Raw genomic sequence first — 144,179 nt, 5'->3', positions numbered from 1 at the left:
GTTTGTGCAGGGACACATTAATTGCCAGCTTGTTTTGTGGGGGCCCAAACGAACCAATCATTTCAGCCACAGTTGTGTGGCAGACCCTGGCGCTGAAATGATTGATTTGTTAAAGTGTGCATGTCCTGTTTATACAACATAAGGGTGGGTGGGAGGGCCGAAGGACAATTCCATCTTGCACCTCTTTTTTTCTTTGCATTATGTACAGTTTGGGGCCTAGTTTTTCTAACTGCCATCCTGTCTGCCACTGCAGTGTCACTCCTAGATGGGTCACGTGTTTGTGCCGCCCACTCGTGTCGCTTAGCATAGTCATCCAGCTACCTCGGTGCAACCTTTTGGACATAAAAACACTATTGTGAGGTGTGAGGTGTTCAGAATAGACTGGAAATGAGTGGAAATTAAGGTTATTGAGGTTAATAATAGCATAGGAGCAGAAAAACCTACAAATTCTGTGATTTTAGCTGTTTTTATGCTTTTTTTCAAAAAAATACAGATCCAAAACACAAAACCCAGAACCCAAAACACGGAAGGGTGGTTTTGGCAAAACCAATCCAGATCCAAAACACGAAGAAAGATCCAGATCCAAAACCAAAACACAAAACACGAAAAGTGGCCGGTGCACACCCCTAGTTGTTAGTGGTGCATACAGTATTGGAGGGAGGTATGTATAGTGGGGGGGGTTGGTTAGTTATGCTGGGAGTAGTGGGGGATTGGTTAGTGATGCTGGGAATAGTGGGGGGTGGTTAGTGATGCTGGGAGTAGTGGGGGAGGTTGGTTAGTGATGCTGGGAGTAATGGGGGGGCTGGTTAGTGATGCTGGGAGTAGTGGGTGCTGGTTAGTGATGCTGGGAGTAGTGGGGGGTGGTTAGTGATGCTGGGAGTAGTGGGGGAGGTTGGTTAGTGATGCTGGGAGTAGTGGGGGGCTGGTTAGTGATACTGGGAGTAATGGGGGGACTGGTTAGTGATGCTGGGAGTAGTGGGGGGTTGGTTAGTGATGCTGGGAGTAGTGAGGGGGTTTCAGTGATGCTGGGAGTAATGGGGGGATTTGCTAGTGATGCGGCAGCTCCTGATTGGTTCACGGACAGCGTCAGATTTGAAATGGCTGCGCGGTGTCACTGTCTCTGCATGGATGTCTGCCAGGCAGGGCACCAAATACACAGTAGATGAATCTCCTCTCATGTCATCTCTTATCATGTGACTGAGGCTGCTAAAGGAACACAATGGGGAGGTAAGAGGCTGCAAGGGAGCTTTACTGTGGGGCATAATGTTATAATGGGCATTACTATGTGGCATAATGTGTAAGGGGCATTAATATTGGGTGGCACAATTTCTACTGTAAATTTTGTAGAGGGTATTACTGTGTGGCATCACTTGTAAAGGGCATTACTGTGTGTGGCATACAATGTATAAGGGACATTACTGTGTGGCATAATGTGTTATAAAGAGCGCTACCACTGCAAGGCATAATGTGTTATAAGGGGCACTAATACTGTGTGGCATAATGTGTATAAGATCTGCAGGGATTGACTGAATTCTGACGTGCATGATGTATTCTTGCATCTCTTGAAGATGGTCCGGAAGGGACCGAAACGTCGAGACTGATTTACCTGTTCACTCATTATGTGAGGAATACATTTTGATATCTTATGTGCTAAACTGGTGAGTGCCCCTTATTTTTTTTATATATATATATATATTATATATATATATATATATATATATATATATATACATTTTGCTTAGGCTAGGGCCGGCTCTGTAAATACAGCCTATTATTTTCAATCTGCATAAGGGACTGCTGCTCTGAATGAGCTGTGCCTATGAGACAAAACCATGGGAAAGGATTATCAAAGTGTGGAGAGAGATAAAGTACCAAATAATAATTTTTCAAACAGAGGGGTTGATGTATCAAGCATTGAAAAAGCATGGAGAAGTGGACCAGTGGAGAAGTTGCCCATAGCAACCAATCAGCTTTGAAGTAGCATTTATCAAGTACAGGCTAAAAAATAATAGCTGATTGGTTGCTATGGGCAACTTCTCCACTGGTTCATTTCTCCATGCTTTTTACTAGGGATGTGCGCCGGACCATTTTTGCCGGATTTGGATTTGGATTTAGTTCGAATTCGTTGTTCGGCTTTGGATTTAGATTTGGATTTTTTTACAAAAATGTACAAAAAAAAGCTAAAATCACATAAATTGGTCTTTTTTTTTCTTCCTAGAGTATTATTAACCTCAATAACATTAATTTCCAGTCAATTTAGAACTCCTCACAGCTTATAATATTGTTTTCAACATTATTGGCCAAAGGTTGCAGTGAGCTGACTGGTTACTAAGCGACAAAGCAGCGGCACAATGACACAGACACCACAGTATAAAGCACATCTATGACACATTGCCACACAGCAGTGGCAGAAATGAAAAGTAGTGCACCCACCCAGTGGGGTGCAGCCAGCAGAATCACAGTACTTGTTTACAAAGTGGGCTACGGCCCAAGGAGTCACAGTGCACAATCTTATTCACATTACACCGCACATGATGCCCCTGATTTTACATTACACCATAAAGTAGTGTCTCTTATTTATGTTACGACACACAGTAGTGCCCCTTTTACACAATGCCCATTGTAGTGACCCTTTTACACAATGCCCACAGTAGTGCCCCTTTTAGACAATGCCCACAGTAGTGACCCTTTTACACAATGCCCACAGTAGTGCCCCTTTTACACAATGCCCACAGTAGTAATGCCCCCTATACAATGCCCACAGTAGTGCCACTTATACAATGCCCACAGCAATAGTGTCACTTATACAATGCCCACAGCAATAGTGTCCCTTACACAATGCCCCCAGCATGGTGTCCCTTACACAATGCCCCCAGTAGTGGTGCCCCCTATGCAGTCCCCTTAGTAGTAGTAGGGCCCCTTATGCAGTGCCCCCAGTAGTATTATGCCCCCCGGTAGTATGCTCCCCATTAGCAGGCCCCCAGTAGTATGCCTCCCATTAGCAGGCCCCCAGTAGTATGCCCCCCATTAGCAGGCCCCCAGTAGTATGCCCCCCCAGTAGTATGCCCCCATAAGCAGGCCCCCCCAGTAGTATGCCCCCCAGTAGTAGGCCCCCCCCAGTAGTATGCCCCCCATTAGCAGGTCCCCATTAGTATGTCCCCCCAGTAGTATGCCCCCATAAGCAGGCCCCCAGCAGTATGCCCCCCCAGTAGTAGGCCCCCCCCAGTAGCAGGCCCCCATACAAACATTAAAAAAAAACGTACCTGTATCCCCGCTCCAGCCGCCGTCCGCGCTGCTGCCACGCGACGAGGAGGGAGCCAGAAGACGGAGCTCCTGAGTGAGGTCCAGCCGGCTCCCTCCGTGCAGCAGCCAATGAGAGTCTGTGTGACTCTCATTGGCTGCTGTAACAAACACACAGCTGCCGCTGGCGACTATGTGTTTGTGTCTGTGTAGGGCAGACCGCTATCACAGCGGTCTGCCCTACACTCGTGTAACCCTGATGTCGGATTCTCTAGTGAGAATCCGACATCAGGCGGCCGCCGTTCGGCCCCGAACGGGGATCCGAGTCAGGCGGGGAACACCCGAACAGGGTTCGGGTGGACTCGGATCCCCTATGTTCGGAGCGGTTCGGATTCCACAGAATCCAAACCACTCATCTCTACTCTTTACTGCTTGATAAATAAATACCAAATGACAGTTAGAAGCCTATTGGTTGGTACTTTAACTCTCTCCACTTTATTTCTCTCCAACCTTTGATAAATATCCCCCCATTTGTTAATTCCTTACAGATAACACTAATATATGTTTCAGGCAAGATAAAACATGAAGGGGACAGTCTTGAGGGTCTATTCATGTCATACTTGCTTACTTTGTTTTTCTTCTCCCTGGGAGAAGCCCGGGAAGGAGAATCAGGTGAGTTGCGATGGGGGCAGGGCCTGATGGCTTGAGCCATTAAGCCCCGCCCCCTCCACGGTAAATTGCTGCGATTTGGTGCAAATTTAAATAGAGGGCGGGGCTAAATGATGCAATTCATGAAGAATGCCTACTCTACCGGGGGTGCGGGGGGTTACCCGAAAAATCGGAATCCTCCTGCGACTTCCGGGAGAGTAGGCATCTATGATTCATGTACAACATGAAGTGGCTACTAAAAGATTTCACTATATATCGCATCACATCGGTGCGATATATAGTGAAGTTGTAGCCGTTCATGTACACTTACCACTCCAGCATCTGCGGGCGCTGTCTCGCCCCTCTGCTATCTCCTGTACGCAGTGAGAAGACATACATATCGGGAGCCCGATATGCCTGCTTCTCACTGCGCATGTCCTGGCATCCGAGAGCAGCAGGTCAGGTCAGACCTGCTGCAATGGACACTGGGAAAAGGGGGAGGAGCCAGCGGGCAGACAGCAAAGAAGTATGCAACTTCCCTGCTCTGTTCGGCTTGCGGTACAGATTACGCTATCCTCAGATGGCGAATTTGTACCTCAGGAGAAGAACGGAAAACTGAGCTTTTCGTTCCTTCATGAATCGCACTCACCATACAAAAGTGCAGGCACAGAGCGGAGGTGCCCCTGGAGAAGTAATACACTTCTCCACGGTAAACTTGCTCCATGAATAGCACGAACCAGAGAAGAGCCCTGATTCAGCTAAGCAGGGCTCTTTTCTGCTTCATGAATAGACCCCTTGGGCTGTTTAAAATGTGCTGTAAGTGTACAGGGTGGTCTAGAAGTGTGGAAACACCCTTAGAAAAAGGAAATGAGTAAGGAAATATTAATTCAATGTCTACACATATGATATGGGAGTCGGGGAAAACTTTTTAGAGTATGTCACCAGTAGGGTGGCTATCTTGAAGTTAGCCATCTTGAATGCAACTCTGTTTTTTTAATTGGGAAGGTAGTTGATGCTCGTGCTTAGATTCAGCCAGACATGTTGGTCAAGGTTCATCAGGAATGGGAAAACAAAATAGCCTTAACACTGCAACATGGTGGACAGCACTTGGAACATATCCTACAAACATTATGTTAAAACTCGAGAATGAAAGATACGTTAAAATGAAGAACACAATTGTTTTGAAATTCTGCATCTGTTTTATATGTCACATGACTACCTACCCAATTAAAAAATTAGAACTACATCCAAGATGGCCAACTTCAAGATGGCCGCCATACTGGTGACATACCCTAAAGAGTTTTCCCCCACTCCCAAACTTATGGACCACCCTGTATTTAGCAGCAGCATAGTGTGTGTAAGTGGTGTTATTGTGTGCAGAATGTAGTGATGCTTTTATCAGTGTCATTTGTAGCAGTACATAATGGTGATGTCAGAGTGTGTGATGTACAAGCATTTATGTTAGTGCATGGTTGTATATTCTCCCGGATTCTGGTATTCGAGGTGGAGGGGAGCAAGGGACAGGAGGAGCTGAGGAGCTGTGTACAGGAGGGGTAGGCAGGGACAGGTGAAGGAGGTTGGGTATCTGGTATTAAAGGTGGAGGGGAGGCGGGGACAGGAGGAAGCAGGGAGTCGGGGATTACAGTCAGAAAGTCGGGACTGTGGGGACCAGGCCCGCCATGGTGCTGGCATATTCTCAATCGCAGCAGTCGTCTGGCTATTCAGTAACCGAGGTTGACACTGAATGAGCATGGCGTCGGCTGCACTGCCTTAAGAAAGCAGGCGGAGGAGAAAAGAGGCATAGAGAGGGGACGGGGCCAAGCGTCTGCACTGTACTTGTACAAACTTAATGGCCCATGATGTAACACTGCAGGTACCAGGAGCAAGTGGTGCACATCCATGCACCCAGGAGGCAGAGTGCGGCATAGCCGAACATGGGTAGTAGCGCATATTGGAGGAGAGACCTCCAAAAAGAGCCATGGCGGGTCCTAGGCAAACAGGAAAGATACAGAGCAGAGTGCTGCTAATCTCCTTCTAACAAATGGGGGGGGGCTGCATGATTCACATGTATTGGGCCCCACAATTCCTGATGGCAGCTCTGCTGCAGACAGTAGAGCTACTGCAGAGCTGCCAGGAGCATCCAAAGGATACACAACCGGCAGCCTGCAGAGCAGCCTGTGCAGTGCTCTTCCCAGGGCCGGCGCTACCACTAGGCAAGCTTAGTCAGCTACCTAGGGGCGCCGGCCACTGGAGGGCGCTTTTGAGTTCGCCTAACTACGGAGGGTGTAGGGGGTGCGGTTGCAATCCGGCCCGCCGGCCCAGCAATTGCACTCCTTGCACCCTCCATTTGCCGGGTGCCCGCTGAGACTGTGTTACCAGCGGGCGCCCAGCTCCTTCTCCCCCCCCCCCCCACAGTGCCAGCGGCAGCCGGAGGACGGAGCTCACTCCTGAGCTCCGGCTTTCAGGTCCCGCGGTGCATTATGGGTGTGACGTAGTTTCGAGGAGCGGGCACTAATACAGGAGCAGGAGGAGACCCAATGCTACAGCTGCATTTTCTGGACCCTAAAGTGGAGAGAAGAGGGGGCACAACCAAGCATAATCAGGTAAGTGAGTGCACCTTATTTTTCTTAAAAATCTGTTGCTATTTACCCTACTGACAGACAGCTATATGTGCAGGGAGTGCTGGTCTCTTGCAATTACAATCTATAATCACTGTATATCCCCCTCAGTATCCCAGCCCCCTCCCTCCCTGTAACCCCCCTCAGTGCCCAGCCCCCATCCTCCCTGTAACCCCCCTCAGTGTCCCCATCCTCACCCTCCCTGTACCCCTAATCAGTGTCCTACCCTCACCCCCCTGTAACCCCAAATCAGTGTCCCTACCCTCACCCTCTCTGTGACCCCCCTCAGTGGCCCTCACCCTCCCTATAACCCTAAATCAGTATCCCTTTAACCCCCCAATCAGTGTCCCAGCCCACACCCCCCTGTAACCCCCCTCAGTGTCCCAGCCCTCACCCCACTGTAACCCACAATCAGTGTCCCAGCCCTCCCTGTAACCTCCCCGTCAGTTTATCAGCCCTCAGCCTCCCTGTATCCTCCCCCTCAGTGTCCCTTCCCTCACCCTCCCTGTAACCCCAAATCAGTATCCCACCCTCACCCCCTGTAACCCCAATTCAGCATCCCTACCCACAGCCTCCATGTAACCCCCCTCAGTGTCCCACCCTCACCCCCCCTGTAACCCCAAATCAGTGTCCCTGCCCTCACCCTCTCTGTGACCCCCAGTGTCCCAACCTCCACCCTCCATGCGACCCCCCAGTGTCCCAGCCCTCATTCTTCCTGTGACTCCTAATCAGTGTCCCTTCCCTCACCCTCCCGTAACCCCAAATCAGTGTCCCACCCTCACCCCCTGTAACCCCAAATCAGCATCCCTGCCCTCACCCTCTCTGTAACCCCCATCAGTGGCCCTCACCCTCCCTGTAACCCTAAATCAGTATCCCAGCCCTCACCCTCCCTTTAACCCCCCTCTGTGTCCCAGCCCTCACCCCCCTGTAACCCCCAGTGTCCCAGCCCTCACCAACCCCTGTAACCCCCTTCAGTGTCCCAGCCATCACCCCCCTGTAGCCCTCAGTGTCCCAGCCCTCACCAACCCCTGTAACCCCCTTCAGTGTCCCAGCCATCACCCCCCTGTAACCCCCCTCAGTTTCCCAGCCCTCACCCTCCCTGTATCATCCTCCTCAGTGTCCCTTACCACCCTCACTCTCCCCTCATCCCCCCTGTAATCCCAAATTAGTGTCCCAGCCCTCACCTTCCTTGGAACCCCAAATCAGTATCCCTTCCCTCACCCTCCCTGTAGCCCCCCCTCAGTGTCCCAACCTCCACCCTCCCTGTGACCCCCAGTGTCCCAACCTCCACCCTCCCTGTGACCACCCCAGGGATTTCCCAGCCCTCACCCTCCCTGTAACTCCAAATCAGTGTACCACCCCTCCCCTGTAATCCCAAATCAGTGTCCCACCCTCACCCTCCCTGTAACCCCCCTCAGTAGCTCTCACCCTCCCTATTACTCCAAATCAGTATCCCAGCCCTCACCCTCCCTTTAACCCCCCAATCAGTGTCCCTTCCCTCATCCTCCCTCTAACCCCCCTCAGTGTCTCCATCATCACCCTCCCTGTAACTCACCCTCCAGCATGTCTGACCAATCAATATTTTCTGATCAGTCACGTGCAAACACTGTGCAATTATCTGGCTGATCAGTTGGTATCGGGTGGATCGGCCATATAATTGTATAGGAAAATACAGGCAAATAGGCAAATTTTTACTGCAGACACCTCTTGCGGCATTACAATGTGTTCGCATCGGTGCGATGCATACAGCGTACAACTCTGAATCAGGCCCATTGTTATGGGAGCCCAACATTTCCCTAGTAACCAATGGTTTCTCAATATTAGTCAGTAATTGCACTAGTTCTTAGTGAACTTAGAGGCCGCACTAATGACTCTAGAGCACTAGAGCCTGCAGGATTCTTTAAAAGTTGACTATCTACTAAGCACATCTTTTACATGGAACAACAAATTATTCCCCTTTGTACTCTGAGCATATCACAAATCACATATCACTCTAGCTCAGAGGTTCCTAAATGCAGTCCTCGATGATATCCATGGTTGAGCACAGGTGACTTAATTAGTACCTCAGTCAATTTGATTTAACCACCTGTGCTCAACCATGGATGTCTCCAAAACCTGACCTGTTGGGGAGCCTTGATGACCGCGTTTGGGAACGTCTGCTCTAGCTGGAGTCTTAAACCTTTTTCTATATGGTATTCCCTTATGACAGAAGACTTTAATTTAACCCCCACTGCTGAATCAAACTGTACCCACTAAAGAGTAGACATTTGTTCCAAGTACCTCATATACCTTAATGCTGCCAAGTATCTCCTGGCATCTACAACTGCTGCTGTCATTTATTTACATACTAAGTTTCAGAAACCCTGATAGCATCCTCCTTACAGTATTCATTTTAAAATGTTCAGATGTTACTATTTTACATTAAGTGGATTATCTTACTAAAGTATTGCACAGAAGAATACAACAGTGCATATATATATATATATATATATATATATATATATACAGTCAGGTCCATAAATATTGGGACATTGACAGAATTTTCAGATTTTGGCCTCTATTCACCACCACAATGGCTTTGAAATTAAACAAACAAGATGTGCTTTAACTGCAGACTTTCAGATTTAATTTGAGGGTAATTACATCCAAATCGGGTGAACGGTGTAGGAATTACAACAGTTTAAATATGTACCTCACACTTTTTAAGGGGCCAAAAGTAATGGGACTAGCAACTCAAAAGCTATTTCATGGACAGGTGTGGGCTATTCCCTCGTTATTTCATTATCAATTAAGCAGGTAAAAGGTCTGGAGTTGATTCTAGGTGTGACATTTGCATTTGGAATCAGTTGCTGACAACTCTCAATATGAGATCCAAAGATCTGTTACTTTCAGTGAAGCAAGCCATCATTAGGCTGAAAAATCAAAACAAACCCATCAGAGAGATAGCAAAAACATTAGGTGTGGCCAAATCAAGTGTTTGGAACATTCTTAAAAAGAAAGAACGCACCGGAGAGCTCAGCAACACCAAAAGACCCGGAAGACCACGGAAAACAACTGTGGTGGATGACAGAAGAATTATTTCCCTGGTGAAGAAAAACACACAACAGTTGGCCAAATCAAGAACACTCTCCAGGAGGTAGATGTATATGTGTCAAAGTCAACAATCAAGAGAAGACTTCACAAGAGTGAATATAGAGGGTTCACCATAAGATGCAAACCATTGGTGAGCCACAAAAACAGGAAGACCAGATTAGAGTTTGCCAAACAACATCTAAAAAAGCCATTACAGTTCTGGAACAACATCCTATTGACAGATGAGACAAAGATCAACTTGTACCAGAGTGATGGGAAGAGAAGAGAAGGAAAGGAACTGCTCATGATCCAAAACATACCACCTCATCAGTGAAGCATGGAGGTGGTAGTGTCATGGCGTGGGCATGTATGGCTGCCAATGGAACTGGTTCCCTTGTATTTATTGATGATGTGACTGCTGACAAAAGCACCAGAATGAATTCTGAAGTGTTTCGGGCAATATTATATGCTCATATTCAGTCAAATGCTTCAGAGCTCATTGGACAGCGCTACACAGTGCAGATGGACAAAGGGCCTGATTCAGAGCCGCTCGTAAGCGGCCGCTTGTTCGCTCCGAGCGATGTTCGCACAACTGCGCATGCATATGGGTCGTAATGCGCATGCGCCAACCAGTCATTGCGGTCGGAAATCGAGCGCTCGCAAAATAGCGAGTGCCTGCTAATTTGAGTGACAGAATGAGGCGTTTGTGGGTGGTAACAGGGGAAGGTGCTTGGAAATGGGGAGTGGTGATCCGAACGCAGGTGTGCCAAACGGTCAAAACGGGCGTTTTAAGGGTGTGCATAATTAACAAAGCAGCGTCATCGACCACGTCACTTGGTTGTTTCTTAGCCTGAACTGTTCGCATGATTGCGGTAGGAAAATCCAACCACAAGCACTGCGAGCAGTTCAGACGCCTTTCGATGTGCTCGATTAATCAAATAAATAGCGGAGATGACGTATGATGCGAGCGGCCAGGGGGCGTCTTTACAAAATAGCGAGCGCATGTTTCGTTCACTCGCTCAGACATAGAGGCGTCAACAGACCGCAAAGAGCGAGCGCTCAATTTAAATAGCCGGCCCCTTTTTCTGAATGAGCGAGCGCAAATAGCGTCTGGCTCTGAATCAGGCCCAATGACCCGAAGCATACTGCAAAAGCAACCAAACAGTTTTTTAACGCTAAAAAGTGGAATGTTATGCAATGGCCAAGTCAATCCCCTGACCTGAATCCGATTGAGCATGCATTTCACTTGATGAAGACAAAACTGAAGGGAAAATGGCCCAAGAACAAGCAGGAACTGAAGACATTTGCAGTAGAGGCCTGGCAGAGCATCACCAGGGATGAAACCCAGCGTCTGGTGTTGTCTATGCGTTCCAGACTTCAGGCTGTAATTGCCTTCAAAGGATGTGCAACAAAGTATTAAAAAGTGAAAGTTAGATTTAGGATTGTTTAGTTTGTCCCATTACTTTTGACCCCTTAAAAAGTGGGAGGCACATATAGAAACCGTTGTAATTCCTACACCGTTCACCTGATTTGGATGTAATACCCTCAAATTAAATCTGAAAGTCTGCAGTTAAAGCACATCTTGTTTGTTTCATTTCAAAGCCATTGTGGGGGTGAATAGAGGCCAAAATATGAAAATTCTGTCAATGTCCCAATATTTATGGACCTGACTATATGTACTGTATATTCATACACAGATATATATATATATATATATATATATATATATATATATATATATATATACATATACTGTATACATGCACATATATATATTTCTTGAAGAAGTCTGATTGGCAGATGAAACGCGTTGGTTGCTCCTCTTACCTTTCATGAACTGACTACTATTTTATCAGATAAGCCGCAGAATCCCTTTTTAATTATACTGATCGATTTGTCTTTTTTATAATATTTATTTATTTGTGCATACTCTTACATACTGGTCTTTAACAGACATGTGACTGTTGTGTATACCACGTCCACTTTTACACATTATTTTTTTTATTATTTTTTATTTTTTCATATTTTATCTTCATTGTTGTAAAATACATTTTGTGATCTTTTATGTGTACATTTTTAGTCAGAGTATAATTTTATTTTTACTTGCACTTTATTAGGTGGCAATATTGACCTATATGTAATATTTATGAATTTGTTCTCTACTTGCACTATGCACTTTTTGGTATAAACACCATTAATATTTATACATGCACAGCACTTTGTTTAGCACGTAGGCGCCTTTTAACAGATCCAATTTTTCCACAAGTTTAATAACAGCAGATCACCACTGTTGTATCACTTCTGTTTGAGCTGACACCCACACTATAGGGGAGTGCTATGTATAAATGCTTTTTGTATTTAAAAGGGTATATACAACGTATATACGACTGTTTGATGGTACAGGTTTTAAAGGGAAGAAATTCTCCCTATTTTACTGAGTAAGGGTGTACATTATCTTTTGGCGCTGTGTTCTTTCATTTATATATATATTAGGGGTGAGCGGGTTCGGATTTCTGAAATCCGAACCCCCCCGAGCCCCCCCGATCCGAGTCCGATCCGAGTCAGGCTCGACTTTTCCCGCCTGACTCGGATTCTGAAATCGAGGCAAAACGTCATCTTCCCGCCTTCCGAGTCTCGCGGGTTTTGGATCCTATATAAGGTACCCACGTCGGCGCCATTTTCTCACTCGGCTGTGGACAGTGAAGAGGGAGGGTGGGAGTTAGGGCTGTGTAGTGTAGTGTAGTGTAGTGTAGTGTAGTGCTGCTGTTGTCCACTACTTCAAAGTCCATAGGGGCTGGCTGTGTTGTGCTGTGCTGCTGTTGTTAATAGGGGCTGTGTCCACTACTTCAAAGTCCATAGGGGCTGGCTGGACTGTGTTGTGCAGTCAGTTCTCCATAGGGGCTGTGTCCACTCCAAAGTCCTGTGCAGTGTCCCAGTCCTAAAGAGGTGCTGTAGTGTTGTCCAGGGGGTGCTCTGTCCATCAGGGGTGCTCCCCCCAAGTGCTAAAAATATAATATATTTTCTGTGTTTGTGAATTGTGTGCGCAGTAGCCGCACGTGCATCAACAAAGTAGTGCCAAGCGTGCGCCTGTGTCATAAGTAAAGGGCCGGCTGGCTTGACCGTTAAAGGGTGCTGTAACCCCCGAAAGTACACTCCAGTCCAAACCAAAAAAAAAATATTTTCTGTGTTTGTGAATTGTGTGCGCAGTAGCCGCACGTGCATCAACAAAGTAGTGCCAAGCGTGCGCCTGTGTCATAAGTAAAGGGCCGGCTGGCTTGACCGTTAAGGATGCTGTAACCCCCGAAAGTACACTCCAGTCCAAACCAAAAAAAAAATTATTTTCTGTGTTTGTGAATTGTGTGCGCAGTAGCCGCACGTGCATCAACAAAGTAGTGCCAAGCGTGCGCCTGTGTCATAAGTAAAGGGCCGGCTGGCTTGACCGTTAAGGGTGCTGTAACCCCCGAAAGTACACTCCAGTCCAAACCAAAAAAAAAATTATTTTCTGTGTTTGTGAATTGTGTGCGCAGTAGCCGCACGTGCATCAACAAAGTAGTGCCAAGCGTGCGCCTGTGTCATAAGTAAAGGGCCGGCTGGCTTGACCGTTAAGGGTGCTGTAACCCCCGAAAGTACACTCCAGTCCAAACCAAAAAAAAAATTATTTTCTGTGTTTGTGAATTGTGTGCGCAGTAGCCGCACGTGCATCAACAAAGTAGTGCCAAGCGTGCGCCTGTGTCATAAGTAAAGGGCCAGCTGGCTTGACCGTTAAAGGGTGCTGTAACCCCCAAAGTACACTCCAGTCCAAACCAAAAAAAAAATTATTTTCTGTGTTTGTGAATTGTGTGCGCAGTAGCCGCATGTGCATCAACAAAGTAGTGCCAAGCGTGCGCCTGTGTCATAAGTAAAGGGTCAGCTGGCTTGACCATTAAAGGGTGCTGTAACCCCCAAAGTACACTCCAGTCCAAACCAAAAAAAAATGTATTTTCTGTGTTTGTGAATTGTGTGCGCAGTAGCCGCACGTGCATCAACAAAGTAGTGCCAAGCGTGCGCCTGTGTCATAAGTAAAGGGCCGGCTGGCTTGACCGTTAAAGGGTGCTGTAACCCCCGAAAGTACACTCCAGTCCAAACCAAAAAAAAAATTATTTTCTGTGTTTGTGAATTGTGTGCGCAGTAGCCGCACGTGCATCAACAAAGTAGTGCCAAGCGTGCGCCTGTGTCATAAGTAAAGGGCCGGCTGGCTTGACCGTTAAAGGGTTCTGTAACCCCCAAAGTACACTCCAAACCAAAAAAATATATATTTTCTGTGTTTGTGACTTGTGTGCACTGTGGCTGCACGTGCATCAACAAAGGAGCAGCGCCAGGCGTGCGCCTGTGTCCCATAAGTAAAGAGCTGGCTGGCTCATTTCTTAAAGGGTGGTGTAACCCACAAAGTGCACTACTCTCCAGCAAAAATAAAAAAATATTTTCTGTGTTTGTGTGCGCTTTAGCCGCACGTATATATATCAATATAACATAAATGGAGGACCAAACTTTCTCTGATAAAAATAAAATAGGGAAAGCTCAAGAACCACTTCCTACTAGTGCTGTTGCTGCTGCTGGGAGTTGTTCATCATCCCAGAGAGGAAGTAGGAACATCACTACTTTTACTAAACAATTGACCCTCCAACAGTCCCTAGCGATGAGGATGAAGTACGACAGCAGTCATCCTGAAGCAAAACGTATAACTGAGGCCTTGACTGCTATGTTGGTGTTAGACGTGCGTCCGGTATCCGACATTAGTGCAGTGGGATTTAGACAATTGATGGAGGTAGTGTGTCCTCGGTTCCAAATCCCGTCTAGATTCCACCTGCATCCTCAAAGCAGCAGCGACAAGCGTGCGTCTGTCTGTTAAAGGGTGGTGACACCCTCAAAGTGTGCTACACAAACAATTAAAATATTGTTCTTTTTTTTCTGTCTCTGTGAAATGTGTGGGCTGTAGCCGCACCTGCATCCTTAAAGCAGCAGCGACAAGCGTGCGTCTGTCTGTTAAAGGGTGGTGACACCCTCAAAGTGTGCTACACAAACAATTAAAATATTGTTCTTTTTTTTTCTGTCTTTGTGAGTTGTGTGGGCTGTAGCCGCACTTGCATCCTCAAAGCAGCAGCGACAAGCGTGCGTCTGTCTGTTAAAGGGTGGTGACACCCTCAAAGTGTGCTACACAAACAATAAAAATATTCTTCTTTTTTCTGTCTTTGTGAATTGTGTGGGCTGTAGCCGCACCTGCATCCTTAAAGCAGCAGCGACAAGCGTGCGTCTGTCTGTTAAAGGGTGGTGACACCCTCAAAGTGTGCTACACAAACAATTAAAATATTGTTCTTTTTTTTTCGGTCTTTGTGAAATGTGTGGGCTGTAGCCGCACCTGCATCCTTAAAGCAGCAGCGACAAGCGTGCGTCTGTCTGTTAAAGGGTGGTGACACCCTCAAAGTGTGCTACACAAAGAATAAAAATATTCTTCTTCTTTTTTCTGTCTTTGTGAATTGTGTGGGCTGTAGCCGCACTTGCATCCTCAAAGCAGCAGCGACAAGCGTGCGTCTGTCTGTTAGAGGGTGGTGTAACCCTCAAAGTGTGCTCCACAAACAATAAAAATATTCTTTTTTTTTTTCTGTCTTTGTGAATTGTGTGGGCTGTAGCCGCACTTGAATCCTCAAAGCAGCAGCGACAAGCGTGCGTCTGTCTGTTAAAGGATTACATCGGTGACAGCATCCAAGTAGGCATGTCAGACAGTCCGTACCTGTACTGGCAGGAAAAAGAAGCAATTTGGAGGTCCCTGTACAAACTGGCTCTATTTTACCTGAGTTGCCCCCCCTCCAGTGTGTACTCCGAAAGAGTGTTTAGTGCAGCCGGGAACCTTGTTAGCGAAAGGCGTAGGAGGTTGCTTCCACAAAATGTGGAGAAGATGATGTTCATAAAATGAATGATCAACTCTTCCAGGGAGACCAGCCTCCAGAACGCACAGAGGGACCTGTGGTTCCAGCAGGGACGAATTAATACTCTGTGAGGATGAGGATGTACATAACACTGAAGAGGGTGAGGAATCTGTGGATGAGGAGGATGAGGACGACTTCTTGCCTCCGTAGAGCCAGTTTGTGCAGGGACAGATTAATTGCCAGCTTGTTTTGTGGGGGCCCAAACGAACCAATCATTTCAGCCACAGTTGTGTGGCAGACCCTGGCGCTGAAATGATTGGTTTGTTAAAGTGTGCATGTCCTGTTTATACAACATAAGGATGGGTGGGAGGGCCCAAGGACAATTCCATCTTGCACCTCTTTTTTTTCTTTGCATTATGTACAGTTTGGGGCCTAGTTTTTCAATGCCATCCTGTCTGCCACTGCAGTTTCACGCCTAGATGGGTCACGTGTTTGTGCCGCCCACTCGTGTCGCTTAGCATAGTCATCCAGCTACCTCGGTGCAACCTTTTGGACATAAAAACACTATTGTGAGGTGTGAGGTATTCAGAATAGACTGGAAATGAGTGGAAATTAAGGTTATTGAGGTTAATAATAGCATAGGAGCAGAAAAACCTACAAATTCTGTGATTTTAGCTGTTTTTATGCTTTTTTTCAAAAAAATACAGATCCAAAACACAAAACCCAGAACCCAAAACACGGAAGGGTGGTTTTGGCAAAACCAATCCAGATCCAAAACACGAAGAAAGATCCAGATCCAAAACCAAAACACAAAACACGAAAAGTGGCCGGTGCACACCCCTAATATATATATATATATATATATATGTATATATTGGCACACTTTCATTAGCAGTGGAATGCTGCATTCTGGCAAGCAGTGTGATTGCCACTCCTTTGTCAGGTTGTCTATCTATGTAATACACCTCAGAGGTAGGTAAGTATAGCATGTATATGTCTTGGGACAAGATAATATGAAACAGTTTTATTCAGCCACCAGCGGTGGTCAGCAGCCTCCTCAGTGTTTTTTAAAAGATATGCTTCATTCCAACCGCAGAGGTGACTCTATCCGTGCCTGTGAATATTTTTCAACCTCTCTGTCTTTGTATTGCTCCACTTTTTTTTCTTCACATCGTTGGTCAGGTAGAAGAAAAATCTCCACATTCAGTCAAGTTCAGAGCCCTCCCTCTGTGTCCCCAGGGGATTCTCTGAACAAAAAGAAAGGCTGGACCTCTCTGTTATTAACACCTTGCAGTCAAAGAGGGCAAAGCACATGCCAAAGCTGGCCTTACTGAAACTAGGGCTAAGCAGCATAACAAGGTGGGTATGCATATTACTGCTTAATGTAAATTAAAATTATATAAAAATATATATATATGCATTAAAGTGTCTTGCAGTAAGACAAGGGGGAGCCAACCATGCTCAGTCATATTCACCCAAACATGCTTGGTGTGTTTGTACATAATGACTGCCCTGCAAGCTACTATTAACTATGCCTGCCTCCCTGCTCTAAAGTCAGCTGTCCATGTCCTATACATAGTCCTTTGCATGGAGTAATGAAGGAGGTTTTATCTTGGGAGCTTATTAAAGCATTGCTCACACACACACACCATGGCTAACACAACACCAGCTCTATGAGTGATGTCTAAAGCACCAGGCACTGTCAGTTCCTCACACCAGACCTAAGCTGAGCCAGACATAGGGCGGGGAATGAGGGGGAAGCATCCTCTGCCTGGATCTGTCTCCCTGAGGAGTCCCAGCAATCCCCTCTATAAATCCAGGGCTCTGCTCTTATCCTTCTATCCAGAGCATTGATCTGAAAGTGTACAGAGTGAGGATTAAATGGTAACAGTGAAGTGAGGGTCAGACCAGACCTGGAGTCCCTATGAGAATGCAGCTTTAGATACGGAATATGCTGCAGTGCCAATAACATGTAATATCTGTCTATAGCTGTATTAGAAGAAGTGGCTGAATAGGTCGCACAAACTGCTGCTACAAGACAGTCAACATCTGTCTCACTACAAGACCACAATGGAAGCCATCAAATGGATAATGCTAAATAGAGTTGACTTTCAGAATTGTTACCTACAACTGTTAACCCAACACTCATATGTCAGAAGAGCATTTAAAGCCAGGCTTAATAGGTGATTGTACAGTGACTAACCAGGTAATAATGATGTTTACACAAAATAGACAGTAAGTACACACAGAAATATAAGTATTGTCAATGGTGTTAGAATGCCGAATACATTGGTGTCACACCCGAAAATCTACTCTGATTTTATATTGTTTTCAAATATTTTTTAAATATAGCAACGATGTAGGCTTTATTGTGAACGTATACGGTCTACAATACAGGCACTACGTTAACTGCAGCGCAGTCCAAAGTTCAAATAAGGGAGCCACATCAACGGCCAGTGAGTCCCGCCCAGCCATGCAACGGCCAGTGAGTCCCGCCCAGCAATGTTTGGTGTTGCAGTTGGTTTGGCTCCCCTATTTGAATTTTGGACTGTGCTGCAGCCCCACCTGTAGGGCTGCCACTGATTGCAACACAGTGACATAAGTATAATTATATAAAAAAGTCACTTTGCATTTCCCAAGCTTTGAAATATCTGTACACCCATCAGTCAGTTCTTGAAGTTGATGTGTTGGAAGCCGGAAAAATGGGTAGTCTAAAAATCTGAGGGACAAATTGTGATGGTTAGACGAGTGGGTCAGTGCATCTCAAAAATGGCAGGTCTTGTTGGGTGTTCCTGGTATGAAGTGCTTAGTACCTATGAATAGTGGTTCATGGAAGGGCAACCAGTGAACTGGAGACAGGGTAATGGGGCGCCCAAGGCTCTTTGATGAGCATGGGGAGCGAAGGCTGCCCCATCTGGTCCTAGCCCACAAAAGATCTCTGTAGCACAAATTGTTGAAAAAGTTAATGCTGGCTATGATAGAAAGGTGTCAGAACACACAGTGCATTGCAGCTTGTGTGTAGCCACAGACAGGTCAGAGTGCCTATGCTGACCCCTGTCCACAGCCTAAAGCACCTACAATGAGCATGTGAGCATCAGAACTGATAATGAGCCCTGCCACTCTGCAAAATTGTTCAGGAATGGTTTATGGAACATGGCAAAGAGTTCAAGGTGTTGACTTGGCCTGCAAACTCCCCAGATCTCAATCTGATCGAGCATCTGTGGTATTTGCTAGAAAAACCAGTCCGAGCCTTGGGGGCCCCACTTTTCAAATTAAATGACTTCAGGATCTGCTGCTAACACCTCAGAGTCAGACACTATTCCTCAGGACACCTTCAGAGGTCTTGTGGAGTCCATGCCTCAATGGGTCAGAGCTGTGTTTGCAGCACAAGGGAGTCCTACACAATATTAGGCAGGGTGTTTTAATGTTATGGCTGATCAGATATATACATATATATGGTAAAAGTGGACATTTTGAAGTGGGGGTATGGAAATATCATGATGGCTTTATTTAGGTAGGTCCAAATCCTGAGCCCCCCTGATATTTCCATACCTCCACTTCAAAATAATGACACAGTGACCTGGGCCTAATGACCAGGGTCACTTACTAGGGGCAAGGGCTCTCTGCCCACCTAACATGCACCACAGGCCTGAGACCTGACTGTACCTACAGGCCTAGTGCCCGACAATCCTGGTGGTCTAGGGAGGGTTAAATAAGTGAAGGTGGCTGAAGCAGCCTACTATGGAGCTGGGAGAGGCTGTAGTAGGGAGCGTTGTTCAGCTTGTTTCCTTTCCACCACTGCAGCACTCTCCGGTTTTCAGCTTCTTGGTTTTGCTGCTGGCCCATCCTGGTCAGTGGTGCCTCCTCTTCTTCTGTGGCCGGCTCTTCTTTTCTTCGGGAGGTCATCTTTCTTCCCTCTCTGCTCCTCTCCCATCACAGCACCCTTCTCAGCACAGCACTCCTCTCCCATTACAGCACCTTTCAACTCCCTCACAGCACAGCACTCCTCTCAGTACAGCACCATTCTCCCATCACAGCACCCTTCTCAGGTTTCATCACAGTAGAGCACCCCTTAGAGCAGTACAGCACCCCTCACAGCAGAACAACACCCCTCACAGCAGAACAGCACCCCTCACAACACAGCACTCCAAACCTACCCTCTATTACCCTCTCCTTTCCTCACCACACCTACTCTCACACCGTTTTCATCCCTTCCACTCAGAGTCCTTTTTTAACTTGACGATGCATGGACTGGCAGCCAAATAGGAGCAGCCAGCTGATTGGCTGCTGGTTCGTGAGCTGTGATTGGCTCGGCCAGCACCAAATTCAAATTGCCGCCAGAGCCCGCGAGCCGTAAAAGGCTTGCGGCTGGCGCCAAATTTAAACACAAGTCTGCAACAGCTTGTTGATTGGCGCTGGGTGAGTGCATTCAAGTAACATACTGTTTCATACTGGCACACTTCGAGCACTATATATATCTATCTAATATATATATATATATATATATATATATTTATAAAATATGAACGGAGGGGGGTGCACTCACCAGTCTTCTAAAATATATCTTTATTTCATCTCATCAAAAAAGTTTTACAGCATCTCAGCAGAGTTCCGACGTTTCGGTCCTATCCATGGACCTTTGTCAAGGTACGTAGGAACTCTGCTGAGATGCTGTAAAACTTTTTTAATGAGATGAAATAAAGATATATTTAGAAAACTGGTGAGTGCACCCCCCTTCGTTAATTTTTTGTGTGCAGGGATACTGGTGATCCCTTATGGGTAGCTACCCCAGCAATTGGAAGCCTTAGACGTGAGTGTGGACCAATATTGGACTATATATATATATATATATATATATACCCTATAGATTGTAAGCTTGCAAGCAGGGCCCTCTTACCTCTATGTCTGTCTGTTATTACCCTGTTTTGTTCTATCAATGTTTCCAATTGTAAAGCGCAACGGAATATGCTGCGCTATATAAGAAACTGTTAATAAATAAATAAATAAATTATATATATATATATATATATATATATATATATATATATAGATTGTCTTGAAACCTGGAGAATGATATTGGTCGCGATGCAGGGATGTGATTGGAAATTTCCGATCGCCCGCCATCGATGGATCGCTGACATTTGACATATTAAATGTCCCCAATTTGACGATTGCGATCATTTTTTGATCGCGATCGTCACATCGCCAAAATCCAACATGTTGGATTTCTGCAATCCTGCAATGTCGGGTTGCAGGATCGCGGCAATTCGTCGCAGATGTATGAGGCCCATAACAGTGCATGTTGTCCAGATCTCCTAGTTGGTGCACAGGTGTATTTATTACTGGCTGACACATGTTAAAAGATCCACAGATGGTGCTAATGATTTCATTTGTGATACTGAGAAGAACATGCAGCACTAGTAAAATTCTATTATATATATATTGTGGTCATGATGTGGGCTGGGGAGGGCGGATTTTCAGGCAACCGGAACCCCCCACCCCTTCCTCTCTGCATTTGCCTATGCATGCAGATACTAAGGGCTCTATTTATTAACATTATTTTGACTAAAATAAAGTGAAAAAGGGTGTTTTCACAGCCTTTTTACATTATTTTAGTATCACCTATAGTTATTACAGGGCAATTGGAGTAGAATTCGTAAAATTCTACTGCAAGCCCTAATTATCACTTATTTTTAGTAAGCATATCGCATTTCCCATAATTGAAATGGGAAGTGTGATCCGACCAGAGTTACTAAAAATAAATTGTAAAACAATATTGGGGAAAGGCCTGTGATAATTACGCCACCTGGAGGTGGCGTTATCCAGGGTCTCCCCCGGTTACCGGCCTCCTACTCTGCTCTAACGGGGAGAGCAGAGCCGGGAGTCAGCCCCAGTAATCAGCTGTGTGGTCTAAACAGACCACAAGCTGATTACTGTAAAAAAAAAGAAAAAAAACATATTTTACTTACCTGACTCCAGGGACCGGTGATCAGGCCTCCGGTGATGTCTCCCCTCCGGTCAGCTAGTCTCCCATAGTGCACTGCATCCCGGTCATCAGGTGATCGGGTCCCAGTGCAGTATGGGAGATCATCTGATCGGAGGCATGGAGGACATCACCGGAGGCCCGGATCATGCAGGTAAGTGTAATTAAGCAAGAGGGGGGGTCGCGGGGGGTCCGCGATCATGGGGGCGGGGCTTAGCGCCAGGGGGTTGCAGCAGCGGCCGTCCGGCGCATGCACAAACACTTTTTTTGCGAAAATACCATGACTAATGTGCGTAGGGGATTTGCAGGGACAGAGCTTTATCGCAAGCTCTGTCCCTGCAAGGGATTTGTAGTAAATCCCTGTGATATTGCCTGAATTCGCAATGCGAATTCAGTCGATAATATCACACTACAATCTGCATTCAATATGCGGATTGTAGTAAATAGGCCCATAAATAATGTTCTAAATTCTCCTATTTTAGGAGATGATAAAGAACACTCAGAATTTTCTTTCCATTGGGATTTTAAAAGAGTATTTTAAGCATGTTCTCAAAGCAGCACAGTATACAATGTATTTAATATTCCATATAACATAAGAGATAAATTATAATGAGTGTTAATGCTTTTGAACAGTGCAATGTGAAGTTGACAATAGCAAACACAGTAAGGCGTGAATAGATTTAATCGGATACTTTTTTTGTTAGATTGGGGATTGGGATCGGTGGGATCCTGGGGTTTTGGCCTAAAATTGGCAGGATTTGAGTTACGGGATTGGAGCTTCCAAACACGGGATTTCGGGATTAGTGAGCTCATGCGCCTGCGCAATTTAGTTTTTTTTTCTTATGCTGGACAACACTGAGCACCCGCAGCATTCGCTCAGACGCTGCCCGCTGTCGGCCCCGGGTTGTGCGCAGTGTGACGTGACGTCAGAGGTCACGCTGCGTAGCCTCAGAGGGCCCACCTCTTCAGCCACGCCCCCACCTGCTTAAACATTAGGAGGAGTGCTGCAGCTCAGTGACAGCAATGCAGAGTCAGTCACACTCACTCACCGCAGTCAGACTCCTCCCTACAGTCACTGCTCTCACTTCTACATAACCAGCCAGTGACTGTAGCGGTGAGGGATGAAAGACTGCTGTGTACAATTCTACCTCAGGTAACAAATGGGATGGATCACCCTACTAATATGGCTAATATAGCTTTTTGCTATGTTTGTTACATTGAAACTAAGGCCCTCATTCAGAGCCGCTCGTTAGCGGCAGTACGCTCGTTCCGAGCGATGTTTGCACATCTGCGCATGCGTACGCTTTTTAGTACGCATGCGCGAACCAGTCAGTGCGGCCGAAAATCGTTTGTACGCTATATAGCGAGTGCCTGCTATTTTGAGTGACAGAATGAGGCGTATGTGGGTGGTAACAGGGGAAGGTGCTTGAAAATGGGGAGTGGAGATCCGAACGCAGGCGTGCTTAAAGGTCAAAACGGGCGTTTTATGGGTGTGTATATTTAAAACAGCAGCGTCAATGACCACGTCACTGGGTTATTTTAGAGCCAGAACTGCTCGCAAATTTGTGGTAGCAAACACCAACCACAAGAATAGCGAGCAGTTCATACGCTGGTCGATGTACTCGATTAATCTAATAAATAGCGGACATGACGTATGGTGCGAGCGGCCAGGGGGCGTTTTTAACAAATAAACGAGCGTATGTTTTGCTCGTTCGTTCAGACTTAGAGGTGTGAACAGACTGCAATGTGCGTACGGATCATTTGAATAGCCACCGCTTGTTTTTAAACGAACGACCACAAATAGCGAACGGCTCTGAATGAGGGCCTAAATCCAGAAAATAATATGTAGAATAAATTCCAGGTAAGAGCAATAGACGGAGACAAGCAAAAGTTATAAATGGGCATTTAATACTAATTTGCATCATACAGTATGTCATAGTTTCTGTTGGCTGTGAACTGCGATGATGATATTTTGTTTTCATATGTGAAAAGTAAACAGTGAAATTAATTAAATAAGAAAAAGTACAGAATAAATATTATTTTCATTTAACAATTCAATCGAACATTTTTCAGTCCCTAATCCCGGGATTGAAAAAACGACCCGGGATTGGCTTAACTAACTATAAAACTGCATACACACACACAACGATTTTGTTACCAACGATTTTATGAACGATTTTATGAACGATTTTCTGTCAGATTATCTGTCAGATTTTTTAAAGTGTAATGAATTATTTTTTTGAACTACAAACGATTTTTGCATATTCCCTTACTGAAAATTGTTGAGTTGGTCAGTCTGACTAAACTACAAACGTGAACGAGCATGAACGATAATCGTTCACCGTTTTAACTCAGAAAGTGAACGATTTGTTCAACGAATGAATGATATCGTTATCGATAATCGTTCAAAAAAATCGTTGTGTGTGTATGCACCTTAAGCGTTAATACCTGTTTACAAGACTTTAACAAACACATAGCATAGAGAGACATGATTAAACCAATGTCAAAGAACTAAGATTATAAAAAAAAAAAAAAAAAAATTTTTGACAAGAAGGAATTCATGTACATTATTTGTTTTCCATGACATTCACTAGACTTCCTTTAGTTTAATGCAAGTACTAAAGTTGCCTGCTCAAGCTGTCATTTGGGTAACCTTCTACCTGTAATTTTTGCGATGACTAGCCCATAAGCTTCAGATGACGGTAGCTGCGGGGGCTAAGGGCCTGATTCAGAGCCGCTTGTAAGCGGCCGCTCGTTCGTTCCGAGCGATGTTTGGCCAACTGCGCATGCGTACGGATCGTAATACGCATGCGCGAACCAGTCAGTGCGGCCGAAAATCGTTTGTTCGCTAAATAGCGAATGCCTGCTATTTTGAGTGACAGGAGGAGGCGTATGTGGGTGGTAACGGGGGAAGGTGCTTGAAAACGGGGAGTGGAGATCCGAACGCAGGCATGCTTAAAGGTCAAAACGGGCGTTTTATGGGTGTGCATAATTAATACAGTAGCGTCATTGACCACGTCACTGGGTTATTTTATAGTCAGAACTGCTCGCAAGATTGCGGTAGGAAAAACCATCCACAAGAATAGCAAGCAGTTCATACGCTGGTCGATGTACTCGATTAATCTAATAAATATCGGACATGACATAGAATGCGAGCGGCCAGGGGGCGTAGTTTGCCAAAAAACGACCGCATGTTTGGTTCGCTCGTTCAGACCTAGAGGCGTGAACAGACCGCAAAGAGCGAACGGTTCATTTGAATAGCCACCCCTTTTTTCTGAACGAGCGAGCGCAAATAGCGTCCAACTCTGAATCAGGCCCTAAGTTCCAGCTTGGTAAATCTGACAGCATTGCATCCCCCTTAGAAACCTATGGGGTTTTGACTGCTGGCAGAAATGGAGGGACAGCAGCAGATATCGGAGATATCCCAATGTAATGTTATGTGGTCCCTCCATAACACATCTTGGGGATGCTAATTATTTGCGGTTATCCCCTGAAATTAATGATAAATGGGCCCCATAGTGCAGTAAATCTACACATATTTATTGGCAGAAACAGAATTTAATAAAGCCATAAAACACATAATAATAGATAAGATTTGCTTCGTATCAGACCCAAGTGGATATTCAGCATATCAGGGTAAGATTCCTGTGCAGATGGAGCCTGGGATAGCAACAAAAGAAGGACACCCACACACAGGATGGGTTGATGCGCGCCTCTACTATCCACTGCCAACCCAGTTCAACATAAATTGCAGAAGAAAAGTTTGGTAGATTATCATGCACTGTTTCCTGAAGCCTGCAGATTCTGTTACCCCACTGCTGGTGCATCGCAGATTGATACATTGAATGAGACGATTTTGTTTTATATGATATACAGAGTTGATCAGAAGCTGGATCGTTTTGCAGGAAAAGGATTTGTTTTAAGTCTTGTTTGTGTAAGCATAAAACCACAAGGGATACGGTGATGGGTACTTTCATTTGATATTATCCTCCCATTCATCTTGCATTTGGGACATTGGAACCCCCTATTAAATTTCCAGCATGCACACAAGGGTTCCACTGTTGTTCTGAAATACTGCACTATGGAGTCTTTTTACTAAGCAGTGTTAGGAAACAGAGTGAAAAGTGATAAGAAAGTGATAAGGTGCCAGCCAATCAGCTCCCAACTGTCATTTTTCAAACACAGCCTGTGAGATGACAGTTGGGAGCTGATTGGCTGGCACCTTATCACTTTCTTATCACTTTTCACTCTGTCTCCTAACACTGCTTAGTAAATAGACCCCTATATCTTTATATATTTTGTTTTATTTATCCTCTGTTTGGCATTTCCCTGAAATTTGGTGGAATACAGATCAAGAATTCATGAATGGACCCCCAGGCCCTGCCCACTCCAGCTAGAGGAGGTGATTGCCCCAATCATCGTCTTCTAGATCTTCCCCTGAATGTTTTTTTATTGCATTACTTTATTATAAAGCATTACATTATCCTTTTGTTTATACAGTGCAAAATTTTGCTCTGTGGAGTAAAATTACGCCTTAACATTTTTAAGGCTACTTCTATCTAAAGAGATAAATGTTTTTTTTAAATGATATAGCCTTCATCAAAGATTATCACTATACACAACAGCAATTAAAAACTATTATTCAAATATATATTATTACAACAAAAATTTCCATGTACAGGTCAGAAGTTCCCAAATGCACCCTAACAGTACAGGTTTTACGGATATCCATGCTTGACCACAAATTACTTAATTAGTAACTCAGTGAATTTGATTTAAACCACCTGTGCTCAACCATGGATAACTCTAAAACCTGAACTGTTGGGGTGCCTTGAGGACCGCGTTTGGGAACCTCTGGTATAGGTTCATTGATCCAATTAATAAAACTGTTTGCAATCTGCAACATGGATGCTCAATGCATAATCAACTTGTGATAGACCTTCTATACCAAACTTATTTGATATTGCCTGTTCAGCAGCAGCGTGCTGAAGTGAAAAAAGAGTTGGCTCATGCAAAGACAGTGTGATGCTTCTTTCAAGTAGCATTGCAGCCAGACACATCCCTACAAACACAGCGGCTAATACCCATGCAACAGATACACTTCTGGCTTCTACAGCAATGGACAACAACATACAGTTCAAGGTCCTGATGTGTGGCTTCTTGACCTTCAAATCTCTGCACACAGAAAACTACCCCCCAAATCATCTCCACCTTATTCCACTCAAAATGCTCCCCAGATCTTCGATATGGCACTCAAACTCACTGTATGACCTCTGCCCATCGCCCACTCACAGCATGCCAATCAGTCCTGCCAAGTATAAACTGCTCCCAAATGCCTCCTCAGATGCCCTTGCTCGAAAGTCACTTGTCGCTCAACCACTGGGAGGCCTGTTCCCCATCATTGTTTTCTAAAAACACACTACACAACACACTGGTAATATTTGTATTTTTTGCCAGATGATCAGCTCAGGTTTACAAAGATTCATGAGGCTGATCTTGAGGGGTGCCAGAGTATGGCAAGCCATGACATGCCTGAACATTCTCTAATACAATCTCTGGCAACACAAAAAAGCTTTTAATCATACACATCAGTCCTTGAATAAGTGTCATTTACAAATAACTAGGGTGGTGCGACATGTGCCAGGGCAGGGCAGGGGCACATCTGGCCATCTCCCCAAGTGCCTTCAGTCATATCCTCCTTTATTTAACACATATATTTAAAATACTGTCATAGCCAGGTCTCAAACCCATCTCTCACTTGGTGGTCAGACACCTTACACATGTATATATCTACTACTGCGAAGGAAGCCTGAGAACTCCAACTATATGAGACACAATATAGTTTTGTAAAAAATAATCAGCATTGCAACTGAGCAGATCTATGTAGTGTGTGGCTGCAGGTGATTGGATGAGTGGCTGAACACTACATACATAAGCCTAGTTTCAATTGTTTAAACTAACAATTACAAGTAGCTTCATATAGTTAGAATTTGCAGGCATCAATTACAGGAACAAATAGCGCCATGTGTAAGGTGTCTGACTGCAATGTGAGAGGTGATGGGTTCGAGTCTCGGGTGTGACAGTATTGAGAAATGTGTGTGTTAAATAAAGAAGTTTGTAACTGAAGATGCACATGTGTTTACAGGAGCCTTCCTGCCTGTCAATGTACCAGGTGCTGGGTTCAAATCCAGGCTATGAAAGTCAGTATAGGTGTTCTATAAATGTTACACATATATATGTGTGTCATGTGGGGAGGGGCATCAATCATAGCATGTGCTTTCTCTGGGCATCCAAAAGGCCGGGGGAGGTAGGAAGGGCCCTGTCTGTTACATATATAGTGGGCCCAGGTCTTACCAGCAGTCCTCGAGTACCTTTGCCGCTGTGTTTAAACAGGCCTTCTCGCTGCCAAAATTTGTTGCACATAGCAGTCTTTCTATTCCTTTTGTCAGTGATCTACACTGGCTCCAGGCTTCACCATGTCTTTCCTACATCTAGAGCTGGTAAGAATACTGCATAATTACTGTGTATCACACTGTATTTGGCAGTTACACCTGGATAACAGTGGTACAAAGGGATCAGCACCTCTTCATCATCATTCGGGACAAATCAGATTTGTAATGACCCTTCCCCATGAGGCCATGCCCCTTTTTCGGATGAGCGCCTGATGTCCCTCTTTGAGCATTGGGGGCTCCAATGCTCTTTCTTGCCCAGGACACCAAAAAGTCTAGTTACAGCTGTATGCTAACTCTCTAACCTCCCCCAATGCACACACATGCACCAATCTCAGCAGTAGACAATAAATATAATAGTATGTTTTTGAATAGAGGGAGGAAAGCCAAACAGACATACAAATGCAGCGAGTGCACAGGTTGGAATGTAAACTATGGAACGTGGTGCTAAACTCTGTGCTGCCCCTCTGCAATGTGATGCAAACGATCTGCTAAATCAATTATTACATTTAAAAAAATAAAGTGAAACATTCAATTTGGTGCATATATATATTTTCAGGTTTTTTTCACATAATTATTTTCAGTAAATGAAAGTATACAGACTGAGAGGACACTGTCTGCACTGGAATAGAAAGCTGGCCAACGTATGGAAAATAATGTATCATGCTCTATGTCTCCTACACGAAAAAATTCACAATTCACTTCCATTCACAAAGTAAACACTTAAAGAACTTCATTTTATTTTACCAGGTATCACAATTGTTTTCATATCATTGTTATTTTCCCCAGTGCCGGCATGGCTTGTTTCTAGATTGTAATACACAACTGCCATCTGCTGGTCAGCATCTTCCTTTCATTTAAAAACGAAGAGAAATCAGCACAATTGCAAACTAAGGGCCTGATTTAGAGATAAATGCAATGGCTATTACATATGCAGATCGAGGGATTGTTTCACATTGCGCATGTGTATAAGCACTGCGATTATGGACGCACAGAGGAATCCATCGCAAAGTGAGTGACAGGCTGTCAGCGTTTGGGGGTGGTAATGGGGAGTGGTCATAAAAACGCAGGCGTGTCTGACCATCTCAACACCATTATATGGATGTGCATAAATTAGCCCTTGTGACCCCCTGCGTGTCAAGAGAGCTGCCAAATCTGTGGAAGGTCAGACATGTCGCAAGGACAAGATGGCTTCTCGATGTGCATCGATGTTACCGATATTACCAGGTGCTCTTTGGAATCATTAGCATATTTCTGCAGCTGTGTTCCGTGCGGAATCGTGTCCATCTCTGAATCAGGCCCTAACTTAGGTACCAGGCCTGCTGTCCCTAGGGGAAATGGATCTATATAATCAGGAAAACTGTTTTTTTTAATTCCCATTCTCTTATGACGGACATATACACCGCCATCGGGAGGTTGCACACTAAGAAAAAGAAAGGCTTGACCACAGATTGTCAGTTCATACAAAAAATAAATATAAAATGTAAATTTAGAGGGAGTGGTGTCAACTACAAAAAAATGGAAAAAAAATTAAACATAAAAAAAAAATGATGAGTAAATACAGAAATCCTAATTTCTTATATATTACATTGTAAGAATGTTTATCCATTTAGAAAATACATCCTATAATAGCTGGTGAATAAAGAGACAGCAGGTTGTTTTGAGGTCCAACAGTAGAAGTTAAGGAGGGATTTAGACACTCTGAACTAAGCTGTAGCCTGGATTTAAACTTTAAACTCTTCATGATTAGGGACTATTCACCCTTTGAATGTAATGGAAGCAGATGAGCAAAATAGGAGCAAAATTATTTAATTCAGGTTAAAACAAATCACTACCTTAAAAAGAAACGAAGAAAATGCCACAGTAGTGCTTTGTCATAATAGACAACAAAGAATGGTGCCTTACATGAAAGGACTGCTAACATGGAAACTCTTCTGTTTGAGCCAACAAGGTCCCCAAATGTTCCTGTCAGAATATCAAGTATTGCAAATTGACCCTCCTGAAATCATTGGGGTTCAGGTTCAGGACCCAGGCAGTATAGGTGAACAGTAGTGGTTAGCCACCTAGTGAAAGAGAAGTCTAAAGTTTAAAAAAAAAGCTCAGGGATCCTGAAAAAGGGAAGAGGTTTCATACCTGGACTTTTAGGGAACAGAGACTAATCTGTAAATCGAGTCGGGGCCAGTCAGAGGCTACCAGTATAGTCAATACCGCCTCCCCACCTCAACCTCTTGTGCACTTGTAGTAGAATGACCAGAGAAAGTAAGGGAACTAGTGTATATTAAACAACCAAGTAAAAAGAAAACACAAAATGGGGCGCTCCAGATAATAAATGAATATAATCAAAAAAGCTGCTCACCTAAAGGATGGACTAATCCTGAATATGTGAAACAAAAAAAGGAAACAGGGAGCCCTAATGAGAAAACAAATTATGTCCAACTGGTGGAATAAAATCAAGATCTTTAATAGAATATAGTGGAAATGATTGACCAAAATAGGACATAGAAATGAATGACATATGACGAATGAAAATAAGTGAAGCCAAACAATTATTACATTTATATATAAAACAGAGTAATTTGACTCTTAAATGGAGGATAATTGAGCATATAAGCATAAAAAATGTCCTGTTTTTATACACAGTCCCATAAAAGTTATGTGCCGTGTGATGTTAGCTTGAATAGTTTATAATTTGTATGTAGCGTCCAGTTGAGAATTTAGGCTGTATACAGAACCGATTTATGAGACTTCTTACCCGATGAGTATTGTGACTAAATAGTAGTAAAAAGAGCGCCCGCTGTCTGCTTCACAGTTGAACCCGGCTGGGAAAATAAAGATGGTATGCGCTGTGAGTCTGCTGTTGCAGGAGTTGTGGGTGTGGGCAGTTGCTGCAAATGAACAGCTTGATCCGGCTGTAACTCTGCTGTGTCCAGAGTATAATGCATTGGCAGCTATTGGTAAGGTGCTGAATAGATGCTGGACAAGCCGTGTTGTAAAGTCGACGTGGATGTAACCACGGTTTTCACGGGTTGAATGCAGGTATCTCAGCAAGTGGTAGCGATCTTGGTGAGAGTCCTGAATGTTGGACGAGCCCTGTTTATAAAGTGGACGTGAATGTAACCACAGTATTCACGGGTTGAATACAGATGTCTCATCAAATGGTAGCGGTCTTAGTGAGAGTCTATTAAACAAATATCTATGTCAACTGCATGGGGATACTGGTATCAAGCTATAAGCCATGGAATCCCATCATATGCACCTTGGGCATTCAGCACTTATATATCTCCTAGAGAAACACATGTGGATGGACAGCTCATTCTCCAAATAGGTCCACCTATTTGCGCGCCATTTCTCAACTTCTGAAATATGAACAGCTATGACTACTGAAAAGTAGACTTCCACCCATGCCAGAAACTAGATGCCACATTCCTCAGTCCCAGGTTTAATAAGCTTCACAACTCATTTAGGGACCAATGGCTAGGCAGAAGCGAGTGCTGCCCAAACCTAGAAGGTTCGTGTCTGTAGACTAGACACCAGATAGAGATTGGGGCAGAAAACAAGTAGCACAGGCACAAGGTCTACCAGTAAACAGTAGAGAAAGTCATACAGACTATATGACAGAATAGATATATTTAATAATTAAGAATGAAAGCCAATATACAGATAATAAACACACTGATCAAATGCACATGGGTCTCATATAAATACATATAAAGTTCAGGAATGTAATATAATTGTATTCTATATAAAACACCCATGCATTCAGACAAAAAAAAGTGATGTGAGGATTAAAGTTGCAACTGTAATAAATTCAGATACAATGAAAACAAAAGATGGAGCTTCACAAAAATATGTATAAAAAAAGTTACTTTGTATGAGATGCCTCTTCCAGTTAATAAGAGGAACTAGTCAGTCCCAAAAATAACTGCAGTCATTAGTTTTAAAACAGTCTGTTCCCGAAGACAATTAGAGGGGATAAGTAGTTACCAGGATGCCCTCCAGCTGAATGACACACTCCATGTTCGGGCACATATATAGTGGTGGCCACGTGACACAGCGCTGCTCGGTGGATGTAAAGGATTTGGTCATGATGGTGATCTGATGAGGCATCTTTGGACGCAGCCCTTGGATCTGTGATGCTGTCAAGAGGTGTCTATTTCCTTCAGACGCCTTATGCAGCATTAGAATATTTACACACAGCAGCTGCATCCAATGACGCAGTTTGCTGTGTGTTGTGCATCCACATATGAATTAGGCCCTGGGGCAGAAGTACTAAACTCTGGGAAGTGATAAATTAGAGAGTAATAAACCACTAACCAATCAGCTCCTAACTGTCATTTTTCAAACACAGCCTGAAACATGACAGTAGCTGAGTGGCTGGTAGTTTATCACTTTCTAAATCACTTACCAGAGCTTAGTACATCCTGTGAGATAACATTGGAAAGAAACGTAGGACTAGTTTTAAGAACTACAATATCCTGGAAAAAGATTTTTTTTTAAAGTCTCCTCTGCTCATGGAGCTTGGAGTCCTGACACTCTCAGTGCTGATGGGATAATGACTAAAAAACTACATTCAAAGTAAAATTTGAATACAAATCAGAAAAGAAAAATGCCCGCACTCGGATTTACTCATATTGTATATGGTACCAGCTATGTAACAATATTATTGTCATATATAGTATGTATACAAAACAGAAAAAACTTTTGTTAAGTGTGCTAACAATAATGTTTTGCAAATCTGGCTTACAGCCTGATCTCCAAATCTCAAGTTCCTACACTAGTATATATGCCCAGCACACCATTAAATTGCAATTAAATGAACTGACCTCCCAGGTACCAAGGGTAACATCCAGACAAGGGCTGGCTTGTGACTTTAACTGCAATTTAATGGTGTGTTAGGTATACAGTATATACTAGTGTAGGAACTAAACATCAACCCTGGCACTCCAAACTGACCCGGTTTCTCCAAAAATGCTAGCGTACTGCTGAGCACCACTGGAGGAAATCGAGCTCTCTGTCGGACTTCCTTCACTTCAAGTTTGTCCTCTCTTCCTACAGCTCGGCCCTCTCGCTCACCAAGCAATCCTTCTTACAGTCTCTCATCTCCTCTGTCCTCCAATCCCTCACCCTTTTTGGTACTTTCAGCATTCTTCTTTGCCACCCCCCCTTCACCCCTCCCATCCTCCCGCACTACATTTGAATCAATTTTGGAAGAGAAGAAGGAGGCAATCTGTCACATTATCCCTGCTGCAATCTCCAATCTCCCTGCTGCAATCCCACCTCCCTCACCATACGCAACTCCCGGGCACCCCACTTTGTGCTCCTTCAGCCCCACCACAGGTGATGACATCCACTCCCTCATCTTGTCCTCTCCCCCATCCACCTGCACCCTTGAGCTCCTCACTTCTCACCTTCTATGCTCCCTCTTCCCCACCCCTGCTACCACCTTGTTCACCTTTCAACTTCTCTCTCTCCACCGGCATCTTTCCCTCATCATTCAAACATGCTCTTGTCACATATTCTAAAAAAACCTAACTGCGACCCGTCTTCACCCGCCATCTACCGCCCCATTTCTTTTCTCCCTTTCACCTCCAAACTACTTGAGCGGCTTGTCTACAGCCGCCTCACCAGCTATCTGACAACTCCATCCTTGAACATCTCCAATCTGGCTTTCATCCACTTCCCTCCACTGGAACTGCCCTGGCCAAAGTCACCAGTGACCTGCTTGCAGCCAAATCCAGGGGCCCCTTCTCTCTGCTTATCTTCCTGGACCTCTCTGCAGAATTCAACACCATGGATTGTCCTCTCCTCCTCCGCACTCTTCAGACCTTTGGCATCTCTCCCCTTCTGTCCTCTCTCAGGTATCCAGCTGCCTCTCCACCATCTCTTCCTGGATCTTCGAGCGCTCTCTGAAACCCAACATGGACAAAACCGTGTCATCATCTTTCCCCCTAATAAAGTTTCCACTCCAACCAATCTCGCTATCAGAATCTTCTTCAAACTCCTCACCTTCACATACAAGGCTAGCTAACTCTACTGCTCCCTACATCTCCAACCTCATCTCCTTACATACTCACTTCCTCCCACTCTGGTCTGCCAATGACTGTTACCTCTCCTCCACCCTGGTTACTTCATCTCATGCTCATATCCAAGATTTTGCCCGTGCAGCCCCCCTTCACTGGACTGAGCTCCCTCACTCGATCAGGCTCTCCCCAACCTTGAAGAGCTTCAAACGTGCACTGAAAACCCACCTGTTCATCAAAGCATACCCTTCTACCACATAACCACATCACCAGGTCACTCCTGCCTCAGCCATCTCTACCTTCCCTACTTCCTGCACTCAGATCCCCATCTACACACTCATGCCTTATTATTATTATTATCGGTTATTTATATGGCGCCACAAGTGTTCTACAGCGCCTTACAAAGTACATAAACAAAAAGGTTGATTTACATTGACTTACAGTACAGTACAGTACAGTACAGTACAATACAATACAATACAGGACATGGATAATATACATTGCTACATTCACGACCATAACACGCAGATAAGCAACAATGCAAAGCAACCAAGTGTTCGGTGCCCTGGTAGAGAGTAAGAAGTAGATGAAGGTAGAGTAAGGAGGGCCCTGCTCATAGGAGCTTACATTCTAAAGGGGAGGGAAAGACAAACAGGGGTGACACAGATGGGGTAGGCAGGGAAGAAGGAGTATGTAGCAGCAAGTTAAGATGAGAGCTGGAAGGCTTTGATGAAATAGTGGGTCTTGAGAGCCCGTTTGAAGGATTGAAGAGAGGTGGAGAGTCTGATGGGAAGCGGGAGAGAGTTCCAAAGGTGGGGAGCAGCGTGGGCAAAATCTTGGAGGCGGGAGTGGGAGGAAGTAATCAATTGGCATGAGAGGCAGCGTGTATTTGTTGAACGAAGAGGGTGGACAGGAGAGTGAAGGGAGATGATATCAGAGATGTAAATGGGAGAGGAATGGCTGAGGGCTTTGTAAGTGAGTGTGAGAACCTTAAATTGGGTTCTAAAAGGGAAGGGGAGCCAGTGGAGAGCTTGTAGGAGAGGGGAGGCATATGAAGAGCATTTTGAGAGGAAGATGAGCCGAGCAGCAGCATTGAGGACAGACTGGAGAGGGGGGAGAAGGGAGTTGGGGAGGCCAGACAGGAGGAGGTTACAGTAGTCCAATCTGGAGATGACCAATGAGTGTATGAGGGTTTTAGTGGCATCCTAGGTGAGAAAGGCTCTAATCTTGGAAATATTTTTAAGATGAAAACTACAGGACTGTGAGAGGTTCTGGATATGTGGTTTGAAGGAGAGGGAGGAGTCCAGGATAACTCCAAGACAGCGCACTTTGGGGCTAGAGGAGATAGTTGTGCCATCAATTGATAAACAAATGGTGGGAAGTGTGGTTATGTACGGGGGTGGGAAGATGATTAGCTCAGTCTTAGACACATTAAGTTTAAGAAATCGCTGGGACATCCAGGAAGAGATGGCAGAGAGACAGTTGGAGACACGAGTGAGGAGAGAGGGAGAGAAGGAGAGAGGTCAGGGGAGGAAAGGTAGATCTGAGTATCATCAGCATAGAGATGATATTGGAGGTCAAAAGAGCTGATGAGTTCATCTAGTGAGGATGTATAGAGTGAGAAAAGGAGAGGTCCAAGAACAGAACCTTGGGGAACACCTACTGCAAGATGCTGTGGGGTAGAAGAGGAGTCATGAGAGGAGACAGAGAAGGATCGGTCAGAGAGGTAGGAGGATAGCCAGGAGATGGCAGTGTCATGTAGACCAAGGGAGTGAAGGATTTGCAGAAGGTGAGGGTGGTCCACAATGTCGAAAAGCAGCAGAGAGGTCAAGGCGAATGAGTTTGAGAGTAGTGGCCCTTGGATCTAGCAGCAAGGAGGTCATTGCTGACTTTTGTGAGGGCAGTTTCAGTGGAGTGGAGAGAACGGAAGCCAGACTGAAAAGGGTCAAGGAAGGAGTGGGAGGAAAGAAAGGTGGTAAGGCGGTTGGAAGCAAAAGGACGGTAGTTGGAGATAGTGTTAGAATCAAGAGTAGGTTTTTTTAGACTGGGGGATACAAGGGCATGTTTGAATGCAGATGGGACAGTGCCTGATGATAGGGAGAGATTAAGGAGGTGGGCAAGATGGGAGCAGGCAGAAGGAGAGAGGTAGCGGAGGAGACGTGAAGGGATAGGGTCAAGGGGGGAGGTGGAAGGGGGGAGGACTGGATGAGGGACATTACTTCCTCTCCAGATACAGGGGAGAAGAAAGCTAGAGTCTGTAAAATGGAAGTAGAGGGGTGATCTGGGAAAGGAGGAGGTGGATAGCAGGGGACTGGTGGGATATGATGTGCTGACATATGGAGTCAATTTTAGATATAAAGTAGGTAGCAAAGTCAAGGGCAGAGAGTGAGGAGGGCAGGCGAGGAGGGGGTGGGTGGAGGAGGGAGTTGAAGGTGGTGACGAGACATTGGGGATTTGAGGACTGAGAGGAGATGAGGTTCTTGAAATATGACTGTTTAGAGAGGGAAAGGGCAGCACTGTATGATGAGAGCATAAATTTGAAATGGAGAAAATCACCCTTAGAGCGTGATCTTCTCCACTGTCGCTTAGCAGTTTGCAAACACTTTTGCAGGTATCTGGTGCATTTGGAATGCCAGGGTTGAGCTATAAATCTGCGAGGGTGAATAGTGATCGCCGGAGCAACAGAGTCCAGAGCAGAAGTAAGGGAGGTATTGTATAGGAAAATGGCTTGTTCAGGGCAGGAGAGAGACAGGATAGGGGAGAGAAATGAGTCAAGCTGGGAAGAAAAAGAAATGGTGTCAATAGCCTCAATGTTACGCTTAGTGATGGTAGCCTTAGGAGGTAGAGGAAGGGAAGGAGAGAGGGATAGGTTAAAAGAGAGAAGGTGATGATCAGAGAAGGGGAATAGGGAATTGGAGTAATCAGAAATATCACAACGGTGAGTGAAGACCAGATTAAGCGAATGCCCACTCACATGGGAGGGTGAGGAGGTCCATTGGGAGAGACCAAATGAAGACCTGAGGGTAAGGAGTTTACAGGCAGAGGTTTCTGTGGGGATATCAATAGGAATATTGAAGTTACCTAGGATAATAGAGAGGAGGCCAGAGGAGAGAAAGTGAGGGAGCCAGGAAGCAAAGTTGTCAATGAATTTGGAAGGAGGGTCAGGGGGACGGTAAATGACAGCTACTCTAAGGTGTACTGGTTGGAAGAGGAGTATAGCATGAACCTCAAATGTAGAGAAAGTAAGAGATGGTTCAGAGGGTAGAAGTTGGTAGGAGTAACCGGGGGGATAAAAGGACCCCTACCTCACCACCATGGTGACCCCAGGCCGTGGGGTATGAGAGAAGATGAGGCCCCCAGAGGAGAGAGCAGCAGGGGAAGTGGTGTCAGTGGGTGAAATCCAGTTTTCAGTAATGGCTTGGAGATGCAAGTTTTTTGAGATGAAAAGGTCGTGGGTGGGTACGAGTTTGTTACATACTGATATGGTATTCCAGAGGGCACAGGATAGAGGGACAGTGTTTGTGGGAGAGATGTGAATTAGATTATTTGGGTTGCTGTAGCGAGAAGGTGAGTTTAATATGGGTGGCCAACAGACAGAGGAGGGGAGATAAAGGAAGGAGGAGGTGGAGGAGACAAGGGGGAACTTATATAGGTGGAAAAAGGGGGTAGAGCAGAGGATTAGGTAGACAATGAGTGGAGGGGGAAGTACACATGATAATTGTGTGGATGAGTTGATAAAATGGTAAAACAGCTCAAATTTCTACATTAGAAATTGGTAGCTGACTAGACTGATGTAATAAAAACTGCAATATTCTAAAAAAAATGTAGTCTTTTTTCATTTGTTGAAAGTACAACCTAAGGAAAAGCAGGACGCCCAGGGTGTCATCTCTAAATTGTCTTTAGATTTTATTCCCTATATACCCTATTGCAGAGAAGGCACATTCAGGCTCTATGCCATGTCCATATCTTCAGATGAGATATCACCTGCTGATTCAGATGTTCTTGTGTCAGACTCATCATCGTTATCATCTATTAAGCAGAGTTACATGATGATCATCATCATCATCGTTGGCGTTGTTTAAACAAGAGGAGGATGGAGCAGTCATTATTATGGATGAAGAGGGCGTTGTAGATTGTGAATGTTCAGTAGCGCACTTTTTGTAGAGAACAGCACAAGGTGAAGGCCGTGCACTAGACGACACAACTGGAATTCAGTAGCTACAAGTTTTCCAATTTGTACCATTACATTTGGACCATCTGTGACAATTGCGACAATATAATTTTCAAGCGTCACATTAAACTCATTTAAACGTGCTTTCAAAATGTCGACATATTTCTGCAGTCATCGATCCATGAACTCTGACCAGACTCAAACTCCAGAATTTGTTTTGGCCATGTTTGGCCAAGATACTGTTCATATATCTTTTATTAGCAATAAAGGTCCATTTATCAAATGCATCTGAAATCCCCCCCCACACACACACCTTTTTAAAATTACTTATTTCCTTGAACACATTTGATTTCATTTTCATGACATAATTCACAACTCTATAACGTATGGCAGTCGGTAAATCAACATACCCTTTAGCAATGAATAATTGCCTCAAATCCTGTGATGTAGAATAAATGTTGAACGCCAGTCCGTCTATAGCTGTAATTCGCCCTAAAGTTGCATCCAGTGTAGACCCAAAATAATAGGATTTTTTTTATTTCATAGGTGGACCTGTATCAGTATTCATATGACTTGAACTTGGTATAACCATGGCCTCTTTTAGTCGTACTTTTATTTTATGTTTGGCAGCTAAATATTTATGCACACCTTTTGTATAATGGCCCAAGGCTTTTAAAATAGCACTGCTGTTATGCAAACTGGGCACCCACAGCTTAGCGAGCGGACAGGAAAAAAATTAAATAAATACTCCCCGCCCTGATTCAGAGCGTGCGCTCGCAAATAGCGGGCGGCTCTGAATCAGGCCCCAAGTTCAGTGTAAGCTTGAAACTTTGGGTGTGGCTGGATAGCAGGCGAACTGTCCCACGCAAAGAAGAAAAAAACATAAACACAAGTAAACTTAACTTCTGGGAAATTCAGACAAAGTGTGAGCGCTGGAAACAATGGTAATCTGTCAGTCACAAGGAAACAGCACTGGTTGTCAGGTCCAAGGCACAAGAACATGAATCCAGAGTGGCTGGAATATGGAAGAATACATCCAGAAAATACAATGACCAACAAGGTGCATGGTGCGGGGCTGGAGAAAATAGTCAGTGAGACAGGTGCAGATGATTAAAGGGGGAGCAGGGGGAATTTCTGAGTACCTAGAAACCCCCCCTGACGACCAATTCCCCCTTCTACCTTTGCCAAAAGAGAAAAAAAAACTTTATCAACATTCCGGGACTGCAGGGGGCTGGGGGGCCCCTTGAATCTTCGGGCCCTTGGGCAACTGCCCATCAAGCCCAATGAAAGAGACGGCCCTGGGCATAATGTGTATAGGGGCTGTACTGTGTGTTGTACAAGGGGCTGTACTGCATGGTGTACAAGAGGCTGTACTGTGTGGTGTACAAGGGGCTGTACTTTCTGATGTATACGGGGCTGTACTGTGTGGTGTACAAAGGGCTGTACTGTCTGGCATAATGTGCAATAAGGGGCATTACTGTGTGGCATAATGTGCAATAATGGGTGCTACAGTGGTATAATGTGAATAAGGGGCTATATTGTGTGGCATAATGTGAATAAGGGGTACTACTGTGTGATATAATGTGAAAGGGGCTTTACTGTGTGGTGTAATTTGAATTGGTACTATTGAGTGGTCACATCCCATCCCTGTGAGGCCACGCCTCTATTTTTGGCACACACCTTCAACGTGCACTGTACATAATTATACTGGGGGGAGGGCACCAATGTTTAGTTGTGGCTCTGCTATCGAGACGACATGCTCCCTCTTTTTATCATACCAAATACACACCCACTTGAGAGAACCCCAATCAGTGCTTACCAGTGCTTGAGGAGAAACCCAATCACTGCTCCCTAGCAACAGGACCCTTGACGAGCATATCAGACACAATCAATGAGCCCATTACTTTTGGTCCATTCATTTTTAGACACAAATGATTGATCTCCAATTGCCCTAGGATCTCAGGATTTGTTTTAAAGGACGGTAACATGATTTACTGGTCTAATAATAAATGGAAATACAACTTTAAGAAAGATAGTAGAACTAGCTCAGAGAACCACTTTATCTTCAAATATATTTAAAGAGGCTTCCTTGCACCATAATGCCTTCAGTTCTCCAAATCTTCTGGCAGAGGCAATTGTCACTAAGAAAACTAAATTTAGTCTTGTCCATCTCAAAGGTACTTTAAGCATTGGATCAAATGGTAAATCCATTAACATCTTAAGTACTTAAATTAGGTTACACAGCCACAAACGATCTGAAAGAGGGGATAATTCTTTTCACTGCTTGGAAGAAAACAAGTAATCATTGAAATGGAGGCCAACTTGGTCCCCAAGAAAATAAACACTCAATGTTGAGTCCTACATACCTTGAGTGTAGATAAACCCACACTGATAACACCCTGTAGTAAAGGTAAGGAAGAGTGCAATAGTTTCCCCAGTTGAATGTATTCTGGATTTACATCAACTAATTCTCGGCCAAACTCTTTAATTCACTATTGAAGAGTTCTGTTTTCTAACAAAAAATAAAAATAAACCCTATTCAGGTGATAAGACATCAATGACCAAGTTGTCATATTATAATGATAAAATTATTTTGTATCTTATTTTATATATGTAGCTTTGGAGAAAAGCTTTACATATCCCTTTTGATTAATGCTTGTGTTTTATATAACCTATTATTGAATTGCTAAGGTATCGTTTGTAATGGTCTCTTTTTCATGCTAACAATATTTGGATATCCAGGTTTAATATATGTAATTTGTTATTCTTTATTCATTTACCTTTGGGAGCCAAGTTTGCAGTTCTCTGGTTTATTTCTTAAGCTGCATACACACACACAACGATTTTTTGAACGATTATCATTAGACGATATCGTTTAACAATAATCGTTTGAAAAAATCGTTCACTTTCTGAGTCAAACGTTGAACGATAATCGTTCATGCGCGTTCACGTTTGTATTTTATTCAGACTTTTCAACTCAACGATTTTCATTAAGGGAATATGCAAAAAATCATTTGTAGTTCAAAAAAATCGTTCATTACACTTTAAAAAATCTGACAGATAATCTGACAGAAAATCGTTCATAAAATCGTTGGTAACAAAATCGTTGTGTGTGTATGCAGCTTTATTTTTAGTCTGCATGAAATGTTAATTATAAACTTTGATACTCCCTTATCTCTTTGCAGTTAAGGTTCAATTTCCATGCCACTAATATACTCAAATATAGCTCTTCTATATTTGGGTATATTTATTATTTCAATGATCACTTTGACGATCTTTCTCAGCATTGCAAGTTATGAAAGGAAGAAGAGGAAAGGCATAAATTAGCTGAAAAATCTATGGAATTGAAAATATGTCCACTCCTCCTGTACCCTAAAACTGTGGCAAGAGAAGAATCTTGGCAATAATGTCTAGTTAAGGTAGGTAGGCTTTATCAATAGCTGGAGCATTTCCTGATTTAGAGACCACTCCCCTTGAATTACTTGCCTGTGACTCACAGAACATAACATAATAATCCAATTTTTTTACATTACATAACACTGGTCAACAACAATTTTGTCCCAAGGTAAAATCTAATTGGTTATTTGGATTCACCTATTAGGCTTAATTCTCTTGTGGCATCATGTTTATTTTCGTCATTTAGAATAATCACGGGACATAAAAAATGTATTATATTTTTTACTATTAAGCAGAATTTCCAGAATTGATAATGCTGAGAGGATAAATTTAATCAGAGCAGAGAACTGTGGTTGAAACCTGTGGAGATCCAAAGGTCATTGCACTTCTGATAGGTTGTACCAATTACTGTACTGCTGTTTTTTTATGTAGGGACAAGCAAAACCACTATGTACAGAAGAATTGGCTAACACATACCTAAGTTATTCCATGCAAGAAAAATGTTGTGAACAGTTCACTTGTTGGCTTTGATAAAGCTTCCTACTATGCACATTAAGCTTCGACTTTGTTAAAGCGATGGATAAAACATAATCTGGATTCACATACTTGGGAAATAAAGATTCCTGATGCTAAGATTAAAGAAGGTATTTTTGTAGGCTCTAAGATCAGAGAATGGAGATTTGAAGGAGAATTAGGAAAGCTGCCTTGCCGAGTTTTCAAAGTATCTGCCCAAGCTTTCTGGGCAATCACATGTTCGAAAACTCTTCTGAAATAGTGGGTGACCTTCTTACATCTCACAACACAATGGGATGCAATATGTCATTAACCACTTGCCTGGCGTGGTCAAATCAGATGTGACCATAACAGACTGGGCCTTCCCTGATCGCCACATCTGATGCAACCAGTCTAGAGACAGCCCCGCGGCACCCACACACGGCAGCTGCAGAGAGGAAGGGGCAGTCACCGGGAAAATAGGCAAACGTAGCCGGTCCTCCTCTAGCACCCCGCCATCTGGCTAGAGACAGCTCGGCAGCGGCACCATCCAGCGGCTGCACAGTGGATAGAGCAGCCGCCAGGTAAAAACAACAACTCGCTGTCCTCCACAAACCCCTGTCTACCCCCACCGCTGCCTAGTTAGAGGCAACCCGGCGGCTGCAGAATGGAAGGAGTATCTGCCGGGAAAATAGTCAGAAGCAGCCCAACTCTATTCCCCCCCCTGCCGCCGCTGCTGCCTACATAGAAGCAGCCCAGCACTAGTCCACCGTTGGCTGTTCTTTCCTCTATCCAGCCGCTATGTGTAGCAATGTGTCGTCCCTCAATGTATGTATAAACAGCAGAGCCCATATATATGTATGTATATGTGTGTGTGTGTGTGTGTGTATATATATATATATATATATATATATAACTGCAACCGTGAGGGAGACATTCAAAGTGGCTTATAAATGAACAAGTCTCCTTTGGATTGTCAACGTTTCATGAATTTAATTCATTTCATCAGGATATAGAAAACATGTAAAGCGTACATACCTTTATAGTCATCACCTCATGAAGACGCCGTCCGTCCACCCGGAAGCGGAAACTGACTCCAAAGGAGACTTGTTGTTCATTTATAAGCCGCTTTGAGTGCCGCCCTCACGGTTGCAGTTATACATTTCCTGGTCACGATCAGGACAAGGGAAGGCACCAACGCAAAGAACTCTATGGAGGTAGTGAGTGCCAGCACGCTTGTTATGTTTATATATATATATATATATATATATATATACACATACACACACAATACTGTGCAAAAGTTTTAGGCAAGTGTGGAAAAAATGGTGCAAAGTAAGAATGCTTTAAAAAATAGAAGTGTTAATAGTTTATTTTTATCAATTAACAAAATGCAAAGTGAATGAACAGAAGAGAAATCTAAATCAAATCAATATTTGGTGTGGCCATCCTTTGACTTCAAAACAGCATTAATTCTTCTAGGTACACTTCCACACAGTTCTTGAAGGAACTCTGCAGAGAGGTTGTTCCAAACATCTTGGAGAACTAACCACAGATCTTCTGTGGATGTAGGCTTGTCCAAATCCTTCTGTCTCTGCATGTAATCCCAGACAGACTCGATGATGTTGAGATCAGGGCTCTGTGGGGGCCATATCATCACTTCCAGGACTCTGTGTTCTTCTTTACGCTGCAGATAGTTCTAAATGACAATGGCTGTATGTTTGGTGTCATTGTCCTACTGCAGAATATTTAGAGACAATCAGACGCCTCCCTGATGTTATTGCCTGATGGATAAGTACCTGCCTGTATTTCTCAGCATTGAGGACACCTTTAGTCCTGACCAAACCCCCAACTCCATTGCTGAAATGCAGCCCCAAACTTGCAAGGAACCTCCACCATGCTTCACTTTGGCCTGCAGACACTCATTATTGCACCGCTCTCCAGCCCTTCAGTGAACAAACTGCCTTGTTACAGCCAAATATTTCAAATGTTGACTCATCAGTCCAGAGCACCTGCTGCCATTTTCTGCACCCCAGTTCCTATGTATTTGTGCATAGTTGAAGCGCTTGGCCTTGTTTCCACATCAAAGGTATGGCTTTTTGGCCACAATTCTTCCATGAAGCCCACTGCTGGCCAGACTTCTCAGAACAGTAGATGGGTGTACCTGGGTCCCACTGGTTTCTGCCAGCTCTGAGCTAATGGCACTGCTGGACATCTTCCGATTTCGAAGGGAAGTAAGTATGATGTGTCTTTCATCTGATGGCTGCTCCTTGGATGACCACTGCATCTACGGTCCTCAACATTGCCAATTTCATTGTGCTTCTTCAAAAGAGCTTGAACAGCACATCTTAAAACCAGAGTCTGCTTTGCCTTGGAGAGACCTTGCTGATGCAGTATAAGTACCTTATGTCTTGTTGCTGTGCTCAGTCTTACCATGGTGTATGACCTGAAACGGTCTTCCACAACCACATCTTTATAGCAGAGTTTGGCTGTTCCTCACCCAGTTTTTAAGACTTCTACACAGCTGTTTCAGTTAATGACTGTGTTTCAACCTATACATGAAAATGATGATCATTATCACCCATTGGTAGGACTGGTTATTCATACAGCTGACTATAATTCTACAAAATCCATGACTTTGTACAAGTGTACCTAGAAAAAAATTATATGGTTTTGAAGACAAATGTTGGTCACACCAAATACCGATTTGATTTAATTTCTCTTCTGTTCATTCACTTTGCATTTTGTTAATTAATAAAAATAAACTGATAGCACTTCTATTTTTGAAAGCATTCTTACTTTGCACCATTTTTTCCACACCTGCCTAAAACTTTTGCACAGTACTCCAAACAGACTTACACAGTGAGCATCACCAGGGTATTTCTAACATGGAAAAGGGTTACCAAGGTACGTGGCTGGTTGGCTGACTGACTCAGGGATGTCTCTATTAGGGATGTCTCTATTAAGAGTCCCGAGGTAATAAAATACAGGAGAAAACCGAACAGAGCTACTTTTTAAACTAGTCTGTCTCTTTGATCCAGTTTTAGGTAGTAGAGAAATTTATGGGTGTTTAAAAATTGATTGTATTCAAATACCTGACCTGGTAGAGACATTTATAAATATGAATTCAGCACAAAAAATACTATAAGTAGTAGCTATTTTTTATCCTTAGAACACACAAATGTCTTGTCCCCCCATTGCATCTACCACTACACTTACCTTTCCTGCACCATGGAATGCTGAAAGTGACTTTAGGTTTATTCCAACCAATGTTTCCATTCCCACTATTATTGCTTTGCTTCTCGCGCTTCCTTGATGATTTATGAAGGTCGCACCTGCTCTATTGTCTGAGAATGCTCTGAGATGCATTGTTCAATCATGTACCCTACTGCTGTCTTTTCTAGTATATTTGTTACTTTGTTTTTCTTCCCTTGAGCACGTCCCTTGTGTTATCCCTGCAAGGAGGTGAGCATCTCATGCCATAACACTGCAGTCTGCTCTTAGTATTAAGTAAACCATTCATTATCCATAAAAATAAAGATACTCCATGTATGTTTAATCCTGGATTTGCCACCAGGTGGAACCCCTTGGTGTTCCACGATAATCTGATATTATGATCTAGAGAGGTTTGCTTTTGATCCACAGTTCGTAACTTCAGATGAAGACTGCACATGTGCCATCTTGCCCGGGTAATCACCCCTATGGTACAGGAAATTATGCCTAACAAACAAAGAACTTTCCTTAGTTACCCAGTTGTCTGCAGTTGATGTGCCAGGCACTGTATCTCTTAAGACATTTAAAAGTTACCTTGTTTTGTATGTTGTTTATTATTACTCCTTAGATTTTATCTGATGTGAAGGAATTAGTTGGTTCTTTGCTGTACATTGCAGCATGTAGACGCAATGCCCTGCCTTTTGCTACTTGTTTTGACCACCACTGTCCATTTACTTTAGAATAAATCTTTAATTGCCTGATGTGCTGGGACCACTTCTTACAGCTGCACTCCTCATAAATGGAAGTATATTTCTGATATGGATGCACAGTGTCATTCATCCCCAAGAAATGGTGCTTAACATTATCCAGATCAAATTTTCAAGGTGGTTCCTCACAAGATTTCCTGCAGCAGTGAGAACATTTTCCACATCCACATTTGTTAGACCTTATCCTTATCTAGTTAGCAAGTAAAAAGTCACTTAAATGATGGGGAAACTAAAGTTTCCACATGATTTAAGTATCACAGCTATGTAGGAAAGGGTTAACAGAGAAGATAATTGTTATCTTCTCCGTTAATGCCTGACTGCTTCAACAGCGCATTGCAGAGAGCAAGTCATTGCCCTCTACAGCGCATACCGTTTCTGCTATGTCGCAGGCAACAAACCCCAGGATTTTGGTACTTACCGATAAATCCCTTTCTCCGATTCCATAGGGGACACTGGAGGCTTCATGACAGTAGGGTATAGATGTGTGCTAGCTGGGAGCTCCTCCCCTCTCTATACCCCCCTACAAGCCCAGTCTTAGGAAACTGTGCCCGAGGAGAGCTGGAAAACAAACGGAAGAGGAGGAGGTGAAGCAAGTACACATAATAACAACAAACACCACGTGTACTTGCTTCACCTCCTTGGAAAAACAGTAAAACGAAGAAAAACCAAAACAGTCATAACATATAATGACAACAACCATGGCAGGAAGGAACAGCGCAGGGTGGGCGTCCAGTGTCCTCTATGGAATCGGAGAAAGGGATTTATCGGTAAGTACCAAAATCCTGTTTTCTCCTTCCTCCACTAGGGGCCACTGGAGGCTGCATGACACCCAGAGTTCCCATCACGGGCGGGAGAGCACTGAGAACCCTACAGAACAGTACGGTCATACTGTGATGCAGAGGCCGCAAACATGTGAAATCGTTCAAAACCGAACAAAGATATGCCGCCGGGAAAGTAACTCCATGGAAACCCCGCGAGCAGTCACCCATGAGGAACCCACCAAGCGAGTGGAAGCGCCATGGTGTTGAGAGTGTGTCCACTCCCACGGCCTCCAGGTCTCTCATCCGAGAGTAGTACAGAGGCAGTTGATGATTCTGTCTGGACGTCATGAGATCGACTTGCGGAAGGCCCCACGTTTGGACAGGTTGTTGAAACACCTAGGGAGGGAACGCCCACTGCCCGGGGTGCACGCCCTAATGGCTGAGGTAGTCGGCCTCCCAATTTTCCACACCTGGAATGAATGTTGCTGATATCGCCGCGGCGTACCTTTCCGCCCAGAGCAGGATGCGGATTACATCCTTCATTGCCGCCCGACTTCTGGTGCCACCTTGTCAGTTTATGTACACGACTGGCCTGACGGCTTGACCCCGCAACAACTGATGTGCTAACTGAAGAGCATAGAACACTGCCCCTAATTTTAAGATGTTTATCGGCAGTATTGCTTCCGGTGGGGTCCAGCGGCCCTAAAAGTGGCTCTCCAGAGTCACTGCCCCCCACCCTCTCAGACTCGCATCTGTGGTGAGGAGAGTCCAATCCCACACCCCAAACCTCTTGCCCTCCAACAGGTGAGACTAGCTCAGTCAGCAGAGAAGAGATATCAAAGTTTTTGGGATTTAGCTTCATGCACTGGTGAAGGAAAAGATGGGATCCTGACCATTGAAAGAGGAGGTCCAGCTGAAATGGCCTGGAGTGGAAACAGCCATAGGGGATGGCCTCGAAAGTCATCACCATCTTCCCGCGGAATCGTATGCAGAAGTTCACCGATACTCACCGATGTTGGAGAACCAGCCTCATCATCTCCTGAATGGATGTTGCCTTTCCCTGAGGAAGGAAGACCCTCTGACTAACAGTGTCCAGGATCATCCCCAGAAACTGGAGCCTCTGTGTCGGCTGCAGATGGGACTTGGGAAAGTTCAGGATCCACCCATGTTTTATTAGGAGCCTGAGAGTCACTACGACAGTGTTCCCAACCTCGGTCCTCAATGCACACTAACAGTTCTCGTTTTAGTGATATCTATGCTTGAGCACAGGAAGTTAAATCAAAATAACTTAGGTACTAATTAAGTCACCTGTGCTCAAGTATGGCTGTCCTTAAAAGCTAGACTGTTAGTGTGCCTTGAGGACCGTGGTTGGGAATCCCTGCACTACGATGTTTTGTAGTAACTGGTCTCTGGAATGAGCTTTCAGGAGGAGATTGTCCAGGTAAGGGACAATTGTGAACCCATGTCCGAAGGAGACCCATAATCACTACCATCACCATGGTGAATACTCTGGGGGCCGATGACAAGCCGAAGGGCAAGGCCTGGAACTGGAAATGTGAGTTTAATGGCGAAACGAAGAAACACATGGTGAGGCGGCCAGATTGGAATGTGAAGGTAAGCATCTTTGATGTCTAGAGATACCATGAATTCGCCTTTCTCTAGCCCTGCAACGACAAATTGAAGGGCTCTCAAGTAGGGATTGAGGGCCCGATTCAAACCCGCTCGCTAGGATGAGTTCGCTCGTAGCTGATGATGGTTCACAATGTGTGCATGCATATGCATCTCACTGAGCCTGCGCGAACTAGTCCAAGCAATCGGGAAACGTTCGCTCGCTGGGCATAGACTGCTCGCCAGACTGAGTGACAGAAGAAGCCTTTGTGGGTGGTCACAGGGGTTGGTCTTTGAGAACGGGGGAGTGGAGGTGCGAACGCAGGCAAACCTGAGCGTCTCAATGCCATTCCAGAGGCATGCATAATTAAGACAAAACATCATAGTACACGTTACCTGGCTGGATTTTGCTCTGAAATGATCGCAGTGCTTGTGGTAGGGTATGGTCACCCACAAGCGTTGCGTTCGTATACGAGGGTACCCGATGGTTGCATACACTTCCGGGAGATGACGTGCATTAGTGGGTGTCTTAAGACAGGTTGGTGGGCGTCTGCATACACAGGGCGATCGCGCGCCAATACATAGTGGGCATGCTTATGCCTTGCCGTGCGATTGCCTGCCTTGCTGTTAGTTGGCCAAATTTGCATACACTTCGAGCGAGCGCATCTAGCGAGCAGGTCTGAGATCCTTCAAGTTCAGAATAGGTCTGACCGATCCCATCTGGCTTCGGAACCACAAACAAACTGGAGTAGAATCCCTGTTTGATTTGATGCGTGGGAACTTGTACCAAGACCCAAGCGGTCAGAAGTTTGTCTATCGCTTCCTGTAATACAACACTCCTGTAGCTGGAAACTGGCAAACCTGTGGTGAAAAACTGAGCAGGAGGTTGGTACTGGAAATAGAGTTTGTATCCCTGGGTGGTGAGGTCCCAAACCCAGGCATCTGGACAAGATTCTGCCCATACTTCCCTGAAGTCCCGAAGACGAGCTCCCACCCTGGAGGCCCCCAGGTGAGAGGGAAACCAGTCATGCACTGGGTTTGGTGGTGGACTTAATGTTGTTGAGCAGAGGGTGCTGTGGATCTACCAAGGCCTCTGGAACCACAAGAAATTGAAGGTCCTCCCCTGGAGCGGCCTCAATCTTCCCAGGGCCTGAAAGGACTGAAAGGAAGATCCATAAAATGGCTTAAGTAGACTTACCCCCAGTAGCCTGGGAAATCTACTTATCCAGTTCTGGGCCAAATAGTACATGTGAAAGGTAGATTTTCTACCACTCTCTTTGATTCTGCATCTGCCTACCACTGTCAAGGCCAAAGCGCTCTGTGTGCTGATAGCGCCAAGGCCGAAGTTCTAGAGGCGAGATTACAAACATCCTTAGACGCCTCTCCAAGATAGGAAGCCGATACCCATATTCGTTCTGCTCGATGAATAAGGTCCTCAGCAGCCCACAGCCCATCAGCTAGCTGTTTAGCCCAAGATTCACTTGCCTTGTTGGTCCAGCAGCTCACTATTGCAGGACGAAGAGTCACACCTGCTGCTGTATATATGGACTTTAGAGTGTTCTCCAACTTCCTGTCCGATGTTTCCTTTAATGAAGTGGCCCCAGGAACCGGTAGAATAGGAGAAGTCTCATATAGTTTCATGCTGTCTGCAGGGAACAGGTAGGCAGACAAAAGCCGACGGGACAGCTGGAAGTTTTATCCGGGTGTTCCCAAGCTGCGGTCAGGAGAGAATCCAGTTTCTCCGATACTGGAAAATAGGCAGCTTGCCTTGCTTCTTTAAAAAGGACGGCCGCGCAGGACCTTGGTCCTTCTCCTCTACCTTTAACACCTGGCGGATTGCTGAAATCAACGCCTCTATCCCCTGGGACACAGGTTCTGGCTCCTCCTGGAGCTGCTCCTCTCCATTGTCCTGTGTATATTCACTCTCCTCTAGAGTGAGCATATCCTCATCCTCTGAGTCATCCGACTGGAGGACTGAGGGAAACATTCTCTTGGAGAGCTGTGGAGAATGTACCGCGGACGGAGCACAGGACGGTGCCTTGGCTTTTGTGAGCCCTTCCATAGATTGTGCTAAGGACCGTGCCCAGGCGGTTCATCTAGAGTAGTTGCTTGAGACCTGGAAACCTCTCTATCCTTACGAAAAGCCTCCAGCTCTTCAGACAGGTGCAACATAACCAATGTGAATTGCGCCGCCAATGTCGGCGGTTCCTGCACCAAATTGTATTACAATTTTCGCACAGGGAGCTAGATGATTGCCCCTGTGAAAACCTATCTGCACATTTCGTGCAAGTAAAAGGACTTCAGTGAAGCCTTAGAGCCCTTTCCAGCCATGGTACACAAACACTGAAAACAGATACAGCACAGTAGCGTAGTGGACAGTGAAACAAAAGGCAGAGAGGTAGGAGAGGACGTCAAGAGGGGGAGGAGAAACACAGCCGCCCTAACAGCGGCCCTAGCAGTGCTAGAAACGCTAGGCACAGATAGGACAGTAACCAATATTAAAATTGAACATAGTTACTATGTTCCCTAAATGCTCTCCTGACCAGCCTAACCCTCACTCACAGTTCCAGGGTAAGCTGTCTCAGCGTGGTCAGCAGCAGCAGGAGCTATGTAGGGATCTCCGCAGCAGGTATCCGTGTAATGGGCACCAGCATATATGGAAGCGCTGGGAGCAAAGAGCAGATTCACGAAGATAGGCTCATCCCCAGACGCTATGGCACCTGTTTTGAACTTTCAGCGGTAGCATACTACTGCTGATTACATCTACAGACCATCCGCTTATACTGCCTGGTTACCGAGCCAAGATCACACTCACACTCTGTCATTGCTGCAGGTGGAGGTCTGGCCAATGGGGGACCGTGATACGCGTTGCACACAGCGACATGCACTGCTCCCCTGAGACAGTGGTCTCTGTAGCCAGGGACCCATGCGCTAACTGCAAGCAGTTGTGATAGGGTCCTCCCAGCAGCTCCACGGTGCAGACAGGCAGGGGGCAGCCGCTGATGGTCATAGCCTCATTGCTCTTTTCATCTGTAGAAAACACTATAATAAGACTTTAATATGCCCTGAGAAGTCCCAAACGTGACCAGCTCCCTCAGGCAAAATACAAAGACTGGGCTTGTAAGGGGGTATAGAGGGGGAGGAGCTAGTCACACTCTCTAAATTTTAAAGTGCCAGCTCCCAGTTAACACACATCTATACCCCTCTGTCATAAAACCTCCAGTGTCTCCTAGTGGATGAAGGAGAACACTAACACTAAGAAAAGCCTTAAAAACGTACCTTATATTACACCATCTGATAATGGCGTCATTAAATTGGCAGGGGCAAACCATCCAATCGGTCCCTGCATGCTGCTGAAACTCCTCCCACTCTCCTCCCCTCATTCGGCAATTGCACTGCAAGTGAACACGAGCAGTGTAATTACAAGGCTAAAAACTGTGTGTGTGTTCAAGGCAGAAGGTGGAGATATATATATATATATATATATATATATATATATATATATATATATATTTTATTTTTTTTTTTTTTGTGCAGAGTTGGGGCACGCTCAGAGCATTACAATCTTTTCAGACAACCAAAATTAATTTTTGCTTTTTCCTGCATGGCCGAGAAAATCACAGGTAAATTGGTAATAATAGCAACAATATTGGCCGAAAATATTCAAGCTAATATAGCAATTATTGCGAGAGACCCCTTAATATTTTAGCATTGTAGCACCTCCTATGGCAGCAAAAAAAAAAAGTTCCTTCCTCCAGGGACTACATTTCAAACTGTTGTGGAGGCTGACAACTCTCTTTGGGCTGAAAATTACATGTACTTTTTTTGTACAGAAAAAAAAAAAAAGTTCCAGGACAAATACTGTGTGAAGCAGGGACTTACAATCTTCTTTTTAGAATACAGGATTTAGGAGTATTGAGGAAAACGGGGAGGATACAAAAACTATATGGCATAGAATACAGATGGGAAGAACACCTCTAACTTACGGGCGAGCTGTTTGGGGTCATGCTAAGGCTCTTCTCCAGGTGCTGACTCCATATCAAAATAGCTTCCAGCATAGAAAAATGCTGAAAATGGTTCTGGTGCCCTCTTTTAGTCTGGTTGGTGCGTCCTGACACCTCTAAAAGGACACTGAGCATTCATGTATAGAAGCAATACTTTACAGCCTATTTGATAGGATATCTGAATTTCCACACAGCAGACTGGTGTACCAGAGTTAAATAGGCCATCCTTGGCTTGCAGCATGATAATGGGACCAGACAGAAAGGAAAGCCACTGCACTGCCGAAGATAAACAAAAAAAAAAAAAAAAGAGACTCCATTATATACAATCCAAAAGGGATTGTATATGACGGGTAAAACATATAGAACCGAGCTAAACCATTGTAATGGATTATTGAAGGAGAAAACCAATGTACCACTGAGTGCACAGGTAATTTTATATCCTGCATGGAGCTTCCTGTAGGACACGTCACACGCACAGAACACAAGTCTTTAGTCTAAAGCTGGCCATACAAACTAGCATCTATTGGAGCAATTCCCCATTCTGCTGATGCCTGGGTGGGGTACTTTGCAAAATTCGAAATGTTGTACAATCTCACTTCAGACCCAAAAAAAGATCGAAATCTGCGAGTCGGGATTTTTAACATGTTGGGTGTTCACCGATAACCATAGAGATCACAGGAGTCCGCCGATTGGATCGCCATAATCGGGGATTGGCCCACTAGATGGAATGGGTATGAAATGCCGGCAGTAGGGATGCCTCCTGTCAAAATGTCGTCAGCGGCATCCCGACAGGGGTCAGGCAAGTATACTAACCCCCACTTGCAGCCTAACTCTAACCAGCCAGCACGCTAATCTCCCTCTAGTGCCTAACCCCACCCCTGGTTGTGTCTAACCACCCCCTCCCCAAACCCCGCTACGCTGCTAAAACGTAACACGCCCCCCCACCCACACGGCTAACTGCTTAGACATCCCTGCTTACCTCGTACAGGATTGCGTCGGTCTAGATTCCGGCATCGGTATTTTAACGCCCATCTTTAGTCCCGTGTCCAGCTTGCGACGTCGTGATTTAGATCGGCGGCATCCCATCCGCCAGTCTCCTAACTACATCACCGTTAGATGTATGGCCCGCATTAGTCACTTTAAAAATAAAAAAATGCTCACAGCCGGCTCTGTTCCTGGTGGTAGCAGATTGGATTAGCCCGGTCAGCAAGCCTATGCTTGGCTTCCATCTTTGGAATGGTACATTCCCAGGACCAAATAAAGAGGTAAGCTCCTTTACCAGAACTACCTAGCTAGTGACAGAAAAAGACAAAAGCGAAGAAGAGTAGCCCGCATTATATACCATTCGGGGATGTGATCTCTTAAGCAACGGATGGTCTGTGATGAAACTTAGAAGGGACTTAACCCATTGTAGGGGCAGCCATGTAGCACTCAAGAATAAATTAAGATTTTATGTCATCTTCATAATTGATGCACTCACATGAGGAGAAGTCATCCTTCCCACCCACATAGTGAAATGGGTGGGACTGGAGGCATGAGGAAGCAATTCTCAGCTAATTGCGGGATCATAACCCATCTCTCTGATTATCCCATGATCCATGGCATTGCATTCTGGGGGACAGGACCAAATTATGCAATTTGCCCAACAGGAGCCATCTGCATTATACAGGAAGGGTAAGATAAAATGCTGGCAAGTATAGCTCTATATTAAAATAACTGCAGAGACATACATCAAATTAAATTATTTGCTATAGAGTTGTTGGAAGAGGTTTTAAAATAAATATCTTTTAATGTATTGTTAAATAATGGCAGACTGTGTAATGGTTAGCATTACTGCCTCACAGCACTGAGGTCACGGCCCCAACTAAATTCCTGGTAGGGAATACAATTAACCCTAGTGTGTGCAGGAACAGGTGGTAAGGAATATAGTTTGTAAGCTCCACTGGGGCAGTGACTGATGTGAATGACCAAATATGCTTTGTAAAGCGCTGCAGAATATGAGTGCACAATATAAATCACTGGTAAAAAATAATAACCAGAGTATTGGAAGGAGATATAAAATTATGGAGATCCACTTAGCATATTAACATCACAGGAGGTTTATATTTTATTTAGTATATATTATTCTCAATTCAATGTCACATTTCTCAAGTTTGTTATTTAAATTTTAATCAAGGATAACGCTTTTAAATTAGAATATGAATTGATTGATTCTGATGCTTTAGCAGGTACCTCCTTTTGAAAATTGATTTTCTTTCTATATTATTATTGAAAGTATCCGCTATTGACCATTTATGGAAAAAAAATGACTAAAGAATTCCATGGGGACAATTCAATACTTTTGTTTTCCCTGTGATTTTATTATTTTCAATGGATTTAAGCTAAATATCTGGGGTTTAAACATTGTGTAACATACACATCACTAAGCCACAAACATAAATAGTGTTATTTATTAGATCATTAATATTAAAATTGAATGAGGGTTTTAAAAACAAATACACAGTCTCAGGCCAGAGGTCTTTAAAAAAAAAAGTTCTTATAAATCAAATGTAAAAAAACAATAAAAAACACAGTTTAAAAAAAAAAAAAAGTGTATTACAGCCTTGAGATCGTTTTGACGCAAGGCTCATCCTCTTCTCAACGAAGACACTAATGTCCAGGTACCATCTAAATAGCTGTCTGCATCCTCCGGTAATTTCCTGGCTCACTTTCAAAATGACCATGTATTTTATGATAGAGAGAATATTGCCCTAGCAGGTGTGTAACTAAAAAGGTAAAAAAAATTCCCCCAACTGCTCTTCTCCAGGTTGCAGGCATATATTACTTTGACACATGATAAACTGGTAATAAATAGAGGAAAAGAGAGCTTCTTCTTGGTCTGTAGAAGTGATGAAGTCCCAAAAGTCATCCAGAAAGCATGGTGCAAATGCTTACATATACATAATACACAATCTGAAGCAGTCAGGAATTTCCAGGAAAAATGGGAGTAAAGTGCTGGAAGAGAAAAAAAAACAAACAGGAGATAAGAGACCGGTACATGCCAACTATTAAATGTATCCATACATTGTTGTACGTTTTGGTTTAAAATACATACAATAGCATACATCTATAATGGCACACTCCAGTATAATGGCACACTCCAGTATAATGGCACACTCCAGTATAATGGCACACTCCAGTATAATGGCACACTCCAGTATAATGGCACACTCCAGTATAATGGCACACTCCAGTATAATGGCACACTCCAGTATAATGGCACACTCCAGTATAATGGCACACTCCAGTATAATGGCACACTCCAGTATAATGGCACACTCCAGTATAATGGCACACTCCAGTATAATGGCACACTCCAGTATAATGGCACACTCCAGTATAATGGCACACTCCAGTATAATGGCACACTCCAGTATAATGGCACACTCCAGTATAATGGCACACTCCAGTATAATGGCACACTCCAGTATAATGGCACACTCCAGTATAATGGCACACTCCAGTATAATGGCACACTCCAGTATCTGCGGTACTGCCTCGATTATTATTGCTCCAACACGCAGGGGATCATTTTAATTTCTAATGAAAATATTCCCGCTGTGTACCAAGGGGAACTCTTAGAGACAGCAGTTACGGTAACCGCTGTCCCAGTGAGTTATATCCCTGGCAAATTTGTGAAAGTTTTTCACAGAAGCGGTCAATGTGCATGTGCACAGTGTCAGCTGACAGAGCCAGCCGGGGTCTGCAAGAGAGCCCCCATAGGATTACAAGTAGTTGCATAAAATGATGCCAAAACTGCAGTTTCAAAGAATTGCACAGGCCCCTTAAGTTTAGAGTGGACCGGCATCCTCCACTAGTAGCACACGCAGAAATCCCTATGGTATGAGAGAAACACAGTCCTCGAAAGCATTAGGTGAAAGTCTCAGCCTTGAGAAGGAATGTGGACTGTGCACTGTAATGGAACCCATACATCTGCGATGTATTGCCCCAAATTCCCGTTCTGCCAACGGCAGAATCTGGGAAATTCAACATGCTGGAAATCCTCAATTCATCGATCCCGGCCAGTGAGTCAGATTTTTAACATGCTATTTTTCCCTGACCCATTGACTGATCACTGAATGGCCGGTAACTGGTGAATCGGGTTGCCGATCAGAATGGAGAAGTAGAAGTATGGCCCGCATAAGGCCTATGGCACAGGGCAGCTGTACTAATTTCTAAACACAGTATTTCACCTTAGAGTGATATAAGTTTTATTTATGTAGGCTTCAATATATGCAAATTCGGGAATGATCAAGAGAAACACCTTTCGAATCAGTCCTAATTTCTTAAAATCTGTGTACATTTAAAATCTGTTTTCAACAGAGATCAGTTATTACATAATTTGTTTGGGTCAGATCTGTGTTCTTTGAGAAGTGAAATATATTATATACAGTCAGGTGCATAAATATTGGGACATTGACAGAATTTTCATATTTTGGCCTCTATTCACCACCACAATGGCTTTGAAATGAAACAAACAAGATGTGCTTTAATTGCAGAGTTTCCGATTTAATTTGAGGGTAATTACATCCAAATCAGGTGAACGGTGTAGGAATTACAACGGTTTCTATATGTGCCTCACACTTTTTAAGGGGCCAAAAGTTATGGGACAAACTAAACAATCGTAATCTAACTTTCACTTTTTAATACTTTGTTGCAAATACTTTGCAGGCAATTACAGCCTGAAGTCTGGAATGCATAGACATCACCAGACGCTGGGTTTCAACCCTGGTGATGCTCTGCCAGGCCTCTACTGCAAATGTCTTCAGTTTCTGCTTGTTCTTGGGGCATTTTCCCTTCAGTTTTGTCTTCATCAAGTGAAATGCATGCTCAATCGGATTCAGGTCAGGGGATTGACTTGGCCGTTGCATAACATTCCACTTTTTAGCCTTAACAAACTCTTTGGTTGCTTTTGCAGTATGCTTTGGGTCATTGTCCATCTGCACTGTGAAGCGCCGTCCAATGAGTTCTGAAGCATTTGACTGAATATGAGCATATAAAATTGCCCGAAACACTTGAGAATTCATTCTGCTGCTATTGTCAGCAGTCACATCATCAATAAATACAAGGGAACCAGTTCCATTGGCAGCCATACATGCCCACGCCATGACACTACCACCACCATGCTTCACTGATGAGGTGGTATGTTTTGGCTCATGAGCAGTTCCTTTCCTTCTCCATACTCTTCTCTTCCCATCACTCTGGTACAAGTTGATCTTTGTCTCATCTGTCCATAGGATGTTGTTCCAGAACTGTAATGGCTTTTTTAGATGTTGTTTGATAAACTCTAATCTGGTCTTCCTGTTTTTGAGGCTCACCAATGGTTTACATCTTGTGGTGAACTCTCTATATTCACTCTTGTGAAGTCTTCTCTTGATTGTTGACTTTGACACATATACATCTACCTCCTGGAGAGTGTTCTTGATTTGGCCAAGTGTTGTGAAGGGGTTTTTCTTCACCAGGGAAATAATTCTTCTGTCATCCACCACAGTTTTCCGTGGTCTTCCGGGTCTTTTGGTGTTGCTGAGCTCTCCGGTGCGTTCTCTCTTTTTAAGACTGTTCCAAACAGTTGATTTGGCCACACCTAATGTTTTTGCTATCTCTCTGATGGGTTTGTTTTTTTATTTTTCAGCCTAATGATGGCTTGCTTCACCGATAGTGACAGCTCTTTGGATCTCATATTGAGTCGACAGCAACTGATTCCAAATGCAAATGTCACACCTAGAATCAACTCCAGACCTTTTACCTGCTTAATTGATAATGAATTAACAAGGGAATAGCCCACACCTGTCCATGAAATAGCTTTTGAGTTGATAGTTCCGTTACTTTTGGCCCCTTAAAAAGTGGGAGGCACATATAGAAACCGTTGTAATTCCTACACCATTCACCTGATTTGGAGGTAATTACCCACAAATTAAATCTGAAAGTCTGCAGTTAAAGCACATCTTGTTTGTTTCATTTCAAAGCCATTGTGGTGGTGAATAGAGGCCAAAATATGATAATTCTGTCAATGTCCCAATATTTATGCACCCAACTGTAAAATATATATACAGATATATATTTTGAGCAGAAGCAGTAGGACCACAGCCTAAAATGGTCAGATGAAGTCGTACAAGCCACAATACGAGGGTGTCACTTCTCTGCTAGCTTTGGGAAAGACTCATGTTTTAGTAGAGGGAAATTTTGCTGGGCTTCTCCTACAATAATGTAAATGTAGTGCCCACTTAGCCACATATATTTCGTACTATACTCACCATGTCATCCTGTCTCTCCAGAAAATTAGATACAGGATCATTACATGTCCTACAAAAGTTAGGATTAGCAGCCCCTCGAGATGTATAAAATGCACACTCCTCATCTAGATAGGTATCCCAAAACCTCTGCTTTGATGACACTGTAGCTTCTAGTCGTAATCGTGCAATTGTTGGTAAGGAGTGTGGACCTGACGGGAGAAATTTCGATATCATATGATTAACAAATTAATGGATTCTTGCAAATAACACTATTTATATTGAGCAAAGTATCTGTGCCTTGCAGATTACAACATTAACTTTCGAGATCTAGAACAACATTGTGGATTTGTACTTCAAGAACCAACTAAATCAGTGGTTCTTAACTCCAGCCATAAATACCACTAACAGGTCAGGTTTTGTGGATTTCTTTAATCATGCACCTGGGACTAAATTTATTTTGCTGGATCAGTAATTATCCCATTCTCTTCCACAAACAGAAATCCTCAAAACATGACCTGTTGGGGGTACTTAAGATCCACTGAATACATTAACAAATCACTATTTAAATATTGTTGCAAAGGCTAATAAAGTAGAAAAGAGCATTGGAATGCTCTGAAGTTGCTGCTCATAAATTGTTATGTACAAAGTTAACATCTTTGGACGCCAACATTTTATATAATATATAGATATATATCGAGATCTTAAACAAAAAGACCTTTACTCAGAAACCCTTTTTGTCACCAATATCTACAGAATCAGACCCTCTTGCTAGAGCTGAAGCAACCTAGAGAATATAAAAGTAGTAGGAAATACACCAAGAGATCTACATCTCCAATACATAGACAGGATCTGTTAAGGAGATAGATAGATAGATAGATATATATATATATAATAATTTAACTGTGTAACAGTTAACCCTTTGAAGGGCCTCTTATTTTGCAGAATCTCATTTTATTAGAATATTCCTGGCAAATCTGGTGTTACCATAGTCACCTGAACACCGCTCTCTTTAAATCTTATTGAGTACCATTGACAATATAACTACTAGAATAGGTGGACAAGGGCCCATTCTCTGGAATGTAGAGCCTTCTTACTTTGATAGCCTACTTCCCAGTACCCTAGTTCTGGAATAAATACCGCAAAAACCCATAGGAATATTTAAAATTATTTTTCGCACTTGTGGTTGATGCATAATAGTGCTGTGGCATTTTATAGCCTGTTAGGAGAGCTTTTGCTTTAACAAGACAGGCAAACTGATGAGGTGAATGTCCAGTTTCAAATGGTGATGACACTTCTCTGTTTAGGTTGTTGGTCCTGAACCAACCAAGGAGCGTTGAGTCTTTGGTGACAAAAAGGTGAACTGGTTGGATAGATGGTGTGATTTTTCCCATGTGGATTTGAAAACCCTTGATAGTTAAGAAAGCCTCCCTGTAACTCCTATTCTGAAGTAAACAGAACTAACTCTGCGAGCCAACAGAGACCCCATTAGTGTCTGCTATAATCATAGTGTGTTCTGGCAAAAATACTCTAAGCAGGAATTAGGCTGGATTTTTGGTAGATGATGAGCCAACCCTTGAGACTAAAAAGTTGTCCAAAACTTGTATTGGCTTTGAGTATGGATCAGGATAATGCCTTGATATCTAGGCCATCAATTGATGAATTGTCATCACACTTCTGGCTCCCTAAATAGTGAAGCCATTGCTTCTAGAAGTGTAATAAAAAAAAAATGGAGAACTTCCTGGATTGGATTTTGTAAATTATTGTTCCACATGTCCATTGACACCAGGAACTTGTTCTATGCTTTATTGATTGAGTTTTCACTTAAACCTGTTGAGTTGAATGGGGATGTTCAGGTCTTTCAGGCTTAAATTGGGATAGAAGTTCTGTATGAGGTCAGGACTAAGAAAATATTTGAACAGATTTCCAACCTTCTCTGACATTGTGGAATTTTCAATGATCCCCCCCGAGGAGACTAAATATCTGATTCTTGTCACTGGGAAGACCTTCCAGTTAATGATTGCTCTTATCCAAGTATTTGAAATGGAAGGGAACCACTGTTACATGAAGAGAACGAGACTGTTCTCACAACAGGTTGTGGGATTCTTAGCTGGCCAAACCTAAGCTTCTCTAAGCAGTCAATCTATGGGGAATAGTGTTTTGCCCCCAAGAATAACGCCCTCTTAGACTTCCAAAATACTTTTGAATTGAGGTACATTATTGTGGAGGAAAGAGCTTTTTACTCTGCTCTGGACTAGGAAAAAATTATCAGTTGGGCCACAAAGAGGATATTACCTGGAGGGAGCTCCTGAGATCTTTTGGGTCTGGACAAGCTTCCTATGCCTTGAGCCAGAGTGACTGCTGCACTTATACAATCAAGGAGGAACTACTGGCTGCAATAAGGTCAGCATCCAAGGCTGCATCGCTGAGGAACTGATGCCTTCAGGATATATTCGACAAAGGAAATACATTCTGACTGGTTTTCTGGAGTGTAGGTCTACAGAAGCTGCTTTGACTACTTACCAATAACTTTGTTAACCCAGACCAAGGCCAGAGTGTGTCAAGAAATGACCTAGAAGTCACAAAAGTCTTTAAACTGTTGTGGCATTCGTTTTATTTGAATAAAAAAATTGAAATGTTACACAACAGTGCTATGCGGCCATAGAGTTTTTCTTGTCAGACTCAAATTTTTCCCTAAAAAACTTCTACAATAAAGTTAGAGAATAGAAATTAAACAGTTTCTCTTTGTTAAAAAAAAAAATCTCAGAAAGAGGGAAGGTCTGAGGCAGTTTCCTCCCATGACTGGACAAGAATAGAGTTGTAGCTTTAGCCAGGGTCTTGCAGAATAGGAGTAATGTAATATTCTCCCCAAACAAAGGGAAACTTTCGCTAAGCCTTTACACAGACTTATGCTGGGCATACACTATACAATTATCTGTCAGATATCTGTCTGGTTGAAATTAAAATTTGGTAATGTATGGGAGCAAATGACAATCGACCATTTGCTCACAAACACTGGAATACAGACAAAATGGTTAAATAAGTGTTTAACCATTAACCAATTTGTACAATTGTTTTTTGTCTGTTTTCCAGTGTTTAAAAACCATATGATCGGCTGTCATTTGCTCCCATACATTACCAGGTTTTTATTCCAACCAGCCAGATTGGACAGATATTTGTATAGTGTATGCCCAGCATTAGCAATACTCGAGGGCCAAAAGCAGTTCTTATTTACTTTATTAACAATTATTTATATAGAGTGCACACATTTCTCAGATTTACAAAGAATATCAGGCAATCACAGCAATCCCTGCCATTGAGAAGCTTAAAATCCGTATTACCTGTCAGATGGGGACACATACACATTAAGATTACTTGGCTTCTGACAAAAAATAACCCACCACTAGGTGTTTTGAGTCTGGAAGGAAAGTGGGGCACCCAGAGGGGAGAACATATAAACTGTGCCCAGATAGTACCTTGGTCAACAATTGTAACAACTCATGACCTCAGGGCTGTGAGGCAGTAACACTATCCACTACGCCAACCAACTGTGGGGATAGTACATGGGCGAATGATACAAAAAAAAAAAAAAAAAATGAAGAAGAGGGGGAAACAATGGAAATTTCTCCTTGTGCCACACCCTATGGAGTTTTAACTCTACTATGGGATTTGGCTAAAAAAATTGAGTGCAACACATGTAGCACACAACTATTAGGATGAGAATGAACAGCAATACAGATATAAATGAATGATAAATAAAATTGCAGTCTATTACTTGCCTTGTATAGAAGACAGTCATCATCTCTATGCCAGTCAACTAAAGGCAGCTTTCCTGCGATAGAAAAAAAATGCCCACCATGGAGGCTCCACTTCAAGCCCAGCACTGATTAGGCTACAGCTATTTAGGCACCTGTCAGTGCCTAGTGAGCTGACTAAAGTCATCCATCACCTGAGCCTTAGCTAGCACTGTCTGTCTCAATGGCAGCAGCCACACAGGATTAAACTTTCATGACCTGCGGCCTTCGTGACCTTGTTCCTCCTCCAGAAGTCTGACAGCAGGATAAATGGAGGTTATCAACAGCTGTAACAAAGACAGCAACTGAAGCGACTACAAAAACAAAATAAGCTAAAATTATAATTTAATGCTGTCATGGACAGCAGAGAACTGTCCTACTTTTTATATTTAAAAAAAAAAAAAAAAAAAAAAAAAAAAAGAGACTTACTCCAGACCTGGGGATATAGAGGGAGAGGAGCCATAACTTAAATTTTTTGCTAAAACTCATCTCTACATCCATGGCTCCAGTGTCCAAAAATACATCCAATAGGAAACAGAATAACACGTGAGCAATTGTTTTAGAAGTATGTGATCCACTCATGTTTCAGGATGATGTTGCAGGAAACATTAAACACTTGGCACAATTTCTGTTTCAGAATGAATGTTGTGAGTGACATGGCAGGGGGTACACAAAACATTTTATGTATAGCGGCACAATATGCCCCGATGCTTTAACACTAGACACATAGCTTACCTAAAGTGCGAGACTGCAGAGCTTTTACAGCTGGGTGGGAGAGAAAGGAGAGTGGCAGGGAGGTCTGCACACAAGACACACTGCTGGGAGGGGGCTGAGGGGTGTCGCTGGTACTCGGCTGTGATAATGGTGCAAGGTGCTGCTTCATATGTAACGGTAACTCCTGAGAACTCCCAGCAGTAGCTCCAGCAGCACCAATGACCAAGGTCTCAGAAAGAGCCACCTGCTCCTGCTGTCGTACGTTAGCTGTACACTTGTCAAACACTTTCATGAGATCAGATGCTTCAGTTAGTTCCTGCTTAGAGACATAAGGCACCTTGTATACAGTCAAGGGTGAAACAAACTTAAAATACAGCATAAGTATCATATAGTTACAATCAAAGATCATTAAAGCACAGACACCAAAAATATAGTAAATACTGTTGGCACTTTCAAAGGTTTTTAGTGATAATGGGAAGCTATGTGTAACGTGTTTCTATGAATGATTTACAGATGTGTTTACATACATCTATCCTCCGTGCGCTACAAGTCGCGCCACACAACGTGGTAGCACAGAGCGTCTTTTTACATTCAAATGTGTCTTATACGCATAGTGATGCAAATAGTTAGCACAAGTAGCTTCTGCTGATTAAAATGATATGCAGCATGCCAATGTTCTCTGTGCAACTGCGGGCGTATCTGCATGCTAAATGCTACGTTACAGTGTTACAGCCGCTGACACGAATGTAGCATTTCACATGCAGTTATACCAGCAGTCACTCATCTTAGTCAGCAGAAGCTGCTTGAGCCAACTATGCTAATAAGACGCATTCGAAGGTAAAGACGCACAAGACGACGCTAGAGTGACGCCACGCCATGGGGCGACTAGAAGAGCTATTTAGCGCGCAAGGAGGCTAGATGCATGTGGACACATCTGTATCTATAGAACTGATCATCAAGCACAAATCCTATTTAAATGCAGGAAATGGTTCTTTTGTTTTTCCTTTTTGTAATCTATTTGGTAACATTCCATAGAATTGTCCATTACCAGAAACAAACACTACATGTGACAGATCATTTTTTCCCCTTAAACATCATCAATTTATCAGTTTTGCTGGTGACTAGATGCATGGTCCCTCCAATAATGACAGCACTTTATTCACAATGGGGGACAAACTGTCCTATGGGGTGTTGTGTGCTGTGTAAGAGGAGGCTTTGCCCAATGCAACCGGACATTGGCTCTCATTTTGTAATGTTAACTAGAAAGTAGACCATTAGTACACAGCTGGTTATTCTGTAACTATAAGCCAGTATGTTCCCTTCTAGGCCACTCTACAATGCACATAAAAAACAAAAATAGCACATACTAAAAAAGACGTAGGTTGTTACATGAAGGCTACAAAAGTACATTTTGCTAATAAGCATAGTAACAGATATAAAGTCCATTTTCCACAACAAAACAAAGATAAGAAATGCAATGTGTATACATTATAGAATGATAGGCCTGCTTCAGAGGTGGATGCAGTGCCCATAGGTGCGCAGTTGACCAATGATGTTTTTTGTACTGTGCATGCGTCAGAGTTGCACCACACGTGTTCCGCACAGAACCAGACGCAGGATCTGTGAATTTTAGGGGGTGCTCCTGGGAGGTAACATGGGGGTAGCACAGCTGACAAAGAGGCACAGCTGCTCACACAGGAGGCCATAGTCAGATGGAGAAACTGCACCTACCATAATCCTGGTGCAAGTTTCAATGGTGCGGCTGATGGTGGCATCTAATACACTGCAAGTGGGCATCTCTGTTCTTTAAAAGTTGGAGGTGGCATTAGCAAACTCGACTTGGGCAAAAGTCCACCTCAGAATCAGGCCCCAAGTCTTTTGATTTCCTTTTAAAATACATGCAAATACCCTTCCACCGTTCCTACCACACAACATAAGCCTCACCTTTCTCTCGTCTCTTTCTCCTGGACACTCCCCATCTAAGAACAGCCGCACTGCCACTTGTTCCTGCAGAAGTAAATGGAGGAGATCACCAGGATTCACAGCTGATTTGAAGTAATGTGTAAGAAATACTGTATTACAGTATAGTATAAGGCCACAAATGACAGTAATGCACAAAAATACCAGATGGAAACGGATTAGATCATTATATAGCATGCTGAATGTAGTCAGAAGGTCACGGCTCTCAGCCTTCTGACTGCACTAACAGGTCACTGTTATGCCTATAGTGATTAGGATGATTTGCCTAGGTGTATGTAATACATGATATAGATCCGGACACTTGATAAGTGACCAAGTTGTGCTAGCACATGTCAAGATCGGCCACATTTTTTTTCAGTACAATCATCTCTTCGTGCAACTAGTTTAGATAGTGTCATAAAAGAAAATAATTGAATCAGGTTGCTTCAAGAGGTTATGCCCAATATAAAACCATCCCATTTTGTTTTGCGTTTGCTGGGAAAAAAAAAAAAAAATACAAGTAGTTTTCCTCCAGTTCCATTACTACCTGTAAGGTGTACTCACCATACCAGGCTCATTTTCACATACAACCTCAGAAACAGGAGAAGGGGACAATTCATCGACCCACTTTACAGTGGTCCTTGCTGAATTCTACATATAGGACACAAGAAATAATATGTCAACATTTACATACATAAAAACACACACAGGGGCATATCCAATCACGGGGGCGGATTACGGCAAGGGGAAGTGTTCCGGGCTCCACGCCCAGAGCTAAACAATTATTTGTTGTTTTCCCCACGCGGTAAACCCTCATACAACACACTGTAACCCATATATACCGTGTAAAATGCCGTATGTGTGGGTTTCCCCACACGTTAAATCCAAGAGGGTGCACTCTAATGTGGACTTTTCCTCGCAGCTCCTGAGGCGGTGAGGAAAATGCACCCACTGGGCTTAACGCATGGGTGATACAGGAGCTGAAAATCGTACCCAACACCTAATGCTTACATAGAATGATCTCCCAGACAAACCTGAGTATCGGAACGATCAGCTTCCAGACGCTTATTTGCACTCTCCAATGCCAGTGCCCTCGGTGTTTTTGCAAATATTGGTTGTTTTGATATAACAGATCGGAACTGGGAGAACTTCTTCTACAAGGAAGAGACAGATCATCATAAAACACAAGTATTGCAGGTTTACCCGATGGCACAGAACAATTACAGATACTATTTGTACATGAAAAACATGATTGCTAGCACCAAATACCACAGGTGCTATAGGTTTAGTACTTTCTTCATCAGCTCTCAAACAAGGCAACATCATATCAAGCAAAGCATTCACTTATATCAGTAAGATTGAAGAAGTCCTCCAATTTAGGAAAATCCTTTATTACAAAATCCGAACTGTCCATAAAGAGCTCTATGGAAAGAAATATATACTGTATATCATTATTTATTATTATTTTTTTTATCCAGACAACACGGTGGGTTCAACGCCAATAATTAAAAGTAAAATGTTTTAAAAGAACAAGGAGACTGGTGCCTTCACAATCATCTCAGACTAGGTGGAGATTAGTTTCTGATAATGGACTTTAAGTAGCCAGCATATTGGGAAGCTGTGCGGTTAGGTCTATTTTGCAGCTTCCATGATGACACAGCGTCAGAATGACAGAAGAATAATTGTAAAATGCTCCTGATGTACAGCAATGGAAGTAATCATGGCAGAGGAGGAAAATATTCCAGAAGTCTCTGCAGACATCCAGGTACATGTGTAATGGATATTTTATTATAGAATATACCGCATGTCTCCCACCTCCAAAACCAACAAGTCTCAACCAAGGCTTACCGACACATCGAGAATGATTTATTTGTGGGCAATGGCCACAAACTGCTGTAGAAACAGCATCACTTCTCGACCATCAACATCTCCAATTTTCCCAGTGCATTCCATAGAAGTGCTAAGGAAAATTGGCATCATGGAGATTTGTATAAGGGCCACATTGAGTCACCATGTGGGGTTTTTTCGTTCGGCTTTAAAACCTAAGCATTAAAAAAACAGTTCTATCCAAAAGTACCAGCGGATGCTTTACAGTTCTTAAAGAAGGAAAAAAAAAAAAACCACACATCACAGGAACCAGACAAACTAACAAAAACAAATAATTCAACATTACAAACCATTGTAGAGCATTGAACTCTCCTAGCTGACCCTCCAGGGGATGGGTCACTAGCCGGCTTAGGAACACGATAGGGACTGAATACTAGATCTGAAAGACAGACAACCGGATAAAACATATCATACAGTGCATGTCAAACGTGTAGCCTGTTCTGCAGCTCTAGCTCTACATTTAATCTAGTCCCATTATGAAGTCTTTATACTTGAATACTAATGAAGGTATTATCCAGTAATACATTAATCACATGCGCTGCAGCACCAGCATCGTAAAGGGCCATTCCAAGGCAACTTACATTACAAAGAGCCATGCGTATACTTGCTATGTCAACCAACAGCAAAAGGAACTTATGTGAAATAAATTGAGTCTATGGGCCGTATTCAATTAGAAGTGAAAAGTAAGTTGCCGGACTTTTCACAGTCATTGCTGGTTTTGGGTGCGAAAAAGTATCGCACCCGCCCCCGCTTATCCCCGTATTAAATTCCAAATCAGCAAAAACGGGACCCGGCGTAATTGAAATCGTCAAAAAGTTCTGTCAGTTTTAGGAAAGTCAGCCTGACACCCCCCATAAGATGCACTGACATGGGGGATCACGATGGGTACCCCCAAATAGCCTTGCTAAAGGTATTTGGGGTTTTAAATGGTCTCAATAGGCTCTATTTAGCGTCTTCCAGCAAGGAGTGAAGAATAGCATTTTTCTATTTTTTTTTGGGGGGGGGGGGGGGGGGAATAAGTATGCCCATCAAATTTGTGGTACTTGAATATAGGTGCAATCATAATTTTACAGTTGCTAAAGTCAAGCATTAAAAAAGCACCTTCAGCAAACACCTGCAATCAAAAATACACCTCCCCATACTCGCAGACCACCCCCAAAGGCTATTTCGCTAGTTTTTGAATTTGTACTCCCACTTTGATTTTTTTCACCCATTTTTGTCAAAGTGCTTTTTTGGTGTGTTCTTTGTGAGATTTTTTTTGTGTTTTTTGACGCAGTTAGCGTCAGGGGGGGGCGGTTGGGGTGTCCAAAGGGTGCAAGGGTGGGTCCCGCAACATTGCCCTTTTTTCCGCCGGGTAATCATAGGCGAAATTTTGGCCTAGTACATCGCGTTATGCGTCGGCGAACAGACGCTACAATTTAATATGGGGATAAATTAAATCGGCGAAAATGACATAGGCGAAAAAGTATCGTGGAAACGGACTTTTCGCTTCTAATTGAATACGGCCCTGAGTCTGTAAACAGAACATGTCACACATACATACATACATACATATATATATATATATATATATATATATATATATATATATAAATTTAAAAAAAAAAAAGGGAAGAGGATTTTGGTACTTACCGTTAAATCAGTTTCTCCGACTCCATAGGGACACTGGAGATCAAGACACTGGGGTATAGACGGGTGTATGAGTGGAGCTGGCACTTTCAATTTATAAGTGTGAGTGACTCCTCCCCCTCTATCCCTCAGAAGCCCCAGTTAGAGAAATGGAGCCCGATGAGACAGAAACAGAAGACAAACTGAGGAGAAGGAATCAAACAAGGATGGCAAAAGCTGAGTAGAAAACACACAACATAGTGCATACAACAAACGTAAAAACATAACACAATGGCAGGTAAAGCAGTGCTGGGATGGCATCCAGTGTCCCCTGCGGAATCGGAGAAACAGATTTAACAGTAAGTACCAAAATCCTCTTTTCTCCTTCATCCACCAGGGGACACTGGGGATGTTCCCAAGTTTTCCCCTCCGGGTGGGATAGCCATGGGAAACCTGCAAAACCCTGCGACCAAAACTAAACTCGAGGCCGCAAAAGGTATCAAAACTATATGATCTAATAAAAAGGTGTCGACCAAGTGGCTGCACGGCAGAACTGGGAAGCAGAAGCCCCCTGACGAGCAGCCCAAGAGGCCCCCACGGAGCAAGTGGAATGAGCAGAAATAGACAGACAGAGGCCGGACATTGGCTATATATGCCTGTCGAATCGCCAACATCTGCTTAGAAGCAGGCCAACCTTGTTTGGAAGCATCATAAACAAGGAATCGAACTTCTGTAGGGGCGTGGTACGGGCCACATAAATCCGGAGAGCCCATACGACAGCCAAAGTGAGTGAAGTCTGAGAGTCGTCCGACAACACCGGAACTACAATCTGTTGATTGATGTGAAAAGCAGACACCACCTTCAGCAGGAAAGTATAGAGTTCCGAATGATCATCATGAAAAATTCAATAAAGGAGGCAGACAAGAGAGCTCCTACTTCCGAAACCCGCCTTGCCCAAGCCAGGGCCAAAAGGAGGACTGTCTTCCAAGTGAGAAGCTTGAGATCCACATCCTCCAAGGGTTCACACGTTAAAGTCTGAAGAAAAGTCAGCACTAAGTTAAGATCACACGGAGCTGTAGGTGGGACAGACGGAGTCTGAATCAGAAGGACCCCCTGTAGAAAGGTCTGACCCTGAGGGAACAAGGCAAGGCGGCGCTAAAAAAATACAAACAATGCTGATATCTGAACCTTTATAGAACCTAGATGTAAACCAGCGTCCATGCTCTGCTGGAGAAAAAGATGACGACGGGACATACAGAAAACTGTGGTGCGAGACCCCCGGTCCTCACACCAGGCTACATAACGCCAGACATGGTGATAATGAGATGTGACCAGTTTGCGGGCCAGGAGCATGGTGGGAACTACAGAGTCTGGAATCCCACTGAGTCATAGAATAACGGATTCAACAGCCACGACGATGAACATCGGCGATGTAAGTCTGGGTAAACACGCAGATCTTGAAGCAGGTGGTCTGGACGAAGAGGCAGCGGCCAGGGATCCCCGACAAGGAGCTGCTGGAGATCTGAGAACCAGGTTCTGGTCGGCCAGTTCGGAGCCACTAGGATGACAGTTGTCACTTCTCGCTTGATCAGTTTGAGGACACGTGAAAGAGGAGGAAAAAGGTACACAAGGTTTTACCTCCAAGGAACCGTCAGAGCGTCTATTGCCTCCGCATTCGGGTCTCGAGTCCTGGAACAATACCGGGGCACCTGATGGTTGTATCTGGAGGTCATGAGAGCTACTTCTGGCATTCCCCATCTCCTGAGAAAAACATCTGGGTGAAGAGCCCATTCTCCTGATGACTGAGAAAGTCGGCCTCCCAGTTTTCCACTCCTGGGATGAACACTGCTGAGATCGCTGTCAGCAAAGAATGTGATCCACCTTGCGCATGGTCATGCGACTGAGCGTCCCTCTCTGACGATTTATGTATGAGACGGCTGTAGCGTTGTCCGATTGGACTCGAACTGGCCGACCGTCTAGTAAGGAGTCAGCTTCCAGAAAAGCGTTGAAAATTGCCAGGAGTTCCAGCACATTGATCGGCAATTTTGACTCCTGATGTGACGTGATGAACAGCCCTGGAAGTTATGGTCCTGAACTACAGCACCGAAACCTCGGAGGCTGGCATGCATTGTCAGAACGATCCAATCCCAGATGCCAAACAGACGACCTGTTGTGAGGTGGTCGAGCTGAATCCACCAGAGAAGAGATGCGTGCTTGAGGTAAAAGCCGGATCAGGCGATGCATATGAAGATACTATCCGGACTATTGGGTCAGAAGATTTAACTGGAAGGGACGAGAAAGAAAGCTGCCGAACTGAAGAGCCTCGAAAGCTGCCACCATCTTTCCAAGTAGATGAATGCATAGGTGAATGGACACCCGTTTCGACTTGAGGACCAGGACAAGCTTACGAATTGCATGAGCCTTGTCTACCGGGACAGAGCAGACGTATCAAAGATCATTCGCAGGAACTGGAGGCGTTAAGATGGAACCAGACTGGACTTCTGAAAATTGACTATCCAGCTTGATGGATGAGAACCTGGTGTGTCAGTGCTACATGGTCGTTGAGGTGGAGCTTTGATGAGGAGGTCGTCCAGATACGGAACAATAGTGACCCCCAACAATCTGAGTTGGTCAATCACCACAAACAATACCTTGGTAAAGATGTAACGACCAACCAAATGGCAGAGCAGGAAACTGAAAATGTTCCTCCTTGATTGCAAATCGAAGAAAAGCCTGCTGTGGTTCCCAAATTGGGACATGGAGATAAAGATCCTTGATATGCAGGGACGGCAGGAACTCCCCCTGTTCCTGATCCGCAATCACCGAGTGAAGCGACTCCATCTTGAATCGGTAAAACTTCAGATAAAGATTTAACGATTTCAGCTTGAAAATAGGTCTGACAGAGCCGTTTGGTTTTGGGACTACAAAGAGATTGGAGTAGAAACCTTGGCAACGCTGATGGGCTGGAACAGGTATCAATCCACAAGCTTCTGGATTGCCTGCAGAAGCACCATCTGCTGCCTCGCAGTCAGAAGCACTGCCGCAGAGCACTGAACACAGTACTGAGTCTACGCTCCCTCCTCGTCCCACTGCAGGAGATCATACAGCGCTGATCTCCTGCAGGCTGACAAGTGCTGTAGTATGATTAGCAGTGCCAAATCTTACAGGGAATAGCAGAAGTGGGGGTGGGGGGGGAACGTTTGCAGGATAGCATCTCAGTCCCCTGCTAGTCAGGGGAAAGAGGTATACTTAGCGCTGCTGCCATCAGGTCCTGCGATGGCAATGGTGACATGGACAGCCTCTCTAATAGGCTGCGGCATGTCCCTCTCTGAGCTGAGGCCAGGGTGCCTGGGACCTGGACACACTCAATTAATGGCGGTGGGTCCCTGATACCTCCATGTAGCAGGCTGACAGTGCAGCTCTGTCAGCCTGTCCTCAACGCTGTGTGGGAAGCTAAAAATAAAAAGGAAAATAAAAATAAAATATTAAGCGTGGGCAGAGCTCAGTCCCAAGTGACTGGCTCACTCGGGCACAATTTTAAAACTGGTGCTTCTGGGGGATAGAGGGAGAGGAGACACTCACACTTATAAATCGAAAGTGCTAGCTCCACTCATCCACCCGTCTATACCCCAGTGTCTTGATCTCCAGTGTCCCCTGGTGGATTAAGGAGAAAAAAAAAAATTTATACAGGAATTGCTTATTGTGTGCTATGTCACTTTGGAACACGAGTTACCGTGGAATAACTCTGAAGCCTAGTCGTGTCACCGCACTTACAGTGAGACTTACATGCATTAGCTGTAGTACCATAAAAAATGTAAAAAAAAAAATAAAAAAAAAATGGATGTACTCACAATGTCAACATGCAAAATACCAGCATTCTGCATGGGCTGGTAGCAGAGGGTTAGGCTATGGGAGTGAAGGGTTAGGGTTGGGCACTAGGGGGAGGGCTAGGGTTTATTATACTTACTGCCGGATGTCACCGCCAGAAACAGAAGAAACCGCCGTACCAGGTAAGTCATCACTAGACTACCAGAGGCGGTTTGTTGACATTCTAATTAGGTCAACATTTCATCAACGTCGACATGGTGAATGTCAACATACCAAGCATGTCATAATTAATATGCCACACACCATAAAACCAACACTGCTCATTGCTTCAATCAGTTGACTTTTCCACAAATGTATCTCACAGGACAAATCGTGATCAACAACAACACACAGCACAACAACAACTACAAGTCTGGACTAGGACAAACAGCACTGAGAGCAGGAACCTTACCTTTAAGAGGTAGTGCTATGTTAGATACGCGTCCATAGGAAGGTGTTGGTGTGGAAGCCTGTTTCGTAAAAGAACCAGACTGAGAATATAAAAAAAAAAAAAAAGGTCTTAATAAATAATGGGCCAGTATATTAATGAGTCTTTTCCCTCACCTCATTCAGATGAAATCCAACTTACCATGCCACCTTTCAACATGGCATTTGTACCTTTCACAGGGACTCTATGTGCCAGGCTTAGTTTCCCACAATTGCCAATGGTCACTCCAGTGTTGGTAAGGATACTGGTTAGTGCCTGCAAATCTGCAACAAATTCTCCAGACCCAGCATCTGAAATAATGGTGAGATACCATGAGATTCATAAAACATGCTAGAGACCTACCCAGGCGACATAGAGGACATCTACCTGAAATCTGGTGGTCATCAGTCTTCCTCACAAGAGCATTCTTCTCTGCAGGAACATTCACTTCTAAGGGAGACTTTCCACACCTATATAGGCAACACAGGCTTTAGACAGCATAGTAGCTAAAAATTCCTATTTAATAATATGACCCTGATGCAACACAGCCATGAACTATAGAGAAAAATGAAACGTAAAGAGGCAAATATAGGAAAAAACATAAGGATATATGACATTTAACAATACATGTAATAGGAGCAGGTTGAGTGCAGTTTAATATATATCTCTATCTATATATCTTACATACACATGGTCACAGCAATAAAGCACTTTTATTTAAAACAGACCTGAGGATCAATATAATGATAATGAAATAATTATCAATAAATAATAATAAATAACTCCTAAACACTAAAATCAGCAATCAAATGTTTACATTACTACTTTGTACAAGACCCCAAACTTCTATTAGGTATCACTGTAACAGGCAAGACAGTTAGTCCCCTGAGACTATAGTTTTTTCATAACTAATGCTAGTCATACACTGTCAGACTGACAGACATTTTATCTGACAGCCTGTAACCCAGCAGATATCGTGGCCACACACAGAGATATGGCACAGTGCATGGTCACACAATATCTGGCTTCCTCCCCTGGGGAGAAGACATCACCCCTGGCTGGCTGCGAAAGCACATACACTGCCTAGTGCGCCTGGCGAATTAATGATCAGTCGCGCAAATACTCTATACAATTATGTGGCCGATCCGCCAATATCCAGCGGACCAGCCAGATAATCGTATAATGTATATCCAGCATAACAAAGGATAAACAAACCCTCATTTTACCCACATACTTTACTGCTGATGAAACAGTGTCTTCCACATGGTCGGTTAGCAGAGGGAGTGTAGCTGACTTCGCTGCAGTGACCTCTAGGTTAGCTAGTGGTAGAGTGGTTGTACTAGGGGCTAGCACATGGGGAGGAGAGTTCATCTGTTGTAGTAACGGATTTTCCTACATGGAGTTCAAATAAGTGAAAATATAAAAAAAAAAAAGAATAAAAATAAAAGCATTAAAATTATCTAAAAAAAAAAATATTATCACATTGAATTCACAATTATACAGGATCAGGATACTAGTAAAGGTAAACTTACAACTATGGCAAAATAAATACTACTAACCTGCGACTGGGGTTTGTCAACCTTTTTTGAGGCTGCAGGTCTCTTTGAGCTGACAAGAGGGATGTGGCTTTTAAAAATGTCACTTGGTCTACACAGATGTTTCTCGTCATTAACTGGAGAAGAAAATGATTAAGACTGAAGATAAGTCTCTCCTAGGTAGTACTAACAACCTTCACAAAGTACATGGCAACAACTAGAGAAGCCAACAGAGAACATAATGGGGGATAATTAATTAGTCAAAGTGGTGCGCATAGCATCCAATGAATGAGTGTATAAAATATTATTTTTTAGAGGAGAGATAGCTATATAAGAATATATTAGTGAGCGCACAAGTGACAAACAATCATACAAACAAAAAATGTGTATATTTTTATAAAGTACACCTAGCTCATATAGGAGTGGCTGCTAGGATAGATTAGTCATATAAAGTGATAAACCATATATAAATCAATTAAAATAGTGAAAAAATCCCAAGCGCCAGAAGGTGAACTGATCATAAAGATAAAGTGAAAAAATACGTGATTACAAATGGAAAAGTAACTTATCTTTAATAGAAAATCTTCGGTCACCTGACCAACCATGATTCAAACAAAAGGAAAAAGGAAGGCAAAACATTGTGTGTAACGTCTTAATACTGCATCAAACAGCCATCACTGTGTAGATTAGGAGTTCATGAAACTATGATCAGTCCCCCTTATGTAAAAATACTCCAAATATTTATACAAAAAACAGTTTCATTTATAAAATAAGGTGGATCGATCTGTACTACTCCAACCAAGAAAGAATAAGACAGAGAACAAACATATTCCATTTATTGACACCTGGCTTTAATTGTCAAGAAAAGGAGATTAAAAAGATACTTAACCGTCATTGGAAAGTTTTACTAATGGATCTAATTCTGTAAGGTAGTCTTCCTTCTGGACCAAAGGTAGTCTTTAAGAAAACTAGGAATCTCAAGGAAATTTTAGCACCCAGCTTACTTAAGACGGAAGATTCAAGAAATAAAAAAAAAAAACTTTAAGAAAATGTCAGGGCTGCTATAAATGCAGCAGCTGCAACATATGTAAATTTTTACATCCGAAAAGGAAAATCTTCCATCATCATGACAATTCCAAAAGGACTATAAAATAAAAGATTTTATTAATTGTAATTCAGCTATGGTAATTTATGTGATGGAATGTACTTGCGATCTTAAGTACATTGGAAAAACTAAGAGTATTAAAATTATGTATTCAAGAGCATGTTCGTAATATCAAAAATTAAAATAACTCATGCTATATAGAGACATTTTGCAGAACATCATAATTCTGATCCCGATTACCTATCTTTTAAACCAATAGAATTTGTTAAACTTGGGGAGAGGGGGAGACATTCTCAATAAATTATCCAATAGCGAGATGTATTGGATTTTTGGAGTTAGGTACTCTTTCCCGCAGTGGTTTTAATGAAGCCTTTGAAATTGCACCTTTTTTATGAATATTTGTGATCATTTTCTATTATTATTATTCATTCCTCTTTTTTAACATAAAAAAACTTTTTAAAGTTTTTAGATATTTGTATTTATTAGACTTTAATTGTGGTTGCATTCTTCCCTTTATTTATTTAGATATTTACTAGTAGGATCTATACTCACCCTTGTATTCTTATATTTTTAGTGCTATTTATCACAAGCCCTTCTAGAAATGGACACTGTTTCATATGGACACGACTTTATACCACATTGAAACACTTTGGTCGAGTGTAAAATGGCCGCTTTTCAAAGACAGACTGTGCCAAGGTAGACATTTCCCTAGTATCCGTCAAACTGTATGCAGAGGACTTGCGGAAGTGATGTTACGACAAGTGCGGCTTAACCTGGACAGGAAGTGAAGTCCCGGCTGTCATTCGTTTCAGCGCCTATAACAAAATTATGTTTGGGACAGTCCTTTAGAGAAAGTGGACTCTTTAGTAGGTGCTCTGTTTCCCCAAACTGGAGGGGACGTGATTAATGCTACACTCCAGTTCAGTTAGCGGAATGGCCCAGTAATATGGCTTAAGTAAATATTATATGTGGATGGGTCTCTTTTAGTATATATGTTTAGGAATATCTTATATGTTTTCAATGCATTTTAAAGTATTTACTCCAAATAGAAAGTTTTTTTTTCCCGGTCTGAGGACAGGAAGTGATGTTTTTTTGTTTGGTCCATGTGGATCCTCCATTTTTAATTACCATAGGTATAAATATGTCCTTAGAGTAATATCTCATTACCCCCTTGAAGAAGTCTTACCGTACTAAGACGAAACGCGTTGACACTCTGCTATCCTGTCCTGGACACTCTTATGATGGACAGATAAGCTTTTACAATTTCTTGCTCTTATACGTTGTTTACCTGCATTTAATCGTGGACCATATTTTATAAATTAAAATGTGTTTTTTGTATATTTGGAATATTATTACATAAGGGGGACTGATCATAGTTCCATCAACTCCTAATCTACACAGTGATGGCTGTTTGATTGATGCAGTATTAAGACATTACACACGATATTTTGCCTTCCTTTTATGTTTGAATCATGGTTGGTCAGGTGACCAAAGATTTTCTATTAAAGATAAGTTGATCTTCCATTTTTTTAATCACGTATTTTTTCACGTTATCTTTATGATCAGTTCACCTTCTGGCGCTTGGGTTATAGTTAACATACATACACACACACACACACACACACACACACACACACACACACACACACACACACACGTGGCCAAAATTGCAGACACATTTTGAAATTGAATGTTTATCAACTTTGAATGCTTATAAAAAACTGTTTCACTTCACGCAGTGCAATGATTCATATCAAATGAAAGGAAATGTAATGCTGAATTCAACACAATGAACAGAGGTCAAATATTTGCATTACAAGGGAAGTTATGCCGTGAAAACAACACTTAGGGTGAAAATCCCTGTGTACTTATGATGTTACTGTCCTATCAGTATTTCGTTGGGTATCCTTTCATTTTTCAATACCGCAGCACAACGACGTGATCCAGGATTGTGGTGTTAAGTGAAAATGGTCTTTCGTATGCAGCAATTGCGAGAGACATTGGTTGGAATGTGACAACATCAGGAGTACGAAAGTTTTGTTTACGCTATCAGGTAACACAATCTATACAAAATAAAGAAGAAAAAGGCCGGAAAAAGTGCACAACAGCTGTTGATAGGAGAATAAAACGAATTTGCGTCAGGGACAGATGGATGTCATCTGTGGCCATTAGGAGTGAACTGAGTGCAACTGGTGTTTTTGTCAGTGCAAGAACGGAACGGAAAAGACTAACGGAGGTTGGCCTAAAAGGTAGGATTCCCCGAAAAAAGCCATTGCTGAATAAAAAGCAGAAGCAGCAGAAATGAATACAGTGGGCAAAAGAACACATTGCATGGACAGAAGGTCAGTGGAAACAAGTGATATGGAGTGACGAAACTAAGATATCGATATTTGGTAGTGATGGGAGAAAATGTGTGAGATGTCGCATCGGGGAACAGGTACATCCAGATTTTATTCAAGCGACAACAAAGAATCCTACAAGTATTATGATCTGGGCATGTATGACAGCAGATGCTGTAGGCCGCCTTTATGTCAGAGATGGCACACTGAACAACAGAAAGTACATTGACACCATCCTACAACCAAAACTTCTACCTATAAGGGATCTTTTTCCAGATAATGCCCCATTTTTTTCCAGATAATGCCTCATTTGTTTTCCAGCAGGATTCAGCACCCTACCACACTGCACAGACATACAAAAAGGGGTTCACGGAGAATGACATACAGGTGCTGGGATGGCCAGGAAACAGCTCAGACCTGAACCCCATAGAACATTTGTGGTTCTGTTTGAAAAAAAACTGGTACATATGAGGCGTCCATCCAATAAAAGACAATTAATTGAGGCTATAATTGTCTCATGGCACCACATAATAAAGAAGGAAGAGCTCCAAACATTGATTGGGTCAATGACACATCGCTGTGCTGCTGTCTTGAAAAATAAAGCATACCCAACGAAATACTGATAGGACAGTAACATCATAAGTACAGAGGGATTTTCACCCTTGATTTCACTGCATAATTTCCCTTGTAATGCAAATATTTGACCTGTTTATTGTATTGTATTCAGCATTAAATTTCCTTTCATTTGATATATGAATCATTGCACTGCGTGAAGTGTAACTGTTTTTATAAGCATTTGAAGTTGAAAAGAATTCTAATTGCAAAGTGGCCGCAATTTTGGCCACGTGTGTGTAAATTATATTATAATATAAATATATATATATACACACATATATATATATATATATATATATATATATATATATATATATATATACATACATACATACATACATACACACACACACACATACACACATCAACACACACCATTTCTCTCTAAAAATGAGTCATGTAATAAATAAAAGAAAACACAACAGGCATCCATTAGTGGAGTCCTAGGCAGCCAGTATGCCTCCTCAGTCATCTCAGGATAGTTTTGACTGGCTAATGTTTAAACCACAGCTGTAAGTACACTGCTCACATTAATCTAGGAACTAAGGGCCCCTATTTAACAACAAGACATAACCCGTTTAGTGCTCGCTAAAGGGATTGTGTCCTCCTTTCAGTATTCAAACAGCGGTAAACTGGGACCTTGCTGGATGAAACCGTCACTGGCAGAGTGAGGCTGCCAGTACCTGAGCAGAGGATGCCACAGAAAATATGAGATATGGTAAGAACTTACCCTTGTTATCTCTATTTCTACGAAGTCCATAGGGTTCCACAGGATACCTTGGGGGTATAGGTGTGACGTCAGTCGCAGGGCACCAAAGAGTTAAGCTTTCAGCCTCCCCGGATGCACTAGGTCCCCCTCCTATACCCCGCCCCCGAGCCAAGGCACCTCAGTTAGTTACCAAGCCATAGGCCAGAGGAGGAGACGGAAAACCGGTGACCAGAGCAAAGCCCATCTGCAGCACAGGTGCGACAGGGCGGGAGTCCTGTGGAACCCTATGGACTTCGTAGAAATAGAGATAACAAGGGTAAGTTCTTACCATATCTCATATTTTCTACTTCAGGGTCCATAGGGTATCCACAGGATACCTTGGGGATGTCCCAAAGCAGTATCCTTTAAGGGTGGGGACGCTCCTGTGCAGAAAGGAGAATCCGCTGCCCGAAGGAAGCATCCTGAGAGGCGAAGGTGTCAAACCTGTAATACCTCACGAAGGTATGGACAGAGGACCACGTAGCAGCCTTGCAGATCTGGACTGCAGAGGCACCATGTCGAGCTGCCCACGAAGGACCCACAGACCTAGTGGAATGAGCCTTCAGAGAAGGAGGAACCGGTAGGCCTTCATGAAGATAAGCTTCAGAAATTGCCATACGGATCCAGGCTGCCAAAGTTTGCTTTGAAGCAGGCCAACCCTTTTTACGGAAGCCATAGAGGACAAACAAAGCGTCCGACTTCCTAAACGAAGAAGTGCGGTCAACATAAGTCCTTAAGGCCCGCACAACATCCAAAGAGGCCTCACCCACGGAAAGACCCGGTGAGTTAAAGGCCGGAACAACGATTTCCTCGTTAACATGAAACTGGGAAACAACTTTGGGAAGAAACTCGGGCCGAGTGCGGAGTACTGCCCTGTTCCCATGAAAAACCAAGAAAGGGGGTCTACAAGAAAGAGCCCCTAACTCAGAAACACGTCTGGCCGAAGCAATAGCCAGAAGGAAAACAGTCTTAGCTGTTAGCCATTTAAGATCCACTGATCCCAGTGGTTCAAACGGCGGTCCTTGGAGAGCCCTCAGGACCACAGCCAAATCCCAAGGCGCCACAGGTGGAACAAAGGGCAGCTGAATGCGGACAACACCTTGCATAAAGGTGCGCACATCCGGGATTGTAGTAATCCTACGGTGAAACCAGACAGACAGGGCCGAAACCTGTACCTTCAAAGAAGCAAGGCGAAGCCCATGATCTAGTCCCGCTTGCAGGAAGGCGAGAATCCGAGACAGACGAAACTCCCGCAGTGCATAACCTCTCGGTCGACACCACTGGAAGAACGTATGCCACACGCGATGGTATATCCTCACGGAAGACTGTTTCCGAGCTCGCAACATGGTACGCACCACAGAGCTGGAAAACCCCCGGGACCTCAGCATGGCCGTCTCAACAGCCACGCCGTCAAAGACAGCCGAGCCAGGTCCGGGTGACGACAAGGACCCTGAGACAGGAGGTCCGGTCGTAGCGGCAACCGCAGAGGACTGTCCACGGACAGTAGTTGAAAAACGTCCGGGTGCAGGGACCATTCCCCCGGATGAACGTCCTGGAGACTTAGAAAGTCTGCCTCCCAATTGAGCACTCCCGGGATGAAGACCGCTGATATGGCCGGAAGATTGCGCTCCGCCCAAACCAGGATCCGAGACACCTCTACAAGAGCCGTCCGGCTTCGGGTTCCTCCTTGCCTGTTTATGTAGGCCACGGTGGTAGCGTTGTCCGACTGGACCTGTACCGGGTGACCCTGGAGAAACCGATGTGCCTGCTGGAGAGCATTGAAGACCGCACGGAGTTCCAAGATATTGATTGGAAGCTCCGCTTCTGTCGGCGTCCACCTGCCCTGGAACAGATGTGGACCCGAAACTGCTCCCCAGCCCCGAAGACTGGCGTCCGTTGTCAACAGGACCCAATTTGGAACCCAGAACGGACGTCCCTCGCTGAGGTGGGTCGTCTGTAACCACCAAGCAAGGGACAGGCGAACCTCCGGGGTGAACACAATCGTCTGGGACTTCAGAGACTGAGGCAGCCCGTTCCACTTGGACAGGATCAGGTTCTGCAGAGGTCTGGAGTGAAACTGGGCATATTCCACCATGTCGAACACCGACACCATGGAGCCCAGTAACCTCATCGCCGAGTGTAGAGACACCCGGCGGCTGTGCAGACAACTGCGCACCCTTGACTGTAAAGCAGAGATCTTTTCCTCCGTCACGAAGATCTTTTGCTGTCCCGAGTCCAATAAGGCTCCAAGATGCAGAATCCTCCGAGACGGGATTAGAGTGGACTTCTGCCAGTTGATTAGCCAGCCGTGTCGTTGCAGCAGGGCAATGGTCAGGTCCAAGTGGCGTAACAGGAGCTCTGGAGACCCCGCCACCAATAACAGGTCGTCCAAGTACGGCAACATGCGGACTCCCTGCAGCCGCAGAGAAGCCGCCATGACCGCCATCACCTTGGTGAAAACACGTGGTGCTGTCGCCAGGCCAAAAGGTAACGCCCGAAACTGGAAGTGGTCGCTGCGGATTGCAAACCTGAGGAACTGTTGATGGCGCAAAAGAATAGGGACATGCAGGTAAGCGTCCTGTATGTCCAATGACACCATGTAGTCCCCAGGTTCCAGCGCCAGAATGATGGACCGTAGGGTCTCCATTCGAAACTTCGGTACCCGCAAAGACTTGTTGAGTGCTTTGAGGTTGAGAATCGGACGATACGACCCATTGGGTTTCTGTACCAAAAAAAGATTTGAATAAAAACCCTGGCCCCTCTGGGAGAATGGAACAGGCACTATAACTCCAGCCTGGAGCATAGTGTGCAATACCTTCCGCAGCTCCGAAGCCTTGTTCCGGTCTGATGGTAGACCCGTGGTGAAGAATCGAGCCGGGGGTCTGTGCCGGAAGGAGAGGGCGTACCCGTGGGAGACCACCTCCAGAACCCAAGTGTCTATCGTAGTGACCGACCAACACTGGGCGAACTGCAGCAGGCGGCCTCCCACCCTGGGATCCCCCAAAGGGAGGCCCGGACCGTCAGGCCGCAGGCTTGTCATCTGGCTTGGGGGCCGGACGTCTGGTACTCCATGCCTGCTTCCGGGGCTTGACCGATTTCCTAGGGCCAGCCTGACGAGGAAACGACTGTGGTTTGGGCCTACCCTGGGCCCTAGATGACCAAAAGGACGATGGTCCAGAACCAGAAGGAGCAGCGGCCGACGGGAGACAAGCCGATTTGGCTGCCGCCAGCGTGGCCACAATCTTATCCAGATCCGGACCGAAGAGAACTTCTCCGGTAAACGGCAACGCTTCCAGACCCTTCTTGGAATCTGCGTCCGCCTTCCAGGATCGCAGCCACAAGGTGCGACGAGCAGCTACCGCTGCTGAAGAAATTCTAGACACCAGAGTACTAATGTCTAGAGCCGCCTCGTTGATGTAGGTGGCCGAATCACGGAGATTGCCAATCAACTCCGCCTGTTCGGCCGGACAGTCGGAATCAAAAGAAGCCTCTAATGAATCCGCCCAGCGCTCCATCGCTCTGGCAACCCAGCAAATGGCCATAGCCGGCCGTGCTGCCCCCCCCGCAAGGGAATAAGCGGACTTCAGGCAGATTTCCACCTTGCGGTCTGTAGCATCCTTAAGGGAGGACATGGATGGCATCGGCAATGTGGCACTACGGACAAGACGGGTCACGTGAGAATCCACCTGTGGAGGGGATTCCCACTTAGCAAAATAATTATCCGCCAACGGATAAGCCACCGCCAGGCGTCGCTGCGGCTGGTATCTTTTGCCAGGCTGTTTCCACGCCTCCTCTAAATGGTCCACCAACTGACCCGAAAGAGGAAAGACTGTGGCATTGCCCTTCACATCTTTGAAAAAGGCATACTTAGACTTAGCCGCTGGGGGAACTTCGTCCTCAATCACAAAGGCTGTGCGGACCGCCCGAATAAGTCCAGGAATATATACCTTGGACTTAGCATCAGCGTCCTTAGTATGGAGAGGTTCCTGATCGTAAGGATCCAGAATCTCCCCATCATCAGACGTCCCTTCGTCATCCTCATAAGGAGCGGACAGAGACGCCACCGGCCGTTTATGAGGCCGCATCACAGGCTCCCCTTGCAACACATCCGACAAGTGCTGTACAGAACTCGTCAGGGAGTTAACCCACGCTGGCTCCTGAGAAACCGGGAGCGGGGAAATAGGGAGACTGTGGGGTACCACCAATTGTCGTGGGAAACCCTGCATGAGTGACGACACCACCGACTGCTGGGACAAACCCATCGGAGTAAACGCGGGCTGCGGAGCTAACTGGCCCACTAAAGCTGTTAGCGCCTGAGCGAAACAAGCCCAGGGCGGCTCCTGTACCGGTGCTGTAAGCGTAAGAGGCCGCGCCATGGACAAACACTGCCGGCAGAGGCCCTCCGCGCTACCCTCCCCCTCCGCTAACGGTACTTTACACGTGGTACACTGTAGCCGAAGGGGAAAATCACTTTCAGACATGATGGCACCACGTATGTGACCCCTCTCACCAATTATATATTAAATAGGCGAGAGACCACCCTGCAGCACCGCACCGCAAGGGCTTAGCAGAAAGAACAGGGACAGTAATAAAGCTGACAGTCTTGAGAAGAAAAGTTACAGGCAGCAGCGCTAGCACAGTCACATACAATGCAAAGAAAATCAATTCCTGCACTAACAGCGCTGATCACTCAACTACACAGACACAGGGCCTGGTAGGACACAGCGCTGCATACACAGACCTGACCACAGCGGAGGAGAGGTATGCAGGGGGACCCAGACCACGATGCTTCCAATGCAGGCTTCCAGCAGCGTTCACCATGCTTCTGAAAAGATGGCCGCCGAGGAGCAGAGAGAAGGCTGGCCTGGGGGAGGAGCGCTGACACAGGGCCAGTCAGCACAGTGCAGAGAGGGCTGTGTGCAGCGGGGGAGGCGCCGGCTGTGAGACAGGGAAGGCGCGCTCCCCTGGCATGCATTTAACCCCTGGGACGCCGCAGCGCTACCGCTCTGCTGCGGTCCGCTGTCCCAGGGGGTAGTGGAAGCGCAGGTTGGTCGCCTGGCTCCACGCTGCAGCCAGTCCCCAGGGAGCCCCTGCCTGGGGACTTAGGACCATGTGATCAGCGGGGACCCACCGCGGGACCCCGCTGCTTACCTCTGTCCCCCTTGAATCCGGCCATGGTCCGGAACATCTGGGGTCACCGCTAGCTGTGACCCCAGATGCCCACCAGCATCCCCGGAGCAGTACCGGCGTTCTGGTACCGGCGGGGTGTAGGGAAGACAGCATGGACGTCAGGACTGACTGTCCATGCTGTTCATCCAGATGTGCAGCCACAGCTGCATGAAGAAAAAGCTTCAGGGGCTCTTCTAGCCCCCACTCCAACAGGTGCACCCGACTCCGGCCGGGCACCAAACTAAACTGAGGTGCCTTGGCTCGGGGGCGGGTTATAGGAGGGGGACCTAGTGCATCCTGGGAGGCTGAAAGCTTAACTCTTTGGTGCCCTGCGACTGACGTCACACCTATACCCCCAAGGTATCCTGTGGATACCCTATGGACCCTGAAGTAGAAAAGGGGGGATGCCGCTGGACCTTACCGGAGGGGTAAGTAATGTTAAATACCAACGGCACATTCATTAGTATCACTGCAATACTGAACAAAAACATGCCGCTGGTATTAAGGTACGTTACTAAATGGGGAACCTGTAGCTACTAGATATTCTATTCAATACACTTCAAGTTTTCCCAGCCAGCCACAGAGCCACCACTATAGAACAGGCAGATAAGCATGTGCTCTCAACATGTCAAATTTGTTTGGGGGTCAGTTGCAAAAGATTAAAACATTTCTGCCCTACTCCAGTATATTAATAGAACGTCAAATACAGAAAACAAAAAAAAAACTATTTTATACTTAGCGGGAACACAGAATTTGATATGGAAAAGGCTCACAGCCCTGGTCAGACAGGTCATCTGCCTAGAGGGAATAAATACCGCCGTCGGGGCACGCCAGAATGCAATACAAAGTCAGAAGGGATTAGCTGACAGGTGGCACCTCACCCCTTATTAGAGAAAAAAAATAGATAAAGAGTTAATAAATACTAAATAGGGCATCCAAGTTTTGGCTAAAGCTGGCCACACACTAGACCAACTTACATCCAACCAGCCAACTAGTTGATTGGTAGGAATGAAAATCTGGTAAGGAATGAATCAGCAATTTGCTCCCAAACGCAGGAAAATGGACCAAAACTGTTGTTTGAACAAATTGTTTAGATCAAACATTTAACAAACTTGTCTGACGACCATTTTCATCTGTTTTCTGGCATTTACGAGCAAATTCCTGATCATCATTCATTCCCATACGTTACCAGATTTTCATTCCAACCAATCAACAAGTTGGCTGGTTGGATGTAAGTTGGTCTAGTGTGTGGCCAGCTTTAAGCTGGTCACACACTAGACCAACTTACATCCAACCATCCAACTAGTTGATTGGTTGGAATGAAAATCTGGTAAGGTATGGAAGTAAATGACAATCAGCAATTTGCTCCCAAACGCCAGAAAATGGACAAAAACTGTTGTTTGAACAAATTGTTTAGATTAAACATTTAACAAACTTGTCTGAACGTCCATTTTCATCTGTTTTCAGGCATTTAGGAGCCATTTGCTGATCATCATATACTCCCATAAGTTACCAGATTTTCATTCCAACCAATCAACTAGTTGGATGGTTGGATAAAAGTTGGTCTAGTGTGTGGCCAGCTTAAGTCCCAAAGTTGTCCATCCAGGTAGGTATCCTCACAACTGGCATCCATAGAAGCAAAATGTTGAGAATCTTCGCAAGGACCTTCATACATTGCTGAAATTATGTCTGCTTGAAAGCCAGCAGACAACACTATCATTTAAAATCTCTCCTGTAAGACATGACCTGAGGTTAAAAGGGTCAGCAATCTTCACATAACCAAACCTCACAGAGCAAAAAATCCAACTGTGGGAACAAAGAAAAGGAAAATAGGATTTTTGTGCTTGCTGTAAAAGTCTGTTTCTCTGAATCAATTTGGGTTACACTGTTGAACCAAGGGGGATAGAGGGTGCTAGTGCTGGAGCAGGGCACAACTTTCACACATCGGGGTCCAAGTCCCTGTTACTGGGTCCAGGAGTATAACTTTACTGCCATCTGTGTCCCCGCTGGCCACCTATGGCGTCCTTGAGGTCACTCATCTGTAATGTGCAGTACCTGCTGTTTAACATCATGGGCGCCATCATTTCGGACAGTATCACTTGAGCTGTTCTGACAAACCTGTCCCCAGCAAACCCGGTCACATGATTCTTCCAGCCTATCAGTTCATGGATTCCCTATTTAAACGTGGAACTGCTGATTGCTCATTGCCAGAACAACTTCTCTCCCTTGAGAGGAGTACCCTGGCTTCTGGTTCTATTTCATTCCTGCATCTGATCCAGTCATCAGTCTCCAGTATTGCTAACAACATTCAGTGCTTGTTTCAGTTACCAGGCTTCAGTATTTGCTTCACAGCATTCAGTGCTATCCAGAAAACTTGTATCAACATTGCTTCTCAGCCTTCAGTTTCAGCGTTATCCAGAAAACCTGTATAATTGCTTATCAGCTCTCTGCTCAGCGCTATCCAAAAAACCTGCTCTAGTATTTCTTCACAACATATTTCATTGCAGCCTGCTTCTATTGTGCACAACACTCAGTTCCAATACCACCTGCAGCCTGCTTCCATTGTGCACAGCACACAGTCCCAACATCACCTGCAGCCTGCTTCCATTGTGCACAGCACACAGTCCCAACATCACCTGCAGCCTGCTTCCATTGTGCACAGCACACAGTCCCAACATCACCTGCAGCCTGCTTCCATTGTGCACAGCACACAGTCCCAACATCACCTGCAGCCTGCTTCCATTGTGCACAGCACACAGTCCCAACATCACCTGCAGCCTGCTTCCATTGTGCAGAGCATGCAGTTCCAATATCTATTGCAGCCTGCTTCTACTGTGCATGGCACACAGCTCCCATATCTCCTGCAACCAGCTTCCGCTGCATTACAGTATCCAATTCCGGTATTTCTACAGCCAGACTCCAGTGCATCTACACAGTCTGTTCCAATTTCCCCACACACTATTGCCATCTCAGGTAATCCTGGTACAGGCACCCTTCCTGTATCCTGCTGCATAACAGTCTCTGACTGTAGCCCTGGTCTGCATGAGGAAAAGCATAAATCAGGCCATCTAGCTTCAAGTGTAGCATTCCCACTAGGCCGTTTTAGCGGAGTGCCGAGCCCTCCCGATTTCAAAAGGGCAGAATGCGCCCTACCCTTATGGTAGCACCCCACTAAAACATGGCGGATGCAGCCCCTACTGGCGGGCCACAGTGGGAACGATAGCGGTGCAGCGATCACCGCCGGTGAATAGATGCCGTGAGCTTGCGCACGGCATCTATTCACATAGAGAGGAGACCTTGGGGCAACCCGGTATGTCTAAGTGCCGGACACACACAACCCCCTCCCCTCCCAAGAGTAATAAAAAGGGTGCGCATCTTAAAGACACGCCCCCTTTGGCCAAGACCCCTTTTCGGGCACACATGATAGAGTGTCCTTTCTAGGTGCAGCACCCTGCCCTGGACCTAGAGCGGACACTAAGGGGTATATTTACTAAAGGTTGATTTTAATTGATTTTTTTATTTTTATTTTTTTAAATCTATTAAAATCACACATTTACTAACAGACAAAAGTGTGTGTGTGTACCAAATTAATATCCCACTTGGCAATAGGCACTACAGGACAGTCAGCCAAAAAGAACCTGGAAGCTCATTCTTTGTACATTATATAAGATACACCTTCCACACAGTTGTAAGCAAGAGTTGGTTTGCAAGCTAGATAATAGTCTTAATGATCTGCTCTAACAACCCTTTTGCTCGCAAGATCATGGCCACAACAACAATGCCAACAAATAGACAGGTCAAGTCCTGATGAAAGAAGTGGCTTTGACTTAGCAGGTCATTTTTCCAGTGGCAGTCACCAGAGGACTTCATGGTATCTTCTAAGGACACCCCCAGGCCTTGAGTTCTCAGACAATACCAATGCAATTAGTGGTTCAGCTTATACCCATTTCACACCAAAATCCCAGATCAGACGTGGAGTATGTCTGTTTGTTTGTCCGATTGTGATAAACTCTGCAACCACTGAACAGTTTGTGATGCTGTTTTCATCGTGTTGGTAATTTTCCCAGGCAGGTTTTAGGTTAAGGATCAATACAACTGGTCGTCAGGGAGCTGTGGGCGGACTCCATGGGAAGGGGGCCCCTGCACTGCACAGACGCTGGGTTTCATCCCTGGTGATGCTCTGCCAGGCCTCTACTGCAAATGTCTTCAGTTCCTGCGGCATTTTCCCTTCAGTTTTGTCTTCATCAAGTGAAATGCATGCTCAATCAGATTCAGGTTAGGGGATTGACTTGGCCATTGCATAACATTCCACTTTTTAGCCTTAAAAAACTCTTTGGTTGCTTTTGAGGTATGCTTTGGGTCATTGTCCATCTGCACTGTGAAGCGCCGTCCAATGAGTTCTGAAGCATTTGACTGAATATGAGCATATAATATTGCCCAAAACACTTCAGAATTCATTCTGCTGCTTTTGTCAGCAGTCACATCATCAATAAATACAAGGTAACCAGTTCCATTGGCAGCCATACATGCCCACGCCATGACACTACCACCACCATGCTTCACTGATGAGGTGGTATGTTTTGGATCATGAGCAGTTCCTTTCCTTCTCCATACTCTTCTCTTCCCATCACTCTGGTACAAGTTGATCTTTGTCTCATCTGTCAATAGGATGTTGTTCCAGAACTGTAATGGCTTTTTTAGCTGTTGTTTGGCAAACTCTAATCTGGTCTTCCTGTTTTTGTGGCTCACCAATGGTTTACATCTTGTGGTGAACCCTCTATATTCACTCTTGTGAAGTCTTCTCTTGATTGTTGACTTTGACACATATACACCTACTTCCTGGAGAGTGTTCTTGATTTGGCCAACTGTTGTGAAGGGGTTTTTCTTCACCAGGGAAATAATTCTTCTGTCATCCACCACAGTTGTTTTCCGTGGTCTTCCGGGTCTTTTGGTGTTGCTGAGCTCTCCGATGCGTTCTCTCTTTTTAAGAATGTTCCAAACAGTTGTTTTGGCCACACCTAATGTTTTTGCTATCTCTCTGATGGGTTTTTGATTTGATTTTTCAGCCTAATGATGGCTTGCTTCACTGATATTGACAGCTCTTTGGATCTCATATTGAGAGTCGACAGCAACTGATTCCAAATGTCACACCTAGAATCAACTCCAGACCTTTTACCTGCTTAATTGATAAATTAAATAACGAGGGAATAGCACACACTTGTCCATGAAATAGCTTTTGAGTTGATAGTCCCATTACTTTTGGCCCCTTAAAAAGTGGGAGGCACATATAGAAACTGTTGTAATTCCTACACCATTCACCTGATTTGGATGTAATTACCCTCAAATTAAATATGGAAGTCTGCAGTTAAAGCACATCTTGTTTGTTTCATTTGAAAGCCATTGTGGTGGTGAATAGAGGCCAAAATATGAAAATTCAATGACCCAATATTTATGCACCTGACTGTACATGCTGAACCAGGATCAGACAGGATTTTGGGTACTTGATTATCCAATCATGCAACTTCAAGGTTGCTGTTGCAAGGTTCAGCTGATGTAAAAGAAAAATCGCTTGACCAAGATATCATCCAGATATAGAATTACTGTCACCCCTTTGGATTGTAAGAAAATATTCATGACTCATCACCAAAGTGCTGTGGCCAAGTTGAAATTAAGTGTTTGGAATTAAAAATGTAACCTCACAAACCTGAGTAGGAGGAGATATACCTTCAATATGGGAATATGGAAGCAACAGACTTCAATATATAAAGAAGCCTGGAACGCTCCCTGTTTCATAGAATTTATGACTGAACCAACAGACCCAATCCATAATTTGTCCATTCAAAGATGCAGGTATAGATTTAGGTTTGAAAGTCCTTTTAACAGAAACCAGTGTGAATAATATAAAAATAGGCCTCTTTCTGCTCTTGAAGAGGCACAATGAACCCTGCTGTTTTGAGAGAATGGATGACACCCCCTTCCCCCAATAGAGGAGAAAGAGGGAGAGGGAGATTGGACTTACAAGGTCCAGACTGGGGTTTATTTAGTAGTGGACAGAATTGCAGAGGTGCATGCAAGCAGCTTTGCAATATCGTCCTTGCAAATATACAAATGCAGCACGGGGTGTCTGATAGCACCTGCTGCATTTGCAAACGCAGGCTGCAATAACCATCTGTCGCGTTGGTGGGACGTCGCCGGCCAGCTGAGTAAGCTTACTCAGGCTGGCTTGCAAGGCCAGGAAACTACGTATGTGGACGCAGATCCTGGCCTTGCCACGCCTGGGAGAAAAAAAAAAAAAGAAGAGCGATGCCCCTGTTTTTGGGAATGCTGACTATCCACGCCCCCGCACCACCCCGTAAATGCCTCTGCCTGTCAATCAGCATAAGGGGGTCTGCGTGCGATCACGCAGGACCCGTTCTGCACTTGTGCAGAACGGGTCCTGTGTACGCGAAGATTCCTGATAATCAGGAATCAGTGTTCAGCATTGCATACACGTGCAATGCTGAATTAGGCCCACTGAACACTATAGTGTCTGCAGAGGCCTTGATGCAATGGTTTTGGAAGCAAAGCAAACAGGCCACCACCACAGAGGAGACTGAGGGCCTGAGTCAGAGGTGTACACAGTGCAGATATTTGCACAGTTGAGCAATTTTATGCTACTGCGCATGCACGAAAAGCCTACGAAACCCTTACTGAACACATGCGAACCAATGTGTGTGATGGCGTACGCATTTGCATACAGCTTGAGACAGCATCTGCTATCCATGGGCGGTTCAGGGTAGAGACTGGGTGGTGTCCTTAAGTGATGGTACAAAAGGGGAGGCATCATGTACATGTTATTGGAGTGTTACAGCATGCAGCTGCGATCTCTTTTGTAGCAAAGCAGTCACAATGGCCATATCTTGAAAAAGTTACAAGGGAGGCTGTGCGCCAGGCTGAGGCTGCTCAAGGAGTCAATGTTGCAACCGATGGTGGAGTGATCAGATCAACCAGCACAACAGGATTGCTCATATGCAAAGTAGGCATCGCAGGGTTTTCTCAAGCCATCATACAGGCTCTGGGTGGGGCGAAATCCTGGAATGCAGATGGAATATCCGCAGGGTTGCATCATTGGTGCTTGCTTGTCAATACCTGACTACAAAGAGCCCCTCTGGAGGAGGAGCTTTATCCTCTTGCAAAGGAAGTCCTCACCCTGCCAGATTTTGGGAGAGGGAGATGGGGTGGCCTGGCCTGGCCGGCTTGGGCTGATGATGCTTTTCCCACGGAGCCCTGATGAAAGGGTCTCCGGGCTGTGTCATTACAGCCCGGCGTTTTGGGTCCGGGGCTGGTTTTAATTGGTGAATGGCCAAATATTCTCTCTGTAAAGCGCTGCGGAATATGTGTGCGCTATATAAATAACTGGTAATAAATAAATAAATAAATTATAGGGGACCCCCTATGCATTTTTTTCCCCCCCTATAATTAAAACCAGAACTGGCATTGCAGCCAGGTGCTGGTACCTAAATGACGGTGGAACCCTACTCATTTTGTTCCCCGTAATTTTAGGACCAGGACTAGCTGGCAAGCCCGGGGCTGGTTAGGCTGGTGGGGGGGGGGGGCGGAAGGGGGCACCCTACATTTTTTTTTTTATTTTATAAAAAGACACTTTATATTAGATACTTGGGCAGAAACATACACATACACAGATCAGTGTGATTTGTGTATCTGCCAAAATTGCAGCTCAGGAGGTGGTCTATTTGAATCATCAATTTATCAGTCAGTTTGCTACAAACTCACCCCAGACTGTAAACTCGGATCTTTGTAAATTTGCGAGTTACAACTTTTTTTATGTAAAGTACTTCCTAGTTTGACAGATTGTGAGTTTAGTCGAGTTTGCAAACTCACATGAGTTTTAATAGTGAGAAGAGAAACCTGACTCACACCCGTTTGATCTTCGTAAATTTGAGTTTGCAAAATCATGCGAGTTTAGCCTGTTTTTCAAACTCACCCAAACTCGATTCTCAGTAAAAATGTACCCCCTAGACTGCCAGGAGCCCATTGATGGACAGCCAGGATCGGCCAGGACAGCCACAGAGTCCGCGCTCCCAGTGCAGGCGTTCAGTTGAACACCTTTACACCCTAATTTAAACCCAGCTGCAATCTTAAAGACACAAGCTCCCTATTTATATCACCCCCATATGCCTGTCCCACATCAATTAAACCATTATTCTGCACTTTATCATCCCAAAAATGACATGTCATTATTGGCCAAATTAAGCTAAATTAAAAAAATGTTTCTGCCTAAAAAGTAATTGAGGGTTTTCCAGAGGTTCTGAAAGTCTCGACATTTCCACCTTAAAATAGGGATTTTCAACTTTTCACCTGGAAATGGTGAAAAGAAATTTGCACAAAATCCTATGAAGAATTCGCACAAAATACCCACGAAAACCGCAGCTAATAGGATCGCATGATAAGTATTTATTAGCACGATCAGAGGTTTTTTGCGGCTATTTGAATTTTCCCCTATACATTTGAGCAAACATCTGCTGCACTTTAAACATACCTTTTGTAGGCATCTTGGAGAAATAGGACATCCTGTCAAAGTTAGAGGATGCAATTTGGCTGCTTCGCATTGAGCTTCTGACCATCTTCAAATAAACAATAAGAAACAAAATAAATGGGCTGCACACCTACTTTACATCTCAAATACAGAGTTTAAAAAGTTATGTATCAACTTCAATTTAGTCATTCACAATAATTAAGATGTTAGTAAACTAGTATAAAAAGAAAATAGTGCTGGACAAGAATAAGATTTCTTTTTATGATTTGGTGTGAACCCATGCATGGGTAACTTGCACCTGCTACCAAGAATTAGTTGGAAGCTGGAGAATAAAATTGGCAGGCCGAGTTCTTGGTCTATATACAGTGAGTGCCAACCAGGAATGCTGATTCTTCTCCTTCCTTATAAACAGGATTTTGGTGATTACCGGTAAAACCATTTCTCAGATTCCACAGGGGACACTGGAGCTCAAGACATTGGTATAGACGTTGGTATAGTAAACCTGGCACTTTAAATAATTTAGAAGTGTGACTGGCTCCCTCTATGCCCCATCAACCCCAGTTTAAGAAACTGAGCCTGAGAGGAGACAGAGGAGAGCAGGAAAACGAGGAGAAAGAAGTCCACAGAACGGAAAAAATAGACAGACTGAAGGAGAACAGAGGAACCCACTACAGGGAACACATGCAGTCACACAACCATATCAAATGTAGACAATGGCAATAGAATAGAATGAACCAAAAAACGGCTTGTACGCATCGCTGGGTGGGCGTCCAGTGTCCCCTGTGGAATATGAGAAATGGATTTACCGGTAAGTACCAAAAATCCTTTTTTCTCCTTCATACACTAGGGGACTGTGAAAGAGCTCCAATATTAACTCATCTCAGTGCCATTAGATTTGTTTGCTATGAGCTGGTTTAAAATCTTCTGGCCTTTGCAAACCTAAGAAACATGACTGTAATAGGAGCTAACAATCTAATTCAAAGAACAGGATATAACACCTAGCAGAGTCTCTTGTTACAATGTGGATGTGTGGGGTTTGAGCTGGTGCAATGCATGATGGGATGAGGTATATAAATGGAAACAGCCCAAACATCTACCTCTTCTCTGCCATTCCCATCCAATACACATACACACGACTTCCTGGGATCTGGATCTACCACACTGGCTTTATATGGCGTGTACTAACCATATAACACTATTTTCTTTATACACACACTTTCTGCTATAACACTCGTTTCTTTCATTTACTTATATACACTTTCTGCTACTCTCTCGCTCTCTTTCTCTGAAATTAGACAGACACACAGCTGGCTCACTGGACTTCCCCTGGCTATTATAACTTGTCTGGACCTTCTATATTAACTCTCCTTTGTAATAATGTGTCTGTACCTACTATAAGAACTCTATTGCCTAAACTTTCCTTCTCTGCCTTTCACAGAAAGGACAATGAATCTGAAAATATGAGGTATGGTAAGAACTTACACTTGTTATCTCTATTTCTACGAAGTCTATAGGGTTCCGCAGGATACCTTGGGGTATAGGCGATGGCGGAAGACATCGGGCACCTCAGAGCTAAAGTTTTTCAGCCTCCCAGGATGCACTGCCCCAAGGCAAATCAGTTATATAACAAGCCATAGGCCGGAGGAGGAGTAGAAAGAGAGAAGAAAGTTCTGGAACACACAAGAATCACATTCTCACCAGAAGGAGACTGAAAAACGTGACCAGAGCAAAGCCCATCTTCAGTACAGGTGCGACAGGGCGGGAGTCCTGTGGAACCCTATGGACTTCGTAGAAATAGAGATAACAAGGGTAAGTTCTTACCATATCTCATATTTTCTACTTCAAGTTCCATAGGGTATCCACAGGATACCTTGGGGATGTACCAAAGCAGTATCCTTTAAGAGTGGGGACGCTGCTGTGCTGAAAGGAGAATCCGCCGCCCGAAGGAAGCACCCTGAGAGGCAAAGGTGTCAAATGCATTATACCTCACAAAAGTATGGACAGAAGACCACGTGGCTGCCTTGCAAAGCTAAAACAGCAGAGGCACCACAGCGAGCTGCCCACGAAGGACCCACAGACCTAGTGGAATGAGCTTTAACAGAGGATGGAATAGGAAGGCCTTCATGAATGTAAGCCTCAGAAATTGCCATGCGAATCCATCCTGCCAAAGTTTGCTTAGTGGCAGGCCAACCCTTCTTATTTAAACCATAGAGGACAAACAAGGAGTCAGACTTCCTAAATGAATTGGTAGGTCAACATAAATCCTTAGAGCCCGTACCACATCCAAGGAAGTCTCACCAGTCGACAGGTCTGGAGAATTAAAGGCCGGCACAATGATTTCCTCGTTAATGTGGAAACTAGATACCACCTTTAGGTGGTCGACATGAGAGCCCCCAATTCTGAGACCCTTCTGGCCGAAGCAATGGCCAGAAGAAACAGTCTTATCTGTAAGCCATTTTAAATCCACTGAGCCCAGTGGTTCAAATGGTGGTCCTTGGAGAGCCCTCAGGACCACAGCCAATCCCAAGGAGCCACTGGTGGAACAAAGGGAGGCTGAATACGAAGTACACCTTGCAGAAAGGTGCGGACATCAGGAAAAGTAGTAATCCTACGCTGAGACAGGGCAGAAACTTGCACCTTCAGAGAAGCAAGGCAAAGACCGTGATCTAAGCCCGCCTGTAGGAAAGCCAACACCCTGGATATCCTGAACACCTGAGGATCATAGCCTCTAGGGCGACACCATTCAAAGAAAGTATGCCATGCTCGGTGGTAAATTCTTGCAGACGCAGGCTTCCGAGCTCTGAGCATGGTGTTAACTACAGAGATGGAAAAAACCCTGGACCTTAAGAGGGCTGTCTCAACAGTCACGCCATCAAAGACAGACGACTCAGGTCCGGGTAATGGCAAGGACCCTGAGACAACAGGTCCGGACGTTGAGGCAACAGCATCGGAGAGTCTACGGAGAGACTCCGAAGATCTAAGTACCAGCGTCGTCTCTACCACGCTGGAGCTATTAACAGGAGCGTGCCGCCTTCTTGCTTGAATTTCCGAACCACTCGAGGAAGAAGGGAGAATGGAGGGAAGAGGTACGCAAACTGGTAAAATCCACCGGACCGACAGAGCGTCCACCAGAAGAGCCTCCATGTCTCTTGCTCTTGACCCGTACACAGGCAGCTTGTTGTTGTGTCGGGAGACCATGAGGTCTATCTCTGGAAGGCCCCACTTGTCCACCAGGAAACACCTCCTGGTGAAAAGACCATTCTCCTGGATGCACGTCTTGACTGCTGAGAAAGTCTGCTTTCCAGTTGAGGACTCCTGGGATGAACACCGCCGAGATAGCAGAGAGATTGCCCTTCGCCCAAGTCAGGATGCGGGACACCTCTGTCAGTGCCGCCTGACTTCGGGTTCCTCCTTGGCGGTTTATGTAAGCCACCGTGGTGGCATTGTCTGATTGTACCTGCACGGGTTTTCCGTGGAGAACATTTTTTGCTTGCTGGAGAGATTTGAATACCGCCCGAAGTTCCAAGATGTTTATTGGAAGCGCAGATTCTGCTGGAGTCCACCTGCCCTGGAACAAGTGTGGATCCGTCACTGCTCCCCATCCTCGGAAACTGGCGTCCATTGTCAGAAGGACCCAGTTTGCCAGCCAAAAGGGGCGTCCCTTGTTCAGGTGAGTCGTCTGCAGCAACCAGGCCACAGACAGATGTACCTCCGGAGGAAGCACCATGGTCTGTGTCTTTATCCGACGGGGCAACCCAGTCCATCTGGAGAGGATCAATTTCTGCAGAAGTCTGGAGTGAAACTGGGCATATTCCACAATGTCGAACATTGACACCATGGAGAATATGGTGATCTGACTCCGAGCCGGGCACCTACGAAACTGATTTGCCTTGGCTCGGGGGCGGGGTATAGGAGAGGGACCCCAGTGCATCCTGGGAGGCTGAAAACTAACTCTGAGGTGCCCGATGTCTGCCGCCATCGCCTATACCCCAAGGTATCCTGTGGATACCCTATGAACCCTGAAGTAGAAATCATCTCTCTCTCTGTCTCACACACGCATGTACACCTCTCACACTACTTCCAGCCACATTCTTATACACACGTACACAGAGAGCAAAATTTTATAACATGCATACAGTTTCCCTTACATACACACATACATATAAAAACATATATACATATATTTGCATGAACACCAAGGTTATATACTAGTGAAAATATGAGATATGGTAAGAACTTACCTTTGTTATCTCTATTTCTACGAAGTCCATAGGGTTCCACAGGATACCTAGGGTATAGGTGTGACGTCAGTCATCAGGCACCATAGAGTTAAGCTTTCAGCCTCCCAGGATGCACTAGGGTCCCCCTCCTATACCCCGCCCCCGAGCCAAGGCACCTCAGTTAGTTACCAAGCCATAGGCCGGAGGAGGAGAAGGAAGAGAGAGAAAGAAGATCTGGATACACACAAGAATCACACTCTCACCAGAGGGAGACTGAAAAACCGGTGACCAGAGCAAAGCCCATCTGCAGCACAGGTGCGACAGGGCTGGAGTCCTGTGGAACCCTATGGACTTAGTAGAAATAGAGATAACAAAGGTAAGTTATTACCATATCTCATATTTTCTACTTCAGGGTCCATAGGGTATCCACAGGATACCTTGGGGATGTCCCAAAGCAGTATCCTTTAAGGGTGGGGACGCTCCTGTGCTGAAAGGAGAATCCGCCGCCCGAAGGAAGCATCCTGAGAGGCGAAGGTGTCAAACCTGTAATACCTCACGAAGGTATGGACAGAGGACCACGTAGCAGGCTTGCAGATCTGGACTGCAGAGGCACCACGTCGAGCTGCCCACGAAGGACCCACAGACCTAGTGGAATGAGCCTTCAAAGAAGGAGGAACCGGCAGACCTTCATGAAGATAAGCTTCAGAAATTGCCATACGGATCCAGGCTGCCAAAGTTTGCTTTGAAGCAGGCCAACCCTTTTTACGGAAGCCATAGAGGACAAACAAGGTGTCCGACTTCCTAAACGAAGAAGTGCGGTCAACATAAGTCCTTAAGGCCCGCACAACATCCAAAGTGGCCTCACCCACTGAAAGACCAGGAGAGTTAAAGGCCGGAACAACTATTTCCTCGTTAACATGAAACTGGGAAACAACTTGCGGAGCACTGCCCTGTTCCCATGAAAAATCAAGAAAGGGGGTCTACAAGAGAGAGCCCCTAAATCAGAAACACGTCTGGCCGAAGCTATGGCCAGAAGGAAAACAGTCTTAGCTGTTAGCCATTTAAGATCCACTGAGCCCAGTGGTTCAAACGGCGGTCCCTGGAGAGCCCTCAGGACCACAGCCAAATCCCAAGGCGCCACAGGTGGAACAAAGGGCGGCTGAATGCGGAGAACACCTTGCATAAAGGTGCGCACATCCGGGATTGTAGCAATCCTAGGGTGAAACCAGACAGGGCTGAAACCTGTACCTTCAAAGAAGCAAGGCGAAGCCCATGATCTAGTCCCGCTTGTAGGAAGGCAAGTATCCTAGACAGACGAAACTCCCGCGGTGCATAACCTCTCGGTCGACACCATTGGAAGAACGTATGCCACACGCGATGGTATATACTCGCGGACGACTGTTTCCGAGCTCGCAACACGGTACGCACCACAGAGCTGGAAAACCCCCTGGACCTCAACATGGCTGTCTCAACAGCCACGCCGTCAAAGACAACAGAGCCAGGTCCAGGTGAAGACAAGGACCCTGCGACAGAAGGTCCGGTCGTAGCGGCAACCGCAGAGGACTGTCCACGGACAGACCATGAAGGTCTGAGAACCAGTGCCGTCTGGGCCATGCGGGAGCTATCAACAGGAGCGTCCCTCCTTCCTGTTTGAATTTCCGGATTACCCGTGGAAGAAGGGAAACCGGAGGAAACAGGAATGCGAACCGGAACGTCCACCGGACGGACAGAGCATCCACCAGAGACACCTCTTCGTCTCTTGTGCGAGACCCGTACACCGGCAACTTGTTGTTGTGCCGGGACGCCATGAGGTCGATCTCTGGAAGACCCCACCTGTCCACCAGCAGTTGAAAAACGTCCGGGTGCAGGGACCATTCCCCCGAATGAACGTCCTGGCGACTTAGAAAGTCCGCCTCCCAATTTAGCACTCCCGGGATGAAGACCGCTGATATGGCCGGAAGATTGCGCTCCGCCCATACCAGGATCCGAGACACCTCTACGAGAGCCGCCCGACTTCGGGTTCCTCCTTGCCTGTTTATGTAGGCCACGGTGGTAGCGTTGTCCGACTGGACCTGCATCGGACGACCCTGGAGAACCCGATGTGCCAGCTGGAGAGCATTGAAGACCGCACAGAGTTCCAAGATATTTATTGGAAGCTCCGCTGTCGGCGTCCACCTGCCCTGGAACAAGTGTGGGCCCGAAACTGCTCCCCAGCCCCGAAGACTGGCGTCCGTTGTCAACAGGACCCAATTTGGTACCCAGAACGGATGTCCCTTGCTGAGATGGGTCGTCTGCAACCACCAGGCAAGGGACAGGCGAACCTCCGGGGTGAGCACTATTGTCTGGGACTTTAGAGACTGAGGCAGCCCGTTCCACTTGGACAGGATCAGGTGCTGCAGAGGTCTGGAGTGAAACTGGGCGTATTCCACCATGTCGAACACCGACACCATGGAGCCCAGTAACCTCATTGCCGAGTGTAGAGACACCCGGTGGCTGTGCAGACAACTGCGCACCCTCGACTGTAAAGCAGAGATCTTTTCCTCCGTCACAAAGATCCTTTGCTGTCCCGAGTCCAATAAGGCTCCGAGGTGCAGAATCCGCCGAGACGGGATTAGAGTGGATTTCTGCCAGTTGATTAGCCAGCCGTGCCGTTGCAGCAGCGCAATGGTCAGGTCCAAGTGGCGTAGAAGGAGCTCTGGAGATCCTGCCACCAATAAAAGGTCGTCCAAGTACGGCAACATGCGGACTCCCTGCAGCCGCAGAGAAGCCGCCATGACCGCCATCACCTTGGTGAACACACGCGGTGCTGTCGCCAGGCCAAAAGGTAACGCCCGAAACTGAAAGTGGTCGCTGCGGATTGCAAACCTGAGGAACTGTTGATGGCACAAAAGAATAGGGACATGCAGGTAAGCGTCCTGTATGTCCAATGACACCATGTAGTCCCCAGGTTCCAGCACCAGAATGATGGACCGTAGGGTCTCCATCCGAAACTTCGGTACCCGCAAAGACTTGTTGAGAGCTTTGAGCTTGAGAATCGGACGATATGACCCATTGGGTTTCTGCACCAAAAAAAAAAAAAAAAAAAGATTTGAATAGAAATCCTGGCCCCTCTGGGAGAATGGAACAGGCACTATAACTCCAGCCTGGAGCATAGTGTGCAAGACCTTCCGCAGCTCCATGACCTTGTTCCGGTCTCATGGTAGACCCGTGGTGAAGAATCGAGCCGGGGGTCTGTGCCGGAAAGAGAGGGCGTACCCGTGGGAGACCACCTCGAGAACCCAAGTGTCTGTCGTGGTGACCGACCAACACTGGGCGAACTGCAGCAGGCTGCCTCCCACTTTGGGATCCCCCAAAGGGAGGCCCGGACCGTCAGGCCGCAGGCTTGTCATCGGGCTTAAGGGCCGGACGTCTGGTACTCCATGCCTGCTTCCGGGGCTTGGCCGATTTTTTGGGACCAGCCTGTCGGGGAAAAGACTGTGGTTTGGGCCTGCCCTGGGCCCTATAAGACCGAAAGGACGATGGTCCTGAACCAGAAGGAACCGCGGCCGACATGCCGATTTGGCTGCCGCCAGCGTGACCACAATCTTGTCCAGATCTGGACCGAAGAGAACTTCTCCGTTAAAGGGCAACGCCTCCAAACCCTTTTTGGAGTCAGCATCCGCCTTCCAGGATCACAACCACAAGGTGCGACGAGCAGCCATCGCTGCTGAAGAAATTCGAGACACCAGTGTACTAATGTCTAAGGCCGCCTCGTTGATATAAGTGGCGGAATCACGGAGATTACCAATCAACTCCGTTTGTTCGGCCGGACAGTCGGAATCAAAAGACGCCTCCAATGAATCCGCCCAGCGCTCCATCGCTCTGGCAACCAAGCAAATGGCCATAGCCGGCCGCGCTGCCCCCCCCGCAAGGGAATAAGCGGACTTCAGGCAGATCTCCACCTTGCGGTCCGTAGCATCCTTAAGGGAGGACATGGATGGCATCGGCAATGTGGCACTACGGACAAGACGTGTCACGTGAGAATCCACCTGTGGAGGGGATTCCCATTTAGCAAAATAATTATCCGCGAACGGATAAGCCACTGCCAGGCGCCTCTGCGGCTGGTATCGCTTGCCAGGCTGTTTCCACACCTCCTCTAAATGGTCCATTAATTGACCCGAAAGAGGAAAGACTGTGGCGTCACCCATCACATCCTTAAAAAAGGCATACTTGGATTTAGCAGCTGGGGGAACTTCGTCCTCAATCACCAAGGCTGTGCGGACTGCCTGAATAAGTCCAGGAATATACACCTTGGACCTAGCGTCAGCGTCCTTAGTATGGAGAGGTTCCTGATCGTAAGGATCCAGAATCTCCCCATCAGACGTCCCTTCGTCATCCTCATAAGGAGCCGACAGAGACGCCACCGGCCGTTTATGTGGCCGCATCACAGCCTCCCCCTGCAACACATCCGACAAGTGCTGTACAGAACTCGTCAGGGAGTTAACCCACACCGGCTCCTGAGAAACCGGGAGAGGGGAAATAGGGAGACTGCGGGGTACCACCAATTGTCTTGGGAAACCCTGCATGGGTGACGACACCACTGACTGCTGGGACAAACCCATCTGTGTAAACGCGGGCTGCGGAGCTAACTGGCCCACTAAGGTTGTAAGCGCCTGAGCGAAACAAGCCCAGGGCGGCTCCTGTACCGGTGCTGTAACCGTAATAGGCTGCACCACTGACAAACACTGCCGGCAGAGGCCCTCCGCGCTACCCTCCCCCTCCGCTAAAGGTACTTTACACGTAGTACACTGTAGCCGGAGAGGAAAATCACTTTCAGACATGATGGTACAAAGTATGTGACCCCTCTCACCAATTGTATTTTAAAGAGGTGAGAGACCACCCTGCAAGGGCTTAGTAGAAAGAACAGGGACAGTAATAAAGCTGAAAGTCAGAATAGAAGATACAGGCAGCAGCGCTAGCACAGTCACATACAATGCAAAGAAAATCAATTCCTGCACTAACCAGCGCTGATCACTCAACTACACAGACACAGCCTGGTAGGACACAGCGCTGCATACACAGACCTGACCACAGTGGAGGAGAGGTATGCGGGGGGACCCAGACCAAGATGCTTCCTTCCAGGCTTCAAGCAGCGTTCACCATGCGTTGGAGAAGATGGCCGCCGAGGAGCAGAGAGGAGGCTGGCCTGGGGGAGGAGCACTGCCACAGGGCCAGTCGGCACAGTGCAGAGAGGGCTGTGTGCAGCGGGGGAGGCGCCGGCTGTGAGACAGGGAAGGCGCGCTCCCCTGGCATGGATTTAACCCCCGGGACGCCGCAGCGCTACCGCTCTGCTGCAGTCCGCTGTCCCAGGGGGGTAGTGGAAGCGTAGGTTCTTACCTGGCTCCACGCTGCAGCCAGTCCCCAGGGAGCCCCCTGCCTGGGGACTCTGAACCATGTAACAGCGGGTACCCACCGCGGGACCCCGCTGCTTACCTTGCTGTCCCCCTTGAATCCGTCCATGGTCCGGAACATCTGGGGTCACCGCTAGCTGTGACCCCAGATGCTCACCAGCATCCCCGGATCGGTACCGGCGTTCTGGTACCGGCGGGGGTGTAGGGAAGACAGCATGGACGTCAGGACTGACTGTCCATGCTGTACATCCAGATGTGCAGCCACAGCTGCATGCAGGAAAGCTTCAGGGGCTCTTCTTAGCCCCCACTCCAACAGGTGCACCCGACTCCGGCCGGGCACCAAACTAAACTGAGGTGCCTTGGCTCGGGGACGGGGTATAGGAGGGGGACCCTAGTGCATCCTGGGAGGCTGAAAGCTTAACTCCATGGTGCCCGATGACTGACGTCACACCTATACCCAAGGTATCCTGTGGATACCCTATGGACCCTGAAGTAGAATGATTAAATATAATCTGCATTGAAGTTTATTTAGCAACTGCACGGGGTAATTCATTACTAGGATTAAAGTTCGAGATTCACTTCTGAGGTTATGTACTGTGTACTGTATTATCCTTTGTATTATTCGCATGTAAACCATCTATTACCTTGCAATTCCCGTTTATGGAGTAAAATACTTTTTATATCATGTATATGGTCTGTAGATAACTGAGTATGATTTCAAGGTTTAATTAATATGCAATAATACATTATGGGTAAGATAAGCAGGGGACTTGATAGATTTGTCAAGGGATATTTGGGTGGTTTCAGCCCGGTAAAAGCTTACATTGAGCATTGATTGTTATGCATAGCATAACAATGGCAACGCTCTGTCTGGGTTTTGTTATGGTAAAGGAAGGAATACGTAAAAAGACTATATGGAAGATTAATAAAGTAATCTAGGGGGGTCACAGATGTAGCAATATCAGACAGAGAAAATAGATTAAAGAGGAAAATATTGTGTCATTCCTATAATTAATTATAATCGTCACTATTGATGAAGAGAAGATTTTGTGTAACTATGAGACCCTCAGAGAGGAGTGGATGCCGAGCAGACACCAGAAATATACACCCTAACAGGGACACTGGAGCTCAAGTCACTGGGGACATCCCAAAGCCAACCCCCATGGGTGGGAAGCGCTGAGAACTTGCCAACCCCGCAGGCAAACCGAAACAGGGACCACCAAGAACCGTAGGCCCAAATGAAAAGCATGAGCTGAGGATCATGCATCGTAGAGCACAGTAGACACTCAGAACTCCTCGCCAGACAGCCGCAGTTAATTACACCAAGGTACAGCGTATGTCGAATGGAACAGGAGAACGACTATCTAGTGGACAACAGCAGACGAGAATCATCAGAACATCGTAATGTCAGCTAAAAACAGACCAACCCTGTCTGTTGGTAGCAGAGAACCCCAACAAGAATCTATAGCATCCAACACGAGAACAAAACTCTAGAAAACCGTACCAGAGTTTAAAAACAGGAAGATTCAACAGTCGCTGACATTAGAATCCAAGCACTGCCAGGCATTAAAAATAAAAAATTATATAGAGATATGTATAATTAAACATATATACATAATCAGAGCTAATCCTGTCCACAGACTTCTCAAACAAGAGTATACATGAAGTCCAAAGCCAAGTACAGAACAGTTGACCAGGACCATTCTAGAGGTCCAAATAATTAGAGGGTTTACAGCCAGCGGAAGGGTTAGATCGTAGATGTCCCCAACGAGTGGAGATCCCACTGGGCATGAGACGGAATCGAGAGTGAATGAGACTACAACTCCTTGCAGAGGTTCAGACGGCAGGGCAACCCATTCTGGAAACAGAGGGATTAAACGGCAAATGGAACCCTTCAGCGAGCCCAGGTGAAGACCAGCGTTTACTCTGCCTGGAAAAAACAACCAACCTCTGGCAACAGTGGAAAAGAAAAGCCACAACAGAAAACAAACAGACGACTTCTAAACCTGATGCAAGTGTGTAGTCAGTACCAGCTGCTGGTCCGAACATAGCGTTCCCGCTAGGCTGTTTTAGCGGGGCACGGCGCCCTGCCCTCCTTCTGGAGGGCAAAAAGCACCCTGCCCTCCAGGAGGAGGGCAAAAAGCGCCCTGCCCTCACAGCCTGCGGGAGCCATTCTCACCCGCGGGACGCAGTGTCCCGCGGGTGGAGAAACATGCGGTGACCTGGTCACCGTCAGAGAATAGACGCCGGGCGCATGCAGACCCACAGGGACTGGTCAGCTGCTGCAGACTTGACCTATTCCACCTACTGAATTAGCTAGGACAGGATATGCAAAGGACAATCAAATAGTTTAGATACTCTGCTAAAGAAAAAACTATTTGTGGGGGAATTCAATTAGTCTAAAGTGGCCGGGAACAATTAAATTGTTTGTGCCGCAGCGTGCGAGTGTCCATCATTTCGCATTGCGGCATATAGGGGCCGGGGAGAGTGCCCCAAGTTTAAATCATTAGCAGGTCAGGATTTAGAGGGGAGGAGCCAGTCACACTTCTAAATTATTTAAAGTACCAGGCTCTACTCTACCACAGACTATTCCCCAGTGTCTGGAGCTCTAGTGTTCCCTAGTGGATGAAGGAGAAATATACAAATTCTACGTGCCAAGATTAAACATTCTGATTCAGTAGCATATGTTAATAAAACTCCCCTATAGAGAGATTTGTTATGATCTGTTCCAGTAATGTGAATTATATTCTTAAACCATCTAGCCCCTTTCCTGAAACATTTTATGCTTAATGTAGCAACATCTGTATGTCATACAGCCAAATTCCTGATTGATGCCAACATCATTTTATAGGTCATTACAGGTTTACAAAGTACTTCTGCCATTGAAGAAGATAAAGGGCTTATGTAATAGCATCTCGCCAGAGCCTGCATCTCACAGGCCATTACATAAGCCCCAGTGTTTTTAAAGAATAACTAGGACATGTCACAAAAGGCGAGATTCAATTCAGCACAACGTAAATAGCGCCGGGAAGGAGTTCCCGGAGCTATTCAGTTGACCGCGCTGCCAAGTCAGACTAGAGGATTTCTGCTCGCACCCGCCTGAGCTGCGATCAGAAATTCAACTTAAGTGCCAGCCACGATGCAGTTTTCCAGCTTAGCACTGCGCTAACAGCATCACAGCTGGCACTTAAGTCAGAGAATGCTGGTTACCGGCACTAAACACCCGGCTTAAGCCGCGATAACCAGCACTCGACTAAGTGCAGGGCACGATGGGGACAATTGAATAGCTCCGGGAACTCCTTCCTGGCACTATTGAAAATCATGCTGAACTGAATTGTCTCCATTGAATCAAAAACAATAATTAGGTGGAGGAAAAAGCAATAAAAGCCAAACAAATATAATAATTTTGCTTTATTTCACATCAAAAACACACCAAAACATGATTAGTTTGATTGAGAGAAATCAAAACGAGTAGGGGGGAACCCAATTAACCGATGGCTAATTGTTCCCCCAGGTCTATTCAATTAGACCCGAAGGGAGCCCGCAGGTTGCAGTTAACGAATATTTTTATTCGAGGCTGAGCAGACTCGAAAAGAATCCCTGACAAATACCATACTTTTGGGTGCCACGACCATGTTAACATGTAGAAACCGGTATAAGTTCCCAGACCTATGTGTTAACAGTTAAATTACCAGGGGAGAAAAAACAGGATTTTGGTACTTACCGATAAATCCCTTTCTCCGATTCCACAGGGGACACTGGAGTTCAAGACAGTGGGGTATAGACGGTGGTAGAGTAGAGCCTGGCACCTTAAATAATTTAGAAGTGTGACTGGCTCCTCCCCCTCTATGCCCCATCAGCCCCAGTTTAAGAACTGAGCCCGAGAGGAGACGGAGGACAACAGGAAAACGAGGAGAAGACCACAGAACGGAACAAGACCGACTGAAGGAGAACAGAGGAAACCACTGCAGGGAATCATGCAGTCACACAACCATAGAAGGAACGAAACAACTGGCAGGTATGCAGCGCTGGGCGGGCGTCCAGTGTCCCCTGTGGAATCGGAGAAAGGGATTTATCGGTAAGTACCAAAATCCTGTTTTCTCCTTCATCCACTAGGGGACACTGGAGTTCAAGACAGTGGGGACGTCCCAAAGCCAACCTCCTGGGTGGGAAGCGCTGTGAACATGCCAACCCTTTGGCCAACCGAACAGGGACCGCCAAGAACCAGAGGTTCAACGGAAAGGCAAGAGCTGAGGATCAAATGTCGTGTGCCAGGAGACAATCAGAACTCCCTGCGGAACAGACACAGAAATACCACAACTTACAGCATAAATAGAATGGAATAAGCGGCTAGCGAGAAAACACCCTCAGGTGAGAAGCATCCTAACGCTGTAAGCTCAGCTGAAAACAGACCAAGCCGGACTGTTGGGAGCAGAGAACTCCAACCCGAATCCATATGAGAAGGGCAGTAACCCGAGAACAAAACTCGAGAAAACCGTACCAGATTCAGAAACAGAAAGCTGCAACAGTCGCAGATAGCAGAATACCAGCACTGTTGGACATAGTCATAAAGATACAAGTAGAACGATACCAATCTACAGAAACAGAGCTGATCCTGTCCACAGACTCCTAACAGAGTATGCAGAGAGGTAAAAGACAAGGCCGAACAGTCACCATAAACCATTCTGGAAGTCCAACTACTACAAAGTTGTAAACCAGCGGAAGGGAGAGACCATAGAAGACTCCAACGAGTGGAGATCACACTGGGAATGAGGCCGAGGCAGTTTGAGAGGATTGAGATTACAATACCTGTCAGAGGGTCAGACAGCAGAACAACCCATTCTGAAAACAGAGTAGAAAACAGCGACTGAACACCTGCAGTCGAAAAGCAAATCACAGCCACAAACTTCAAAACAACAGACAACTTCCAACATGATGGAAGTGCGTAGGCAGTACCAACCGCTGGCCTGAACATAGGGTGAACAACCAGGATACCCTAGTAGTTATAGAGCACGGATGCAACAGCCACGCAGGAAGCTACCAATATAGGGAAGCATTCCATACCACAAGGCTAGAGCACTAGGACAACCCTGAAGGTACCAGTCAGGTACCCGTCAATGTGATGAAAACATCCACAGAGACTGAACAGGAAATCCACCAGGCCCCCTGCGTAGGACATATTGACTGTCACACTTTAATGTAAAGATGTGCACTAGACCCTCAAAGCGCTTCAGTCCATAATCCCAACAGATCTAGTAGAAGAGTGTCACTAATCTCAATGTTGAAACTATGCACCAGGGAAGCTCTAAAGTGTAGAGCCAACTGATTAAAAAAGCAGATGGCTGCTAGGACCGCAGCTAGGGTGCATAAGGGAGAAAGCGGCTATGCAATGACAGGTTGAGCATTAGTGGGGTAAGCCCGCTTACCTGTGAGCGGCCAAAAGCCCTCTGGACGCTATGTAGAATGTCACTGACCTCTTTCATCTCACAGCAACCTGCCCCGTCAGGTATAGGGAATAGCTTCAGTGGGCTAAGACCCAATGCTCTACAGCACGGACTTCAGTCTGGAGATGTTGCAGTAGAAAACACTGTATAAACTAGCAAAATGTTAGTGGAGGCAGGAAGGTCGTTCAACAGGACTCTATACCTGAGCTTGTTATATTAGGGATGTGTATCCATATAGACATTATACCTATACCACAAAACGGTCTACTAGTTTAAGTATCAGTACATTAACACTTATAATGGAGAAGTGTGTATTACGCCCATCAATCTAATAAAATCCAGGCCTGACCCTGCCTATATCGGCGGGGGCCCTAGGCCTTCATGTAATTTAACAAATGAATCCCTGATTACAGAATAGAACCTGGATTCTCTATGTACAGATAGAATGTACCTAGGGGCCCTTTAGAGACTCATGTTATTGAGATATGTGACAAGACAATAATATGGAGTACCGGAATCTATACTGAGAAGGGTACCTGTACATAGACAGAGTGCATTAGTTATCCCAAGAAAGGAAGGGACATATCTGTAGTGATAACCAATAGGGTTAAAAACCAGGTTTTGCCAATTATTAGAAATTATGCATACAAGTAATGGGAATATATCAGTATATATACACCCGTACATATAGATAAACATAGTTGCATAAGAAGGCCATCTCTTTGAAAGAAAGAGTAGTGCCAACATAGCAAGTTAACTTGTCAGACTCCGGCATCGGGAGATCAGCATGCTATATTTATATATATGTCCTGCTATATCCTGCATTCTCAGTGTCTTATAAGTTTGCTACCAAGTGCAAAGTTAAAATAATCATAGATCACCCTAAAGGGGGGCGCCATAGATAGGGACTAACAAGAAGGAACTATAACCCCAGAAGGATGGAAGTACATATCTTTATATACAAGAAGGCCCCAGTCATGTATAGGGTTCATAATATAAGCAATGTCTATCACTATGTAAGCTGCAGAACATGACTCTAGTCTACAGAGCCACCATTTAATATATATATATACATACACACACACACATATATATATACACACATACACATAGATAAGCTGACAGCTTTGGTAATCGCAGGCGGCTTCCCATCCGTGGAAATATAGGTACGTACACACACCCACATACAAATCCTTAGGGAGAGATGGTGTAAAGCGGAGTTATTGTACCAACTACTGGATGAGGAGAGTCCAGACTTCAATTGCAGAATCCTTCTTTTAAATAAGCTAAGTACCAGACATAAAACTGATAACAGATCCTACCTCTGCCTTATAAGGATAAGAAGCGATATATATATCTCCACATATGCATACCTACATAGTAGTACATAGATTAGTAGGTGCGATAATATTTAAAATTAGAACATGAGCAATACACGTATATGTTCTATAGCAGGGCTTAGTATAAATACATGTGGCTTACCTCAACGCAGGGAGACTGCTCAAGTGTTGCGTGTAGCCATCAGCCTGCTACGGTGTAATGGGCAGGATATTTTATCAGTGTGCTGTCCCAGACTGGTATCGAACCTGGGACCCTTCTGTTACTGGAGTGCTCGCCTTAATCAGTTGAGCTATATATGTGTGCAGAAGAGTAACAATCCACAAACTTAAGGGATTACTGTCCCCAAAAAGTGAGCTGTATTCTAACAGAGCCTCCCCAACATATTAAAAGGGAGACCTGTCCCTTGGGAAAAACCACAGCGCAATCCCCCAATCTAAACAGGGGATAAAGGCCTGCTGTTGTTATTAACACAGCTAAAGAAGTGGCCGTCCCGGCCTCTAATGCTGGGCCACAGGGATGGTAAGCCCAATATGGGATTCTCGTTCCTGAGAATGGATGATTCGGGAGGACCTGACCCAAGGCCTGCCCCCTCAGCCAACGCTGGGTTGAGACCCAACCCAATGGAGAGTTCTCCTCACCCACAGATATCGTTTCAATATTTTTGTATATGTGCTGCCAAAGCGTGCACTGGAACATTGTCAACCTTGCACAGTGTGCTAATTAACCTCTCTGGAATAAGGCTTGTCCATAGACCACCCGATTAGCAGAGTAGAAAAAAGGTATACACTATATATATCTATCTATATCTATATATATATATCTATATCTATACATATACATACACACACACATATATATATATATATACATACATCCCTATATGGGATTACATATACATCTACATACACACACACACACAACACGTACATTGTAGGCGCTGGGACACGGGGAGCGATCTGCAGAAGTGACAGAGATGACTCTTACACTGCGCTAGGGTAAAGTTATACCGCGCTGTGTGCGCAAAATGTCCATGCTAGCCTGGAGGAGTCCCGGCTAACATAAGCTGTCCCCTCAACAGAACCGCATAAAGCGGAGTCATAGTGCACCTGCTAAGCGCAAGTTTGAGGGAGGGGCAGCAAAAGGCTAGACATATCCATCAGAGCAGCAGGTGTTAGGGCAATGAGCTATACTGCTGTGGAGGGCGCCGAAGCGGCTTAAACACAAGAGCCCCGAAGTAGCTAGCGCCGGAGCTTATACATTAAAGCACCGCCTCAGCAGACTAACAGCTACGCTGTTATAAAACACACACAAGCACAGGGAGAATATACAAACTCCACACAGGGCCATAGTGGGAAACAAACCCATGACCTCAGTGCTGTGAGGCGGCAATGCTAACCATTATACAGTCTGTGCTGCCCTGTTAAATATATACAGGCTGCCTCAGTGCGACTGGCGCTGTACCTACAGTGAGAGCTACAGCGCTTTTCGTAAGTGATAGCGCAGTCAGCCGTCTGTCACTTACCTGACCTACAGTTAACTGAGCTTCAATACACATCTCCCCCTTGTGGGGGGAAGGGCAGGAGACCCGGACTCAGCCGGCGGCGGGACCCTTTTCTTCCCCGAGCAGGAGTGAGTCAGTGCTGTGCTACACAACGGACCCTCTTAATAAAAGGGGGAGTTGTTTATATTGTAAGCTGTCCCCTCTCCTTAAGAGGGAAGCGCGCTCCCTTGCCGGCGCTGGTCCGCGCTGCATACTCTTAAAAGAACACCTCTCCTGCTAAGCAGGAGAGGAGAGCCTCAGCTGATGTCCACTGCTCCAGTGAAATGACTCAGCGCTGTGCTTGCCGGCTATTACTGCTGCGGAGCAATAAGGGGGAGAACCCTTACAAATGGCGCCGCTGTTGCAGGACGCGCCATAAGTGTTTGTTTAGGGCGGGTCTCGACGCCGGGTCCGTGCGCTGATTAAGACAGCGGGACTTAGTAGCCACAGCAGCCCGCCATGTGTGAGGAGGGCAAGCGCGATCGGCGCTGCTAACGAGCTCTCCTATGCAGCAGCGCCGACAGCCGCGTGGTGCCCACAGCGCGGCAGTGAGGAGGAAACCCGACTAAAATAGGCGCCGCTAGATTGCATGACGCGCCTCCAGCAGCCCCAGCGACGACCGGGGCTGTAATTTGCGCCCTCGCTGGTGACCCCCTTGTATCCGAAGTCGGGGAGAGGGTGGTGCGGGGCAGGGGAAAGTCGGGCCCTCCTAACAGTGACAGTGTCACTGAGCCCAGCTATACTTCCACTGCTCCTGCTAATCAGGAGCAGTGGTCATACTTACAGCTGTTGCGGCCGGGAAGCTGGGCTGAGGGGGCGGAGAGGAACCCGGACACATGCCGGTGTCAGCAGTGGCGGGTCTTCTCGGGGTCCGATGACTCCTTTGTGTGCCGCCCCCTCCTCAGGGTCACCGGACACAGGCTGCAGTAGCCGTGTGGTGCCCTTCCCGGCGGCTCCCACGTAGCAGGCAGACTGCCACAGCAAGCAGCCTGCCTGTCCTCAGCTGTAACTGTTATAAAAATTAAAAAATATGAAAAAGGCTGGAGACAGCCTGATGTGCGACCGGCTCTCTCGGGCACATTCTAAAAACTGGGGCTGATGGGGCATAGAGGGGGAGGAGCCAGTCACACTTCTAAATTATTTAAGGTGCCAGGCTCTACTCTACCACCGTCTATACCCCACTGTCTTGAACTCCAGTGTCCCCTAGTGGATGAAGGAGAAAGGGGCTCTAATTGAATAGCCCTAAGCATTAAAGCCAAGACTACCACTCTTTTTCACACCTGGTAAATTATCGGGGCTAATTGAGTTTACCCATTGCCAAGTAGAGCAAAAGCACATGCAATGTAATCAAATCATACACAATGTCTCCCTCTACTCTTACCATGTTCCTGCACGATTGAGCAGTTGACGACACCCTCATAGGCACCCTCTGTGCCAAGCTCAGTTTACTGGTTGCAGCAGTGGTTACCCCAACATTAGAGAGAATGCTCAACAGAGCTGCTGGGTCAGTTTTAAATTCCACTTCAGAGGTATCTGCAAAGTTAGGAATATACCAGTCACTAACTCCATCTACTGCAAAGTATACATCTGAATTAAAGCATTTTTTTTTTTTTTTAAACTTCAATTTGAACAATGCAATTATCTCTTAGATACAACTGAGTTTTAAAAACAATTGGCTATGGTCAATAGAAAACTGCACAACCATATATGATCAGAAACTGTAAAACCTCACAAGAGTCAGTCCTAAATCAAGGGTAAAGTTATTGATGATATGCAGACTCTTGATTTGTGTGTTTGAGAGTATCTTTACGCTACCAGACTGATAGGTTGGCGCTATTGGTTCCCTCATACAGCGACAGTAAACAGTGCAACACTATTGGCCTACACATGGTGATACACACACACACACGTAGAATGAAAAAGATTAAAGTATTTATCTACCCTTTACATCGGTATCCTTGCATTTGAGATTGTTGAGACCAAGAACAACTTCACTTAAAGGCTCCCGAACGCTGTGACTTGCTGGAGGATACACAGGAAGACCCACATCCATAGACCCTGGTACTTTAAACCGATCTCCTTTCTGTGAGAAGTTAAAGGGTTTTGGACGAGTGCAAGACTTTTTACTCACAGCCTTACCCTGTGAAAATAAGATATACTGGATATCAACAACATGTTTGAAGGACTTTTTCATTAACTACTAAACGATCACAAGTCTTACTATTAAATGCTCATTATATCAAAAAACAAAGGGAAGTACTTTGACAGCTTATTAAGATAACATTGAACAGCTCTAGTGTCAAGCAATGTGGGAGGGATGTGTTGTTTTATTAGCACGGTAATATGCTGACACATCACAGACTGACCTGTAATATGCACAGTGAAGAAGAGGACAAACTAAAAAAAATATTGTGAGGGTTCCGCTAATGTGGATTTAGAATTGCGCTAAGATTTGCATCTATGGACCTGATTCAGAGTTGTACACCAACCAGATGGTTTACATACAACTCTGACGTCTCGCAATCTGCGCATGCACAGGTGCAGATTGGTGTCTGCGATAACGGTCGAAGTGCCCTATAAGTCACAGAATGATTGACAAGCTGCAGCCATTTGGGGGCGGCAATGGGCTGCGTTCTTGAAAACATGGGCGTGTCGGCACAGTTTCAAGGCGTGTCAAGGTAAGGGCCTGCGTGTTCCGATGAAGATATTCCTGGCCTCCGCAGCACGACTACACCAGCCATCCTGAGTAACCTGAGAGTTATTTGATATCTGATAGTCACGCAGTAGGATCACGCAAGAAGCGTCTATTTACACAAGACATCTCCTGCGGCTTTTGCATATTGTAGCAAGTTTTCTTATCAATTAAAAGGCGAGGGCTAGAAACCAATTTTTAGGCCCATTCTGCAATTCATACAACCTGTGTAAAACCATCATATATCACATGCATGTGAAGAACACGCAATGGCTGGTTATAATGGACCTTTACATATATTGTTTTCCCAAACTTGCAAGTTGTTATAATGGACAGTGACTGCATACAGACAGGCGTGGCAATCATTTGAAAGTCTGAATCAATATTTATGAGAACGCAATCTATCAATTCTCTGGGAAGATATGAAGCTACTAGTGCAGAGGCTTTGTGGTCTTTCTTTGCCTTGCCTTTAGTATAATGACAGGAAACAAATAAATGATATAGGGGTCTATTTACTAAGCAGTGTTAGGAGAGAGTGAAAAGTGATAAGGTGCCAGCCAATCAGCTCCTAACTGCCATCTCACAGGCTGTGTTTGAAAAATGACAGTTGGGAGCTGATTGGCTGGCACCTTATCACTTTTTACTCTGTCTCCTAACACTGCTTAGTAACTAGACCCCATAGTCCCACTCACGCATACCTTCTGAAATTGGCTCTGCCAGGCCTGATGCATCTTTTGAAAGTCTGGGGGTGCCCTGGTTTTGGAGGGAACCGGAAGTTTGCTTTTCTGTGGGTCCTTCAGCACTATCTTTTGCAACGTTGGTTTGTGCTTGCCCTGCTGAGTACATGTTGGAGGGCTAAGACAGTTTTCTTTCCCTTTCACCCAACTGTTCTTATGAAAATCCATGGGTGCATGTGGCACCTCGGCCGAAGCTTGACTGACAGGCTGCATTCGCAGGAGATGGATACCCTGCATTTGCAGGAGATGTGTAGCATGAAGCACCTCCTAAATATCTGCCTACAGAATAAACAAAAAGACTGAAGGCAACCATTGAAAATAAACCATCAGAACATAAGAAACTATGCAAGCACTTATTTTCCATACATGACCAACTTTCTAAAGGTGGGTACACTGGCCCTGATTCAGAGCCGGACGCTTTGACAGAGCGCTCGCTCTGAATCAGGGCCGGGCTATTTTTTTTTTTATTAGAACGGCCTCCTGGCCGCTCGCATAGCTGTGGGTGACCACCCACAGCTATAGCGAGCGGCCAGGAAGATGGTCAAGACCATCGCGACCATCAGGCTTGCGACGAGACCCTTGTGGTAGGGTCTTGTTTCCGCAAGCCGCAGAGAGATTTCGGATCTAACAGCCGAAATCTCTCCCACTGACATATCAGTGGGGCCGGCCCCAAACGGTAGGCATTCACATGGGAACGCCTCCGTTTGGGCAGCCACCCCCCCGGCCCACCCACCAAAGGGGGCGTGCTGTCACTCAACATCGACAGCACGCCTCCTTTGGTACGAGACCCGGAGCGACAGCTTGCCCGCCGCTATCCGGGTCTCGCGCATGCGCACGACGGAGCCGGCTCCGTCATGCGCTCTGGGCCACCATCGACACGGTTGCAAGCGCTCAGCGCTTGCGACCAGGTCTGAATCAGGCCCACAGTATGATGTAGGTAACGATCCAATCTCTTTAACAATTTCCCTTGAACTCCTGAACACTCCCGGACAAACGATATAGTGCATACACATGGAACGATTGTACAAACTATATAGATGGTGATTAAATAGTTAGTCGTCCATGAAATCGTTCATGCACGCGGAACGATGTGTCAACATCGACAGCCGCCCCGTCTTGTAGCAAGCCCCGGAGTGAGTGATTTCTCACTCGCTCCGGGGCTCGCGTGTGCAATGGCCCACCATCGACCCGCAAGCAAGCGATGTGCGCTCGCGAGCGGGTCTGAATCAGGCCCACAGTGCATACATACATATACATTAGCCATCATGGCACAGGTTACTTGGCTGGCACATATGATCGTTTTGACCAGTGACCACTGTGGTAAGAAGGTAATACTATACTCAAGAGACCATGCCTGGCATACATATTAGGCTAACATCACAGAAGTTCTACATTGTTAGGGTATGGTCCCTGTTATTTCCCTGCCTTACCGTGGCACTACATATAGGATTATTATGATCAGATACACAGGACAGCGTTACACATCACATAGATTGAGTTAAAAATAAATATATATATATATATATATATATATACACACACTTCCACACGCACCCAATCCAACCGCCTCTCTTCTACGCCGAGCTCAGATTGCTTGTACATTTATCCCCGGACGTATCCGCTCCCATGATCTGCCCAGGCCAGCCGGAGTCTCACAGGTTTACCACGAACTTTTCTTTTAGTTCATAAAAAGCGACGCCTTCTGATTGGTCATAAGGTGCCGACTGCCTAGGGGAGTCCGTTCCCTGTCATCCAATTGGATTTGTGAAAGAACAGTGACGAAAATCATGTGTGCAGACTAAACCGACGTGACGACACGTTGATTGGCACTAGAAAAAAAAAGAATTGTAGTGGGAACCGTCCGTTACAGAGCGGACATGACGTAATGTGGGAGGAACTAAAATGATATTGCGCGCATGCTCAGTGGGATTCTTGAAGTCAGCGGCCGCCATCATTGTACTCCTCGTTTATTAGGAATAGGAAGGACCAGGCCAAGAATTATTACAATTGTCAATTAAATATATTGTAATGTATGCTATTTGCCTAGTGTAATAAAAAAATGGAGCTGCTGTAGATGGATAAAAGGACAATTCCTAACATCTATCAAGTATCTCTGTGCTAGTGTAGCATAAGGATCCCCCACCCAAAAGGTGATCTTATACCATTACTCCCAACTGCCCTGTTTTCCAGGCTCTGTCCTGTGTCCTCTCTATGAACAGCCACTTTACCATAAGGACTTTCCAGGAAACCTCCTAAAGAAATTGCCGCCCTCTTTGGAAAATCCAGCTCATTCACTGTGTTTACAAGGGGATTCAACAACTGTGTGTTGCTATTCTTCGCTAAACTGTTTCCCACTCATCCTCTCACGGAACTAGTAATATACCTACTGCTGGACGATATACTTAACCTTAAAGGAGCATTCTCATATTCGAGCGTACTGTCTACTATATAAAAAGCCAATTGGAGAACATTGGAATCCATGGTTCTAATTACTAATTGCTGTTTTGCTATTTTTCGAATAACTCAATGGTGTGCCATGTATACTCACCTTTTTAAGTCTTTTGACAATTTTCATGTATTCGCATGTTTTTAGATATTAAATGTATTTTTATATATCTCATCCGCATAACTAATTTATTTGTTGTCAGAGTTCGTCAGGCCAACCTGTGAACTGTTTATTCTATCTCATACATTACTTATTTGTGTGGAGACTATCTCCCTTTATACAGCTGCCTTGGTAGAGACACTCTAAGTAGCGCCTGAATTGTATATTACCTATCTATACCCCTCGTTCCTGTGTCCCGGGTGTGGTGATGTGAGATGGTTGTGAGGCATATCCCGTTCACAGGTTTTCTGTATAACAAAGCAATGAAAAGTTGCTACATGCACCTCGCAGGTTGTCTACGCTATTCAAAAGGTGGATTTAGAGGGGGGGGAGGCACAGTACACAAACAAGCACGTCGAAAGGGCTGTGACAGCTTCAAACTTAAAAATTATGTTTAAAACATCTGCAGAGCAAACAGAAATTGTGTGGACAGACTATTCCATGCTTTATAACATTTAATTCTTTCAATAAATCCCTCTCATTGGGGCAGCTTCAATTACACACAAGGGGCCCCTTAAACAGTTTTACGATGTACCTCTTTTTCATTTCAGCTCACAGCCCATGGAGGTGCAAGCAGAAAAGAGTATACAACTCCTTGTCGTAATCGCTTAGCGCCCATGTCGCAAAATTGAATTGACCCCATAGTGTCAATAAAGAGAATTAGATTACACCAAAGGCCACGGTCAGACAGCACAGTTTTCAGAACTCTGTAGGTACCAAAGGTATTAGTTGTGATAACACTTTTGCTCACATAGGAGCTCATTCAGACCCGCTTGCAAGTTGCGGCTGCTCGCTGGCAAAAAGGGTCCAGGAATTTAAATGAAGTGCTCGCACTGCATCGCGTAAGGACGCCCACATATCATCTCCGGGAAATGTAGGATTAATCTGGACCATCGTGAGCTATCGGAACTGCTCGCAGCCTTTGAGGTTGCCTTAACCCACCGCAAGCACAGCGATCAGTGGTGGCTGAAATACATGCAGGTGACGTGTACAATGATGCTACTTTGCTAATTATGCACGCCCTTTAAACGGCGTTTTGGCTGCCTGATACGCCTGCGTTCGCACATCCACTCCCCCGTTCATAAGCACCTTCCCCTGTTACCACCCACAAATGGCACTATCTGTCACTCAAAGCAGCGATCTGATAGTGGCTTATGAGCAACCGAAATCAGATAGCAACGACTGGCTTGCGCACGCGCACTGCGAATTATACGCATGCGCAGATGGGCAAAAATCGCTCAGAGTGAGCGAGCGCAACTTAGTTACCGGGTCTGAATCAGGTCCATAGTGTCAGACACTGCAAGCCTTAGGACAAGTACTTCCTGGGTCAGATGCTGCTTTCTCCTGGAGCTTAGATCAGCTGATTGTTCCTGACTGCCTCCATTGTCTGCTTAAGGCTCCTTTGCAGTATCCAACCTCAATATTGGGGAAGAGGTGCTTCTCTCCTTGCTACTGAGTATTGAGCTTAACATCTCTAGTGTCCAGTGTTGCAGATCACTAATATTGTGCTTTCTGTGCATGATCCAGCTTGTCCCTCATCTTTCTCCTGCTGCACTAACCCTTGGCATCATTCTGACTAGTACGTTTTGACCTTGACTTGTTACCTGACCTTCCAACTGCATATTCCTTTGGCTTTGACTTTCCTGCTCTGTTACCATGCGTGGCGTGCTGACTATTTCATCACACTCGGATAGCGGACCTTATCATCTTTTGGAAGGGGTTAAAACACCTTGTAATAGTCTATACCAAATTGAAGAATCTGCTATATCTTCAGATAGCTCATTATATGAATCCCATCAAGCCCAAAAATCTCTTTTCTTTACCTGCTTCAACCTGCTTATGGCTTTCTGACCAGGAGAAGAGAACAAATAAGCAGATGCCTTTGTCACACTCCTTTGATCTTCAAGATAAGGAACCTTCATAGTGTTCATACTAGGAGAGAGCGGGTTCGGATTTCTGAAATCCGAACCCCCCCCGAGCCCCCCCGATCCGAGTCAGGCTCGACTTTTCCCACCTGACTCGGATCTGAAATCGAGGCAAAACGTCATCATCCCGCCTTCCGAGTCTCGCGGGTTTTGGATCCTATATAAGGTACCCGCGTCGGCGCCATTTTCTCACTCGGCTGTGGACAGTGAAGAGGGAGGGTGGGAGTTAGGGCTGGCTGGGCTGGGCTGGGCTGTGTAGTGTAGTGCAGTGCTGCTGTTGTCCACTACTTCAAAGTCCATAGGGGCTGGCTGGGTTGTGCTGTGCTGCTGTTGTTAATAGGGGCTGTGTCCACTACTTCAAAGTCCATAGGGGCTGGCTGGACTGTGTTGTGCAGTCAGTTCTCCATAGGGGCTGTGTCCACTCCAAAGTCCTGTGCAGTGTCCCAGTCCTAAAGGGGTGCTGTAGTGTTGTCCAGGAGGTGCTCTGTCCATCAGGGGTGCACCCCCCAAGTGCTAAAAAAATAATATATTTTCTGTGTTTGTGAATTGTGTGCGCAGTAGCCGCACGTGCATCAACAAAGTAGTGCCAAGCGTGCGCCTGTGTCATAAGTAAAGGGCCGGCTGGCTTGACCGTTAAAGGGTGCTGTAACCCCCAAAGTACACTCCAGTCCAAACCAAAAAAAAAATTATTTTCTGTGTTTGTGAATTGTGTGCGCAGTAGCCGCATGTGCATCAACAAAGTAGTGCCAAGCGTGCGCCTGTGTCATAAGTAAAGGGCCGGCTGGCTTGACCGTTAAAGGGTGCTGTAACCCCCAAAGTACACTCCAGTCCAAACCAAAAAAATATATATTTTCTGTGTTTGTGAATTGTGTGCGCAGTAGCCGCACATGCATCAACAAAGTAGTGCCAAGCGTGCGCCTGTGTCATAAGTAAAGGGCCGGCTGGCTTGACCGTTAAAGGGTGCTGTAACACCCAAAGTACACTCCAGTCCAAACCAAAAAAATATATATTTTCTGTGTTTGTGAATTGTGTGCGCAGTAGCCGCACGTGCATCAACAAAGTAGTGCCAAGCGTGCGCCTGTGTCATAAGTAAAGGGCCGGCTGGCTTGACCGTTAAAGGGTGCTGTAACCCCCAAAGTACACTCCAAACCAAAAAAATATATATTTTCTGTGTTTGTGAATTGTGTGCGCAGTAGCCGCACGTGCATCAACAAAGGAGCAGCGCCAAGCGTGCGCCTGTGTCCCATAAGTAAAGAGCCGGCTGGCTCATTTCTTAAAGGCTGGTGTAACCCACAAAGTGCACTACTCTCCAGCAAAAATAAAAAAATATTTTCTGAGTTTAGCCGCACGTATATATCAAATCGATATAACATAAATGGAGGACCAAACTTTCTCCAATAAAAATAAAATAGAGAAAGATCAAGAACCACTTCCTCCTAGTGCTGAAGCTGCTGCCACTAGTCATGACATAGACGATAACATGCCATCAACGTCGTCTGCCAAGGTCGATGCCCAATGTCATAATAGAGGGCACATACAATCCCAAATGACAAAGTTCAGGAAAATGACCTTGAAAAAAACATTTAAATCAGCTGAAGAGAAACGTAAACTTGCCAATATGCCATTTACGACACGGAGTGGCAAGGAACGGCTAAGGTCGATCCCTAGTATGTTCATGACTAGTGGTTCAGCTTCACATGACGATGGAAGCCCTCCTCCCACTAAAAAAATCAAAAGAGTTAAGCTGGCAAAAGCACAGCGAAGAACTGTGCTTTCTAAGAAGATATCACAAATCCCCAAGGAGAGTCCAAGTGTGGTGGTGGTTGCGATGCCTGACCTTCCCAGCACTGGACGGGAAGAGGTGGCTCTTTCCACCGTTTGCACGCCCCCTGCAAGTGCTGAAAGGAGCACCCACAGTCCACTTGCTGATATGCAAATTGAAGATGTCACTGTTGAAGTACAACAGGATGAGGATACTGGTGTAGCTGGCGCTGAGGAGGAAGTTGGCGAGGAGGATTCTGATGGTGATGTGGTTTGTTTAAATCAGGCTCCGGGGGAGACAGTTGTTGTCCGTGGGATGAAAAAGCCCATCACGGTCATGCCTGGGCAGAAGACCAAACATTCCACCTCTTTGGTCTGGCAATATTTCTATCCAAATCCGGACAACAACTGTCTTGCCATATGTACCATATGTAAAGGTGAAATAAGTAGGGGTAGGGACGTCAACCACCTAGGAACATCCTCCCTTATACGGCACCTGCAGCGCGTTCATAAAAAGTTACTGTCAAGTTCAGAAACTTTGGCTAAGACCGTAAGCAGTCCAGGGACACCTAAATCCCGTTGTCCTGTTGTATCCAAGCGCCTGCAAACCACACCGTCAACTCCCTCCTCGTCAATTTCCTCCTTAGTCAGGATCGGAAGTAGTCCTGCAGGCCATGTCACTGGCATGACTGACTCTCCTATCCGGGATTCCTCCGGAGGATCCTGCATTGCTACGCCTACTGCTGCCGCTGCTGCTGTTGCTGCTGCTGGGAGTCGTTCATCATCCCAGAGAGGAAGTAGGAACACCACTACTTTTACTAAACAATTGACCCTCCAACAGTCCTTAGCGAGGAGGATGAAGTACGACAGCAGTCATCCTGAAGCAAAACGTATAACTGAGGCCTTGACTGCTATGTTGGTGTTAGACGTGCGTCCGGTATCCGCCATTAGTGCAGTGGGATTTAGACAATTGATGGAGGTAGTGTGTCCCCGGTTCCAAATCCCATCTAGATTCCACTTCACTAGGCAGGCGATACCGAGACTGTACAGAAACGTCAGAAAAAGTGTCCTCAGTGTCCTGAAAAATGCCGTTGTACCCAATGTCCACTTAACCACGGACATGTGGACAAGTGGAACAGGGCAGACTAAGGACTATATGACTGTGACAGCCCACTGGGTAGATGTATCACCTTACGCAGCAACAGCAGCAGCGTCACCAGTAGCAGCATCTCAGAACCGCCAGCTCGTTCCAAGGCAGGCTACGCTGTGTATCACCGGTTTCAGTAAGAGGCACACCGCCGACAACCTCTTAGAGAAACTGAGGGAAATCATCGCCCAGTGGCTTACCCCACTTAGACTCTCCTGGGGAATTGTGATATCTGACAACGCCGCCAATATTGTGCGGGCATTACATCTGGGCAAATTCCAGCATGTCCCATGTTTTGCTCACACAATAAACTTGGTGGTGCAGAATTTTCTGAAAAGCGACAGGGGCGTGCAGGAGACGCTTTGGGTGGCCCGAAAAATTTCTGGCCACTTTCGCCATTCAGCGACTGCGTGCCGAAGACTGGAGCGCCAGCAAACACTCTTGAACCTGCCCCGCCATCACCTGAAGCAAGAGGTTGTGACGCGGTGGAACTCAACCCTCTATATGCTTCAGAGGATGGAGGAGCAGCAAAAGGCCATACAAGCCTATACATCCACCTATGACATAGGCAAAGGAGGGGGTATGCACCTGACTCAAGCGCAGTGGAGAATGATTTCCGTGTTGTGCAAGGTTCTCCAGCCCTTCGAACTTGCCACACGTGAAGTCAGTTCAGACACTGCCAGCTTGAGTCAGGTCATTCCCCTCATCAGGCTTTTGCAGAAGCAGCTGGAGAAAGTGAAGGAGGAGCTAAGACGGAGCGATTCCGCTCGGCATGTGGGACTTGTGGATGAAGCCCTTCATTCGCTTTGCCAGGATTCCAGGGTGGTCAATCTGTTGAAATCAGACCACTACATTTTGGCCACCGTGCTCGATCCTAGGTTTAAAGCCTATGTGGTGTCTCTCTTTCCGGCCAACACAAGCCTGCAGAGGTGCAAAGACCCGCTGGTGAACACACTGTCAGCTGAAGCGGAACGTGACACGTCAACAGCTCCTTCTTCATTTTCTCCCGCAACTGGGGCTGCCAGGAAAAAACTTAGGTATCCTAAGCAACCCGCTGGCGGTGATGCAGGGCAGGCAGGACCAAGTTTGGACATCTGGTCCGGACTGAAGTACCTGGCAACAATTTCTGACATGTCTACTGTCACTGCATATGATACTGTCACCATTGACAGAATGGTGGAGGATTACATCGGTGACAGCATCCAAGTAGGCATGTCAGACAGTCCATACCTGTACTGGCAGGAAAAAGAGGCAATTTGGAGGCCCCTGTACAAACTGGCTCTATTTTACCTGAGTTGCCCCCCCTCCAGTGTGTACTCCGAAAGAGTGTTTAGTGCAGCCGGGAACCTTGTCAGCGAAAGGCGTAGGAGGTTGCTTCCACAAAATGTGGAGAAGATGATGTTCATCAAAATGAATTATCAGCTCTTCAAGGGAGACCAGCCTCCAGAACGTACAGAGGGACCTGTGGTGGTGGATTCAAGTAGAGCCAGTTTGTGCAGGGACAGATTAATTGCCAGCTTGTTTTGTGGGGGCCCAAACGAACCAATCATTTCAGCCACAGTTGTGTGGCAGACCCTGGCGCTGAAATGATTGGTTTGTTAAAGTGTGCATGTCCTGTTTATACAACATAAGGGTGGGTGGGAGGGCCCAAGGACAATTCCATCTTGCACCTCTTTTTTTTCTTTGCATTATGTACAGTTTGGGGCCTAGTTTTTCATACTGCCATCCTGTCTGCCACTGCAGTATCACGCCTAGATGGGTCACGTGTTTGTGCCACCCACTCGTGTCGCTTAGCATAGTCATCCAGCTACCTCGGTGCAACCTTTTGGACATAAAAACACTATTGTGAGGTGTTCAGAATAGACTGGAAATGAGTGGAAATGAAGGTTATTGAGGTTAATAATAGCATAGGAGCAAAAAAACCTACAAATTCTGTGATTTTAGCTGTTTTTATGCTTTTTTTCAAAAAAATACAGATCCAATACACAAAACCCAGAACCCAAAACACGGAAGGGTGGTTTTGGCAAAACCAATCCAGATCCAAAACACGAAGAAAGATCCAGATCCAAAACCAAAACACGAAAAGTGGCCGGTGCACACCCCTAGTTCATACTAGCACCCTGCACCTGTCACAACACGTGCAGTTCCTCTTTCCTGCCTCTGGTGTCATTCTCTGCTCTGGTGCTTCTAGCACACTCGGCTGATACAACAAACTGCTGAGATATAGACCTGAGTGAGCTAGTAGCACCAGAGCAAAGAGCAACACCTCAGACATGAAAGAGGAACTGCATGAGTTGTGACAAGTGCAGGGTACTAGAATGAACACTACTTCAGTCAAGCATAAACATATCCTGATTCTGTCTTGCCTCATTTCATCATTTCAGTTTTCCAGAAAGTTACTCTGGGTAAAATCTTTTTGTCACTCTAGTCTCACCCCAAGGTTCTGCAGTGTGAACATGCTTCTCAATTTTAAGGCCATTCTGGAATTAATAGTTGGTGAGCACTCGAGTTGATGTCAAGGGCTCTGTTTCTGCATGTTCCAAATGTGCTTAGCATCAAGGGCCTGATTCAGAGATGGACGCTAATGCGATTACAGCTGCAATTTTGCACGAAATGCAGCTGCGAAAATATGCTAATGTCTGCAAAGATTACTCGAGCATAAAGACACCCACTGCTGCCTTCTTACCTGCGTGCGATGACGCATACCTGCTTAAATATATGTAACATCAGCAGCCATCTTGTCCTTGCGACAGGTCTGATCAGCCGCAGTCTTGGGAGCTCTCCTGACATGCAGAGCTGCGTATGTACTCGCAGTGGCTAATTTATGCACGCCCATGTAACTGCGTTCAAACGGACAGGCACGCCTGCGTTTTTCTGACAACACCCTGTTACCACCCCCAAATGTTGACAACCTGTCACTCACTCTGTGATGAATTCCTATGTGTGTCCACGATCGCTGCACACGCTTATACACATGCTGCGTGAGAATCGCAATAGCGTCCATCTCTGAATCAGGCCCCAAGTGCCCAACAGGATCCTTTGGGCCCTTTGCTTTCATTACCCATTCCTGAATGCCCCTGGTCTCACTTGTTAATGCACTTCATCACTAACTTACCTTCATGTCAAGGTTTGAACACCATAGGGGTAGTGGCAGACCGATTTTACAAAGCTGCACACTTACAACCTTTGAAGCTCTCAAGTTGGCAGTATGCATTGTCAAGGAAATTTTTTGCTTACATGGATTTTCACTCCAGATAACATCTGACTGAGGAATTCAATTTGTTTCAAAGATTGTAGAACCACGTGTAAAGTAGGGGTGTGCACCGGCCACTTTTCGTGTTTTGTGTTTTGGTTTTGGATCTGGATCTTTCTTCGTGTTTTGGATCTGGATTGGTTTTGCCAAAACCACCCTTCCGTGTTTTGGGTTCTGGGTTTTGTGTTTTGGATCTGTATTTTTTTGAAAAAAAGCATAAAAACAGCTAAAATCACAGAATTTGTAGGTTTTTCTGCTCCTATGCTATTATTAACCTCAATAACCTTAATTTCCACTCATTTCCAGTCTATTCTGAACACCTCACACCTCACAATAGTGTTTTTATGTCCAAAAGGTTGCACCGAGGTAGCTGGATGACTATGCTAAGCGACACGAGTGGGCGGCACAAACACGTGACCCATCTAGGAGTGACACTGCAGTGGCAGGCAGGATGGCAGTTAGAAAAACTAGGCCCCAAACTGTACATAATGCAAAGAAAAAAAGAGGTGCAAGATGGAATTGTCCTTGGGCCCTCCCACCCACCCTTATGTTGTATAAACAGGACATGCACACTTTAACAAATCAATCATTTCAGCGCCAGGGTCTGCCACACAACTGTGGCTGAAATGATTGGTTCGTTTGGGCCCCCACAAAACAAGCTGGCAATTAATGTGTCCCTGCACAAACTGGCTCTACGGAGGCAAGATGTCATCCTCATCCTCCTCATCCACCGATTCCTCACCCTCTTCAGTGTGTACATCCTCATCCTCACAAAGTATTAACTCGTCCCCACTTGAATCCACCACCACAGGTCCCTCTGTACCTTCTGGAGGCTGGTCTCCCTGGAAGAGCTGATAATTCATTTTGATGAACATCATCTTCTCCACATTCTGTGGAAGCAACCTCCTACGCCTTTCGCTGACAAGGTTCCCGGCTGCACTAAACACTCTTTCGGAGTACACACTGGAGGGGGGGCAACTCAGGTAAAATAGAGCCAGTTTGTACAGGGGCCTCCAAATTGCCTCTTTTTCCTGCCAGTACAGGTATGGACTGTCTGACATGCCTACTTGGATGCTGTCACCGATGTAATCCTCCACCATTCTGTCAATGGTGACAGTATCATATGCAGTGACAGTAGACATGTCAGAAATTGTTGCCAGGTCCTTCAGTCCGGACCAGATGTCCAAACTTGGTCCTGCCTGCCCTGCATCACCGCCAGCGGGTTGCTTAGGATACCTAAGTTTTTTCCTGGCAGCCCCAGTTGCGGGAGAAAATGAAGAAGGAGCCGTTGACGTGTCACGTTCCGCTTCAGCTGACAGTGTGTTCACCAGCAGGTCTTTGCACCTCTGCAGGCTTGTGTCGGCCGGAAAGAGAGACACCACATAGGCTTTAAACCTAGGATCGAGCACGGTGGCCAAAATGTAGTGGTCTGATTTCAACAGATTGACCACCCTGGAATCCTGGCAAAGCGAATGAAGGGCTTCATCCACAAGTCCCACATGCCGAGCGGAATCGCTCCGTCTTAGCTCCTCCTTCACTTTCTCCAGCTGCTTCTGCAAAAGCCTGATGAGGGGAATGACCTGACTCAAGCTGGCAGTGTCTGAACTGACTTCACGTGTGGCAAGTTCGAAGGGCTGAAGAACCTTGCACAACACGGAAATCATTCTCCACTGCGCTTGAGTCAGGTGCATACCCCCTCCTTTGCCTATGTCATAGGTGGATGTATAGGCTTGTATGGCCTTTTGCTGCTCCTCCATCCTCTGAAGCATATAGAGGGTTGAGTTCCACCGCGTCACAACCTCTTGCTTCAGGTGATGGCGGGGCAGGTTCAAGAGTGTTTGCTGGCGCTCCAGTCTTCGGCACGCAGTCGCTGAATGGCGAAAGTGGCCAGAAATTTTTCGGGCCACCCAAAGCGTCTCCTGCACGCCCCTGTCGCTTTTCAGAAAATTCTGCACCACCAAGTTTATTGTGTGAGCAAAACATGGGACGTGCTGGAATTTGCCCAGATGTAATGCCCGCACAATATTGGTGGCGTTGTCAGATATCACAAATCCCCAGGAGAGTCTAAGTGGGGTAAGCCACTGGGCGATGATTTCCCTCAGTTTCTCTAAGAGGTTGTCGGCGGTGTGCCTCTTACTGAAACCGGTGATACACAGCGTAGCCTGCCTTGTAACGAGCTGGCGTTTCTGAGATGCTGCTACTGGTGACGCTGCTGCTGTTGCTGCGTAAGGTGATACATCTACCCAGTGGGCTGTCACAGTCATATAGTCCTTAGTCTGCCCTGTTCCACTTGTCCACATGTCCGTGGTTAAGTGGACATTGTGTACAACGGCATTTTTCAGGACACTGAGGACACTTTTTCTGATGTTTCTGTACAGTCTCGGTATCGCCTGCCTAGTGAAGTGGAATCTAGACGGGATTTGGAACCGGGGACACACTACCTCCATCAATTGTCTAAATCCCACTGCACTAATGGCGGATACCGGACGCACGTCTAACACCAACATAGCAGTCAAGGCCTCAGTTATACGTTTTGCTTCAGGATGACTGCTGTCGTACTTCATCCTCCTCGCTAAGGACTGTTGGAGGGTCAATTGTTTAGTAAAAGTAGTGGTGTTCCTACTTCCTCTCTGGGATGATGAACGACTCCCAGCAGCAGCAGCAACAGCAGCAGCGGCAGCAGTAGGCGTAGCAATGCAGGATCCTCCGGAGGAATCCCGGATAGGAGAGTCAGTCATGCCAGTGATATGGCCTGCAGGACTACTTCCGATCCTGACTAAGGAGGAAATTGACGAGGAGGGAGTTGACGGTGTGGTTTGCAGGCGCTTGGATACAACAGGACAACGGGATTTAGGTGTCCCTGGACTGCTTACGGTCTGAGCCAAAGTTTCTGAACTTGACAGTAACTTTTTATGAACGCGCTGCAGGTGCCGTATAAGGGAGGATGTTCCTAGGTGGTTGACGTCCCTACCCCTACTTATTTCACCTTTACATATGGTACATATGGCAAGACAGTTGTTGTCCGGATTTGGATAGAAATATTGCCAGACCAAAGAGGTGGAATGTTTGGTCTTCTGCCCAGGCATGACCGTGATGGGCTTTTTCATCCCACGGACAACAACTGTCTCCCCCGGAGCCTGATTTAAACAAACCACATCACCATCAGAATCCTCCTCGCCAACTTCCTCCTCAGCGCCAGCTACACCAGTATCCTCATCCTGTTGTACTTCAACAGTGACATCTTCAATTTGCATATCAGCAAGTGGACTGTGGGTGCTCCTTTCAGCACTTGCAGGGGGCGTGCAAATGGTGGAAAGAGCCACCTCTTCCCGTCCAGTGCTGGGAAGGTCAGGCATCGCAACCACCACCACACTTGGACTCTCTTTGGGGATTTGTGATATCTTCTTAGAAAGCACAGTTCTTCGCTGTGCTTTTGCCAGCTTAACTCTTTTGATTTTTTTAGTGGGAGGAGGGCTTCCATCGTCATGTGAAGCTGAACCACTAGTCATGAACATACTAGGGATCGACCTTAGCCGTTCCTTGCCACTCCGTGTCGTAAATGGCATATTGGCAAGTTTACGTTTCTCTTCAGCTGATTTAAATGTCTTTTTCAAGGTCATTTTCCTGAACTTTGCCATTTGGGATTGTATGTGCCCTCTACTATGACATTGGGCATCGGCCTTGGCAGACGACGTTGATGGCATGTTATCGTCTATGTCATGACTAGTGGCAGCAGCTTCAGCACTAGGAGGAAGTGGTTCTTGATCTTTCTCTATTTTATTTTTATCGGAGAAAGTTTGGTCCTCCATTTATGTTATATCGATTTGATATATACGTGCGGCTAAACACAGAAAATAAATTTTTTTTTGGTTCGGACTGGAGTGTACTTTGTGGGTTACAGCACCCTTTAACGGTCAAGCCAGCCGGCCCTTTACTTATGACACAGGCGCACTCTTGGCACTACTTTGTTGATGCACGTGCGGCTACTGCGCACACAATTCACAAACACAGAAAATAATTTTTTTTTGGTTTGGCTTTGGACTGGAGTGTACTTTCGGGGGTTACAGCACCCTTTAACGGTCAAGCCAGCCGGCCCTTTACTTATGACACAGGCGCACTCTTGGCACTACTTTGTTGATGCACGTGCGGCTACTGCGCACACAATTCACAAACACAGAAAATAATTTTTTTTTAGGTTTGGACTGGAGTGTACTTTCGGGGGTTACAGCACCCTTAACGGTCAAGCCAGCCGGCCCTTTACTTATGACACAGGCGCACGCTTGGCACTACTTTGTTGATGCACGTGCGGCTACTGCGCACACAATTCACAAACACAGAAAATAATTTTTTTTTGGTTTGGACTGGAGTGTACTTTCGGGGGTTACAGCACCCTTTAACGGTCAAGCCAGCCGGCCCTTTACTTATGACACAGGCGCACGCTTGGCACTACTTTGTTGATGCACGTGCGGCTACTGCGCACACAATTCACAAACACAGAAAATAATTTTTTTTTAGGTTTGGACTGGAGTGTACTTTCGGGGGTTACAGCACCCTTAACGGTCAAGCCAGCCGGCCCTTTACTTATGACACAGGCGCACGCTTGGCACTACTTTGTTGATGCACGTGCGGCTACTGCGCACACAATTCACAAACACAGAAAATAATTTTTTTTTTGGTTTGGACTGGAGTGTACTTTCGGGGGTTACAGCACCCTTAACGGTCAAGCCAGCCGGCCCTTTACTTATGACACAGGCGCACGCTTGGCACTACTTTGTTGATGCACGTGCGGCTACTGCGCACACAATTCACAAACACAGAAAATAATTTTTTTTTTGGTTTGGACTGGAGTGTACTTTCGGGGGTTACAGCACCCTTAACGGTCAAGCCAGCCGGCCCTTTACTTATGACACAGGCGAACGCTTGACACTACTTTGTTGATGCACGTGCGGCTACTGCGCACACAATTCACAAACACAGAAAATAATTTTTTTTTGGTTTGGACTGGAGTGTACTTTCAGGGGTTACAGCACCCTTTAACGGTCAAGCCAGCCGGCCCTTTACTTATGACACAGGCGCACGCTTGGCACTACTTTGTTGATGCACGTGCGGCTACTGCGCACACAATTCACAAACACAGAAAATAATTTTTTTTTGGTTTGGACTGGAGTGTACTTTGGGGGTTACAGCACCCTTTAACGGTCAAGCCAGCCGGCCCTTTACTTATGACACAGGCGCACGCTTGGCACTACTTTGTTGATGCACGTGCGGCTACTGCGCACACAATTCACAAACACAGAAAATAATTTTTTTTTTGGTTTGGACTGGAGTGTACTTTCGGGGGTTACAGCACCCTTAACGGTCAAGCCAGCCGGCCCTTTACTTATGACACAGGCGCACGCTTGGCACTACTTTGTTGATGCACGTGCGGCTACTGCGCACACAATTCACAAACACAGAAAATAATTTTTTTTTTGGTTTGGACTGGAGTGTACTTTCGGGGGTTACAGCACCCTTAACGGTCAAGCCAGCCGGCCCTTTACTTATGACACAGGCGCACGCTTGGCACTACTTTGTTGATGCACGTGCGGCTACTGCGCACACAATTCACAAACACAGAAAATAATTTTTTTTTTGGTTTGGACTGGAGTGTACTTTCGGGGGTTACAGCACCCTTAACGGTCAAGCCAGCCGGCCCTTTACTTATGACACAGGCGCACGCTTGGCACTACTTTGTTGATGCACGTGCGGCTACTGCGCACACAATTCACAAACACAGAAAATAATTTTTTTTTGGTTTGGACTGGAGTGTACTTTCGGGGGTTACAGCACCCTTAACGGTCAAGCCAGCCGGCCCTTTACTTATGACACAGGCGCACGCTTGGCACTACTTTGTTGATGCACGTGCGGCTACTGCGCACACAATTCACAAACACAGAAAATATATTATTTTTTTAGCACTTGGGGGGAGCACCCCTGATGGACAGAGCACCCCCTGGACAACACTACAGCACTCCTTTAGGACTGGGACACTGCACAGGACTTTGGAGTGGACACAGCCCCTATGGAGAACTGACTGCACAACACAGTCCAGCCAGCCCCTATGGACTTTGAAGTAGTGGACACAGCCCCTATTAACAACAGCAGCACAGCACAACACAGCCAGCCCCTATGGACTTTGAAGTAGTGGACAACAGCAGCACTACACTACACTACACTACACAGCCCTAACTCCCACCCTCCCTCTTCACTGTCCACAGCCGAGTGAGAAAATGGCGCCGACGTGTGTACCTTATATAGGATCCAAAACCCGCGAGACTCGGAAGGCGGGAAGATGACGTTTTGCCTCGATTTCAGAATCCGAGTCAGGCGGGAAAAGTCGAGCCTGACTCGGATCGGACTCGGATCGGGGGGGCTCGGGGGGGTTCGGATTTCAGAAATCCGAACCCGCTCACCCCTAGTGTAAAGGTTTTAAAATTAAACTGAATTTATATTTGGCCTACCACCCTCAGGCCAATGGATGGACCAGTATCTGGAGAAGCTTCTTAGAATTTATCTTTCAGCTTCACTGGATAACTGGATAGAACTTTTGTCTTGAACTGAATTTGCACCCAACAATCTTTCCATGAAGCTACCTTCTACACTCCTTTATTCAATTTAGTCTTCATCCAGTCCTTCCTGAGACTCTGGATTGCTCATCTGTTCCTTCATCTAATAATGTTACTGTATATGTGGTCCTTTCTAGCACAGACCCTATTGGGCATGGGGTTTAAGGGTCTGACAGCCCTATACCGTAATTTGAATGGTTTCACTTCAGATCCTTTTCCTATTAGGAATGGCACCCACCAAGGTTGCCCTCTATAACCACTATTGTTCGCTTTGATAATGGAACCCTTTCTCAGAATCTGAAAATTGTTCAGACTAAGAGCTGGGTCCACTGTGCTAGACTGGTTGGTTCTGGAATGTATGAAGTGTGGTAGTCGTGTGAGGCTTTTCCTCAATCAGTTCTCCTTATGGAATGACAGGATGGAGAACAGAACAAATACTAGGCAGAGGAACTGGTGTGCAATAGTGATAGCACAATATGAAGCCTAGAATACGGATATATGAGAAGTGCTCAAATAGATGTGTCAGGAACACGGAGGTATGAATGGTGCTAAGTATAGGAGTTGTGTCAGGAACACTAGACATGAGTTCAGTCCATGTGGTACTCACTAGAGATATGTGCAGTGTGCACTGTGCAGAAGATTACAGTTTATAATGCTGATAGCATGCAGGCTGAAGTAGAAACTACATGGAGGTATTAGCGGACTGTAGTTGGTATTAGCAGACAGTTGGTACTGCATGTTGGTGTAATCGTAGACTGCAACTGGAATTGCACGTTGGTTTATACAGGCTTTAGATGTACTCTGGGATATGCAGGTTGTGGCTGCACACTGTTATATGCAGGCTGTGACTACGCTGAGACATGCAGGTTGTGGCTGCACGCTGCGATGCATAGGCTGTAACTGGTTCTAGACGCTGGAATATACAGGCCGAGACAGAAAAGCACACTGGTGTTAGACTGGGACTGAGCACCAAGCTGAAGCAGAACAACTGCTCACAGCTGGAAGCTGCATGGGAAGCAGGAGGCAGAAGGTAGAGCTGCTGACGCTGGAACCAGGATCAAGTAAAAATACAAGATGAACAATGGCAATGAATAGGTGCAAGTGAGTGGGTTTAAATAGGGCACTCTGGACAGTCATTGGTTGCAGAGGTCATGTGGAAACTAATTCCTCAAATTTTGAGACAGCTGACCAAAGCAAGATGGCAGCGCCCATGCCACGCCGACCTCAGGAGAAACGCCAACACACAGATACTAGGTTGTCACAGCCTGTGCACCTAGAGAGACCTGGCAGCACCGGGTGCGGAAAGAGGGTCTGAGAGCTCGCTTTGTGACACCCTTGGCATCATGCATTCAAATGAACCCAGGGATTTCTGTAGGACCCGAGGACCATAAAACAGCACATTATGCCGACAACGTTATTCTGACCGTCACCAAACCACACTTATCTCTTCCATACCTGTTTCACGAAATACAGATGTATATATTTAACTTTTATCTAATTATTAATGAGGATAAATTGGAAACTTTGGACCTGCATATGCCCATTAACTCTCTTAGTTTACTCAAAACCAACTATTCTTTTCGATGGCAACTCCATAAGCTAAAATATTTGGGAATATATCAAACCAAACGCTCTCACAACTATATGACGTCAACTTCCCTCTTCACCTCAGTTAGGGCAGAAATATCCACCTGGCATAAAACTAAAATCTCATGGTTCGGCCGTAATGTAGCTGTCAAAATAAACATGCTTCGATGAATACTATACCTCTGGCAGATGCTTCCGATTCACATTCCCAATGACACACTTAGACACCTACAAAAGACTATCTCTGACTTTATCTGGGCTGGAAGAAGGCAATGGTTCAAAATGAGAGTGCTCCAGCGCAATCATTTGTATGGAGGAATATGAGTCCCGGGGTTGATCAAATATTATCAGGCTGCACATTTAGCACATTAGCCCCCCCACCCCATTTATCGTTCCTGGACCTCTACAGAGGCAGAAGCCCTCTCTCCCTATTCCCCTAATAGTCTATAATGGCTCACGCGAGCAATTCAACCTCCTGTAGCCAAAATCTTTCCTGCATTTCGATTCTCTCGATCTATATGGGATCATTGCACTCATGGGATAATTGCACTCATTACTACCAACTACTGTCTGCTCATACCCTTTTGACAGCCTTCCCCCCAGCCTAGACCATAAACTATTACATGCCTGGACTAGACACAACATACTTTTTCCTAAGACCTTGCTCCTCTGATCTCCTTTCCTGATTTTGAAGGCCTTTGCTCTAGACTTGGCCTTCCAATCACTGTCTTTTTTCAATATTTACAAAATTCAACACTTTTATTACTCCTTACAGGTTCCTCAACTCATCTCACTAAGGGCCTAATTCAGACCCGCTCGCGAGCGCAGGACGCTCGCAAGCGGGTCGATGGTGCCCTAATGTGCATGCGCACGACGGAGGGAGCTCCGTCGTGCGCATGCGCGAGGCCCGCATAGCGACAGCCAAGCTGTAGTTATGGGTCTCGCATCAAAGGGGGCGTGCTGTCGATGGTGACTGACAGCACGCCCCCTTTGGTGGGCGTGCCGGGGGCGTGGCTGCCAGACGGAGGCGTTCCCATGGGAACGCCTACCGTCTGGGTCCGGCCCCACTGACATCACAGCATCTCTAATTTTATTGTGAAACATTATTACTGCTTTGCTTTTCTTATATAATTCTATGTTTAAAATAATAATAATAAAAAAAAAAAATTCATTTGTCATTTTCAACATATCTGGGATACAGTGAAAATCTCATGCGGCTCTCCAACATATATACATTCTTTGCGGATCAAAAATGGAAAGTTGTGCCAAAACTTTTGCTTGGAGGCCGTGTCTGGCTGTCTACCCACAGCTTATACCTTAGAGTACAGAATATACAGTACAATTCTCCTCTCAGTATATTGGAGTATTCAAAATTTCACAAGCTAATGTCTAACCATTTGGACCTTCCTCCATCCCTGAGAGTTCCAAATGTCTCTCCAGTTTCCTGCATAAACCTCTAGTCATTAGTAGGTACTCATCTAACTGCTCCTTTTCCTGTCAATGGGCCTGATTCAGAGATGTACACTAAACTGATGGTTATCTCTGATTGTTAGAGGACTGTCCAGCTGCACTGTGATTAACAGGCTGCGGTGTTTGGAAGGTGGAGCCGGGGAGTTCCTTGTACAGCCTTCCCGGAAATGGGGGGGTGTCGCCCTGTTTTCCAGGAGGGACGAGGCCAGGGTCTGCATCGGTGGATGCAGATTTCCTGGCCTCGTAGGCTGCCAGGACCCGGTCTGGCCAAAGGGATGATAACTGTGAACGATGGTCGCGACGGTTATCCTAGGCTGCAACCTCGGTTGCAGCACTGGGATCGCAGATGCAGTAAGGAGGTGTCTGTTTCCTAAAGGCACCTCCTGCTACATTTGCACTTTAGATGGACGGAATTGCACAGTCGCTTGTGTGAGTCTCTGCAATTCCGCCCATCTCTGAATCAGGCCCAATGTCCAGCAGAGTAATATGAAGTGAAACAAATCTTAGACTCAAAGATCGCTAGGGGCCTCCTTGCAATTATTAGTCGACTGGAAAGATTACGGTCCAGAAGAAAGATGCTGGATGAAAACCAATGATGTTCATGCTTCTCATTTGCTATTTATTTCTTAAAGAATTTCCACATAAACCTTTTAAGGTTTGTTCAGAGCCCACTCCTAAAGGGGGGCATCCACTACACGATTTTAGCAGGCAATTGAACGATAACGACGTCATTATCGTTCAATCGTTTAAAAATCATTTATAAATCGTGCAGTGTTTGGTCGTTAACGATCGACTGAACATGTAGGTCAATTTCACTTGATCTATTAAAGATAGTTTGCAAATCGTTTGCAAGTCGTTTGCAAATCATTCAGACTGAAAGATAAAATTTCAAGGGAAAAAATCAAGAGAAAATTGTTTAGAGATTGGACAGGGAGTAGATCGTCTAGTGGATGTGCCCCTTTAGTGTAGGGATAATATCAGAAGCCAATAAATATGTAGTAGGAATGTGCTGATGTATAAATATTTATATAAAGAATTGATTGTAAAGCTGGGTACACATTAGACGATCTGTACACCCGGCCAATGGCAGATGCGACGGAACGAGATATCGGGCGGTCCGTACACACTACAGTCCGAATGCACAACACATCTTTCCCCAGCCGCATCCCACCACATTGAAAGGCATGGTGTCGTCAGTCAGATCTTCCGATTGGTCTGCATGTATGGCAGATCTGAAGATACGATGGACGATCTGTGGGAGAGCACAATAGTGTGTACACATCTGACGATTTAAATGATTTGTCGTTCTGACCCGTCGGAAATCGCAAATTGTTCAGAATATTGTCTAGTCTGTACCCATCTTAAGAAATATAAATATAACTAGAGCGGTGTAGTTATATTTATATTTCTTGCAATCCAATGCTTTATATTTATTTATACTGTGCATCAGCACATTCCCACTACATATTTATTAGTTTCTTGTGTGTGGTTTGCACATGTATTCCCTTTATGGGGATTGCAGCAGATTAATACATTTTAACTACATATTTACACATTGGTTATAATTAGCGCTGGGTATATTTTCCTTTATTTTAATATCAAAAGCCGCACAACTTTGGCAGAAGTTTGTCTTTTTCACCTACAAAAAGATTCAATATTTTTTGTAATATTCACTAGAAAACTCTCCCTGGCCAAATTGTGCTCCAAGACTGAACCTGATCCTTCTACTCATTGGGGTTGATTCAGAGGTGGACGGTAATCATGTCGCTGTTGCATCCTTATACGCAGCGGATCTGAGAAGATATGCAAACTCCCAACCACCATCTTTTGTATAGAGACACCCACCACCAGTTTCTCAGATCAGTCGCACCATTAGATTTTTGAGAACCCTATAGTTGCTCAGAATGTTCTTAAAGTGGCCAGTGCCTTAACCACTGGGTATGAATTCGCAGTCGCTACTTGTGAGAAGCCCTCGAAATGGTCGCAGCACGCCTACATTTTAGTCGCCACTCCCCCCGTTATCTCCCCCAAAGTGTCACTGTCTGTCAATCATTCTGCGTCCTAATCCGCAGTACGACCACTGTCACAAGACCATTGCAACACGGGACGCATGCGCAGACTGAAAACATCGGCTGCTTAACACTGAAATGCGGCCATCGCTGAATCAGGCCCATTATCTGATAAGTTTTAATCAGGATAAGAGTCATTTTACTGCCGGTTCTGTCAATGTGGAAATTGAAGCCCTCAATACATACACTGTATTAGATGAATTTCCAAGAGGACAGACCCAGCAATGACTACAACAACCCAAAATCAATGACGTATTTGCAAAAGAAAATTAAAAACATTTCCAAATAAATTTTGCTCACAAATAAAAGTATTTACCAACATGATATCTGACAAATTGAGAAAACATCCCAAACATTGGTCATCATGACAATTTTAAGAATAAATTTATATGGAGCGCTCCACACTCTGCACCTGATTCAGAAGTGGGTGCAAGCTGAACGCAATGGAGATGTTTGCGGAGTTGAACAATTATTTTCTACTGCGTTTGCGCAAAATATTGTACGTGTACGCAAAAATGCGCTTTTGCATATGGGATCGCTGGCATTTGGAACTGCAAGACAAAACCATGTGAGTTGCTGGGTGGTGACAGGGAGGTGCCTGAAGTGTGCACAGAAAAAGTCTGTCTGTAGGGCGTGTTATGGGAACGTCACGGGCGTATCTATGTGACTGGCTACATTCTCAGTCGCAGAGGCCATGTCTATGAGCGGATGTCATCTATCAGAGTAGGTATAAATACCGGGTCAGCAAGACAATCTGGGGATACCTTCAAAAAGATCTCTTGGGGATTGAAACGCGTTGTTTGGGGATTATTCACAACTGGATGGTGACTTTATTCTGGTTTCAGGCAGGAGTCCAATCCTATTGAATAAGGATTCTGTTTTTAAAGGTTTGATTACATGTAATAAAGACGATTTTACACTATCAAGCTTTCTTCTTATTTCTGGATTCTAAATATTCACCATCAAGAGGAAAACCAGTCTGGTATTAGGGAAATTTGTTTCAGATATAACCTGAGGCCTGCTTGATATGCTATGGTTTGGAAGCAATCCCAATACCCAGAATTGGATAAAGTGGTCATTTAATGTGGATTCACCATTATATCCAAAAGAACATTGAAGACTTATTGATCTATAAATTGAATTATACTATTGTGCTATTTTTGTCATTTTTGTTTGAGGTTTAAGGGCCTTATTTACCAACGAGTTTTATCATTCACAATCACAACGAGTGATAAAACTCGTTGCGTATGATAAATGGTGCTGGGATGTGTAGTTCTACAATAGCTGGGGGCCGCTTATTGCCCACCCCTACTTTAGAGGTAGACAATCCAAATGTTTCATTTGTTTCTGCTACCTACAATTCATAAGAATGATAAAACACTGCCTGGGATGAATATCTTTTCTGTAATATGCAGTTTAACAGAACAAATAAATATTTATGAAGATATATATTTCAGAAAATAGGTCATCTGTGTACCTTAATATATAAAAGATACATATATACTCAGAATGCTGAATGGACTTATATGTAATTCAAGTATGTGGATTGCTACTTGTGATGTCACTATATACCAGTATAATACATGGGTTTGATTTAAATCAGTTTACTTCTACTTACAGAAAGACAAAAATATGGAATTTAACAAACTACTACAGGTATTGGAATTTATTTTGACTAAGAACAGTTTTTTGTTTGAGGATAAGCCCTATTTGCAGGCAAGTACTGCGGAATATGTCTGCGCCAGTGATGTGCAGTGAGGTCAATAGCTTGGGAGACACACATGGAGATGGGTGCTGGGAGCCTGTCTCACCCCCTACTCACTGTAACTCTCTTGCTGCTGCTGCTGACTGAGCTCCGATCTCTAAACACTGCAGTGCACTTCCTCATCACATGCACACAGTGTCTGACTATACAGAAGCGAGGCTGAGCTGTTGCTGCCTCATCTCTCAACTCCCTGCAGACCCAGGGAGCTCCATAAAGCTGGTGAGTGTTAACTATGAAAATTATTACAATAAACAAAGATGTTTATAAGTTATAAAATTATATCAAATCTCAGGAGTATGACAGGGGCGGCTCTGCCTTTCCGTGCCAACCCTGACTGCACATCCCTGATCTGCACTATATAACTTGCTGGTAATAATTAACTAAAAAAGGAGCATAACAATGGGGGGCATCTTGTTCCCCCACCCATGCAACTATGTATCTTGGCTGGTGTGAGAAAGAAATGTTTTTTGAAAAACACCAACCTTACACAGATCCAGGGGTGTAACCAGAGGCATGGGGGCCCCATAGCAAAATTTCCTCGGGCCCCCATAGGTCTACCTATGCCCTACAGTGCCCCTGTAGTTGTGCTCATTATGCAAGGACCCCTGTAGTAGTGCCCTTATACAATGCCCCCTGTAGTTGTTCCCATTCTGCAATGCTCCCTGTATTAGAACCCCTTATGCAATGCCCCCTGTATTAAAGCCCCTTATACAGTGTCCCCAGTAGTGCCCCTTATACAGTGTTCCCAGTAGTGCCCCTTATACAGTGCCCATTATGCAGTGCCCCCTGTAATGCCCCTTATACTGTTCCCCCGATAATGCCACTTATGCTGAGCCCCCGGTAATGCCCCATATGCTGTGCTCCCAGTATTGCCCCTTATGCTGTGCCCCAGGTTATGTCCTCTATGCTGTGCCCCCTCCGCTGTGCAGTACTTACCTGTCTTCACACTTGTCAGCGCTCCAGCTTCACTCCGACGTCTGTGCCTTCCGCTGACTGGATCTAACTAGATCCAGCAGGCGCGCAGGCTCCTCACGTGTCGGGTGATGCAGATGACGTTATCAGGTCACCCACACACCCACGCACTGCATCACTGGGAACGCTGGCCTCTGAAGCTATCAGAGGTGTCTTTAGTCTCTGATCGCTTCAGAGACCAGCATTCCCAGTTGCACCAGCTACAGAGGGTGCAGGGGGATGCTTGCTGGGCTGGCGGGCCCCCTAAGACGCCAGGCCCCATAGCAAGCGCACCCTCTGCACACTCTGTAGTTCCACCACTGCACAGATCGTCAAATATTATGGTCATGAGACATATATAATATTTTCATTTTGTGGAATGATGAAAATAAGAATTGAAGGAACTTTTAACATATTGAACATTAATGCTCACAATTTAAAACTTACCTGCAAAATAAATTAATTCAAATTATATTTTGAATATAACTACCTGTATTAAAATAAAGGAAGATGGCACAATAAAAACAGATCTCTACCGCACACATACACCCACTAACAGCATACTACATAAGAGTAGCTTCCATTTTCCTCCAATTGACAAAAACATTCCAAAAGGAGAATTCTTTAGAACATGGCATAATTGTTCAAATTTCTCTGATTTTAAAAAGAGAGCAGAACTGAAAGCTAGATTATGTGAAAGAGGATATAGCCATAGGTCCGTCAAGTGAGCATACAGAGAGGTTCGATGGATGGTCCGTCAGTGTTAGAGACTGTGTTTGTTGTGGACACAGGGTGGTAACAGGAGTAGACACCGTAACAGGTTTAAACTAGGGGTGAGCGGGTTCGGATTTCTGAAATCCGAACCCCCCCGAGCCCCCCCGATCCGAGTCCGATCCGAGTCAGGCTCGACTTTTCCCGCCTGACTCGGATCTGAAATCGAGGCAAAACGTCATCATCCCGCCTTCCGAGTCTCACGGGTTTTGGATCCTATATAAGGTACCCGCGTCGGCGCCATTTTCTCACTCGGCTGTGGACAGTGAAGAGGGAGGGTGGGAGTTAGGGCTGGCTGGGCTGTGTAGTGTAGTGTAGTGTAGTGCTGCTGTTGTCCACTACTTCAAAGTCCATAGGGGCTGGCTGTGTTGTGCTGTGCTGCTGTTGTTAATAGGGGCTGTGTCCACTACTTCAAAGTCCATAGGGGCTGGCTGGACTGTGTTGTGCAGTCAGTTCTCCATAGGGGCTGTGTCCACTCCAAAGTCCTGTGCAGTGTCCCAGTCCTAAAGGGGTGCTGTAGTGTTGTCCAGGGGGTGCTCTGTCCATCAGGGGTGCTCCCCCAAGTGCTAAAAAAATAATATATTTTCTGTGTTTGTGAATTGTGTGCGCAGTAGCCGCACGTGCATCAACAAAGTAGTGCCAAGCGCGCGCCTGTGTCATAAGTAAAGGGCCGGCTGGCATGACCGTTAAAGGGTGCTGTAACCCCCAAAGTACACTCCAGTCCAAACCAAAAAAAAATTATTTTCTGTGTTTGTGAATTGTGTGCGCAGTAGCCGCACGTGCATCAACAAAGTAGTGCCAAGCGTGCGCCTGTGTCATAAGTAAAGGGCCGGCTGGCTTGACCGTTAAAGGGTGCTGTAACCCCCAAAGTACACTCCAGTCCAAACCCAAAAAAAAATTATTTTCTGTGTTTGTGAATTGTGTGCGCAGTAGCCGCACGTGCATCAACAAAGTAGTGCCAAGCGTGCGCCTGTGTCATAAGTAAAGGGCCGGCTGGCTTGACCGTTAAAGGGTGCTGTAACCCCCAAAGTACACTCCAGTCCGAACCAAAAAAAATAATATTTTCTGTGTTTGTGACTTGTGTGCACTGTGGCTGCACGTGCATCAACAAAGGAGCAGCGCCAAGCGTGCGCCTGTGTCCCATAAGTAAAGAGCCGGCTGGCTCATTTCTTAAAGGGTGGTGTAACCCACAAAGTGCACTACTCTCCAGCAAAAATAAAAAAATATTTTCTGTGTTTGTGTGCGCTTTAGCCGCACGTATATATCAATATAACATAAATGGAGGACCAAACTTTCTCCGATAAAAATAAAATAGGGAAAGATCAAGAACCACTTCCTCCTAGTGCTATTGCTGCTGCTGGGAGTTGTTCATCATCCCAGAGAGGAAGTAGGAACATCACTACTTTTACTAAACAATTGACCCTCCTACAGTCCCTAGCGATGAGGATGAAGTACGACAGTAGTCATCCTGAAGCAAAACGTATAACTGAGGCCTTGACTGCTATGTTGGTGTTAGACGTGCGTCCGGTATCCGCCATTAGTGCAGTGGGATTTAGACAATTGATGGAGGTAGTGTGTCCCCGGTTCCAAATCCCGTCTAGATTCCACCTGCATCCTCAAAGCAGCAGCGACAAGCGTGCGTCTGTCTGTTAAAGGGTGGTGACACCCTCAAAGTGTGCTACACAAACAATTAAAATATTGTTCTTTTTTTTTCGGTCTTTGTGAAATGTGTGGGCTGTAGCCGCACCTGCATCCTTAAAGCAGCAGCGACAAAAGTGCGTCTGTCTGTTAAAGGGTGGTGACACCCTCAAAGTGTGCTACACAAACAATTAAAATATTGTTCTTTTTTTCTGTCTTTGTGAAATGTGTGGGCTGTAGCCGCACCTGCATCCTTAAAGCAGCAGTGACAAGCGTGCGTCTGTCTGTTAAAGGGTGGTGACACCCTCAAAGTGTGCTACACAAACAATAAAAATATTCTTCTTTTTTCTGTCTTTGTGAATTGTGTGGGCTGTAGCCGCACTTGCATCCTCAAAGCAGCAGCGACAAGCGTGCGTCTGTCTGTTAAAGGGTGGTGACACCCTCAAAGTGTGCTACACAAACAATAAAAATATTCTTCTTTTTTCTGTCTTTGTGAATTGTGTGGGCTGTAGCCGCACTTGCATCCTCAAAGCAGCAGCGACAAGCGTGCGTCTGTCTGTTAAAGGGTGGTGACACCCTCAAAGTGTGCTACACAAACAATAAAAATATTCTTCTTTTTTCTGTCTTTGTGAATTGTGTGGGCTGTAGCCGCACTTGCATCCTCAAAGCAGCAGCGACAAGCGTGCGTCTGTCTGTTAAAGGGTGGTGTAACCCTCAAAGTGCTCCAAAAAAGAAAAAACTATTTTTTTAATGTGTTTGTGACTTGTGTGCGATGTAGCCGCACGTGCATCAACATAGTAGCAGCGCCAAGCGTGCGCCTGTGTCATAAGTCAAGGGCTGGTTTGGACATCTGGTCCGGACTGAAGGACGTGCCAACAATTTCTGACAAGTCTACTGTCACTGCATATGATACTGTCCTCAAAGCAGCAGCGACAAGCGTGCGTCTGTCTGTTAAAGGGTGGTGACACCCTCAAAGTGTGCTACACAAACAATAAAAATATTGTTCTTTTTTTTCTGTCTTTGTGAATTGTGTGGGCTGTAGCCGCACTTGCATCCTCAAAGCAGCAGCGACAAGCGTGCGTCTGTCTGTTAAAGGGTGGTGTAACTCTCAAAGTGCTCCAAAAAATAAAAAATTATTTTTTTAATGTGTTTGTGACTTGTGTGCGATGTAGCCGCACTTGCATCCTCAAAGCAGCAGCGACAAGCGTGCGTCTGTCTGTTAAAGGGTGGTGTAACTCTCAAAGTGCTCCAAAAAATAAAAAACTATTTTTTTAATGTGTTTGTGACTTGAGTGCGATGTAGCTGCACTTGCATCCTCAAAGCAGCAGCGACAAGCATACGTCTGTCTGTTAAAGGGTGGTGACACCCTCAAAGTGTGCTACACAAACAATAAAAATATTCTTCTTTTTTCTGTCTTTGTGAATTGTGTGGGCTGTAGCCGCACTTGCATCCTCAAAGCAGCAGCGACAAGCGTGCGTCTGTCTGTTAAAGGATTACATCGGTGACAGCATCCAAGTAGGCATATCAGACAGTCCGTACCTGTACTGGCAGGAAAAAGAAGCAATTTGGAGGTCCCTGTACAAACTGGCTCTATTTTACCTGAGTTGCCCCCCCTCCAGTGTGTACTCCGAAAGAGTGTTTAATGCAGCCGGGAACCTTGTCAGCGAAAGGCGTAGGAGGTTGCTTCCACAAAATGTGGAGAAGATGATGTTCATAAAATGAATGATCAACTCTTCCAGGGAGACCAGCCTCCACAACGTACAGAGGGACCTGTGGTTGTGGATTCCAGTGGGGACGAATTAATACTCTGTAAGGATGAGGATGTACACAACACTGAAGAGGGTGAGGAATCGGTGGATGAGGAGGATGAGGACGACATCTTGCCTCCGTAGAGCCAGTTTGTGCAGGGACAGAATAATTGCCAGCTTGTTTTGTGGGGGCCCAAACGAACCAATCATTTCAGCCACAGTTGTGTGGCAGACCCTGGCGCTGAAATGTTTGGTTTGTTAAAGTGTGCATGTCCTGTTTATACAACATAAGGGTGGGTGGGAGGGCCCAAGGACAATTCCATCTTGCACCTCTTTTTTTTCTTTGCATTATGTATAGTTTGGGGCCTAGTTTTTCAAACTGCCATCCTGTCTGCCACTGCAGTGCCACTCCTAGATGGACCACGTGTTTGTGCCGCCCACTCGTATCTCTTAGCATAGTCATCCAGCTACCTCGGTGCAACCTTTTGGACATAAAAACACTATTGTGAGGTGTGAGGTGTTCAGAATAGACTGGAAATGAGTGGAAATTAAGGTTATTGAGGTTAATAATAGCATAGGAGCAGAAAAACCCACAAATTCTGT

At 45.3% G+C, this 144,179-nt stretch overlaps 1 protein-coding gene across 7 annotated transcripts; it reads right to left on the bottom strand.

Moving 5' to 3' along the window:
* Nucleotides 1–54,779: 54,779 nt before the first annotated feature.
* On the bottom strand, nucleotides 54,780–116,103 carry TROAP (trophinin associated protein). 7 transcript variants are annotated; one of them, XM_088448841.1, is made up of 17 exons: nucleotides 115,836–116,103; nucleotides 114,243–114,560; nucleotides 112,794–112,992; nucleotides 112,234–112,385; nucleotides 92,921–93,005; nucleotides 74,430–74,542; nucleotides 74,105–74,262; nucleotides 73,258–73,340; nucleotides 73,033–73,181; nucleotides 72,856–72,934; nucleotides 67,259–67,347; nucleotides 66,116–66,232; nucleotides 65,646–65,732; nucleotides 65,067–65,129; nucleotides 63,144–63,459; nucleotides 58,639–58,826; nucleotides 54,780–55,339 (listed from the first exon to the last, which is right to left on the bottom strand). In XM_088448841.1, exons 2-17 carry the CDS (start codon nucleotides 114,516–114,518, stop codon nucleotides 55,307–55,309), a joined length of 2,187 nt encoding a protein of 728 aa, XP_088304967.1. In that variant the 5' UTR covers nucleotides 114,519–114,560; nucleotides 115,836–116,103; the 3' UTR covers nucleotides 54,780–55,306. The 7 variants fall into 7 exon arrangements, with proteins under 7 accessions (XP_088304967.1, XP_088305119.1, XP_088304964.1 ...); XM_088448993.1 differs by having other exon boundaries at nucleotides 63,144–63,441; XM_088448838.1 differs by having other exon boundaries at nucleotides 66,116–66,235; nucleotides 115,836–116,102.
* Between the last annotated feature and the right edge of the window lie 28,076 nt (nucleotides 116,104–144,179).

The sequence above is a fragment of the Taudactylus pleione genome, unplaced genomic scaffold, assembly GCF_031769625.1.
Source record: "Taudactylus pleione unplaced genomic scaffold, aTauple2 ptg000005l, whole genome shotgun sequence".
Classification (NCBI taxonomy): Eukaryota; Metazoa; Chordata; class Amphibia; order Anura; family Myobatrachidae; genus Taudactylus; species Taudactylus pleione.
This window is presented reverse-complemented; position numbering and strand designations above follow the sequence as displayed.

What these genes read in the sequence shown, in the direction of transcription:
- TROAP (XM_088448838.1), bottom strand. Translation starts at nt 114,518, where the DNA reads ATGCAGGGTATCCATCTCCTGCGAATGCAGCCTGTCAGTCAAGCTTCG. An exon ending in TTGACAAACCCCAGTCGCAG is followed by an intron (nt 74,263 to 74,429) that starts GTTAGTAGTATT and finishes AACTCCATGTAG; the next exon opens with GAAAATCCGTTACTACAACA. An exon ending in TCTGCAGTCTCGCACTTTAG is followed by an intron (nt 58,827 to 63,143) that starts GTAAGCTATGTG and finishes TTCTCCCGTCAG; the next exon opens with GTCCACACTCCTTACCAACA.